The sequence below is a fragment of the Falco rusticolus genome, chromosome 6, assembly GCF_015220075.1.
Source record: "Falco rusticolus isolate bFalRus1 chromosome 6, bFalRus1.pri, whole genome shotgun sequence".
NCBI classification, from domain to species: Eukaryota; Metazoa; Chordata; class Aves; order Falconiformes; family Falconidae; genus Falco; species Falco rusticolus.
The window spans coordinates 52498875-52643053 of record NC_051192.1 but is presented as its reverse complement, the minus strand read 5'-3'; the positions used below and the strand labels follow the sequence as shown (position 1 = coordinate 52643053).

At 42.6% G+C, this 144179-nt stretch overlaps 2 protein-coding genes across 4 annotated transcripts; one reads left to right on the top strand and one right to left on the bottom strand.

Annotated features, from left to right (window-relative positions):
* Positions 1–83558: 83558 nt before the first annotated feature.
* Positions 83559–110772, top strand: UNC93A (unc-93 homolog A). Of its 3 annotated transcripts, XR_005105002.1 has the most exons (10): positions 83559–83764; positions 86195–86376; positions 87172–87401; positions 90451–90576; positions 93452–93669; positions 94810–94945; positions 96527–96658; positions 106749–107264; positions 107365–107865; positions 110302–110772. XR_005105002.1 is itself a non-coding variant. In XM_037392691.1 (8 exons), exons 1-8 carry the CDS (start codon positions 83678–83680, stop codon positions 102451–102453), a joined length of 1377 nt encoding a protein of 458 aa, XP_037248588.1. In that variant the 5' UTR covers positions 83559–83677; the 3' UTR covers positions 102454–102955. The 3 variants fall into 3 exon arrangements, 1 of the variants encoding a protein (XP_037248588.1); XR_005105001.1 differs by having other exon boundaries at positions 106749–107865; XM_037392691.1 differs by lacking the exons at positions 106749–107264; positions 107365–107865; positions 110302–110772 and adding an exon at positions 102188–102955.
* A 1658-nt stretch (positions 110773–112430) lies between these two features.
* Positions 112431–143543, bottom strand: LOC119150092 (centromere protein J-like). Its single transcript, XM_037392279.1, is given in 20 exon segments — positions 112431–113057; positions 114172–114385; positions 115149–115269; positions 115638–115722; positions 116459–116599; positions 119057–119155; positions 119988–120050; positions 120052–120138; positions 120400–120506; positions 120942–121056; positions 121842–122000; positions 126922–127068; positions 128864–129079; positions 131489–131654; positions 135513–135633; positions 136776–138198; positions 139097–139205; positions 140941–141082; positions 142116–142211; positions 143450–143543. Coding segments are annotated over 19 exon segments (3681 nt in total). The 3' UTR covers positions 112431–113057; positions 114172–114195.
* Positions 143544–144179: the final 636 nt, after the last annotated feature.

The window sequence follows — 144179 nt, the reverse complement described above, 5'->3', positions numbered from 1 at the left end:
GAGCATCCCTGGAGCTCCTCTTGCCAGTTTGCTGGGTTTCCTTGGTGTTGAGCAATGAGGTTAACTCAGAAGCTGCTGGGTCAACATTAACTGTAAATTACATAGCAACAAAGACAATTGCCAAGGACTCCAAAACAATTAAGCAGAGTCAGGCAAAAGGATTTAAAGGTTTTTTATAAAGCAAACAGTCAAGGCTTGACTGCCTTACCTCCTGCTGAGAAAGTTCTCTGACAGCTTGAGTGAAGGGTCATTTGCAGCATTTCAATCAGACTGAAAAATAGCTGTACCTGCTAAAAAAATAAGAAAACAACAATGTGTTGCAGGATGGACTTCCTCCCTATTGGTAGCTAATTACTCCTTCAAAGGAAGAAAGGCTTAGCTCAAGGTTTTTGTAAAGAGCTGGAAACGCAGGCATGTGGGATGAGATCAGGAGTGAGCTGGTAGTTTACAGAGGGCAGGCTCTGTTAGATGAGTACATGGGCCCACCTTTTGTGTGGAAACATTTAGCCCATCTGGCCCAAATCTGATGAAGAAAATGGGATCTGCTAACTCCAGTGGCTGCTGGTAAAATAGCAAATTTTACTTGAATTACATCACTGCAAGAGCAGAGCCAAGCTCAAGTGCTGAAATGCAACTTTTTGATGGAAAATAGTACCTGCAATATTAGATTTAGAATCCTTTAATATGCAACTACTTTAAAGAATGTGATGCTTTTGGTTTTCAGGGATTTTTTTTGATTAAATGTTTTTTGTACTTGGCCAGCTCACTGACTCCAGTGCTCATTGCTTGCAGAAATTCAGTTTCTGACATTTTAATCAGGAAAGTAAGTCAGGGCATTGTCAGCTGGCATAGTTGGTAAAACAGCACATGGTTTAGGATAGACCCATAAGCTAGTTTTAGTTGTAATCAGCACAACCAATATGAAACATACAGGCTATGAACCTGGAGTCTTACCATCCCAGATGAACGCCTCAGCCTTGGGGATGTCAAGGAAGGAGACTGTCTCTAAACGCAAATGATAGATTTTTGTCCCACAGACAGCAGGACAAAAATGCAGGTTTTTAAGATTTGTTGTGGGACAGGTAAACAATTTCTCACCCAGGTGCACTGAGCACATGGTATGACCTGGTCTCCTGCTGGAAGACAGAGCTGATGCCAGCTGGAGCCCAAATGACATGTAAACACCATCATGTTTTCAAAACTCCAGGTTGTAAACGCAGTCCTTGAGTTACACACTTGCACAGGCCCTGAATGAGGGGCTGATCCATATGGCAAACAAACAGGCAGGAATCATGAATTGCATTTAAATGTTGTTGCAGCAACAAGATCAAGAAATGGAAGGGAAAGATCTTCCGTAGGAGAGAGGACAGAGAAAAGGAAAGACTGGGGATGAAAATAAGTAGGGTTATCTGCCTTGCACTGCCAGATCAAGCTTTAGCATATCCTTCTCCCGTTCCTGCTCCCAGCCATGCCATTGGATCTCCTCCTCCACCATCCTGACCCGTCTGCAGGATGACTGGGAAATAGGAGCCTGCTGCTTTGGTAGCTCTGGTAGCTCTGCACACAGAGACCATAACTGCCATCCCCTCTTGATGCCTTACTTTGTCAAAAGACCATCAGACTATTCCAGGTCCCTCAAAACCACACTTCAGTCACAACAGAATATGCCAATGTATCAAGGGAAGGCACAAAAGCAAGAAAATTATATTTAAACTAAGTACAACTACTGATTTTCAAGGTTTTCCACCTTGTTTTTTTATCTCACACCATTAACTCTTTAAACTCTTTGAAAACCAGCTGTCTTTTGCCATGTCGTATAGACCACTACAGGGTGTTGATGGTTAATAAGGAAATTAAACACTTAAGGGGCACTACATTACAACATTACATTAAAAAGCAGCATGGTAAATCTGACATGCTGTTTTTTCCCAGAGAAGGTAAGAAAAATTAACAGAGAATGAGATGCTGTGGATACTTGAGAATGAACTGTTCCTCATAGGCTGTACAATTATTGTAATTCAGGCTCCTTATTTCCATTCAAGGACTGTGAGTCAATGAAACAAGGAGGTTTTCTGACTATGACATGGGGGTTTCATGCTCAAGGTTGGTTGCTGGCCTGGAATATAACGTGCTCATCTCCACAGAATTCTTGTGTTGGTGCCAAATTTCCCGATTCAATAATGGAAGCTCAGAGGAATCCAATGTACATACCTGCTTAAGGTGGCAGGGTGAGGAGAGGGGAAGTATTGCTTTTAAAGCATCATCACTTCCCTCTGCTGACCCTATAGAAATTTCACTGACATTTAATCCATATGTGGACATAGTAAATATCAGGTCAGTGATGGCTGCTTACCATTAAGTGTCCTTTGCACTTGCTAATTCATGGACATTTTATAACCATTTTACATGTATCTGGATGAGATTAACATTATTAGCGTTGTTGCTAGAGAAAATGCTGAGATCAGCAGAGAAGGTGGGCAGGAGACAGAAGTTAACAGGGGTTCTAGAAATCTTAATGCACATTGCCACGTATCTTCACATTTATCACAGTCATCAGGCACTTAAGGCCTGAAATGCAATGCTTCACACCAGCTCCATAAGTGGGAGGAACACACACACAGAGTGTGGAGAAACTCCATACTGGGAGAAACAGAACATGAAAAAGCCAAGTTCTGTCTTCTGCTGAAGACCATTGTAAGCAATACCACAGATTCCATGGGCAACATTGCCACTAACAAAGCAATCTGCTCAGCTCAAACGCATTTCAGCCCAGTGCCCGTGCTTTCTTTTCAACTGAGAAAATGATGCCATTAGTGTCAGCAGTGCTGCTTTTTCATACTAGTTGTGCATGATACCTACAATGACTGTTTGGGGCTTTTTCATGCCACTTTTCAAGACACAGGGAAAAAGAACAACAAAAACCCGACAGCCTCTATTGCAAGGAGAGATGTTTTGATGTAATAGAGAATGCTACCACCAAGCTAGGTAATAGACCTTGAAAGGTTCAGCTCACACAGCGTTTTAAGCCAATTTTTGCAAGCGCAGTTAAGTAAACCACCGAGCAAGGATTTGGACTGGCAATGCTGAGAGTTGTTTAACTTCAGCAGTGCTAGCAGGGAAGTCATGTAGCTGGGCAGAGGCAGGGAGAAATGGATAAATGGGATGCTCCTCGGCTATGCTGGCCAGGCAGATGCATGACTGCAGCAGCTAATGTTCATACCCAAGCAGGATCATTTCCATATTTGTAGGATGAAGCCAGAAACTGTGTAGTTTATCACCCATGAATCTTTCAAGCAAGACACTAAACACTCTGCTCTTGTCTGGATTGTATGAACACTCATCCTTCCTTAGCGCTCACCCCAATAAAACATTTATTCATCTGTCTTGAGCTAAAATCTCTTCACTGTTGTACTGCATAGTAAATATTTAGCACTTGCACTCTTCTACCCTGCACAGTGACTACATTGTGTAATAAGAAATGCTTACAGAGTCTTTGAGATGAAAAGTAATGTATCAATACACTGCCATGAAGTATACATTGAAAATACAGTATTATTCCAGATATAAAGATTCTGAGAGCAAGGATAGTAATTTCCATATTGCCTAAGACAGCGGGACCCTGACACAGCCTTGGGCTCTCTAGGAGCATCATAATAGAAACAATAATCACAAATCTAACAGAAAAAATTTTTGTTATTAGCACCTCTCCAAGAGATAAAGTATGACATTACTTTGCTGGATAAACACATGGAGCCCTAGACAATTAGGCTAACCTCCAAAATCAGAACACTGCTTTACAGAGAACAAAAAATACACTTTCAAATCTATAAAATTTCCCCTAAGCCCTGTCATGAAGCATCCTATGTTTCAGCCGAGGTTTCAGTGAGATGCAAAAATCTGTGTTCTGCTACCAAAATGGCTATTGTACGTTATCACTAATATTTTCATACCTGTTGTACATCATCACAACCATAGCACTATAACAATTAGATTTCTGTAGTCAGCCTTGCTCCTGAATCAATTTCCAGGATGATGTGATCATCAGTGTTGAGCTACTTTAGCCTATTTCCCTGTATCCATAGAGCTTAATTACCTTCTGTGGAGTAATTTTGGATTTTCACAGCCTGAGCATGAGAGAAAAGCGCTACTCCTGCTCTCCTGAGCAAAGTAGTGAGGAGGGCAATTCTTTTCAGCCCAGTGAACATATTAACCTCATGAAAGTGATTTCTGCACAACCACACAATTCCCTGGGTAGAGAAAGCATGAAGGAACGTGTGGGTGGATGGATGGAGCTGCCCCTTGCCTCCCTCTCCTGACAAAATGTTGTCCCCATATAACTCATTAAACCTCTTAATCTGCTTTTAATTTTTCCCCCCATATTTCTATGGATCATTAAGTGTAACTCTGCTGCTAGGATTAGACACCTGTATCGTCCCCCAGGACATGTCTTGCTGTGGGCTGAGGGGCAGAATGGTTTGGCTAAGCCTTGCTCTCCCTTTCCCATTTCAGTCTTCCTTTAGAAGTATGAAACAGAGGCAGGGGGTAAAATTAAACTCTGTTGTGGCAAAGGATTATGTATAGCTTTTAATATACCCTGTGACGAGGAGACAAAAGAAAGGATAATAGGACTGAAGGCTGATATTAAAGCGAACTACCAGTTTAATCAAAGCAAGCTGCAAAAAGCCAAGGCGATGGCTGAAGGGAAAAAACCTCACCACAAATAAGCTGGCCAAGGCAAAGTTCAGGTTTTCTGCATGTACAGGATGCACTGGCAGCCTCTGCATGACGTAGGCAGGGTGACAGAATGGTTTTAAACAGAGGAACATCAGCAACAGCTGTCCCGGCTGCTGCTTCAATATTGCCTGCCTGCCGCCAATTTGCCATTAATCCCTTCAGATGTACTGGGTTTGCCCCACTGCTTTTCAAAGGAGGGCTTCTGGCTGCATGCTGCACGGCACCAGGCTATCACTCCTCCCATCAGATGTTTGACAATTGCACTGAGCTACAGATTGGCAGTGACAGACATTAATGGGGGCACTACCAGCATTATTAATGTATTTTCGCTTTTCTGCTTCCCCTGCTGGCTCAGCTTGCAGACCTGTTCAATTGCTTGCAGTGAAATGACCCAATGCAAAATCATACAGGAAAGAGGAAAAGATAGTTAAAGCATTCCCTAGGTGTAAATCATCTTGCATAATACCATGCTGTATTGCCATGCTTTCTATCTTCTGTATATATGTCAAGGAAAGGCATTCAGTTACCTGCATACGGAAACAAACATACTTTATGTTGCTGGTTCTTGTTAAGGTGCAGTACTTGGAAACTGCACAGAAGGACAATATCATGCTGTGCTGTGGTGGTTTCCAGGACAGCAATGTGTTCAGTCTGGGGGCCCCTCTGCATCCATTCCGATTCTGACTCACAATCAGGAATCTGTCAAAACTCTCTAGGGCAAGTTCATCCCAGAAGGGCTCCCAATCAGACAACGAAGAGACACCAGGAGTGGATGTGCCGTGTTTTCCTTACAGTTAGGCTGTGATACAGCTCAGCCAGCATCTGGAGCTCATCACACCTTCATGGCACTGCAGAGCTTCCCAACTTTGAACACTCCTCCCTATGAAGCAGTAAGCCATGTAAAAACTTAAAAAAAATTATATTTGTTTTGATTATTATCTGTGGAGCTTTAAATTCATGTAATGAATGAGAGCTCATCCTGAAAAAGACTAAACTATATTTAGGAATAGCCTGTGCTGGCCGTGTTGCTAATGCTGCCACAGTCAGTACGTGTTGGTTTGTACCAGAAGTCTTCCAGTAACAGCTCCTGTCTGTGGTAGATGAGCAGCTTTTACATTCTCACAGTAACAACCGCTACCAGGAACAGGGTTTGTTTTGCAGCTGCCTTGAATGAGCATGTATGTTGCCAACAGCACTGATTCCTGGGAACAAAGTCTGCCTGGTTTTGTTTTCAAATATTAACCTCCTGCGGTAAGTGCCAACATACTTCACCTATTTTAACAGAGATGGGGCCTCTGCAGAGGAACCATTCTGGGGAGGAGGAAGGTTTGCCAAAGGAAGAGTAACCACCCTTCTCCTGGAATTTTTCTTGTCTGGGAACAAAGGGACAGAGCACTCCGAAATGTATAAACCCAGCTTTCAGCTTCTCAAGAAAATGCCTTTTCTTGGCAACTTTCCCTTTCTCTCCCATATTTATTTCCGAGTCTCATCACTTGCTGTGTGAAATACTGGTACTGAGACAGTCTTGCAAATAAACATGCCCTCTGCTGTAGGGAGTAACAAAGCTCTGCCCAGCTCTCCTAAACTGATTTCAAAGTTTAAAAGCCCTGTTTTGTGCAAGCAGAGTCTCTGCTTATGCAAATGCCATAATCAGCGTACTAGTAGAAAAGTGGGAAACAGTGACGACACTGACACCCCACTCACACACGATTTATGGCCTGGAGGATCAGGTAATTTGCCTCTTTTTAGACTAGGGGCAGAAGATGCTCTCCTGAATAAAGGGATTTGATGTGCTTCTAGGGCATGCCTCGGCCATGACCCAGTGCAGGATCTTGGTAAGATGCTGCTCTGCACCTACCCTACTTCTCATCTTCTTTGGTTTCCAGGGGACCAAAACCTAGTGTGAGGGCCAGCAGGAGACGACAGTGAGTTTCAGGAGAATTTATCCATCTTGATCTGGATAATCAGGATCCAGGGTGAGCCAGCAGCATGTTCATTGGCCTTGCTGAATGTCCTCATTGGCTGAGAAAGCTGGAAAAGCTGTTCCCAGTGAGGCAGAGGACTGGGAGGAATATAATCTGAGGGCTGCTGTGGAGAAATTGCAGTCCCCCCCAAGTCTGGGACCAGACTTCTCACACATGGTTGCCAACAAGCATAGTGACTAATGAATATTTTTTTCATTTAAATTTAACATTAAGTAAATGTTCTTTAAATTCAAAGCAAGATTTCAGATTGAAACAAAAATAGCCTTTTAAGATAATAAAAATAGCAATGAAGTGATTTTCACATTCAGAACCAACGGCACAGCAAACTCTATGCAAAAAATGTTGCTGTTTCAAATCTGTGTTTTTCACAGAAAAAAAATGGTGTAGGCACCCTCCCTCATGCCCCAACCCCCCTACTCTGACAGGGTTAGGGATTGTTTACTCTCCATTTTGATTTCTGCCTAATAACCCTTCAGTCTGACTGGCAGAAGTGCTGAACAATTAAAGCTGCAATTGTAGTCCATGGGAAACATTCACCTCCGTCTCTTTTTGCTTCATACTCCTCATGTGTAGGAAGGGGATGAACTGCTTTTCATTTTTAAGAGTTGTTGTGAGAGGGTATTTCTGAATGCCTGCAAAGCATCTCACTGCCGACTGTGAAGTCTGCAGGAAGGCTCATGAAGAAAGGAGTGATTCTTCCTGCAGTGGTGTGTGGTAAATAAGGTGTGGGACCGCACACCAAACAACACCAAGGCAGCGATGTGTTGCACAGCTTCTTCCTAAGTGAGCACCATCCATCATTCCAGGGGCTGAGGCAGGGTGAGCGTAACACAGGCTGTGCGGTGCTGGGGGCTTATGGACCACCGCAAAATCTAGCCTCTGAACGGGATGAACTGAAGCCACATGGGTGATTTTAATGAGGGCATTTCCTAATATAAATGCATGACTTTGTACCCTTGAAAATGTATTTTAATAGAAGGGGGTTGTGTGAGCTAAACACAGTGCAGAATAAGTGTAAATCCCTACCTTAACCAGCTCTGTTATAGCACATTGCCTTTTCTAAAGAAGTTATTTACAAAAAATAAATGGATGTAGGGCAAACCTAGGTGATTGTACAAAATTCTACCCCATCTCCTCACTGGGCCTTTTCCCAATATGGAATCATTTCCCATTTTTCCCTTTTTGACCAACTAACCCAACAAGCTAAGGCAAGTCACCTTACAAAGCCCATTCCCACAAGATTTTTAGGCTACAGTCATTTGGATACATTTCAGATAAGCAGCCAACCTTACGCATCCTTGTCCAAACCAAACCTCTTATGATGTTCGCTCCCTACTATTAATCCTGTATCCTATTAATAGGATTTCTTGGGACTTTTTGGGATGCCAGTGCTGTACTTTAGTGGGGTGTGGGTGACCTGCTTTGGATGACCTAGGGATCAAAAGGTTAATTGAAGATTCCAAACATGTAATTCATCTCAACCTTTATCTCCCCTAATTTCACAGGACTTAATTACAGTGTTGATAGTAGATGTTGTTTTGTATAAAATTACTTAAAGAATAAGAAGACCCCTCTCAAGACCTGGAGGATGCTTCCTCCTCTGGAGCCAAGAACCTGTTTGGTGGAAAAAAGCATTTTTATAGGGCCTGTTTGAATTCGAGGGATACTAATGGTGGCATCTGTTATTTGAAGTGGTGTGATACACAGATAATATAAGTCAGGGTATTTCTATTCATTCCAGCTGTAGAAAGAAGAAAAGAAAAAAACTGAGTCGCTCTGCCTGAGTGCACATTAATATATATACTTCACTGGTACCCAGAGGATGAGAGAGGGCTGAAATGCATACATCCTTATAGCACAGCTGGGAGACAGTGCAGTACCATTCTCCCACTCTTTAGATTAGAAGCTGAGATCCAGAGTAAGCCCAGGCAGGGCAGGGAAGAGAGGTCTCAGTGGTCTGTGTTTATCTATGATACCTTTCCCCCTTACTTGTTACACCCCATTGCCAAGGCCAGTGAGTGGCTCAGTGGAATGGGCAGCAGCTCTCTGGGCTAGTTTTGCGTGGTCTCCAAGTTCCTGAAACCTTGAGCAGGGCAAAGAAGTTGGACATTAAATAGGAACTCATGCCATGTGCCTCATGAGATGGTCAGAGAGCTCCTAACACTCACCCCCCCCCCAAACAAACCCCAAACCAAACAAACCCCCAAAATACACAGCGTGGGGCTGTTTTCTGCCTAGTGCAATGGCACAACCATTGCTACTCTGTGAACACAGCAGAGCACTAGTTACTTCAAGTGCCTGTGGAGAGAAGGACCCCCTCTCCCTTCCCCATGCTCCTGCCTTCTGTCATTCTTGCCTTAGTGTATGCAGCATGAGGGACTAGTGGTAACGTATCAGGTTTGATATGTTCATCTCTCCTCCTCCCACCTCATATTCCCTCAGGCAAGTTGCTCAAATCTAAACTCTCGCACGACGAGATCTGTCTAGCATCCAAGTGAAGTCGGGTCAGCCTGCCACAGCACAACAGCTGATGCTGAAGAAAGGAGAGTGGGTGGTCAGGAGCAATGAGTTATCAGCCCTGTGTAAAAGGCATTTCCTTCTTTTGCTCTTCAAAATACAGGTGGGGGGAGAAAGAGGTTCATACTTTAAGTGGTGGGTAACACTCTAAGGTGAATGACTGCAGTGCAACACTGAAGGCTGGATGCTGACCATGGTCAGAAAAGGGCTGTGAGGATGGGGAGCCATTCATCACCCTTGCTGTGGCTGCCACCGCGTACAGTTCTGTTCTGATCCACACTTAAAGGACAGGAGCTGAGGAAAGTCAAAGGGCCTAATTCATATTGCTACCTTCCTCGAGGTGGTGGGTTATGTTGTTTTGTTTCATCAACTCTGAGACGTCAAAAAAATTAGCATTTCAAAAGTCTGTGTTGGCATGCACAGTTACGTCCATAAATCATGAGGGCTTTTAAGGCATTCAAGAGGATCCAACTGTGCTGAAGTCATGGGACAAATCCCTAATCGCTCTGACTTTATCCTCTTACACTTGGGCCCAATCTGCTCAGTGTTAAAGCACCCAAGACGTGGTAACAGAAAATAGAGCCCAAGGTCATTGTGCCATGCAGTCTGGTCTTTATCATTCTCTGATTGACTTTTGAGAAGATGAAACCTCCAAGGGCAATACAAATCAGCACAACTTGAACAAGTAACAGCAGCTTCCAGAATTTTGTTAACAGTTCGGTAAGTTGGCTGCAACCATGAACAAAATTTTGCCCAGGTGCTTATGTGAGAGAAGCCCAGTGGATCGACCCCAGGTGCAGCACTTGGGCCCTAGCTGTACTGAAATGTACTGGTTTAGCAATGCGGAGGGACTATAATCTCCGTCATATGGCACAAACCTAATGCATCAGTTCCTCCGAGTTATTTTTGGAAGGGAAATGCCCATATAAAAAAAACAAAAACTGTACTAGATGAAAGCTAATTTAATCAAGTGAATTTATATAATTACTTTCATATGAACAACAATTGCCAAGATGATTTATAGAGACGGGGAGAAAATGAATACTGTAAGATGACATAACACCAGTGCTCAGAAATTTGCAGTCAAGGGGGAAATATGCCAGATGTTCTGTAGTACTTAAAGCTAATGGGATGCCACATTAATCACTCTTTAAGGCATCCTTCCATGCTTACGTATTGGAAATTGCTATCTTCCTTTTAAATTGCACATTCCTGATTTCATCACATGGGGTCTCAACTCAAGGTCATTGTACCAGCATTGTACCTTTCAGGGTGTCAATAGTCCATGACCAGACTGAGATTTTTACACACCATGTGTCCAGGGGGTTTCCTTGGAGATTTATTGCTAACTCCTGCCAAAGGTACAGCACATATTGTGCCTCCTAAATTGGCACAGTTCAAAATTTCTGCAAGGTATAGAAATTAACTGCTAAGAATTGTGTGTCTAATTACACCCATTACACGCTGAAATTACCTAAGACAGTTATAGCTGGTCTCAGGGAAACACTGAAGTGGTCCAACTAGGAGCTCACAATATCTCCATAATTGCTCTTTGTACGAAAATAAATAAATTAACTTGCCATACCAACCCAGGAAAGAGAAATAAACTGGGAATGACAACAGTAATCTAAGTCCTACCTGCTCTGTAGTTTGCCCTATAATACACTGCCAGTCCTGCCAGAACAAGGAACAGAGACTGACCCAGAGCCAGCAGGCAGTGTTTGGATCACCAGTCTGGAGATACCAAATAATCAAATGTGATAAGTAACAGCCAGCCCTATTACCTCTTACCTTTTGAGAAGCAGCCATTTTGCAAGATGTAAATCAGGAGCTGTCAGTCCTCAGAAACCAAATGCTAAAGGAGGCAAATGCCAACAGCCAGAAAAGGGGACTGTATGTGGGAGGCTATTAGGATTGGGAAGGGGGGTAGATGAGTTCTATCTGGCTGAGAATAATCCAGAAAATTCCTAAGGACTGCTGAAGAATTTAACTCTGCAGACTGTGCTAGCAAAAACATGGCTGTAAATCTAATGCTTGCTAAGCTGTATCTATTGAAGTGCTGCCGTGGTGTGTGCGCATTAGTATTATAGTCTAAGTTCTCTCCCACACTGACCAATTATCTTTACAAATTTTAGAAGCTTAGAAAATTTTCTGGAAGGGGAAGGAGCTGTTCTAAGGAGATTTTAAAGCTCAAAAGAATTTCCTAGATCTTCCCACTACCACTTCAAGCACCAGCTACGCATCCTGACAGCAATTAGATCAGAAACCAGTAGAACAAGCAACTGAAGAACTAAACTGAAACCTTCAAACAGCTGCATCCAGCGCACAGAGTGCGTGAGGCAGAGTAGCCTGTACCAGCTAACAGTCAAAAAAGGGAGATAACAGGATGCTCTTGCCAGCTATTTTATGTGAGGGATTTTGAGAGCCTGATTGTTGCCATGAATGAGGGCACAGTATCCCTGAGAATGACTGCGCTGGTCACGACACTGACACGCTTGTATGGAAACATCATCTGGCAAGGCTATTAGCAAGCATCCTCTGCCACTTCCGCTGCTTGCCAGAAATAGTTGTTTGTCAATCAGGGAGAAAAAAAGGAATGAAGTGTGTGACGGGGAGCGGAACAAAGTGGTACTAGGAGCCCAGGAGTGCAGGAAGATGTTAAAGCAAAGGAGGAACATCTGGGCAGAGATCTGGCCTCTACTGAAGTCCACGGCAAAGTGCTAATTGGCTCTTACAGGACGAGAATTTCAGCCTTGATGAAGGAGGGTTTTCAGGAGTGGGATGAAAAGCACATCTGTGTGGAAGCAGTGGCTGGACTGTCTGAAGCCTTCAGATAGTTTTAGCTGAGGATCTTTTATCTTGCATATGTTTGTAGAAATAGACTGAACACGACCAAAGACTTTTGCATTGTTTGAAGCTCTCTGTCTTAGTACGGAGGTCTGTAGAAAGAATGGCTACAGCCATTAAAACTCAACAGGATGGACATGTCTCTTAATGGCACATAAAGGTGATCTGTGGGTAACTCTCCTTCTTCCTTCCCTGGACTCTGCTACTTGGGGAAATCCAAGAGCAATAATTAACGAGAGTAAACCTCCTCACAAAGGGTGGTGACACAGACATGAGAATGCCTCAGAAGATTCTTAACTCAAACAGCAAGAGAGGGTTTGCCTGCACTAAGTACTGATGAAATAGCAATAGGCAGATGAAAGGCAAACTTCTGAAGCTGCTGTAGGAGCAACATCAATATCAGAGGAGGAGAAAAGGGGATGTGTAAATGAGAGCAGAATTTGGTGCAAAAGCATAAAAATACCTCAGTCAAATAGCATCTACTCTAGGGGCTATAAGACATGGTTTACTTGAAGCATACACTAGCTCCAGCCTTCTGGCAAAACATTGGTAGAAGAATTAATGCTGTCGGTCCATTACATGTGCTGGAGGCAGGAAACTTCCATGGGTGTGCACCCAACAGTACATTTCTTTCTCAAAGTAAAGGTTAAGTGGGATGTAGAAATCAAGTGGAAGATGTTGTCTCTCAGATACAGGCAAAACCACCAGCCAGAGGACAGAAGACACCTTATTTCTGTGCAAAGCAGTTTATGACACATGCTCCTGGGACCTGGGACACTCAGTTCTGCCTCACCCCAGACAAAAATCTGCTATGTGTGTTCCCTGTGCATGGCTGGCCCATGCCCCACAGTTTGCTTTCTAGGTCTTTAGCACTGGGTTCTTTTTCCTCCTGACTTTCAAGGGGTCTGACTTGTCTTTCCAAGCCACTTCTGCTGTTCTGGTTAGGGCTCCCAAAATATGTTTTCCTCTTCAAAGCTACCCAGAGGCAGCAGTGCCAGCTGGAGAGCCCTCTGCGTGGCAGGGTGGCACGCTGCTGCAGGCAGATAGCCTGGGGGTGTGATGCCCAGGACAGCCCACACCCACCATGTCCCACCTGGGAGCTGCGGATAACAGCTGGGGAATGACCCCTTTTCCATAGTGCCTCCAAACATGATGAGACTGGGAGAAGGAAAATTTTAAAGGAAGCACCCAGGGTATCTTGCAGACAATGCCATCTTTAAGATGGCACAACAGTTGCTCACAGGAACAAGCAAAGGCTCTCTGTTTTGAAACCTTTAAAATAATATTGGTGGAAGCCCTAGAAAACAGTGCTAAGAATGTTTCTGTTTTGAAGTTATGGGTTAATTAATTGCTTAAAGAATTCTGAAAACCTCATTCGTTATTTATCATAACAGACTTCCCTTCTGCCTTACTGGTTACAGCAGTATAAATTGGAAATGAATCCATTAAAGGCAAAACATTATACCGGCACAAAAGGTAAATCAGACCTTCAACCATCAACAGCCCACTATGCTTTTCCTGGATAAGTCAATGATTACTCAGGTCTTGGACTAATCTTTGTTATCAAGTTTCAGAAATTTACCTCCCATGTACTTCAGCTCCCACGCATAGGAGAAGTAGAGCAGAATTTGGCTGGATTAATTCTAGAAAGGCTAATTTTTCATTGCTCTGACAGTACAAAGGTCATTAAATCTGGTCATTAATTATACTTCCATATAACTTAGGTGGCCATGGCTTAAGTGGTAATCCATCTCAGAGTCTGTACTTTCTAGATGGCAAATAGGTCAGACTCAAGACATTTCCATTATTTAGACATCGACAAAAGAACACATTTGAGAAAGCTAGGAGTAACTGCAAAAGATGAAATTACACCAATGATTTAAGTTAATAGTCAATTATCTATGATCACTATGAAAAGAACACCACATGTATTGGTTTTGCATGGCAAGGTGTTGGTAGCGGGGGGCACAGGGGTGGTTTCTGTGAGAAGCCGCCAGAAGCTGCCCCATGTCCGATGGAGCCCATGCCAGCCGGCTCCAGGATGGACCCACTGCTGGCCCAGGCCGAGCCCATCAGCCACGGTGGTGGTGCCTGTGGGATAACGGATTTAAGAAGGGGGCGGCAAATTATGAGCAACAGCAATTGCTGCTGGGGAGAGGAGTGGGCCTGTGTGAGAGCAGCAGCCCTGCAGCCCCCAGGCCAGGCCCGGAGCGGCAGGAGGGGCTCCAGGCCCGGAGCAGGGGTTCCCCCCCAGCCCGCGGTGAAGCCCAGGCTGAGGCAGGCTGTCCCCTCAGCCCCGGGAGCCCACGGTGGAGCAGATCCCCCCCGCAGCCCCTGGGGACCCCACGCCGGAGCAGGGGGATGCCCGCAGGAGGCTGTGACCCCGTGGGCAGCCCGCGCTGGAGCCGGCTCCTGGCAGGGCCTGTGGCCCCGCGGAGGGGTGAGCCCAGGCCGGGGCAGGGCTGCTGGCCGGGCTGTGACCCCGCGGGGACCCGCGCTGGGGCAGGTCATGGGGGACCGTGTCCGTGGGAGGGACCCCGGGCTGGAGCAGGGCAGGGTGTGAGGAGCCTCCCCCTGAGGGGGCAGGAGCGGCAGGGACAGCGTGTGAGGGACTGACCCCAGCCCCATGCCAGTGTCCCTGCACTGCTGGGGGAGCAGGGAGAGAAACCGCCAGGGAAGCTCAGACCGGGAAGAAGGGGGGAGGTGGGGAGGTGGGTTTTTTTCTGATTTAAATAAAGAATACATTAATATTAATAATAACTACATAAATTAAGGTAACTCCCCCAGGCCGAGTCAGGGTACCCGTGACGGTCACTGCTGAGCCATCTCCCCCTGCCCTGATCCCAGCCCAGCAGCCTGGCGTTACGTTTCCTCTCCCTGTCCAGCTGAGGAGGGCAGTGATGGAGCAGCTTTGGTGGGCACCTGGTGTCCAGCCAGGGTCAACCCATCACACCACATAATACAATGGATATGAAATGAATTTAAACTATGATCTACAAATTTTGGTTATATCTACGGACCTCTTTTGAATGAAGGGCTGAATTAAGTTTGTAGCAATGAGCAACCAATTATAAAATACCTAATTTTTTCCATTTTACATTCTTACTATGTTGTGTATTTCATTTCTGTACTCTTCAGGACTTAACTTATATTTCTGCAGCTAAAAGGGCAAAATCCTTTAATGAGGTCATTTTAAACTCCGCTGACCACTGATTGCACACCGTATTTGTAAAACTAGAGGGTGCATAAATCTACCTTTCAGTACATGAGTCTTTTCAGATGCTGTAAAAATCTTACTGTGTCTATAAAATTCATCCCAGAGAAAGTGGTGTAAAGCCTGATGTGATGAAATGCATCTATCTCAATATATGCATTCATTAGTGTGTGCAGAAACACCCCTTATCAGTCACTGGTGAGGACATGTTTACGGGCTGTCTTAAACATCAACTTGGACTGGTTAGCAATTTTTACAAGCAAGAGCACTGCGTGTAAGAGTGTTGTCAAAAGGATGGCAGGTAGTTTCACCGAACATCTAATTGACTGATCAACACAGATGAATGGAGAGCTGAGAAGAAACAGTGAGGGTGAGTCCAGGAAGAAAACACTTGTGGGATGAGTTAGGCTGGGCTGCTTGCATGCAAGAGCTCTGCTGCTGGAGAGAGATGGCTGAAACAGGAAAGCACATGGCCAGGTTGTTACTTTGCTGTAGGCTGCTCGACTGCTTATTAGAGGTTTGGCTTCTTTTTCAGCTTTAGTTCGTTTTCAGCTGTAGGGGTTTGACTATATATTTCAGACTAAGCTTGGGAAAATAAGAGCAGGCTGCAGCCTAGTACACAGAATCAAATATTTCTTCCAAAAGGCCACATGTGCTCTCCATGCTTGTGGACTCCAGCCTCACACAGCAGCAACAATGCTGCTGCCATGGGCAGAGAGGTTGTGCCCAAGATGTTCCACCCATGACCTGCAATGCTGATGTGTCAAGATGTTTCTGTTATCCAAAATTCTTCTGGAAAAATCTCCCTCTCATTACTAGGGCCTCCAAGACATCAGAAGAAACATCTGCACTGAATGCCAAGAGCCAGGCATTTTGTCCTCACCCTGCTGGCCTTCGTGTCTGGCAGGATTAGGGGTTTCAGCTACTTCACTGACACAGCTAGAATGTTACAAGCAAAGTTTGTGTCCACATGGCCTTAAACATATAGGGTAGTTTATCCTACTTGTGGATCAAGGATTATTACTGGCATTTTATACATGGATAGCAGGCAGAGACAGATTACATGAGCCGCCAAGGACATACCAGAGAGGGCCGTAGCACTAAGGGAGCAAGGATAGCCTGCTCCAGCTTCTCAGCCTCCATGTTAAGGAGGGAGATACCAGCACAGTTAAGTTCTGCTCTGGACCAAGAGAAGAGAGTGGGCCAGGGTGGATACATTGTTATGCTTGGATAAAGCCACTTTATAAATATGATTTCAAAGAATTGGAAGAAAACAAGGATGATGAGATGACTGAATGCACTGAGGACTGAAGACGGGGTAGCTCTCAGCTCACTCTTGCCCCCTTGGACAAGCCTGCTGTTTTGCTCACATAACAGCAAGGTAGAGGCAAGGAAAGACTTGCACAGCAGCACACCTTTTCATGCTGATAATAGGTCCACAGGAAAAGGTGACAGCCTTGGAAAGGTATTCTTGGAAAAACACCCTCAGAGAAAGTACTCGAACGCTTGGGAGGAAAGATGGACGTTGCTGCTTCATTCCAGGAGTAGTACATAATTCTCTCCTAGATGATGTGGGGCATGTATGGATGGGCAATGGGAATGCATTTCTTATACAACTTTTTATATTTCCGGCTGCATAACGAAGTGGGTGGAAAAATTCTACCTTAAGGAAACTGGGGGATGTGAGCCTGGGACTAAGATAACCTTATGTATTTTTGTTTGAGAACATTTGAATTTTTTGCTGAGTTGAAACAGGGACCACACATGGAGTTTTCTGGGGAATGACAATCCTCTAAGTACTGGCTGTGCTAGTCTAATTTGATGAGAGACAAGAGAAATCAAGTATTTCTTATCCCAAACACAGACTGGGGTGTGCTTAGGGCCTAAGGGACCAGCAATAAAAACCTTTGGAAATTAGATGAATTATACCTTCTGTGGGTTAATTTCTGCTCCGTTGCATCACAGTCTCTTCCAATTAAAATCTCAGTGAAACTGGCTTCTCTTAAATAAAAATTAGGATTCCATGACATTTGAGCCATAAGCAAGGTCACAGCAATAGTTACTCCTTTTTCAGCTTCTCTTCATCTACAGGGAAACGTTGAGGCAGCAGAAATCCACTGCAGCTGCTCATGGCCATTGTTCCAAGGCTTTTTGGCACTTTCCTGGATGAAAAGTTGGCCCTCAAAGGCCCTTTGGGATAGTTTTCATGCTGTGCTCTGCTAGCTGATTGCTGTCTAGAGCCAACTCTGAGAACCTTATTCTAAAATAAAGTAGGAATATGCAACACTTGAGAGAAGGAAAGAAAAGGGGCTAGACTGAGAAACCTCTGATACCCTTCTTGTGGTCTGTGACTTTCAGCTGCTCCCTTGTAAGTCTCAAAATAAGAAAAAACCTGTATTTGGAGGTAGAGAAGAATAATCTAGCTGGTTTGCCTGGTAAAAAAGGTGTGGAGGACAGTCCTGCTCCTGACCCCATGGAGGAGGATTCTCTGAGACATCCCCTCCCAGCTTTCTTCTATGCAAGGGGAGCAGGACACAGTTTATTCTTCATCCTTTCTGCTCCACCCCATTCCATGTGCACACACACACACACCCACACACAGCCCCGCCTCCACCTGTGGGATGATCACTCAACATGACATTGCATGAAATAGGTCTTCCCAAACATGATTACCCTTCAGGAAATTCTCTGCAGGCAAGGCATATTTTCATGAAACTTCATATTCACCCGTGAAAACTCATATTCACCCATGAAACCTTGCAGTGGCTCTCTGGTCCTGGCAACCCCATTTCCTGCTAGCGCAGCTCCGAAAGGCTGCTTTGGCAGGGAACAGAGGTTGGGCTTTTGCCTCAGGTATGGTTCTTGGACTAACACATCTTCCCAGGTGCCTTTCCACTTCCTTTAAAGGTCCTAACTCCATGGGGGACCTCAAGGACTATTTGTCAATGGAAGCCACTGGTCCTAAACACCATTCCCCCATTTCCCTCACAAGATCCTGCAGTGCAGTGGCTGCATCTCTTGTTTCTAGCAGCTTAGTTCTTCCTATGCTAAGGTAATTTTTTTCTTTTGTAGCTACCCTCCGCACACTTGTCAAGGACACATTTGTTGTGAAACATTAAAAGGTAAGTGGCGCTCTGTTTCAGTGTTTTGGTTTTTCTGGGCTTTTTTTGATGTAATCTCCACTAAAGACACATTTTAAAATTCTCCGTGTGTCCCAGTGTCATTGCAAATAATTGCTTTTTAGGCTGCAGTTGCTCTCCAGATTGGTGATGCCAGAGCAAGATTGACAGAAAAAAAAATATTATCTGCAAATAACTTTTTTAATGCAGCTATTATTAAGAAGGAAAAAAAAAAAGAAATCAACAGCTGGGAAGTACAGTGAGTAGTATCTATGTACTTCACCTGCAAGACAGGAAATGATCAGTATTTTAGAATATCTGTCCACTTACTTACATAGCAATCCATTAGATGAGCAATGTAGCATACTGGTAAACTCCCTCTTTCCATTTAAAGCTACCCTGAAGATTTCATTCTGATAAAAGGTTCCAGAGGAAAAAATATATTTTCAGAAAACGTCCTTTGGAGCCTTTGCAGCTCAAAGAAAAGAGAAGCAAAGGAAATGGCCAAAAGTTTGGGGTTCTGGCTTTTGCTACAAGAGATTTTTCAGGTGAAACTTTGTTATTTCTGACTGCAGTAGGTGCAAACCACATGCAATATGCATTTCAAATGTCAAATACCAGGCTTCAGAAATGTGAGACAAACCTTTTTTCTTCTGTACAGTGAAGTTTGTGAAGTCTGTTTTCCCCTGTCAGTCATACATACCCAAATACCCTTAGCTATTGAAATAATTGCCTGGAGGATACACCAGCTCTGATACGGAAAAAACATATGCATGTCTTTCTCTCATTCTCTCCCTCTCTTTTCTTGTCTAACATAATCTCTTCTCCTATTCCCCAATGAGGGCAATAGAAAGTTTTTCTCTTATATTTCCCCTGCGGTCACTTGTGGGTGGGCATAAATTAAGTGATTATTGCTGCTATACTACTCCCTTGAGGGAGGGATTAAATCAGATTTGAAAGCCAGGAAAGGTCAAGAAAAGGAAAATGTAGCACCTGAAAAGTGCATGCTGAGCTTCCACATGACATGCCACCCACCAGCTGCACTGTACAGAAACAGTCTCTTGTTCCCAAGCGCCATTCAGCAAAGGCTCAGGGTGGGATTTTTATTCCAGTTACTTTTCACTTTATTGTGCAATGCATTATTTGCTCCCATAGCCTCACAGTCAGCTGTTTTCCAATTCTGTAATTCAAGGTAAGTCAATAAATGATTGTTGGAGAAGAAAATCACCACAATCAAATAAGTGCTCTGTTCCAACATGTGTACAGGGGCAATGGTTTTCAAGAGGAAGGGTGTGAACAATAAAAGCACATAAAACCCACAAACTATTCAAAATCTGGGCTGTAAGATTCAGTTTTCTGTGTTCAAATCCTCCTTTACACAGGGCCTAAGCAAAATCCCTGCATCTGAACCATCTCAAATTCCTACTAGAGACCATGTGAACATTGCAGTCTGTCATGACCTTTCTGGCCCCTGCCAAATTACTAAACCTAGTTTTATTGCCGCTGCGTCTCAGTGTAGCTGGAAAGCCAGATCCCCTGCAGCCTCACCAGGCTCCACAGGCAGCCCCCTGTGCTGGAAACCAACCCTCTCCCTCTCTGCTCTCTCCATCTTCCTCGACATAGGAAGAAGTTAAAGAAACACTTTTAGCAGCTAAAACATGGTGTTTCATTATTGCAAATTCTGTTCCCGGTGTATTAGTGACTGCTGTATGACAAGCCACTTCCTATCCCCAGGCCTTATTCAGCAGTGCTTTGCTATCTTCTACAGGGACTCCTTTTGAGCCTGGTGAAAAATACCCAGATCACGACCTCATTAGTACTTTATACTCATTTTGTACTTTTATAAATGACACTTCAAGGCGCTGAATAAGGGATATTCAGGACCTACTATATGGGTACGATGATGTTTTGATCTCGTTTAAGTTCAGTTACTCACATACAAGGTGTCATGGTATCTACAGTTCTTCCATAACTCACTTTCCTCACATGTTCAATTGAAAAAAAAAAAAAGTAGAAAAAAAATAATTTGTATATTTCATCAGGACATTATCCAGGATGGATCTCACCCCTTTTCTAGACTTTCTCTTCTCCTTCCAAAACTATAAGCATGTTGTACTCTACCAAATTAGTACACAATTAGCTGGATAAATAGCATCAGCCACCTTAATTTCTACCTTTCAAAGAGTTACATTCAAACAGAGAAGAACACAAGAATTTGCTTTAAACACAACCTATGATTTAAAACTGAAAAGGAATGCAAAAGTATCACCTTGTCATCTGACAGCTCAAATGGATTCTTTTCTTTCTGGCAAAGGACACATCGTTTCTCGGTGTGTGTGTGTGTGCGTGCTTTAAAGCAGGTAATTAATTCTGCTTTTTAAGGAAAGAGGGAGGATATACCACTCTCACTCATGGAGTGTGTGACACATCTGCCGCTTTATATTTGGTCTCAGGTGATCTCTGTAAGACCTTTGTACCAAAACATTTTCCTCTTCTCCTGACTGTAAAGAACTTCCACTTCTGTGTTTGGCAGAGCTGGATACTCTATCTAATCCTTGACATCATTAAAGTGCCTGTAGAACAAAACTTTAATATCCTACAGGGCATTTCTATATGTATAGTTTATAACATGATTTCCATATACAACAGCCCATAAAACTAACTCCCTGAAAACATACTTTGAAGGAGAACTGTATTCTTAGACACTAAATCAGGTGAATATGATTTTATATGGTGTGCAAAATATTTCTCTGTTAGAAAAGGGCTCGATCTGCTTAGCTTTGATTTAGGTTGAAACTCAAACAGTCCACAGTTCAGCTTGGCACTTGGTTTTGGTCCAAGCCCAATTCCCTCCAATTTTACATGAACTTGAGTCACTTGCTTACCCCTTTGCCTTGATGTGGGTGGTTCAGGCTCCCATGGACTGACCCCTCCTCAGACCATTTAGCTCTGCCTTGTGTTTCATGCATGTGTCCACAAATGAGTGGTACTTCTTGCTTCATCTGACATTTGCAAGCAATGTGTGCCTTTTTCACCATGGTCTTCACAGATGTTTTTCAGCCTCGGTAGGCAGATTACTGACAATAATTTTTCCCACCATAGCTTGTTGCAGTGAAGTCTCCTTGCCATCTGCAAACTGGCTGCAGAAGGGGTCTGGGCCAGGCTACTGCTTAAAACAGTGGGATTTCTTCTTTGGTCCAATTCATGGAGTGCAATGGGTTTTGGGAACTAAAAGGTTCAAATCCCAGCTTCTGTAATTGCGTAATTTAACTGATCATCACACTCTCCATGATAGGAACTTTTATTATTCTCTCCACTGCCCAGAGGTGTTCCTATTTCGGTTACTTGGCATGGTAACAAAATCAGGCTGTATTAGCTGAAATAAAATGACACCAATCCATGGCTGAGCAGCACAGAAAGCAAAGCTGCCTTCTGATTGACAAGATGGGGTGAAAAATGCTCTTTAGCTCCTGTGTTGCTCTGTAGAGACTTGACTACCCTGCAAATCCCTGATGGCTGATTTTCGAAGAGCAGACTGAATCGTCTTTATGAAGGAATAAGGCACCACATTCTTATTAGCAGCCTTAGAAATGCCCTGCCTAATACATAGCTTTGGCATGCTCCTCCCTTAGCTTATGTGTGGCAGCCACTGTAGGTAGCCTTCCCACTCTGCATGCAAGACTAAACCTGGAAAAATAGGAATTGCCCTAGTCCTGGTGCAGCATGGTGAAGATGGTGTCACAGCTGAAAGACGCTTCACTGCATAGCAATGATTTCCTTCCTCCCCTTTCACCCATGCTCTTGAATATCCTGCTTAACTCCCAGTGCTACCCCTATCATTCATTGGATGAAGAATCTCCCCCCATATGCTCATATCCCCCCATAGAAGTCTCTCCTGCATATTTTCTCAATCATTTGCCAGTGATCTCCTTCACTCACTCAGCAAGGCTTTTAAAGAGGTGGGATCCAGACTTTTCCCTCTGGCATCAAGAAGGGCAGTCCAGAAAGAAGCCACTTCTACTCAGTCAGCAGTTTGAAGAGTATCAGCAATGCAATTAACCTAATGTCAGAAACGATAATGTGCCCAGCCCTTGCCTGTTCCACCCATATTTTGCTCCCAGTGAAGTGCTGTAGCATTCATTGCTAAATTTTTCATTGAACTTTCATTTAATCCGTATCCCTAGCTGAGGCTTCAAACACATGCAGCTTTCTTTCTGTCATCTTCTTGGATCAGGAGAAATTAATTATATGAACCAGTAGCAGTGACTGGGATAAGTGGCATAATACAGCTGACACATAGGCTTTCCAGATATGAAGATTCCATTGCCATCTCATGTCATGATTGGGGATTCCTTTTTAGTGGTCCATCAGCAAGCTCTCCTTTCCCAGTGCCCTTCAGACAGCTTTTCTTTTAAGGGGCTTCCCCTTCCCATGCAAACACCTCCAAAGAGGGAAACCAAGAAGAGCCACAGTCCAGGTGTGGGTGTTGCACCCTGAGAGGAAGTCAGTCCATAGCAGTGGCAAATACTGTTTGGCAGCAGAGTGTCTCTGACCCTGTCCAAGGAGCCCAGTCTTCCTCCTGCTCACTCTTTCCCTCCTTCCCTCTCTCCATCCCTCCCCCACTCCCATCCCTTTCCCTTGAGGAGCATTTCCAAGTGTTCTTAGTGCTTTGCAGGATTTGCTAGCTGAGGGAATGCAAGGTGATGTGCACGCACCAAATAACTGCATCTTGTTTTCCAGTCCCAAATGCTATAAAGGAGGTGTGACATTCGTACCCTTTTTTGGAGTAAAAAGAAGAAAAAAAGGAAGAGCATTCTGGATTGCTGTAACCTCAGAAAAACCGAAGAGGACCTACATCAGAGCCCATCCAAATGCTCGGGGTACTTCAACCGCAATTGTCTCACATAAGTCTGAGCCTAGCTAAAAGAAATACGTGGAGATACGATTTAAAAGAAAAGTGAAATATAACTGACAAGAATATTTAAAAAGTGTTTCACAGATTTCCTTTTCAGCAATAACTATGAGATTCTGAAGTGACGGTTCAGGAGGGAATGAGCATATACAGAGCCTAGATGGAAAACTCATCATCCCTGTTTTTTACAAGCAGAAGTTCAGACACTTTTTGATTTTTATTTGGCAGCTATGAGGAGATGAGGTCACTGAGTAGACATAAAACAATTATCAAGCCACTAGAGAAGTTGCAAGTTAGATTGTGAATAAATGCACCCACAACACTGATATGGGCAATCCATACTGAATTTGTGCATACAGTGCCCTTGTATGAAACAGAACCAGCAAGCCCCTGCATTCTCCCAGCACTCATAACCACAGAATAATAGAATGCCAGGTTGGAGGTGACCTCAAGGATCATCTGGTTGATCCAATCTTTCATGGCAAAAGCATGGTCTAAACAAGATGGCCCAGCACCCTGTCCAGCTGAATCTTAAAAGTGTGCCTTTTTGGGGAATCCACCCCTTCCCTGGGGAGATTATTCCAATGGCTGATTGTTGTCAGCATGAAAAATTTTCCTCTTGTGTCCAACCAGAATCTCCCTAGGAGTAACTTCTAGCCATTATCCCTCACCTTTTCCATGTGACGCCCTGTAAAAAGGAGTCGCAATCTTCTTTGTGGCCACCTGTTAAATACTGGAACATAGTGATGAGGTCTGCCCTAAGCCGCCTTCTCTCAAGGCTGAAAAAAACCCAGTTCTCAGCCTTCCCTCATACGGCAGGCTTCCCAGTCCTTTGATCACCTTTGTGGCCCTTCACTGGACCCTCTCCAGCCTGTCCATATCTTTAATGTTAATTCTCACCACTGGAAGGTTTTTTCCTGTGCCTAAACAGGCCGTCTTCCCGCTGCTGTAAGAAGAGCTCCGTGCAAAGGTGGAAGGATCCTAAGCACACAGCCCCTACAGGGAAGGATGCATTTGCATTTCATCATTTCAAACAGAACTGTGAATATAACTGTTTTTTCACATGACTGGTTAAACAAAAAAACATTAAGTCATTCATTTTACCTCCTAGAAAAACTAAGATTAGATATACTGCAGAACAAAACACCATATCAAAATGGAAAGTAGAAACATTCTGAGAACAGGGAAAATAAGTATTTAGACTTAATTTTAAAAGTCTCTCTCTTCCCCTACTCCCTTTAAAATGATGGTCATCATTTAATGTGTTTTAATATCTAGTTTCAGTCACACTGAATGTGGCCATTTTTCTGTCCTAGAAGTTGAATTTCTTTCTCTGGTTCTTGATTTGCATTTGTAGGGTTTTTGCCTAGATTAATTTTGACTAAGCTTTATAAAATATTTGATGCCTCCAATCCTTTCTGAGAATACAGGTATTTTTATCCTAGGTTTCAAAGTGAGAAAGAAAAGGAAAACACAAAGCCAAGGTTTAAAGCCAGTATCCCCTTCCTTTGTTCCTTTTTTAAAGTAGTATTTTCCTATTTCTAGCATGTGGCTGTCCTCTTTAACAACATATTATTCTTAATGTATTCAACAGGAAGAAAAGGGACTTTTCTGCTGGACATCTGGAGTCTGAAAATGACCAGAACAGCTGCCTGAACCCTCTACACCCTAAAACTCCCTAATGGTTCAGGCTTGCTGTGAACTGAACAAAGACAGCCGTCCTTGCAAACGGACATGCTTTCCAACTGCATCTGTTTGCCTAGAAGAAAAAACTATTAATTATTCTGTATAATCATACTCCTGTATTAAGGCTCCTGTCAGCTTTTATTATATGCGAATAACAAACCAATCTCAGTCCACAAATCTTAAAGGAGAACAAAACCCTGTGAAGTATACATAACATTAGCTGAATGGAACCAAAATAACAATCCATCTAGAAAGGAGAAAACCACACTTCTTCTAGGCAAAAGGACTGTATTCTGCTTGATCTGGAGAGTAAAAATATATAATGTATAATATGAAAAAAAAGCAACACTATCCCCAGTGCAGAGAGGAAAACCACAGCTTTTAGAGTAAATCTCGAAGGATAGACTTACCCAAAACATCATGTGAATGAGTCCTTGCTAACATTTTTCCATTTGTCATACTATTATTTGTTATATTTTTTTTTTCTTCGATTGCATTTTATACAGTACACTGTATATCAGGGCTCTTTAGAACATCCCGTGGAAAATCTTGGCACAGAGGTTGGAGACATTGCTACCTCCAGCTGTCTGCCCACCACTGCTGCTGCACGTCCCACCCCAGCAGCAGATGCAGCCTCCCCACCAGCTTTCCCTGCCTGGCTGGGGGTGTGGTGTGTATGATCATGGTGTGTAATAATCGTGATGTTACGTGCACTATGGTGACTGCTCTAAACTGCCACAAGCCAGCTCAGCCTCTCAGAGATCAGGAAATGGATCTGGTTGAAAACTCTTCTCCCCAGGTTAGTCTTTAGATGGATTTGCTCTCTGGGAAGTCACACTAAGTGTTGTGCTGCATATCCATAGGGAATGGATGTGCAGAATGGAGCAGCCAAGCTCTACAAGACAGGGAAATGATTTTTAATTCTCCCTTCAAAGCCCACACAGCCTTTGCAAAGGTCTTTAAGACAAATTCACTGAACTTTAGGTATACTGTAGTAAAAAAGGCTTAGACCAGACCAATAACGCATCCTCAGCCTGTCTCCTGCTCTAGCCTCCTCACCATTCTGAGATAAGTGTTTAAGCACAGGTCAGATTTTTGTGGAAGTTCATTCTGTTCCCTTCCTTGCTGCATGTAGTTTCTATTCTTCTTCTACCTTCTTCTATATTTACCCTTAGTCATCTCTCCTTTTCCTTTTCTCCATCAAAAATGGCCAGAGAGAAGAAATAATTTTCTGTTAATGTCTCCCTTTGATACCTCCACAAGCCTCAACAGGCATCTCTAGTGATGCTGATGTGAATTTAGAAATAAAAATACTGTGAAAAAACACCAGAATAACCCCAAGTGACAACAACAAGTTTATTCCAGTCAAAATTATTTCCTTTCTATTTTTCTGTGCAACCACTGAACCAATCCCTTCTTTAGCATTGGCCATTCCCACCCACCAACTGCTCACCCTCTCTAGCGGTATTACACTTGGTCTTCTTTCTACAGCTTCTAGCCTTCCTCAGGTGCCAGGACATATTTAGCATCACCAAGAGCTTTCCAGCTGTTAGCTACAGTGTTAAATGGACCTACTTTGCCTTGATCAATAATGCAGTGTTGTGTACATACAGTGTGCTGTGTATGCACAGCTTCACTCAGCAAGGCAGAGTAGGACATAGGACTGGTGGCTGTGCAAGAAAGAAAAGATCAGCTCTGTTTCCTTCAGCCTAAGCTGCAGGCAGGTCAGACATCCTCTTTCAGGGGTCATAGGCACACACTTTAATATTTTAACCACATCTGTAATTGCAGTGTGTAAACTGACTGGTGTTACTGTAACCTGCAGGAGGACCCACTCACAAAGCTCATCTGCAATTCACTCTAGAGAGGTGAAAGTGTCAGCATCTAAGTGAAAGGTGCAAGAAGTTGCTGTATGCCTTCCTGTACTGAAAAAGAAACAGAAAAATCTTTTGAAAATTTCATCCAGAGGGGTTTTCTAAGCTTGTCTTACATGTAGTTTTACTGTCACTCTTTCTCTCTCTCTGATTTTTTTCTTCCCTCATATACTTTCTCCTTACTGCTAAATACGGTTTGTGGATGGAGGAATGTAGGTCTGCAAGCTTTCTAGGATAACAGCATTGTCTTGATATTAGACTGTACTTCCTTGCTTCCTCTCACTGCCATTTCAAGAGTTTATCATTAAAATAAAGCTCTTAAAAAGCAGCCAAGAGGTTGCTCTTTTCTCCATAACCACTATGGCTCTGAAAGGAAGGCAAAAGCTGAAGATTTAATAGTTTAACAATTCCCTGAATAAGATTCAGAACAAAAATAAACGTCTTCAAAACCAGACAATCATCATCTCTAGACTCCTTTACCTGAAAGCAAGCATCTAGTTTTATAAGTAGTTGAGCTTCCTTGAAGGTCCAATTAAAAAGAGGTCTTTCTTCTGTGAAGATTAAGACCTTGCAACATTCTATCTTCAGTTCGTATCAAAAGCAGAAGTAATCCAAACCCATGCCTACTCTTGGCAATCAAAAGCCTATGAAAGTGACGAAAACTTGAAATCCAACATCTCATTGAAAGAACTTTTGCTTCCTCCCCTGTTTTGCCATTTCTCTACCAAGCTTTCATCCCTTCAGCCTGAAGGCACCACATGTGTCAGTAGTATTTCCAATGACTGTGTGGAGCAGTGGTTCAGTACAGAAAGAAGATGTGTCAGCAAGTTAGAAGAAGTCTAGCAGGAGCAGACGCAAGACTTTGTTCTGTTATTTAGCCATGGCTTCCCACAACAACCTTCTAATCAGCCCTGAGCAAGATGCATTGATGCTGTCTGACAAGGACATGGTCTTTTGTTTCTTGGAAAAGGATGAAAAAAGCCACAGTCAGGCCTAAGCTCTTTAACTGGAATTTCTCACTGCCCTGGCTCTTTGCCAGGCTTGCTTTTGCTATCAAACAACCAAGTCTCTGTGGACAACAGAAAGGTGGTTTTTTTCCCCACTGAATTTAAGACTACCGTGAACTCCAAATAGCTCATCAAAAATCAAGGTCCTACAGGATTTTCCACCTTTAAAATGCTGGTGGAGTTTTCTTTCAAGCTTCAGTGTTATCACTGCAGTGATTAAGCTGAGTGAAGATCTGTATATGTTGTGCTATAAAGGGAGAGCTGGCACCCACACTCTGTTTATGTTAAACTGATGTTTCATTTACTATTAATAGCCCTTTGAAAAGAAATTAAATGACAAATCCTGTATATTGATCTCAGAGTTGCATGTTTCTCATACAACGTGCTGCAATATTTGTACAGCACGCAGAAAAGACGGAAGTTTATATCTGTATCTCCTCGTCTGCTCCAGCCAGCACAATATGAGAGTTCATTAGCTTGATTGAAAGCAGAAGAAGTGCCTGTTCTCCCCAACCTGTTAGCGAGATACGGAATTGAACTTGCAGAGAAACTACTCTGTACCTGCTCAAACAGCCCTCTGAATCACATCCTTGTCAGTGGCTTTAAGCTGCAGAGCTGGACTGTGGCTTTTATAAAACCAGTTTATTTTTCAGAGGTTGCTAAACTCATCCTCCAACTTCTTGGATGCCTTTGCAATAGGACGCACTCAGACAGCTTCTGCTGCAATGCTATCCAGGCATGCCTGCCAAGGGGTCTTGCCCCCTGCAACAGGCACGACTGGAGTGAGCCGCTAAGCCTGCTGAAGCCTGACAAGAATTGTGCCTAATCGATCCCTTAGAAAATCCCTGAACTGTTCCTTAGACCTTACCAGGCAGTTTCTATAAAACATGAAAAAAACCATTTGAACGGAGGCAATGATCAGGTTAGATAAACACAGCAAGAGGCAGTCAGTCCTCTGCAGGCAGAGCGCTTGCTGCTTTTTGGCTTGTCACAGCCCGCTTCACAGTATATGGTGTTCAAAGAGTAGATGCGAACCAGGCCGACATGAACCAGGCAAACCAGCTCCCAAGCTGCCTGCAGTTCTTTGGCATATCAAGCGTCCTTTTCTGTATTTGCCTGTCCATCCCACCAGTCCATGCTGGGACCACCTGGTGGGGTGACTGGTCTGTGCAGGGCAGCAGCACCCCATCCCTCTGTGTATTGCTGGTACACAGCTTACACCATGGAGAAGCCTTGCAAGGGGGAAGAAGCAACTGAAGCACCAGGGAGCTGCGGTGTCTCTCAAACGATGTGAATGGGCTCTGTGAGACAGAGGAGGAAAAGCAGGGGCTGCCAGTTATCATGCTGTGCAGAGACCTGCCAACCAACTGAGGAGGGAATGGATGGTGCCTGGCCCTCTGCAGGGACTAGGGACCAGTTGGCAAGGGAAAGAGAGGGAGAAGGCTCTATTTTTCTGCGGCTAGCCAAGGGAGTATAACTTTATTGTGAGTTCTTTTATTTATCATGAGCCCACCACGGAAAGGTGCTGCATTTTGCAATTCTTTATGTGAGCGCAGCAGAACACTAGCCATCTCTCTGGAAAATCACCGCAGGACATAAACAGCACTGTACGTCACAGCAGCTGCAACTGCAGCAGCAAACTGAAATGGTCCAGGGCATGGATCCAATCCCTGGCACCCAAGAATCTGCACTGTTTAACTGTTGGTGTGCTTACTGGCACAATTTTGGCCTGTGCCAACTGTCCCAGGCAATGCCAGGGTGTGTTTCGATGCTGGGAATTTTTCACAATAGATAGTATTGATGAGGTTGCTTCGTTTTGGGAGGGTGACAGCTTACCTGTGTGATTGCAAACTGTGCCACTTGCTGTCAGGGCTGGAGTGGGAGCCCTGGTCTGGTCCAATGCTGGCATTGAGGCCAGAACTGGCCTTCTTCTGTGCAAAATTTTGTAATTATTGTTATAACTATTTTCAATAATAAGCCTTAGGTATGCTACATTTGTTGTGTGAAAGGATAAGTTGGACATATTTGACTCTGCGTAGTATAGCTGTATTAGGCTTCATGCTAAAAATACCTGCCAAATGCTAAATTGAGTAGCTTATAAAACCTGTGATTCTCTGACTTTACACATTTTATTTTCTTTCCTGTCAGGCTCTGGAAGGTTGGCTGCTCCCGATCTGGGGCAAGCAACATTTAACATCGCAGCAATCAGCAGTGATCAAAGCTACTTCAGCTGAAAGTTCATTTTTTGCCTGTGATACTGAGTATTATTTGCTGTGGTGAACACTGGCTGTGTATGATTGTTTCCTCCAAAGGGATGAGTCCTCAGTGAGATACATGGCACCAAACAAGCTGACTGTATTTGTTGTTTACAATATCTGCTCGAGAAATGGCTCTGCTGTCAGTGGAAACGCTGCCAGGGGCGAGAAGAGTTCCTTAAAATGTCAAAATTATCATTACTCTCACTTCATCAAAGGTCTCATTGAGACAAATTGCAGTGACATTCACCTCTTCCTGAGGATCCTGCCTGTCAGCAGGCTCAGTTCCTCTGTCTCCCCAACCACAGGCCCCTTTCCCATGGCAGGGCATGAGGCTGCCTCAGCTTCACATGATGCATATGTGATGTGCCTCCGTTCTACAAGCCACGGGGATGCAATGGGAAGAAGCAGATATCCTGAGACAGCATTTTTCTTTCTCTTCAAGTTGCTGCCTGTGGGGAGTTCCCTGCGAACACCTAGAGAGAGTTTGAATCCCTCTATAAAACTCGTTCTTGCTGTGATACTTGCAAAAACCATCCTGCAACACAGTAGATGTGAAGATTCTGTAAGTTGAGCCAAGTGCTCATCAAGTCACTGTGACTCCACCAGGCACACTGTCCTTCCAACAGCCTCTCCCAGGGCATGCTCCTTAGTGCCTGAAGTCAGGTGTTCAGCGGAGTATTCAGAAGAAAGGTCCCCTTCTCCCCATCAATGGAGAGAGTCTAGAGAGACAGGTCCGCCTGGGTTAGGATCACTCTCAAGGAGCTCTCCCTTCTCTCCCCTCACTCCACCCCTTTTCCACGGTAAGTGTTTGAGTTCCTCAGCAGCCTTTAAATAGGAATCAACGGGAAGGGCAGGCAAGGCTGATCAGCTTTGCAGGCAGCAGGAGGTGCTAGTGCAGTCATCAAGGATTAGCACATGGGTTTCAACCCCGGGACAGAAAGACCACAAAGGTGTTAGACCACACACGCAAGTTTCAGCTCCACATCACTGAAAAGACTCCAAGAAGCAAGGCTCCATTACAGGTAGCATAATGCCACTGCCTGCAAATCAACCACTCCAGATTTACACCTGTGCTGCCCTTTGCATCCCTTCTTTCAAAAAAAGCATTGTAGCCTTGGATTAACAATTCCCATTAATAAAAAAAGAGTGATATTAACAGATTACGATCACTTACAAATCATTTGGAAAAGAAGAGCTCCTTATGAACGTGTGTAAAATCTTGAAATAAATTGAATATATTATTTATTCTCTGTGATGATATGCAACTCATATCGGTTTGGGATATTCTATGATAATGGAAGATCGTTTTCTCATTTTTACTGACAGCATTAAAACCCAGTCAGCCTTTTCATCGACTCGTTCATTTTCATTTATCCCAACCAGCCAAATGACAATTGAAAACAATGCAGCACAGCAGTGACACAACAAAGTAATTCCGAAGGCAGATTTTAAAGATGTAAATGCCAATAAATGTTGTTGGATTTTTTTTCTTTCAAGCAGTGTACAAACTTACCTCCATCAACCATTTCCAAAGGCAAGTTCTTGGGGCTTGTGGTGGATGTCATAACTGCAAGTTTAGTAAATGCGTGTGTGGAAATCCAATGGGTTATTTATAAAGGTCTCCGATGTAAATATTGATGAGTCAACTGTTCAGCTAAGTTACTCAGCATGAATATATTGTATGTTTGAACCAGATACCTGAAAAGCTTAGCCAACAATGAAACTCTATGGATAAAAAAAGACACCCTTTGTGGCCTGAAGACCTGTAGTTATAGTTCCAGAATAGGAGCAGTATCAGAGTGTCAAGACAGCTAAATTCAGTGCTCAATTCTTTGTTTCTGACACGTGTATTTCAGACCTTTGCCTTTACAAAGTTTGTTTATACTTGCAAAATATAAAATATATACATCTTGGAGTGCTCAAATTAGTTACTTCCCTTTAGAAATCTTGACCTTCACCTGCTGTCATCCAGGGATGCTCTTTTGAGTCTGAAAGCCATGGTCATTTGGTTCTTCTCTTAGGTCCAACAGCAAGTGGACTAAGTCCGCATGTTTGTACCTTTGTATCCCATCCACAGAAACCGTATAGAAGCAGGTCAGAGCCAAGTAGTATATGTGGTGCAAAAGTCTTATTTTAGTCCTAGATCTTATGAATCCTAGAACACACGAAGGAATAGAGAAAGAAAAAAAGGGAGTTTGTGGCCTAAGGAGGAAGTTGAAGAGCCAAAACTTTCTTCCCTCAATGTATAACTGCAACAGAACCTTAAGAAAACTAACCCCAAACCTGCAAGTGTTACATCTGCTCCACATGTGTCTGAGAGACCATTATGATTTGCATTTATGTCTCAGAGACAGAGAAACCCAAAGAATTAAGAGGTTGAAACTCTGCATCCAGTCACTGAGGATTTTCTTTGCCCATATATATGAACAGCCTAAAAGGACCGGAAAGTCTCTAAATTAAAGGCAGACTGGATTTGGAGCTGCAAGTTCATGCTGACTGAAAAGGGAGGGTCTTCAGGCTGTGCTTCACCACGGCTGGTGGCATGATACTATCTGCAATTCTATCAACTTAAGAGTGAAGATGATGGGGTTGTATTAGCAGTGCCAAGAGGGGAAGAGTTGAGATGTAGCATCAGATAATTCAGGGAGAGATTTTGGTTTAAACCCTAACTATAACCACAGGCGTGGGAGATGGGGAAGATGGAGCTGCTAAAATTTCTAATTCTCCAAAACCATTATGTTCCACAGAGGCAGCTAGATTTTTAAGTTTTGGAAAAAATCAATGGATTCAAAAAAAGTTGAATGGAAATGTGCCTTTTGCTCAAGTTGTCTTACCTGGCTCCTAGCCAGACCATCTCTTTTACTGTCTGGAAGTCAGAGCATCTGATGTAACCTCCAACCCACACTTTTCTCCTTCCTTTGCCCTTTTTTCTGATTTCCCATCCCTACCCCCCACCTCTCCCACCCCCCCTCTGAAATAGTACTCTAGGACTTATACCAGATAAGCCTCTAATAATAGAACTCTTTTATGAAAATGCAGAAGCAAGGCAATTCCTTGTCTCTCTGTCAGTGGCACTAACTTAACACAGTTTTCTCACCAGTGTGTTGCAGCAAGGTGAAGTGCTTTGATGAAGAAACGGGCATCTTGGTCTAGTTTCATAATGGCTTGAAGTTAGGACCTAACAAGAACTACTTGAATGCCTCAAAAACTTTTCCTTTCTCTGTCCTCAATTCGTTCCCTCACCAGCTAGCCTATGCCTTGTGATCACAGTAATAATTTTGGTATACATCTCTTACACTCCTTCTGCTACCCTATTCCTTCCACCCAGGAGGGCTTTTCTGCAGGTTAAAATGTTCCATGATTGTTATTTCATTTCATAAACCATATATCAAAGCTAATATTAACTGTATATTACCTTAGTGTACTTGTACCTGGTGCATCATTGTTTGCTATTCAGTGACCCTCTGCATAACACCACATGTGGCAGGCACAGCATTTACTGTGCTTTTTTTCCCAGACTGTCTTTGCCCTTCCTTTAAACTGCTTTGGGAGATTCAGCTGTCAGACACCTTTCATACACACATAAGAGGACATATTTTTTCCCTCTCTATAGCCCTATGTGCTCAGACCCCTGGTCTCCCTTTATACCTGCGGTGCTGTTGCATCCTGCCTATGAGGCAGCTGCTTCCTTTTAGCTTCGCCTGGGATATTGAAGACCAGCTCAACAGACTGGCTGTTTAGTAGCGTGCAAAGAACTTCTACCCTCTAGCTGTGCAGCAGTATGCTGGACAATTCTCCATTGCATTATTTCAATAAGCCTCTTTAACAAAACTGCACTAAAGCTATTGTGGTAACTTTTGTCCAGAGATTCTGGAAATGCATTTCATTTCCTTCAGTGGCTTATCACAGCAAAGTCAAATCCTTCGGGTTTTCATTGCATTAGTCGTGCTAGTGAGAGCTGAGCATTAAAACCCCAAACAAATAACAGTTTAATACATTACACAACAGGCAAGCAGGCATTGCCAAGATCTAAAAGGCAGAATGTTTGCAACTTCATTATTAAACAAGATTTTCTTTCTCCTCTTTACAACTGAATTCTGAAGATTGTTCCATAAAAAGAAGAGAGCCAGCCAGACCAAAGGGCACCTTTCTTCTGAAATTAAAGATTAAATGTAAATGCTGAATGGCAGATCCTTAAAACCTGGAGATGAGATTGTCAAAAGACTTAGAAGCTGTTGTATTCCTATTTGTTCTAGGCTTAAGAAGAAGAACGCCATTTATCAGGTAAATTAATACAAAATTTCCTACTCACCATATGTTTAAAATCATCTCTGTCTCACTAAATTTAATAGTTCAACTCTCTTCTGATTGAAAATTCACTTCCCCACTTGTTCTCATTTGCCAACATTTTCTGCTGAGAAGTGTAATATACCTTGGTATATTACAGCAAAGGAGAGGGAACACGTATCCAAATGAACAGAAATTTTATGGGCTCAGAAAACTAGGACTTCAGACACAGCTAAAATTCACTACATTGCAGCCCAAAGGATAAATCCATTGCCCATCAGTAACTGGTATATTCATAGTATATTCTTGTGTGGTTCAGGCAGTAAAAAAATCTAAGGTTGTGTTTTCACCAGAAAAAACAGTAGTGATAGCAGGAAATATGTAGTAAGACATATCTATGTCACTTAAAATCCATATGGGGCCTAGGCACCTGTAGATTTTTTTTTTGTTAGCTAGGTAAATAAAGAAAGCATTGTGCCCCAAACTAGTGGGACACACCTGACACCTAATTGACCTTGGGAAACTAAAGTGAGCTAATCCACACTAAAATCAACACCTTCCTGGCAGTGAAAACAAAACCCGAGTAGGATAACATAGAGACAGGATAACAAATTCTCAGCTTGGCCTAGGAACCCCTCTGAACTCACCTTGGTGGACGGAAGATGATTTGCAGAGATGGCAAATAAAAAAATTTTTCCCTTCTCCCTTCAGCTGCTTCAGAGCTGGTCTCCCTTCTTGATGTGGTCCCTTGCAACGGCCCTGCTCTTGGGTGGTCCCCTGCACCTCCGAGGAGGCCGCTCCACCTTCCTCCTCTGCGGGCAGAGGGCTGTGCTGCAGGAATGGCTTCCTCATATCAGCACACAAAGGTCCAACCAAATCCAAGATACTTATTTTCTAAGAAATAGTAAATAATTATCTCAGGAAAGGTGTTAAATGGTATAGATTTAATTCCTATTTATTTTTTTTCTGAAATGAAAATGAATTTAATTCCTTTTGAAGAAAACAGCTTCAATTTAGATATGTAAATATCTGTCTTTAATCTGGAGAAATTAAGCATGGGTGCTGGTTCAGTAGATGGCATGATGTCATGCTTCACATTTTGGCCTCATTTCCTCTCGGTGCTTTCCTACCCCAGGCACACACTGAGCCTGCCTACTGCTAAACTATGTGTGGCACACTGGTGAGAGAGCCACCCAGAGACCAGCAGAAATTTCTATTTATGTTTCATCTTCTTAAATCGAGACTGCCGCACTGACATAAATAAGCACAAATATTTCCAGAAGGCTGCGTTTTCAGGGATTTTTTTCCCCCTAATACAAAGAGCAGCAAGTTATTATTCTGTCAATGAGCAAACAACAACACGCATAACCATTTAGTCCAAGCGGCTCCCTGCCACTACCATGCAGCACACCCTCAAAATGACAGCTGAGCCTGGGGACACACGACAGACCCCAAAGCACCAGCTTGTGCTTCCAGGTGGCTCTGGCAGCCCAGCCGCTGCCCCAGTGGGACAGAGGTCCACATCCCCCAGCTGCCCCCTCTCCCCATCCCCTCCTTATCCCTCCTCCTCCCCACCTGCGCACGCATGTGAGCACACAGCTGATTCAGAACCCCGGTGTCAGGAAACAACTCATTTGTTGAGAGCTGCAGAACCAGGCTAATCTGAAGCACGCTCACGTTTGGAATGGTCAGGCAGCATGAAGCAGAGCCGCACAGGTCACACCAGCCGGAATCCAGACCTGGAAATGAAAACAATTTTGTCTTTAAACCCACAGCAGAGAGATAAGGGGGGGAGGGGGAAGAATAAAAGATGAACCAGCTTGCAGCCTCCCCTCCTAAAGATAAGTCAGAAGGACAGCATGTATCTCCCTCCTGAAGCTTTGTTAATTTGAGTAGTTTTGCTAGCTGGAAGATTTAGAGGGAGGGAGGGTTAGCACATTCTTCTGCATCTCCACTGTGCCAGAAATTTCCCTAGAAGCAGAAGACTTCTTATCACATCCTCAGCTTTATAGCAGATTTTATAAAAAATACTATGTGACAAGTACAATCAAATCCATGCACAATGGAAGTAGACTTAGAGAAACTATTTTATAGATGCAAACCCACATGTGTTTGTCAATGTGTAATAGTGCCAAAAAGCTTCAAGTTGTGTGAGAAGGGAGGAAAATCAACTCCAGAAAAACAAAACTGTTATAGATTATGATCAGCTAGTGCCAGTCCAGTCTATCCTGATGAAACTTTCCTTCTTCACAAGAGGAGAGCATAACAGAAAATTCCTATCTGGAAAATAAAGAGTAGAGAGAGCAACTGGCTTGCGCCTGACAGGAATTTCTCGGAGAGACTCATTAGAATTTTTCCCATGACACACCACAAAAGATGGCTGGAGAAAACAAAGTGAGATGCTGGAGCTCAGTATATTTCTTTGTTCTTGAGAAGCCTGGCCTTGCTGAATCTCACGGGCTAATGCATGCATAATTTGGGGCAGCTGATTAGGTTTATTGTGTTCTCGACTAAATCGAGAGGAGGGAGGGAGGGAGGGGGAAAAGAAACAAAGTTGGCTTTAATTGAAGCTCTGCAATTGTCTTTAATATTTACATAATGCGCTATGATAATTGCCCCTGATTGAAGAGTTAAGATGTGCAGAAGAAAATGACACACTGGAAGTCCCCAGCTGAGGAAGGAAAAAGCAAGTCAGCCCCTGCCCCTTCCCCCCACCACTCCAAGCCAAATCAAAAGCCACTGAAGAGAAATTGCGCCGGGGCACTTTATAAAGCCGAGAGCTGTGCCGTGGGCTCAGACCAGCACACCTCCTTCCACGCTGGTAAGCTGCGAGCAGATGGCTGCACTGGCAGAGACCGTAGCATCCACTGGCTTCACACACCTGGTCAGATGTGTGCTGTTCCCCTGGCGCAGGGCTGGAGCTCAGCAGAGGCTAAGGAGAGCTGCTAAACCCACTGAGGGTGGCTGGTGCTAATTCCTGGATTTAACCAAGAAGTTCCCAGTGGGGAGGAGACGACAAGCTCTGCGGAAGGAAGCAGTGCCACCTCAGAAGAGAGTAATTGTTCCTGAAGATCCATTCCGCTGATGTTAATCATAAGGAGATTTTTAGATAGGAGGTGAACATGCAATTGTATTGGAAATTAATAGGACTGTCATTGTTTCTTACATTTAGAAACAGCGAGAAGTCTAGAACTGAATCAAAGACAGAGACCTCCTGTAACCTGGGGCTGGTGTCCAGCCTGGGTCCAAGCGCTATGGATCAGAATCACCTCTATAGTGTCCCAGGCTGCAGTCACAGATCTCCTGATGTTCAAATGAGATGCTTGGAACCACTTGCACATGCAGCAGAGGTAGCTCCCAAAAAGATGTTTTAAGCAGCTGTGTGAGGTCCTTTTTGATTTGGGATTGCAGACATTTTGTTTGTAATTACATGCAAAGGCAGGCATGATTCTGCTCTCAGTGTCGCTGCAATGGTTTGGGAGGAAAAATATGTATTGCAGTCTCCCTCATGGAAAAGTGTCTTCTGTTTTCTCATTGACTTTCCTCCGAAAACAATAACTAAGTACAGTTTATGCTCCTTTTGTGAAAAGAAGTATATTAAGGTTGCTGGCGATAAAGCAGATTTCATCAGCTGGGAGCAATAATAAAGTTTCCGTGACATTGATATTGTTCCACTTTGTAACAGACCACACTGTCACCCAAAAATAAGGTTTTGTATCTGTATGTTTTTCTCACACATTTAAGATCTGTATCTAAAAAAGAGTCACAACTGGATCAATGTGTTCTCTGTAGATTGTACAGGTCAAAGCTGTATCCACAAGAGCTTCCACAGGTTCGCCTAATAAGAAAAATGCTGGTATGTTTTCATCATGTAGTCTTAACAACGCCATCGTTGAACATTTTGCTACTAATTTTTTCCTAACAGCCATGGAAAGCCACCATTTCATAGGTACATAAAGTGCTACAATTGATGTTTAATGGTTTAAGAGTGGAAATGAGTGTTTGCAAAGAGGTACAAGTAAGCAAAGCTCACAAATACTTCTTCCCAGAGGCTGAATGAAGAAGTGGCATACAGTGTAGGCAGGGTCCATGTATTTCCAGCTACCTTCATGACAAGCAGCTGCTGTCCATGTCTGCTGCAGCAAGAGACTGAGGGAGAGCAGAACACTTTCGGTTTAGTCCTCAAGGCAGACTGCCAGTTATAGCATCCTACACCAAACCGCAGCTTTTGCACTAGTGATCCTGCTGAGAGGTGTTTGCTGTATTGCAGAAAGCCTACGCAATCCCTTTTGGCTGGATTGCTGTTTATAGTGATTTTTCTGTAAATGGTATGATCTCACCAAACAATAGCAAAGAAGCAGCTGGGACATGGGAAATACACCTGCTGTTACCAGCCTTTCTCAGAATAGCAGCTCTTTTGGAGCACATGGATTAAACTACAGCAATCTTACTTTTCAGCACTAGGTTACTTTTTCATATGGGCGTCGGCATACCAGTTTACCAGACTTTGACGTTATAGTTTTGATTGTTTTGCTTTAACTTTCCAGTCACTGCAGTACAGATAAACCAAAAATTAGTTTCTGTCCCTCCCTTCAGTGCATAGCTATGACTCATGAAGTTTGTGCATTCACTTGGAAATATGGTGCTGCATCATTCTCACTATATAACAGTAATAACGTACAGAAACTGCACTGATGCTTCAGGCACAAAATAACCTATCTACTGGCAGGGAGGGCCTATAAGTGCGCTGCTGTTTTCACTAGCTCCTGACTCAGAATACAGCAGGGACCACTAGTAGACTCGGGAACTACTTAAAGGTTTAGTACCATGGTCCAATCCATTATTGATATTCTTTTCTCTTCAACATAAAAATTACAATGCTAGAAGTGCATTACCATCATTAGATATGCAAGACACTACAAAATGCCTGGGAAAGCATTTACAACATCTCTCTAGATCCAGTACTTTAGACATCACGAGAGTATCCAAAGTAATGCTGTTATTGCTACCAGCAAGAACTTTCTGCTGGTAGTTACAGACCTTGCAGAAAGAGATGCTGGTAGAAAAAGAGAAGTTTTCCCAGGATAATAACACCAAAATTCAAGAATCAAATATTGCTTTTGTCCTTCACATTATTCCACTTCAAACAGTCAGGCTTAGGCTTCTCTGTGGGAAATCACATTTTTGCCTATAACATCTAAGCATAAAGCTAACTGACCAGGAACGTAACCAAGTTTTTAGGAGGAATTCCAAGTGGGACACAAAGAACAGTGTGGAACAGGTCTACCTTAACCTACACTACTGGTTACGGAAAAGAAAGCAGTAGAGGTTTGAGGTTCAGCATGAGCTGGTGATTTGTTCCAGGCCTAGGCATCCACTCAGTTCTGCAAAGAAAAAGCATAAAATAGGCTAGAAACTGTGTTGAAGGTAGGAGCCAAATTGTCTGTGGAAAGGGACATTTTCTCCTCCTTTTGGTGGCAAGAATTCTGTTTTATCCTAGCAGTTTGTTTTTGTACTACATTTCCAGACACATAAAAGTTATGAAGGAATAAGGTAGCTGAACAGGTGGTCTTTTTAAAACTCTTTCCTATTTGGATGGTAGTTCAAAGTGGAGATGAACATGAAGAACTGGTTGGGGTAGAAACTCTTTCTGTAGCTCACCATCTGCCATTGCGCAGTGCATTACAGCATTTATTGGCTTTACTTAACTGTTAATGAAAAACTACCATCAACAGCTGCCATCACTCCCACTACAGACTGTAATAAATAATAGCCCGTTTGGCTCATCGCCCTCATTCTCCTGCTCTGGAGAAATAAGAGCTAGGGAATCCACAAAGAATCAGTAAAACTGGGAGACAAGAAATGTCGGCTAGAACTCTGTGATCAGTTTGACTTTTATTGGAACTGTTTTTTGCCCAGTCTTGAAAACTATCTTTTTTTAATAAATAAATAAATAAACAAACAAACAAACAAACAAATAAATAAATAAATAAACAAATATAAATGGGCAGTTGACGATATTCCAGCCCTGCTTTTCCCTGGGGTCTGTTGCACTGACTGCAGTGGGAGCAGGACGGTCCACTGGCCTATTATAAAAAATCCACTGGCCTGTTATAAATGTAAAAATTTATAATTGGGTATGCACTCTATTTCACACTCTAGCTTTTTGTCTTTTTCTGATTTTTTTTCATAAATCAGCATTGTTCTACCCCACTTTTAATAAAGTTATGAAATCCTCTGCTTCATTGGCTCTGGGGTTTATTGGCTAGATACTCAGAAGAGATCTGCTTCTCTTTAAACAAGAAGTTGCCAGAGTCTCAAGAGTTCTCCAAAATTTCTGCTGGAAATTTGGCTGACCAATATCACTTTGGCTGGCCTCATTTTCAGATTGAAGAAAACCAACTTTTTGAAAATATGTCTTCAAACATCTGCTTGTAGCTGTTGTTTCTAATCCTAAATCGAAGTTCCTTGCTATTCACACTTAGAAAAGTAATACAGGTGGATCATTGTCAGTGTGATAAAATAATAGTGTTTAGTTTAATGTGAAGTTGTTGTAAAATTAACAATACAGACACATTTATGGCTCAACATCTCCTCCAAGTGAAAAGAAAGGTTCCACCCATGTACTTCACAGACCAGTGAGAAGATGAAAGATTGGGCAACTGGAAGAAGCAGCAGCTGTGCAGTCACATGTGCATGGATATAAACCCCAACAGAGATACCGACACAGAAAGCACAGAGCTGCAAAGGGGCAGACTGTTTTATCCAGACTTCACTTAGCCCTCCCTAACTGAGGCAGTGTCAAGAGAAGTACACTGAAGAGTTCATCCAGTAAATGATGAGCCTAAGAATAGGTTTAGAGATACGGGAAATGAGCTATTCTTGGAGCTATTCTGGAATAGTTGGCTATTTTCAGGCTCTTGTCTTGCTTCCTTTACCTATCTAGTATATTTCCATTTTCCACTTTGAGAAATTCACACCATGTAGTTCCAAACAATTACCTATATTTGGAACTAGAAAAAAGGAATTTTCACATTCATTACCATGGTTCTTGGCTCTGTACAAGAAGAGAGAAGTATCTGAACAGAGGAGGAGTGAGCAGATGAAAATTTCTATCAGAGTATGTGAGACTTGCAAGGTCAATGCTGGAATACTGTAGACAAATCTGTTATCTAAGTTTTTAAAAAGACACTTGAAAATTGAAAGAGAGGCAGAAAGGAGCCAGACAAGTTTTTAATTGGCCAGAGAGAATGTGTTACAGTGGGAGAATGAAGAAGCTCAGCTTGCTTAGAACAAGGAAGTCAAGATAAAGGACAGACATCAAGAAATGATTTAACAAAGTATATAGAAATTATTTCCCTGGGATAAACAAGCAGCTAGCAAACCTCTTTGGAGTCAACGGCCAAACATTAAAGTTAGTTAGTCAGTTATAAATAAACCTTGTTCTCAGTCTTTCCTCTCACCAGGCTCAGCCCTAGGCCCTCCAGTAAGAGACACAAACTCATGGAATAGCTGCTGCCAAAGGCAATGGTGACTCCTACGTCCTTGACACCCTCAAATCAGAATCAAACTTGCATTAGCCCAGCAGAAGTTGCTAAAATCAGTATGCAAGTAACTAGATGAAGTTTGGTGACCTTTTACAGGGAGGAAGTCAAAATCAGGATATTTCATGATCTTCTTTGGTTTAACACCTATAGTTCCCCACAGACAGCCTATTTTTATATACTGAAGTGCTTTATTGACAACCTGAAATGCTAATAAGACGTCGAAATCCAATGTAGTGAGCACTAAGCCCTCTGATAATTCAGATGGCTCTAAGCAAGGACTATTCTTCCACTACAGAGATATTTATGATCACTTCTCATAATGTAATGTGCTTTGGTGCCCTTTCCAAAGTTCCTTCCTTTGGCACTGAACAGGACTCCAACACTTAGCAGGTGAGCAAGTAGAGCCCACGATTACAGAACTGTCTCCAGCTCATTTGTCAGCCTCCACCTGCTTTCCTGAGCCTGGAAAACCCCTGGACACAGCCAACATAGGCATCCTATTCCCCCCCTCTTCCATCACTCTCTTCAGCCACCTGCAGCCTCTGTCCTGGCATTATACCCCTTACATTTGTGAGAACAGGGGAAAGTAGCATTTTCTCACTTTTGCAATACACTTTGAGGAATTTAAGTGAAGAGTGATATCCAGTTGCAACACATTATTTTTTTTCAGTATCTGTCTATATCCCAAGAAGAGAAGAAATTTGAATGCTAAGTATCTGAAATACACTAGGCAGGAACAGATTTAATGGGAAAATTATTCCTCCCTTCCCCTAGATGAGACCAGTTGTAAGAGGACACGAACTACTTCATATAACACAGTCCCAGCTCCACAGCTGGCTCACATCTGCCCACAGCACTAAGGAAACTTCTTATTTTGTGAAGTTGCTCTCAGTGACATAAGCCACACAATTACTTTCACAACAGCAAGACTGAGGCTTTCTGTACCACTCTAGAAATGCAGCCACTCTCAGACCCACAAACGTTTCCCAGAGTGCAGGTAAACTCAGAGTTTGGGTTTGTAAACATTTGGACCCCAAGCTATGAAACACAAAACAGGCTTTTTCAAAGACTGTATCTGAGGTGTCACTCATTGCTAGAAAGACTATTGACACCTGGCTTTCCTCGGTGTTTCAGTCACAGATTTGGCATCAGAACTGTCAGAACATGTTGCAATCACCCAGATGACTAATACATTAAGGTATTTTTATGGCAGAGGGCTGGAATACTTCCCACATTTCCCCTTTTGTCTTTTCAATAGAGACGGATTATCCCTTTCTCATTCCCTGTTAAGTCCCTAAAATATATATTTCATTGAAACACAATGTCCAAGGATGTTAAGAGCTATGTTGCATGTATGATACTTCCTAAACCAGATTACTCTGTAACTTGTTTTCCTGGGAGCTCATAGTCTGAGGATGAGCCAGGAATTGGCTTACAGGATCAAGGCTCTGTATGTTTGCTGTCCCAAGACCAGCACTGCTTGAGTTCCCCAGCTCAAAATGGGAAGCTGAGGCCAGAGAGCTCTCAAAACTCAGTCTCGTATCAGATGGGACCCTGACAGTCGCCCAGGGGCTGTGTGGGCTTGCCATGCCCAGAGCAGCCAGCCTCCGAGATTCTCCCATGCCAAGACAAATGCCCATTTAAACTCAAGAGGGATCAAACACAGCTGCATGAAAACAAAATCAGATCCTAGACTACATTAAAAATGCTCATGTTTTACCCATGTGAGAGCCAAGTTTCATAGGTGTACCTTGGAAACTGAAATCCAAAGTCCAACTTAAGCCCTTACTCTTCTGAATAGTCAAAATACTCTCTTAGCTCTTCTTCCCCAACTCAGCATTGACCTCTGAAGGCAGGGCATGCATAACATCTTTATTTAAAAGATTGCACAGGCCTTTATTTGCTATTAGCTGTACATGAAGCACAGAAACCAATGACCATTGCAGCTGTCTGAGGACTTGTCCCTGTCTGTAAGGTAGGTCAGCTCTTACCTGTCTGCTCAGTGCTGACAGCTTGCACTGATGTGCCTGCGGGTACCTCCCTGCCAAGGGATCCACTGCCTCCCCTGTCGTGGAGGGGGGACACAGGCCTTGCAGGCTGCACAGCAAGGATTTTGCTTTATAAGGTTTACGTTGAGCCAATTGGCCTAAACCTTACACAGTCTTGGTCTGGCTTTTGGTATTCAAAAGTTTCTGCGTTTTGCATCAAGACACAAATTGATTGTGTCCTGACGAACAGAATGCAAATTCTGTCCTTGCCTGGTCTGCTGTGGCTTTGCTCTGCTGTTTTGCCAACAGCTTTCTCTGAAATACCTCACAAGAGTCATTGCCTTCCTCTCTTTAGCTTTCGTCTGAGCATGCACAAAAATAACATTCGTTTAATGGAGGTGTGTAAGGTCACACTGATCCCCGTGTTTTCTGTGTTACATAATGAAATCTACAATAGCCGAAAAGGCTTTGGCATGTGCTACACAATTCCTCTTTCCTTTCCAAGGATCTGGTATTCTGTGCGGACTCCATTGCTTTTGGTGAGAGGAGGATTCTTCATTCCCTTGCTCCTGCACACCAAGGCCCTGATGCCACAAAAGTTTCTGCACTCACTCAGGCAGGTCATCCTATAGACTTCTGCTGCGAGTAAAGATAGCGAGTAAAGATAGCCCTGTGAACAGGCATGCCAGCGCTTTCCACCCTTTTGACATACTTTGGGCACAATGCCCACCTCCATTTGATATAAATCCAGAGTAAATCAGTTTAATAGATTTTTCTTTCTGTGCAAAACAATGGGAATGTTAAATGGAATAATAAATAGCGTAATATTAACTAATGTTGCATAGCTAAAAAACCTTACTTTGTAACACAGTGATTGATGTTTTTATTAGTAAGTTCAAATATAAATATCCCCCCTTTACAGTGATCAGCAGCTTCAGGGCCTTTTGATTATTATTATTTTGTATTCTCTCTGTTTTAATCGTAATGCATTTTGCACTTCTCTAGCAGTTTTCATCTGAAATCTTAAATTACTTTGCAAGCATGAATTCATTAAACCTCACAACGTCCCTCTGAGGAAGCTGTTTAATTAATACGTCCATGTTATGGATGGGCAGATTCAGGCACACAGATATGAAGCAATTTTCCCAAAGTCACAGAGTAAATCATCAAAAAGAACAGAATTCCAAGGCCACATGCACCCAGGTCACACAGATACAAACATGGAGAAATGTCTGTGAAGGTAACACAGATCTTGCAGGTTCCCGTTGATGTGAAACCAGCTTGGGGTACCCCCTCCCCTGCTGCCTGCCAGACCACAGGACCCCTCTTTCAGATCTAAATGCTTCAACCAAACTGGGCTCAGAGGCATGCTGAGATAACCGTAGCGTGGCATTACTAGTGGCATCAGTACCACCATGTAGCGGTTTAGGTCAAAGGAAAATAGGGCTTTTAGTCTTGCCTGTATAGGAGCTTTACTTGTTCCTCTGCTGAAGCTCACCCCTGTATCTGGAGCGCAGGGGCAGCTGAGACTTGGCAGCCACCACAGCACACCGGCTGCAGCTGGACTTTCTTTCCCTACCTCTGAGCAGCCTCTGCAATGGGCTCCTTAATCCCATTCCAGCTCCGAGAGCCCCTATTTTCCCTTAATGTCCAAGAGGCTATTGCCATCTCTTCTAATAGCCCTGATGTGTAAAGGACCCCAGGATGCAAAGGAGTTTGGCAGTGACATAAATTTTCACTGCCAAAGCTTCTGTCTCTCCAATGGAAACACTGTTAGTACATGATCATCTGATATGGTGACAGGTTTGGGGGGACTTCTCTTTGGCTCAGAGCTCTTTTCCTTGCAGGAATTGAAATCCACAAGCCAGGCAGCAATGCAGGGAGTGGGCAGCGACTGTGCAGCATCACGAGCGCTGCGCATGCAGGGCCACGACATTGCTTACGGCTGAGACAGTCTGCGCCCATAGTGCTGGTTGAAATCAGTAGGTCCTAAAGTTGCTGAGTATTTCTCCAAACTGCATCAGCACTGTAACTAACTGCTTCAGGAATAATTGCATCCGTGTTAACAAGGCTCCAAGCACTTCCAGAGCTTCACTCATTCCCTTTCTTTGAATACAATTCTGAATTAAAATCATATATTCACCCCAGATCAACCCTTCTTCCCTCCCTATTTTCCTCTTAAATGCTACAGAAATTGCTTTCCTGGGACATGAAAACTAATGTATGCAAATTGTTACACAGCATTACCACTGCCATGGTGCCACTATATTGCTGATAGTCAATTACCAGGATAATGCAGTTTGTCTGCTCTCTATCCCCTTGTGCTGCTCCTAAAAGGAAACAAAGGAAACGACATCAGAGAGACAAAGAGAGAGAGAATTCAGTCCCCTATTAATAACCACCATAAAGGAAATAAAGGATTAAAGGCCATTCGCAGCACACATGGCATACAGCTTTGTATGGCACAGATGCTGAAGAGGATCTTGGAACTGGGTCTGCACCTGGCCACGTTATTCATCAAGAGGTAAACCTTGAGATCATTGCTTAATTTACATTGAATTGCTTTCGTGCCAAAAGGAATTTCACAGAAGTGAGATCTAAGTCAAAACCAAGGCCAGTGGCAAGAGCATTGCTTGGATTCACACAGCCCCTCTGGTCTTGATTCTGCCACTTTCGTGCAGCTATCACATTAGCAGGCGACTTAAACTGCTGCTGCTCTCCTTGTCTGTGAAAGAAGAGGTAAATTTGTCCCCCAGAAAGTATTTGGAAATTTACCTTAGAGCTGAAATCCTAAATCCCTGTTGCCTGCTGACAGGGCAGTATGTTCCCAATGACTGAGAAGCCAGGTCCTCACAAGAGGTAAGTAATGTCATCAGGCTTTTCAGGCTCACTGCAATCAATGACGACTCTTCTAAAAGCCAATGACAGAGGATGGTCCTGAATAAAAATGACATGATTTAGCCTTATGAAGCATACAGAGACTTAACAATAAAAAAAAAAATATCAAGAAGCCCTATGGATTCTAATGACTATGGATGTTAATAGTCTAATGACTAATAATTTTTAGAGCTGTTCTGTGGATTTAATAGCAATTTTAAAAGCATGGTTAAAACTGCCATACTGAATACACAATTGCTTCTTGCATTTAAAGAGTTATTTATTTATTTAAAAATTGTTTCTATTGATCTCATTCAATCTCTTTATGATCATGTTTGTGCTGCTCTTCCCAGGTTCTGTAAGATGCTCCCACAAAGGCAGGCTGTCCCTGTAGGTGACATCCATTAGAAGGGTCAGTTGTTTTGAAATAAAGAGAAAGAGATAATGAGAAAATCCAGTGCTCACTGAGCGGGTAGGCACCAACACCCCACCTCCAGTTATCTCCAGCCAATAACACTACATGGTGATGAGGTAATGCTTGCATTTGAGACTCTAAGGCAGCGCTTCGGTGGTTTTTAATTCTCCTTAAACAAGACAAAACTGGGAGGCTTGTCTCTCTCTGTTGTGCTGGTGCAAACGAGCATCTGAATTCAGAACTTCACAGTTACAGGGAAAAGGGGGCAGCGGGGAAGCGTGCCAGTGCTCAAGCTTTTCTTCCCTTCCCTCTTTTGTAACACATAAGTGAGTTTGAAGTGTTTTATTCATGCAAGTTAAAGGAAATCCAAGCAGGTGGTTTGATTCCTGCTGCAGGCAAATCCCAGGATGGACTGGTTCCGAAGGCTTCTGAGTAAATTTAGAAAACTGCCATTTTTGTATCACTCACAAACCAGCTTGCTCTCCTTTCATCATCCCAGTGCAACCAAGGAAGGCGGGGTCTGTGTGTGTGTGTGTGTGTAAGATTTTGTAACTCAGTATTTAAAACACATGAGTGGGGGGAAAGACCACAGAAACGGCTTTGTTTTCCTCAGCCGGTGTATTCTGCATGCATTTCAGTCACGCCTGTATATTTTCTTTGACAGGAAGAACAGCTTCTCCTGTTGGGGCCAGTGCCACGACAGTAGGCAGTCAGTATGTGGGGCAGGCTCCCGAAACAACAAAGCGTTGTCAGCTAAACCTTGGAAGCAGCTTGTGTGTCACAAGCAACACTTTGGGAGGGGAGAATCATTTCCCTCTCCGTGCTCAGACCCCAGGCTATCTCTGCAGGCTTGAAAGGTGGAAGAAAACACCTTGTTACCAACCGAATACACTTGTTGAGAAGTCATGGCAAGGAAAAGAGGGGTTGTGCCCAGCAAGCCTGGTCCCAGCCATCACCAAAGTCCCCCTGACTGCATCCAGAGCAACAGCCAGCCTGGTGGTATTTTCCAGTCACTATCCTGACTGCAAGAGTGATTTACATGGATTAACTGCCCTCTGTACTTGCACATCACCAGCAGGGTAATTGTCCTCGGCTGGCCGAACATTTTTAAGTGCTCATTTTTCTGCTAGAAGAAGTATTTCTCTCTTTAATCAAGAGCAATTACCCCAACCATCTCTTTTAATCGTTGTCTTTCCAGAAGATATATTCCCTAGAGCCTTTCTTGCCAATACCAGTGGATGTTTTATTAGGGGTTTACATTGACCTGCTGGGGCTGGTGGCCATCTTTCATCTGCAGCAAGCCAGTGTTAAAACTTTATGCATATGGGATGGCTTGTGGGCTGGGGTGGTGGTGGTGGTGGTGGATGAGGCAGAAACGGAGACCCAGAAACACACATGTGAATAGCAGTTGTGCCTCTTGAACTAGAGCCAAAACTCCACAGATGCCCAGCCAGGTGAGTCCATATGGAGCCTTTGGGGTTGGGAGCCATGGAGATGTTACTTATTTTTGAGACGTCTTCTAGTTTAATTGCTGAAGTAGGCCCTTTTCTTTGTCTCAACGGGAGTTACAGTGGGAGACCAGAGATACACAGCTTGGCTGTTATTCTAGCATAAATCCAGTCCGACAAGAGCAATGGGAAATCAAAATCCACTGCCACTTTACACAGCTCTCAGCTCCAGATCGATCAGGAAGGAATAAAAGGAGAATTTGGAACACGTTCCTTATTCGCAGCACATCTGCTTCAGTGCACCCAGATACACAGATAAAGGTCTAGTGAAAAGAATGGAGTGAACAGGAACTTAAAGAAATCCCACACTAAGTATGGAGACCAATAGCCCTTCTCCTTAAGGGCAGGAGATACACCAGCTTTGTACAGCACGTTGGGAGAAGATTCAAACACCAGAGATAGAAAAGCTTTTGTACAGAAAAAAATGAAAAAACCACTCCTGTTCAATTAACCTTGAGAAGTTATTTTGAACTTTTCTTGGTTTTTTATCTAACATACATTACAGTAGGCATTTTAATGCCTGTCTTTCTGTTCTGTAGTCAACTTGGTAAAATATAGCTTTCATTGTATAGGGGTTTCTCCTTTGCCCCTTCCCTTTCTCCCTACCCAGTAAAAAGGCTTTCTGGACAGATTTTCTCACTCATCTATGCTGCAGTTGTTTTGCAACATGAATGAAGCATTACTGTTGAGAATGACAACTTGCCCTAACTCCAGTAAGCAACATAGGATGTGTAGAGCCATGATAAGGATGCTCTCCAAAGTGTTCACCGATATCTAAATAGCATCATTGCATTTTGGTGAAAATACTTGTCCATCTGCTCCCTGGAGCCCTGTTGTATAAAAGGACTCTGCCTTTGCATGGATGCTGTCTCTGCAGGGGCAGTCGTTTGCTAGTTCAAGGATCCTCTAGACTGTCTGAGTCACAGGGGGCTATAAAAAGCCACCTGAAAGATGGCAACAACTGGAGAACAGTCAACCAACCAACTCTGCTCCTCCCTGTTAAGTTATCGCTTTGCTTGATTCTTACTCCTGAGTCCAAAGGGGAATTGTTTTCTCTGTGCTGCAGAAAGAGCAGAGAAGAATGAGAGTGCATTGCAAAGCTTGATGTCCTGAAATTTTCCTTGCTTCCAGCTGCCTAAGAAGGAACACACCTAGCCTCTAAAATTCAGAATGGTATCGTGATTTTGATGTATCCCAGTGATCACAGGTTTTTGAATCAGCAGATGTGGATCAGCTCATGACAGGTATGGACCTAGGCACAATACCCTGATCAGCTCAGAAACTGATCATCACTCAACCTGCACAGATGTGCAGGTACCACACTTGATTTGGACCCAGGTTTAAGTTAAACTTTGTATGTTCAGGAGTGATTCCTCCTACAGGGGAATACTGTGAATAAGAGCTGAGGGTCACAGAGTCTGATCCCTGGAAGATCTATGAGTATTTAAAACTTTCACTTTGATGAATTGCAAAACCTGTCACTGCTGGTGAGGGAAGAGAGGAAACAAAGTCCTCTGCAGAAACCAGAGTCAGTATACTGTCAGTCATGACTGAGAGGGGAACACCTGGAGGAAAAATAGAAATATTTTTGAGCAAAGCAGCGAGAGAAGAACTCAGTCACCCAGGCTGAAGGAGTCAAAATGTATACAAGCTATCAGGAGAAAATAATGCTCAGGGGAAGGAGGATGATACACAGACATCTAGTTGGCACGACCAAGAAAAGACATGGAGGGAGAACAGGACTCTGCAAAAGGTGAGAGAGCAAATGAAGAGTGAAAGGAAGCAGTAAAGTCTGTCTGTTTAGCAAGGGGGAAAGCGTGCACCTGATGATTTGGAGTACATCACTTTGTGGATGACCCACTTGAGACCTCTTAGTGGAACCTGCTTTCCAGAAATGCATGAGCTCTCAGCTCCTGACAGGCAGGGGCCCTTTAGAAAGGCAAGCAACAGCATTAGTGGTTTTGACCTTCCCACACAAAAGAAGTTAAATTGCATCACTACTGCCTGGACTGTCTCCTTGCAGAAGAGTTATCTAGGACTGCCTCAATGCGGAAGGAAATTGGGAAACTTTTAAATAGGAAAGAGGTTCCTCATTCCTGAAGGAAGATGCAATTTGAGGATAGGCAGTGTTGCTTCCAGAAATGGGATTCTCAATGGGTTAAAGAGCTGGGTGAGGGTAGGAGGTGGTAGGGGAAGGAATCATGGACATTTATTAGCAGGGGAATGGCATGAGGCTGTTGGCAGGGAGACTAGGATACCACAGTCAGAAGGAGGAATAACAAGTCCAAATCACAGACATCACCTTCTCAGTGTCAGAGTGTAAGTAGGCTGTAGCTACAGTGCCTCTCCCACCCCGTTATCATGTGGGAAATATCTCCCCCACCTGACACAGCCTCACACGCCCACTACATGAGGAGGGAACAGCCATACCTTGTCTCAGCTCTCCATCACGCCTGCATTCATCACTAACTGTACAAAAGTCTTCTACTGTTTCATAAACAGGATCTGACCTACAAGAAAGTCTCAGCATTTTAGCTCTGTGTCTACAGCATAGTATCCTCCCATCCTTATTTCATATAACTTCTTTTGCCACTGATAATATTTTATCTATCTTTCTCCATACACCTTCAGCTCTAAGTGCTGATTTAAAAGCACCTCTTGGGAATCTGTTCATTAAATGCTAAACTATGTGTGTGTGCTTCTCCCTCAGCAAAACAATCTACCTACTGAGATCCTTTGCCCTGCAGAGCTGACTATTGCATCCTTGAAAGATGAGGAGATAACACTAAGCGGGAAGCTAACAAGCAACAAGGGGAAACTCAGTGACCACAGAAACTGGACATCTGTAATGAGATACAGACTGAAAACGAGACAGCACCTACACGCTGTTCTTCTACACAGAGACAACATCGTTCACCTTGCCTAATGAGCAGTGTGCCACAAAATGAGCAAAAACTGGGATTCAGCCGCACTGAATAACCTCTAGTGCAAGCTGCACTAATAGGTAAGCTTCATCCGGTGAAGAGTGAACAGGCTTAGCAAGCACAGCAGAAGTAGCCCATGATTATTACATGAGGGGGAAACCCAAATGAAATCACATTTATTTAAGAGGACACAGACAAGAGGTCTTTCAATATTCTTAAAATAACAATCTGTTCACTGTTTTGATGACACACCTCATGGAAGACTGAAATTGAAACATGATTCCCTAAAACTTCTCCTCTCACCATTCCACAAAGCTCACTTTGCTTGTTGAGCTGTGCCAGTAGTGACCAGAGGAAGACGTCTGTGCTTTGTGACAGCAGTGAGTGGGTTTTTTAGTGGGACACCTTTCAGTGGAACAACTTCATGGCCCCACAAAGGTCTCAGAGACAAAAGGATCAGTCACTAACACAGAAAACAAGAACATCCAGCATCAGAAATACTAATTCTCAAAAGTGATGTGAGAATTTTAGATGTGTACATCTGTAAGCTTCAGTGCACTAGTGAGCTATTAAATATGGTGAGTTGGAAGAAGCAGTAGGAGGAATTATCCCATAACTACCTAATGTGGGATGGAGGGATTTTTTGCACCTTTCTTTGAAGTGGTTTGTTTTGGTCACTCTTGGATACACTGTACAACAGAAGCCACTGAACTGGCTAAATGCCACTATATTTATTTTCCTACTTTTATAGTACTGAGCTGTGCATCTATAGTACCTTTCATACCAAACCCTTGGAATGCATTACAAGTCCAAGGACAAGACCTTCAACATCTGCCATGTGTCTTACACCAGTGCATGTCGGTGGGAGTTCAGAGCACACTTTTGGCCTGCACTGGAGTGGCTTTGTGCCACTTGGTTCTGCTAAAAACCAGCAGAAATTCAGCATGTGCAGCAGCATACCCAAAGAAGATTGAACTCCCATTAATGTTAATGAAAAAGCTTTTATTAGCTTCAGTAATATGGACAGAGTCCTAGCTGATTCAGCTTTGCCAGGCACTGTGAGGCAGGCAGACCCAAAAGGTAACGACTTAAAGCAATGCCTGGATGCAGCACGTGAAGACAAATGCTGGGGGTGGAGGGGCAAGCAAAGGAGAACAGCACATCAGATTGAATCCCTGGGGAGAAGTAACAAACAAAATGCAACACTCAAGCTGCAAATTGTCTGGAGAGAGATCTGTCCTACAGGGGAAATACACTCCTCTCAGATTCAGATTAGTTATCAGTACAAGGCATGAGTAATATAGTCTTATTTATCACAATTGTTTCATTCACTCCTGTTCCAAAGGAAGGAAATAAAACCAGCAAATGATAATGTTCAGCTTTTTTGCAACACTGCTCATTTCAAACCGCAAAACAGTAATTTAATCGTTTTGGTACAAAAGCTAGTTTATACATGGGTCACTGAACCACTGAAATGCGGCCTCCTCAAGAATAATATGGTTTGCAGTAGCAGTGGGAAAATGTGGTTTCGGTCAAAAAATGATGAAACAAAGAGCTGTTGCCATGAACAATGTCAGGAAATGTTCTGTGACTGCACAGGACTGGGAGGCCCCAGATGCCTAAGCCAGCATCCAGAAGACACCTGTACAGTACCCCACCTGGCGTGCTTCTCAGCTTCCTTAGGAAGAATGGAGGTTGAGTCACAAAAAATGAAGGGTATTTTCTTCTGAAATTAGTTCCTGCCTGCTCATATGGCCCCTGAGCGCTAGAAGGAAATGAAGGGAACACAGGCTTAGGAAGTACCCAGATATGGATTTGGGGTAGGGACCCTGATGTGTAGTCAAGGCTCCCTGTGCTGCTTATGTGCACAACACAAAGAAAGTGATTGTCTCCCCCTTAACAATTACCACATTACACTTATCAGAAATTAATTTTATCTTCAGCAAAAAAAGCCATCAGCTACCCGCTCCTCACCATTACTATTGCCCGCAAAACACTCAGTTCCAACAATGAAATTACCGAGTCACCTCTGGGCCAGGACTTCTACGAATGGAGAATGGTGCATGGCTGAGGACACCTATTTTCTGGCTTGTCTCAGGGCTAGGTAATATTGCTATAGCCTTTCTGCTCCTTTGGGGTGTAGTTTAGAAAAAAAAGAAGCAGGAATAGGGACTGTGCAGTGTGAGTAAAGAGGTTTGCCTTGTCTGGGATGTCTTTGAAGGACAAAGCAGGGAGCAGAAAGAATGGCTTCAAAGTAGAGAATTAATTCCTGACATCATCTAAATGAAACAGGCTTCTCCTCATTTATGCTGTCAGGATACTAATGGCTTTTAAAACTGGTTAATCCAAGAAGTAACCGAGTGAAAAGAGAGGACTGTCATTGCCGATACTCCTCTCATCCTCCTGTTTCTGCCTTTCTGACTCCAAGCTGTTTCCTGCCAGCTGGAGTCATGTCAGCTGCTGCTGGCCCATGACTCATGGACACAACCTGCAATGGGCTGGGCAAGACCTTGGTGGCCTCAGAGGCCAAGTTAAAATTCTTCCATCATAGGAAAGGAAAAGAGATGGAAGATATTCCTGACTAAGACATCGCTCCACCCTTCCTCTGCCTAAAATGCCACAGGAGACAAATGCAGGTGAGAGACAAACCCTGAAGATCCCTTGGCAGAAGACCCTCCTTGGGACTGTTCACTGCAGGGGTTGGGGCTTTCTTTTGCACAACATGCATAGCAGGAACTGGAAAAGGACCGGGGGACATTCAATGTCCACACAGCTCCTTCCCAATCTCTGAGGAGCTCTTCCCAGGCCCATTCACTTGTGGTGTCAGCAAACCCCACAGACACGACTGACTCTGTGGAACAGCGTGCAGACCAGCGGCAGCCGTCACAGGCCAGTCACTTGAAGTCTGCCATAACCAGTGCTGTTTGCACCAGACACTACCCTAGGAGGTCTCTCAGAAAAGGCTCTCTGCTTTAAAAACTTGATTGAGGCATCACAAAACCCCAACAATTTCTATCTTATGCCAGACGGGATTAATCCCTGGGGGCAAAAGTTTTTGTATATGCACAAATATAAATATTTTACATAAGCCTTCTGTGAGTGGGTGCTTCCTTACCCAGCTGGTAATGCTGGCCAGTTAGAAAGCCACTTATTCTCCAGCACTGAAGGCCCATCCAACACTGAAAGATTGCCATCAGACAATGGAGATGTTCAAGCTCCTTTTTTCTGCCAGAGTCCCTCAGCCTCAGATAATACAAGAATATTTTAAAATACTTTTTGGCACTTAGAAAAACCAAAGAGTGTGCAACTGAAGTAGCATTTGCACACATATAAATGTGTCAGCTAGCTTGCTTTGATTAATTTTCTCCCACATTCAGAAATTAAACTTCTGGAAAATATTGGCAACTTTTACATGCTGTTTGAATTAAAAGAAAAATCCTAACACACCCAACAGTGAATTTGATAGTAGGATGAGTATTGTGTGACTCCCCTATAAGTATAGCAACTGAGAGTTTGTAAAGTATGCACTTGGGCTCTGGGCTGCCCACCTACACTCAGTTTCCTCTGACTGTGGGATGTCCTTTGGCAGCTTTGCAGCTAACCAATACTCAGGCGCATGAGGAAAACACTACAACTTGTACAGCATTGTTGGTCTGAATGCTGTGGGCTCATATTTCAGCCAGCACAAGGTTACTTGTAAAACACAACCACACCTTGTGGGAGACAAGATTTCATAGGGCCATGGCTGAAAATTGTGTCCTCAGATGGTACAGAGATGAATATGTTAAAACACTCAGATAGGTATTACACCAAAAAGCATCTTCATATTTTTCCCTTTCTGCCACAACCTTTTAGCTTACGAGCCAAGCAGCGTGCTAGTTAAAGAGGACCCTGCCCGGCTGCAAACCCTGTACACTGTGATGTACAGGTGTTGATAGAAATACTGCTCCTTAACTGAGCTACCCCTCCGCATTGCTGGAGTGCCGTGCCTAATGCACATTGATCACTCCTACATCATGCTCCCCTGTGGAGCCATGACCACCCCTGTAGAAATCCTTTGCTGGACATTCAACATGCTGCTGTTGCATATTGAGCTTCCTGTGAGAGTGAGCGGAGGCTGCTCTAACAGTATTGTCCCTTGCTTCTGGCATCCTTATCTAGCTGGATGTGTATAAGCCATCCTGGAGCAGAGACCTGTGCTCAGCCTGCTTGTGGCCCTCCTGAGATCAGAGGTGGCCCTCAAAGTTATTCAAAACAAGCATACCTGTATGCAATTCTCCATTGTCTTTTGTGTTCATTGAGTCTATCTCATACCCTTCAGTCCTTCTCCTGCATGTAATTTTTCCTGCACTCTCTTCTAAGGGAACCGAGCCCCTCCTCTCCAGAGGCAAAGTCTCTTTTCTTGTCCTGCCAGTCTGGTGCCTGACCCAGTCCCGGCACAGGCATTAATCCTAAATGTTTCTGTTTGGTTTTCACCTCTTGCATAATGAGAGGAAGGGGTATTCTGCTCAACTCACTACACAGCTAAGCACTTTATTAAAACCAGTTCCATACTCATTACCCAGAAGTCCTAAGAAATCACAGCAGGTTTCCCCAGTCATGACACCAGTCCCCTGTGTTTTGTCAGAACAGTGGATGCATCCAAAGAGATAGTCTTTTCACTTCAGTGGCTGTTGGATGGATTTGAACTCAGCAATGTCTACTAAAATCCCAAGTAAGAGCATTTCAGAAAGGACATACAAAAATATCGGTATGAAGAATTCCAAACTAGGGACATTGCAAAGCCAGAATAGTGAAGTTGTAGGAAAGCATGGCAGCAGTGTACTTCAGCACTGGAGAGCCTGGAGCAGCAAGCCAGTAACACCCACCTGGCCCCCTCAGTGCGTTATCTGACCTTATGGAACAACAAAGGTTCAGTTCTAACTTCGGGCACATTAAAACACTGAGTGATTCTACATTTAGATAGACATCGGGCCTCTCACTTGTTTCTTAGCCATTAAAAATAAAAACTCAGTTATTCGTATTGTGTTTTTAAAAGAATTAATAGGATTCCAATACAGGTTTTTCCTCAGGATACTCAGAATCATAAAAGTCTGTCTGGAAACTGCAAACAGGCAGCGCGATGGGAACCCACAGGCTTGACCTTGCTGCTAACATACTCTGCAAACATCTCCACTCTGCTTCTCTTTTTTCTCCTCTGAAAACAGAGGACAACTTCAACCCCACCCCAAACCATGCAAACAAAATGCCCTAACCCTCTGCTTGGCACAGAGCAGAGCCCTCTCCCAAAGCTGCAGGTGCCAAAAAGGAACCTGTACTGTATGGGTAGGGTTAGGGCATGCCTCTGCTCCCGGCACGGTAGCTGGCTCCAAAGCAGCCCTTGCTCAGCAGGACAGATTATTGCTTCCTGGGGTCCAGCTTCCAGAGGACCATGTCGTAGCCATGTCCTCTGCACAAACTCCCTTGCTGAAGTAAACTCAGAGCTAGTATGGGTAATTAAACACCGGGCTGCTGGGTCCACCCATTCACTTCAACATGTTAGGGTGCAGCTACATCACACGATGTACTTTCTGAGTGAGGGGGAAACCGATACTCTTCCCTTGCAGCATTCATTAAAATCAACAGGTAAAGGGCCGTATATACATCAGCAACCCAAACAATTGGATGGGCCTGATCTAAAATCCCCTGAAAGCAGTGGAAAATTCCCACTAACTTCAAAAAGGCGTTGCCTGATCAAGAAGTGAAATGTTACAGGGAGCGTTATACATCTTAGTTTATTTCCTCTATGGAACAGCATTCCGCCTTTTCTAAAGGTGCCAGCAGACCTTCCCATTCACACCCCTTCCCCCCTTTTTTCCCCCTTATCTCTTCCCTCCCTCTTTGAAAAAAGGCCGATATTACCTGATACTTTTCAGTGCTCTAGCTTAATCAAGACTGCCATTTGCCTCCACAAAGCAAACCAGAGAGTCCTCCCCTCTTCCAGGAACCTCTGTGACAGCCGTGTAGTGGGAAGGAGCAGGTTACCAAGCTGCATGGTAAGGAAGATGTGCTCCTGGCACTCCACACTCACCGTTCCACCTGCTCCACAAGCATCAAAATTGCTTGTCTCCTGTGAGGATGGAGGGCAGCCTGGCTTCTGGGAAGGCAGCTCACTTGCTCCTCAGCATCTGCACAGACTTTGTGTATTACTTTGGTTTTGCATGCAAATCAGGTTTTCTGGTCAGGTTTTTAACAATGCTTTGTATTTTGGGACTACAAAACCATACGTATATCAGGGCACTTCACACAATGTTACTTTCTTTAGTAAAGGAAAATTCCAGAGCTCTCACTTTTTAGCTTAATTTCTTCCCTTCTCCAGAACCCAAATGACTAAGGACTTGACAAAGCCAGGGATGGCTTGACAACTGTACCTATGACATGAGAATGGAGCTACAGTGCTCAGCAGCAGAGTGCGGCAGAGTTATGTGAGGAACCGAACAGATCACCTTCTGCCATCCCAACCCCTGTCTGAGCAGTGAGCTCAGAGACAGTCAATAGGCTGCCCATTATCTCCTGTGTTTCAGTCAATGCTAAACACAACGCTAGTGCTTTAAAACGTAGAAAGTAACAATAATAGACTATCATATCAGTATTCTGCTTCACTGGAGCTAACCAGACCCGTTTTCCAGAACAAGCAATACAATTTTACATGGGGATTTTATTACCCGAGGACATTAAATGTTAGGGAAATACAGAAAAAACCCAGCCACCAAACCACAAACAAATTCTGGAATCATCTACAAAACCCTCACTCTTGGAATCCAGGAGTTGCTTTCCCAATTCACATTAAAAAACTCAAAACCATTATCTTTATCTCTTTCAGACAGAGAACACCACCAAATAATTGCCATGCATGTCCAGGCACATCCTTATGCACGTGCACATGCTACACATGTCCCAGGATCACAGGACAGCTAACTCAGCAACGGGACATACAGTGCTGGGCAAACAATGACAAGTGCTGCAACGTGATGGGCAGCAATGTGAGAAGCCAAGCAATTCCCGTTCTCTGTAAGCCTTTTGCCTCCTGGAAGGCTGTAAATAAAAGCGGAACTAGCATCTTTGGCCTGAAGATTGTGGTGTTGTGATAAACAGAAAAACTAATTAATCAGAGGCATTATGTTTGATTTGTGCAAACTTTTGGCTGAGCAGCTATAATTTATATCACCGTATTCAATTACTGGAAACAACATTTCCTGCATAAAGCAGCCTCTGCAGTCTGTAGGGAGATCTCCCAATTTCAGATGTAGATTTGTTAATCACTGCTTTAATTTTTCCACTTGAAAGGGAAGAATAGAATCTGCGCAGAGCAGGAAGTTCAAAAAGTCTTTCAATCTGAACTGTTAAACCATTTGACCATCTTTAAGCTCATAACAAATACACAGAGTAAACAGGCATCTTAAAGAGACCTTGATTGATGTGCACAACTAATAAGAACTTCTCCAGTTTTCGGCCATTCCATAAAAATGCTGATTAATTCAAAGACAAAATGTTTCACCAAGATATACTGATTTTAATGATGTTTGTAACAGAAGGTCGCAAAGCTCTAAGGTGGACTCTGGCCATTTCTTGAGAGACAGCCTGAACTGAAAACCTTTTCTTTTTCATTGAAAAGCTTTGAATTTATTCCAAAGCAGAATGGAAGCAAAATTTAAGACTTCAAAAGTTGTTCCAAAAAACTGAGCTCTTGTTTGGAGGTTTTCCCTTAGTATCCAGGTACACCTTCAATGTACACTATCACCAGGAATTCATTCAGGATTGTATATACAGGCAGACACACGTAGATGTGAGTGTGAGAAATGGCCAGCCTAACAAAAGGAGCCAAACGGGCATCCCATGAGACTATAAAGATTCCTATTATACATTTGACCACCAATTGCAGAACATCACTGCACCACTGGTAAGTGTTAGTGTAAAGGCAAGAACTGACTCCATTGCAGGTTGACGCCTTTGTACAATCAATGCTCCAAAAGTACTGGCAGAATCAGGAAAATCAGCTATCACGGGGGCACTTTTCTAAAGGCCAGAGGCAAAAGCTGTCCCTTTTGGGGTGTCATCCAAAGCAACCTCAGGTAGAAAAGCTTATCCTGGCTGCTAAGCCTCGTGTTGTGTATTCTTGGAGAAGACACAATGTTCTCCAAGGAACCAAGGCAACAAAACTAGAGGTACAGGCCACAGAGACATCAACATGAAGGAGGTTGAAAGCAGCAATGAAACAGGGCACACTGAAGCCTGCTGTCATCTTGCCTCCTCAGTACCTGAAAGTAAACTCTGGCAAGCACCTCTGCTGTCACTCCTGGGAGTCTGGCATTTCTATGTGCTGATGTGAACATCTCTGCCTTGAGTCTTGCTGTATTGCATTGCACAAACCTTTGCTCAATTCCATTTCTCTCATCTCAAACTAACAGAGTCCTCTCCTTCATACCACAGCCCTTTACTGGTATTCACAGCACTAAAGCAAGCGAGACAACAAAGGCAATGGACATGTGGTTATGGCAAAGACTTTGTCTTTCCCCTCCCATACAGTTTGCACTATCTGTAACCCCAGTGATTTGTATCAAGTTACTCTGGCATGACAACTGTATTTGGCAGTAGTAGGTCCTCTTGGTTCAAACCCCAGGAGAAAAACTGATTGCCCTTGTCTACTTTGGGTTTATTTTCTTCAAACTTCCCAAAATTATGACTTCAGCATTGTCAAGGAGGAAATGTAATGTAGATAAGACACCAGCTGCTCCTGTACTACCAAAAGCTACTTTGAACAAGAGTATGGGCAGAGGTGGCTGAAAAGCTGGTAGTTGGTACTCACTTGTGCTTTCACTGTTGCTGGCTCTAGAACAGGGGTGATGAATTTTAATTTGGATCGTGAAATGCTGGGGAAAAAAGCAGCACTGCCATGGGGTCCATGAATGGTCATTGCTATCTTTTGAAAAAAGGAAAAGGCAGAGGTGTGTAGTGATTTAACAGGGGCAGTGAGCTCCAGAGATTACGTGCCTCATACTTTCATTGAAGAAGAACTGTCAGAATACGCAGTCTGGGGACACAGTTGAAACTGGCTAATCCACACTTAGCACTTAGCGAGGTACCCAGATGTCTGGTTGTTTGAAGTTTGAAAGTATTGAGTTGATCTTAAAGACCTGTGCTACAGTCACTGCTGTTATGCTAATCTTAAGACTTTCTGCAAAACTGACTAGAGCAAGCTACTGGGAAGAAAGAACAGATAGCTCTCAGCCACGTCCAAGAAATGACAAGCTCAGCAGAAGGTGACCCTTTGTTCCTCAGTCAGCTCTGAACTCAAGCACTCTCCTAAATGCCACTGATGGCCTCTGGTCCAGAGGGACTTTCCCAGTAGCAGGGACTCACTGGGTCAGACAATAGCCTCCCTCCAAGTGTTTTGAACAAGGAACTGTCAGGAAAGACAAGCCTTGCTGGAGCTCCAGCTCTTTAGTTTCTCGGGCTGTGGATCTGGTATCTCTCATTAGCCTTGCCATGGCTGACACACTCACCCATGTTAAAGCAAAGCAGTGGAGATAACCTGGACAGCTGTGGAAATAACATCCCCTTTAGCAAACACAGCAACATTTCAAATCTGTCAGGGAATGGTTGCAACATCAGTGAAGCTATCATTGGGCATTTAATAACATAACCCACTGCCAGATACTAACCGCAGCAGGCAGGGCTGGCTCCAAAGCATCTGTGCTTTTACTGCACAGTAACCCATGATGCTGGAGCAAATGGCCGTGAAAACTTCAGAGGCAATACTCTTCCATGTGCAAGTAGTTTGGAAGCCTCACTCTCTTATCTACTAATTCCTTAGTCCTTCCTTCAAATATCCTACTACCTGCTGTTAGCTGAGTGCTACCAACTTCATTGGGTCTGCTTAGGGACCACTTATGTTCTCAGATAGGGAGACCCCATTTGAACACTGTTCAGGCAACTACCCATTTTGCAGTGCTCATACTAAGCCAGCTTGCCCCTCACACATCAATGGAGGGCTGGAAGGCCATCCACCTAGAACTGCCTTAATGCCTGTCATCATGGGAATGTCTTTGAGACACGCAGAGGGAAGAAAGGGTCACACTTTCCCCAGAACTGCAAGGTGGTGAAGATAGTCCTTGAGGAAGTGAGCGACAGTTCACTTACTGGAGCAAAAAGTCTCATCCAACACAGATTTGGTAAATAAGGCTCTAACTATACAAAGAAAAAGCAATAAATAGTTATAATAATAGAATAAATAAATAAATAAATTCCCATTCCATCACTGTTTTTCTCAATATTTTGAGATTTATCAGCAGATCTTCAGACAAGTAAGCAAGCCCACAGTGATAATTTTTTATGGATGACGAGTACCTTACTCTCTACTGCTGTCTTGTCCTTCCCACCCCAGGTTGTTCCCCACCAAGCAGGCCTCCAGAGGACCAGCCTCCCACCACGCAGCATCTGAGTGCTGGCACTCTCCTGTCCTCAGTCCTGTGCACTGCCTGGGAGTAGCGAGAACAATTGGTAACATTTTGGTTACTGTCAGGTGAGACAAGGCATGATGCTGGCAATGAGGAGATGGCCAGAAAGCAGGATGGCTGCACACACTGCATCTTCCTAGCTGCATCCTTCAGCTGTGCAGTGAGATCTCAGAGGCAGATGCAATGAGCAGACCCCTTTCTACCAATGCTTCTTCAAAAGAGAAGCTATGGAGCCTACTTTTTGCTGAAGCTACAAAAGATATATTGGAGTAACTTGTTCCGTGCAGTGAGATTGTAACATGATCTTCGTCTAGTCATGACTGAAGGTCAGAATGACCCTCTCTGGGGCTCCAGCTGACTGCAGCGTGCCATCACTGATCGTTACACAAACACTCTCTAGTACAGATGAGCACTTGATGGACTTTCGTGTAAGACACTCAAATATACGGAAAGAGACAGTGGAATTAGGCTGTCATGTCAATGACTGATTATGAGAAGCGTGATTTTCACTTTGATACTCATAGATAGGACTTCCATTGTTAAGCCCCGCACAGCCTTACAATTTGGGGATGAAAAGACAGAAGCTATAGTAGCCCTATAAACTTTAGCCTTTAGTAACCTCACTAGCAGATTTCTTTATGAAATGAATACTTGTTACAGTTTATGTAAAAAAACCCCAACCAAACAAACACCAAAAGCCTTCAATAAAAAAATCCCACAGAAACATGAAAAAGAAAACCACAAGACCTGCTTTAAGGAAACAGCATGGGACACAAGACAAGCTGGGAACCTCCATTTTCAGTTGACCTCTGAGACAAAAATGAAAGGCTTTAAAAATATATTACTGCAATACTTCAGGTGAGAGCCAGAACATGTGGAGCACCTCTGGAGCTGTGTGGCTGTTGTGTGTTAGCCCCAGCAGGCAGCTAAGCACCACACAGCTGCTGGCTCACATCCCCCTGGCTCCAGCGGGGTAGGGAAGGGAATTGGAAAGGCAAAAGACAGAAAACTCACGGGCTGCGATAAAGGCAGTTTAAAAGTAAAGAAGGGAAACAAAGAAAAGCAGAACTAAGAAAATACAAGTGAAGCAAAAAAAATCCCCAAAACCTACAACTGCTCACCATCAGCCAAACGATGTCCAGTCAGTCCCCAAGCAAAGCAGCCCTGGCAAACTTTTCCCCCTAGCTTTTATTGCTCAGCATGGCACCATACAGTACGGGATATCCCTTGGGTCAGCTGGGGTCAGCTGTCCTGGCTGTGTCCCCTCCCAGCTCCTTGTGCACCCCCAGCCCACTCACTGGCAGAGCAGTGTGAGAAGCAGAAAAGGCCTTGACACTGTGTAACCCCTGCTCAGCAGTAACTAAAACATCCCTGTGTTATCAACCCTGTTTTCATTGCAAATCCAAAGCACAGCACCATACCAGCTACAATAAAGAAAATTAACTCTATCCCACCTAAAACCAGTCCAATGGTTTTGATGGGGTAATGAAGGGCTGGCAGTATATTTTACGTCCTGTTATAAACTACCCTTCTTTCATTTCAGAAGACGCTGGGCTACGAGCACAGGAAATCAATTGAATTTCTGGATGCTTATCCCTTTTGCTTCTGATATTTGTATTTAGAGCTGCCTGTAATATGCTTGAATGGCTGCTGACAGGTATGACAGAGTGTTTCTGATTACAGGAACATTATCAGTTGAGGCAGTGCCATCAAATGCTGCACAGTGAGTGCCTGCATCCGGCTGCCCTTCTAAGACTCATGGTGTCTTACTTCTCTCTCTCTCCCTCTTTCAGTCATTCACCTTTCAGGCTGATTTCAGCATCATTGTTTCTCCTTTCTCCTCCTTGAAATGATATTTTTGATCGTATGACTGATCGCTGTCAGCTGTAATTCTTCAAAAATGTAGATGTGCTTCAGAGAAGAGGAAATATGGTATCTGTGACTCATCCATACTCCAGGCAAATTCTCTAGTTCAAGGGGAAAATGAAAAGACAGGCCCTAAAAAAACCAACCAAACAAAAAAAAGTAGGAGGCCGGAATAACGAAGTTTAACAGGAAGAGGTATTGAATAGTCAACAGGCTTCAGAAGCAGCGACCGTCTGATCCACAAGAAAGTAACAATAGACTGAAAAATTAATTATTCCAGATATACTGTATATCCTGCATGCAAGTGGAGTGGCAGAGCTCAGCTCACAGAAACGTACAGCCTATTTTGGTCTGCATGAAGGCAGGTCAGCTTCTGACAGGCAAACAGTGCGCAGCACCTGGCCCCGCAGGGCCCATCGGCTGCCGTGTGAGGCAGGGTGTTAGCACCTGGCTCCCTACCAGAAACCCTCTCGCCTGGAAACAATGGCGTGGTGCTGTGGTATTTCCTTTCTGTTTTGCTGGTGTTCCTCGTGTTGAGTCACTGAGGTCAGACACCATGGCTTTAAAAGGCCATGATTTGAGCATGTGCAGAACCTGTGGGTTGAATGAACCCTTGCCGTCCTTTTGCTGCTGCTCATGAGTAAAGCTTTCAGCCCTGTGAAACAATGCCACTGTGTCACTGCCTGCTTTGCAGTGACAGCTGACGCACACCGCTCCCTATTCCTGGCTGTCCTGAGGACAGCAGTTCATGCAGCACAACTCACCCTGGGCTTTTGGGCAGCTGCTGGTGACGTCGGGGTGGTCACTCTGTTGGCTTATGCAGTATTTAATACTGCATTTCATGAAAAGACATCAACAAGAATTAAAGGCAGAGCTTGGGTGCACAATTCTACCTGCCGTGGCATAAACAGAGTCTGAGGCGATACAGGGGAACTTGCACCAGACTCTGCTGGCATGAACAAGAGTGAAGGCAGTCTAATCCCAAAGCAACACAGTACTTCATGTTTCAGGTCCCAACACATACATCTGCAATCCGTGTTTAACATCTCTGGAATGACCTAACAGCACAGCAGTTGCTGGTGGACTGGAAGTGTTTCCATGGCAGACTGGCTTTGTAACAAAAAAGCATAATAGGTGGTTGCCTAGGGCAGCAAAATATTAGGAGCTGCACAATATCAGTGCAGCATGTGAACAGCGGCAGGTCTGGAAAGGCTGGACATTCTCCAGTCATGCTGCTGATTGCACTGATGCTCCACTTGTACTCACCTTTCCTCAGACCAAAAGGTGCAGTACCAATGATGAGCTTTCTCAGCAAAGACATGGTCAGTAACTACACATAAGGACCCATATCACACAGGCTTAAGGGGAAGCTATTGCTTTAACGGATTTGTCAGCAACAATATTTTTTCCAGGCAACTAAAAAAGGGCCATCCCCAGGGTATCCTGCTACTGTCCCTCTCACTGAATGAATGCCCAGGTAGAAGACTACTGTATTACTTAAATAAAACCAATTTCCTGCAGAGAAAATTACAAGCCACACAGTTCACATCTGGATTTAGATGCAAGCTTTCAGTGAGTTTTGATCTGGTGTTCATTGTGTTCATTTAAGGTAGAAGCCAGTCTAAGCATCCAGTTCAAATCTCCCCAAATTAGTGCCCAGGCCTGATTTTTCAATATAAATCCATCTCCAGGTTTTGCATTGCTTTTTATTTTTTTTTAATTTTTTTTTTATTTTTCCCTGGGAAAAGCGCAGATGTAATCTCTCACTACCACAAATTATATAGACAAGTTTCCCAAGTTTGGGCAATGCAGGGAAGGGCTGACACACTGCCAGTGTGAGGGAGGAGCCTTCTCCTAGGAAACCCCCTGCCTGATCATGGTGTTGTTCATACCACTGCCAGTAACCCACCAAGCAGCCCCCTTCCTACTGAGTCACTGCTCTGCTGTGACATGGGGGACTACTGTGGCCACTAGTTTCATTGCTCGGGGTGCCCTTGCTGGCTCCCTGTGCCACCTTGCCTGGGTAGCCCAGCAAAAATAATTTGCAGCTTGGTCTGAAGCCAGGGAAGGCAGTTCCATGACTCTTAGATGATGGGAGATGCAACTCCATTTATTCATGAGTTACTTCTTTTTTTCCTTTCTTTCTGTTTTTTTCTCTGGGAGTACCTGGGCAGTGCCCGCAGGTCCTGGCAGCAGGGCCACCCAGGGAGGTGGCAGGGGGCAAGGGCTGCAAGGGAAGAATGGGGTGCTGGGGCCAGGGTGGGCAGCCCTGGAGACCTCACTGCAAATACTCCCGAAGTAGAACAAACAGGAAAACAGACTGCAGCCACTATTTCCAGAGGAGAAGGCAACAGCTATCAAGGAAGAACATGCGAATCTCGATGAGAAAAAAAAAAAAAGACGACTAAATCCAGGCAGCTGCTGCCTCACTGGCACTGTCTTCACTGACCGTGCATGTTCCTGAGGGGCAGAGCTGCTGGCAGCTCCATGCAGGCACTGTGCAGGGTAATGCGCCCGGGCAACTGAGGGTAAAGGTGTAAAGGCAGCAGCTTTCAGCAGATGCTGGGAAAAGCCATCCTGTCCTCAGCAACCACTGGAGGAGGAGGCTGGGGTGATGCTATTTGTGTACCTCATCCTCTGCATTTAACTGCCCAAGTTTTCTCAAGAACCTGCTGAGGGAAGAACAAAGACAGCTGGAAGGGAAGCCAGGCGCTGCCCTCCTCGTGCAGCCGTAGCTGCCTTCCCACTTACAGTCACTGCTGCTTCTCCCTTTTCTCCCATGGCTTCCTCAGCCCTTACATCTCTCCCTTAATTCAGCCAAGTATTCATCACTAGGCGAAAACTTGAAGGGGGACCAGATGACTTCAAAGAACACAATGGTAAAAGCTGGGCCACCCAGCTAGCCGTTTTCCTCCACGTGTATTTTATGAACTCAGTGCTGGGTTAGTGGTTACAAAAGTAAATCAGGTATTAGGAACTATCAGGAAAGAGACAGAGAACAAAACAGAAAAAACCCTCATCATTATGTTGATATGGTTTGAGGGGGCACAAGAACTTTTTTGTACTTTTGGGTGGTCAAAAGACTCAGAGTACTTGAAGAGTACTTGATCAGCTAAGGGTTACTAAAGAGTACTGTGTCAGATTCTGGAAAATAACCTGAAAACAACTAGGTAGTGGCAGAGAGGAGCACGGTATGCTCTTGCCCCAGCCTTATTCCTCCCCATGCCTTTGCCTATGGCACAGTCAGAAATCAAACTGTGGGGCAGAGGGACCCAAGGCATGCACCGGTACGGCTGCTCTGGGTCCTCACCTCGGTGCATTGGTCACACATAATCAATCTTCAGGTAACAACCCAACCAGGACAGGCACTTGCCACAGGTACACAGGGCCACACATTTCTGTCAGTATAAAATGGGGATAAAACACCACATTCTTCTAATTCACACAAGCAGAAGCAGCAGAGCAGGTTTTGCAGGATTCTGCTCTTCACCCCTGGAAATTTGCTGACACTCACAAATTCCTCTGCTAAGAGACCAGAAGTGAGGCTGAAGGTGCAAGGCATTGACAGATTAGACCCAGAGGGTTTCTGAATTACTGGTTCTGTTTCATTCCTACTCTTTCCTGTTTGGCAAATTCATTCCAGTTTTAAAAGGTCAAGAAGCATTGCAACATTATGTTTGACTAATTGGCCACATAACTTTGTGTCCAGGCTCCCCAGTTGTTCGGACACGGTCAGGAGTGTCAGGCTGATTTTGGTTAACTGGAACATGATGCCCAGAACCTGGGGGCTTCCAGCATTACTGCTTCTAGTGCTACACGTACCTGGGGAACATCAACATGGACTGGCTGCTCTCAGGAAAAAGTGTTTCTAGACTGCACTGGTGGTGGTTGGGTCTGGTTTACTAAGAATAAGTAATTAAAGTCATAGGTGGTTCAGACATTTTTTTCTGCTTCCTGCTGCTTCTTCCAGGGGCCAAGTTTTCCTTGTTAAGCCCCAAGGATAGTCCCTCCTCTATTGCCTGCTCAGGCAAAGGCAGAGCTGGGTGCCCCCAGTAAGGAAGATTGCATGTGGAAGCCTCTTGCCCTTAGGTCCTTCCTGATCCCTGGTCCCAAACCAAACCAGTACTCTCACGTTGCACCTCCATGTTGCTGCTTTTTCCTCTATACCCATTGCTAGGAAGGATGGGTTACAAAACCACTTAGGTCACCAGAATGCCTTCTGGAGAGTTTGCTTTGGTTTATGTTTTTGCCTGGGAAAAGAGATGGCATGCTGATGGAGGCTTTGTTTTGACTCTCATGCTACATGGTATTTTTGTGAAGTCCCAGTTTCACGAACTATGTACAAGGATCTCAGCCCTTATTTTAAAACACACAGTAAGCTGTTATCCTCATAACTATAAAAAGTGAAGACTGTTCTCCAAAACCAAGGGGCAAATGACATCTTACACTTCTGATTCTTGAAATCTTACTGTCTTAAAGACAAAATGATGATGTTAGCAGTTACAGCAAGAGTTCTGGGTATAATTTTGAATATTTAGAATTGGTAGTGCTGTCTTTGTGATCTCATGAGCACAGGGAATGGAAGACACTGAAAAATCATTTCAGACAGCCTGGGGCCGAAAGCAATGCAGTCTCCTCCAGCAGCTTATTAGCTGCTAGAACAGTATCCTCCTGCATGATTGTGCACTCCTGAATGAGTAATATATACTGAACCTGAATATTTCAGTTTGCAACTTGAACAACAATCAGAATCCATATTTGTAATGCATTTCCATCACAGGAGAAAATAAACCTCCCAGAAAATTAGCAAGAAATAAACCTTTTACTGAAAAGCTGACATAGGACACAGGACTAAGCAGGACATCTTGGGTTACTGAATTCAGTCTGACAGGTGCCATTTGTCACTTTCATAAACCGATACAATTATTTTTTAAATTATCTGGGTTTCTCTCAGGTCACTTTCTCTGATAGACACCCCAGAATGTCTTTCCTCTGATGCTTTGACAGCTTGCTTATATGCAGCCTCTATTTAACTGTGGCTACTTCACTGTTACTTGATCTTGCACCGACTTTGTCCTTTAACCTACATAAATCCCCTTCTGTAGTGTGTTTATTTGTAGTCAGCAAGCACACGGATTCTCAGCCTTTGGTTTGCTGTCTTTGTCTCTTCCTATCTAACAGACTCTCTTCCCTCAATCTTTCCCTCCCTTGCCCCCGCCCCCCCCCGGCCCCCCCTTGCCTTTTTCTTCAGCATGGTTGACTGGGACTGCATGTGATGTCTCCAAAGGAGGGGTCTGGATTTTCTTTCTGTCTCAACAATAGCGTTCTTCTAATGCAGCACATTGAAGTTCTGGGGGGTTTAGGAAGGAAAAAAACCTACCAGTAGTCCCAGTTCAAAACACTCAAATATATGATAATTCAGCATTTAAATCTGAAATGGTTAAGCAAAATAAAAGAGAAGAAGCTATCATTTAAGATTCCAAATCATCCACCCATAAAAGGATGGCAGGAAACTTTAAGACCTAAGTCCCTCCCAACAGCCCATGAATTTTGTGGATAATTGAGCACAGCCTATGTAAACCAGGATGGCACCTGATTTTACACAGTACCTTCCAAAGCTAGAGAGTCTTACAGTTCTTTAAATAGTACCACTTCCCAGATGGCTGCCTTTAGTAGATTACAACTATAATTAGCAATAAGAGGCTAGGGGATACTTCCCATAGGACCTATCTCCTCAGAGGGTCTTTACCCAAGTATGTTGAGACGTGCCTAATACACCTCTGTAGGACCGGCTGTGAGAAACAAATTCAATTCCCCCTTCTCTCTGCAGAGACTTAAGCCCATTTCTCTTACCTCTTGCGAGAAGGGTGCCCAGCCTGCTAGCTTATGGGCTATATGATCCATCTCCTCCTTTCCCACTTGAAAAAAAGATAAGAAGATGCATTAGATGGGGGGAAAAACAGTATGCATGTGAATGATTTTGTAATCCAGTGACACGGGTATTCACCTTGTAGGGGAAGAGGAAATGGGCAGACTGAACAGACTGAATACTGGATCCTGTATGTTATCCTATGTACTAGAAAAAAAACAAACCAAACCAAAACAAAACTATCCTATGAAATAGCAAAACATGGAGCAGGGACCAGATCCAGGTCTCCTCTCCTAGGCGCCATAAGAGTGATGCTTTGAGAGTTGCAAAGCCTTATGTTCTTCTGTGGATCTGCTTCTAACTCCCCACAAATACAAAAAGGGTTCATAATATGCTGTTTCTCCTGCCCTGTGTTTCCCTGTCAAATATAAGAGGAATGGACTGTTTACTCTTTGAATCATTTTGGATAGACTAGCAATACAGTACTCCTATGTGCTCATCAGCAAGGCTTCTAGGAAGATACGCCTGCCTTTACAGGAAATTCATACAGTCTCATTAATGTACTTTGGCTTTCAATGGATGTCAAATCAAGCAGAAAAAAACCCAAACCCCACAGATTAATTATATACTGGCAGTAATGCTCAGCTATTGTCAATCAGAGTAGACTCATTGACTTTAGTGAAAGTACATGCTCCAATATACATGCCTATCAAGTGATTTTCCAATAACCTTTATTTCAGATGGCTTGTTGTATTAAGCCAGGTCTTCCCACCTGTGCATTTAATTAGCTGTCCTTAGATTTGCATATTGCCATCCCTCTTTCCAGTATAGAAAGTTTTTTCCATAGACAGGGGAAGAGTGAAGATCACCTCTGTATTTAAAAACAGATTGAAAAATGCATTAAAATTTGCATGGTTGTCACCAAAATTTCAATTCCTGGGGTGGGGGTGGGGGGGTGGGGGTGTGGGGACTAAGAAAAAAAAGAAAGAATTAGTGTCTTTTTGTTACGAAATATTTGTCGAAGGAAAAACAAAAATAAGTAGCAGCCAGAATGGATTTGTTAAGAAAAAAGTTATGTCACACCAACACAATTTCCTTTCTATAATGGGTAACAGGCTTTGCAGCTAGAGGAGAAGCAGTAGGAGTCACATATCTTTATTTCATTATGTTCCCACCCCTGGTTCATGTGACATTTCCGTAAACCAGCTAGAGTGTTGGTGACACTAGTGCAGGTTGTGTGCAAACCCACAGAGAGCTATGTTCAGTGACTAGGCAGCCTGGTTCACAATTGGAGTGGAAAGGCATAGTAAGAGGTTTGTAGGTATCTGTTCTGGATTTAGTCCTGCTTACTGATTTCACTCATGACCTGAAGGCCTGAACGGAGAAAGAACCAACTACATCTGCAGAAGATATGACACTGAGATCACAAGCAAGACAGGATTAGAATTCAAGATGATATTAGAAGTGTCATCCAAGACTTTTTAGACAGGCGTGTAATCTGCAGGACAGTCGAAATTACCTCCTTGTTCTGCCTGGAATTTGTGAGGCCCCAATAACTGGTTCCTACAGAAGCAAGAATGACTCAAGTTATATATTTGAAGAAGTTTGTAAGAGTAAAAGGTCTGAAACACATTGCCAAGAGAGGTCCATACCACTTATTTACTTGGACATCTTTAGGAAGAGATTCGACAAATTTTTAAGAACTTACCTAGGTGGACGTGATCCTGCCATGAGACAGATGGATGAACCAGAGGAGCTCTTTAAGTCACACGGCACATTTCTTTTTCTCTTTCAACTTTCCTCCTTGGTTCCATATTCTCTCTCCTTGGGAACAACAGAATCAAAAACTTGTTATTTGATTGCCTCATTTCTAAATACAGTGCAATTTTAGTAGCCACACAAAAATAAAATGTTTCTTCATGTTACTAAATTGTCAAATTCCTCCCTTGTTTTAAAACTCAATAGCTTATGTAAATTAGATGCAAATTAGGTCACCGGATTGGTCTGGCCCCTGTTCATAAAGGAATTTCTGTATTAGTTGCTCAAAGTAGTAAGTACATACAAACACAGAATGCCATGACACAGTACCTACACATTACCCCACCCCATCCTTTTGAAGGTGCATTGGCCCTTATGGATCTTCACGCTGACTTTGCAGCTTTTAACATGATGTCTGATTTCTTTTTTCATGAAACTTCTGCCAACACATTTCTAAGGGAGTCTTTGAACCTTTGGAAGGCAGCTTTTTTGTCTTCATTTTATATGCTTTGTGATACTAAATTGGTCTTCACAGAAAGTTCTTAGGGAAAAGCAGAAAGTCACAGACAGAACTCCATTTGGTAATTTGCCACGCCCAGTTTTTGTTAAACAGTCAGATGCTGAAGGAGCAGGTTTCCAGGTTCAAGTTGACAGGTCAACTATATCTGCTACGTTCAGCTTCTCTCTTTATTGACTCATGGCTCAGAGAATGGGGGGGGGAGATGATATGATAAGCAGGGTAAAAGAAAGATCAGCTGTGACATAGGTCAGACTCAGCCTCTTAATAAATATGGAAGAATCACTGAGGAAAATTAGTATGCTGAGCAAGTCAAGGGAAGTTACTGAGAGAAGGTGTCAAATAAGTTCAATACCTGAGAACTGATCTGATGGAAAATGTTCACCAGACAGAAAGACTGCATCAAACCTGAGCAGCAAGTTAAACAGTGTTTCTGAATTCTTAAAGGAAGTTCCTGAAACCCCACAGCGTTTGGAGCACCAGAATGCTCCACTCCAGAAAAAAGGGCCTACTGACAACTCTGCAGGAAAAGTATATAAACCCTACAAAAACTATCATTAGGTATTCCAACTCTGTATCTCTATCTGAATTGTCAGTCCTCCAAAGAAAAAGCTATTTTAACCCAGAGATTTGCACTAGCCCATTACCTGCAAAGATCCAAGGTATGAACCCAAAATGAAGACTTAAGGCACTATTTGTGACTATAAGCCTAATTTTGCACTACAACCATTTCTAACAAGTGCTTATACTACCGTGTACTTGTCATAGATGTCATGGATTCTGTAGACCAGCTACTCCTTTCCCTGATAAGGCCATGTAAGGTATCCAAGCGGTCTGTAAAATAACAGACGCTCTCCATAAACATCTAGTGTCTGAACACGCTGCTCACGTTTGTCCCTAGGAAAAGTCTCAGCAGCAGGGCTTCCTGCCTGAGGAGTACGATTCATCAGCAGAACTTTCCGCAGGAAACTCCCACTATCCTGTATCATTTCATTGGAGAGAAATGTTGGGGTGGTTCTTGGTACAGGAACACTAACTTCAGCCCAGGTTATGTTGTTCCAGGTCTCACAGCAGTTTTTCCACTTATGTTTCAGTACTGTTTCAGTCTATTACACACAATGAGCACAACACACCCTGACTCAATAACTTTAAGTGCCAGCTGATTTCATAAACAATCCCACTGCCTCCAGCGATGAAGTAGCAGAAGGTCTTTCGTTCTGGCCAGTACCTAGCGAGGTCCCTCTGAATCTGCGTCTTGGAGAGCCACTGTTTCCCTATTAATAGAAAGTGCATCTAGGGAGCCTAGACTGATTGTTTTAAGTAGCTGAGATGCCTCATAGAAAGAGGTTTTCCTCCCATGCCTTTATATTTTGTGCAGATAGGATTTCTTTTCTCCTATCAGAATAATATTAATAGAATATTGAAAATAAGTAGAAACCATGAGTGATTACTTTAACATTACACAAAGGAAAACATCTCCTCACTAGGAGGGTAGCACAGCATGGGGAAGGCTGTGAAAGCTCCATCCTTGGAGGTTTTTCAAGACCCGAGCTAAACAAATCCTTGGCTGATCTGACTTAGTGCTGGTGGCAACACTGCTTGGAGTAGGAGGTTGGAGTAGGTGACATCCAGTGCTCCCTTCCATCCAATATTCATGTGATTCTGTGACTTTTATCCAAAAGGATCAACTTCCTTCTTTCAGATCTGCAGCAAACGTATAATATAATGCAGTTTGATTTTTGCTTCCCTTAGATATACATACATTTTCAGCAGTCTCTCAATTATAAAAGTCAATTTCACAGTCAGTAAATGGCTCATGTATTGATTCTCATCTACTAAATCCAAGCAGCTCCTCAAACAACAATATACTGGTGATGTACTGAGGGCTAAAAGAAATTACTCACATTTACAGGGAGAAAAAGCACAAAGCTACAAATTGACCGCCTCCCCTCAGTACTGGAGCTATAATTTCAAATGTCAAAAAACCTTTGACATGCCTCATAGGTTACATCTTTAGGAGAGCCGTCCTTCTGTTTAAAAGCTGAAATGAAAGAACTTTCACCCATTTTGAATTTTAATTTCAGCAAACACTTTAGACTGCAATATTTAATTTATTTCTCTGAGGTCTGAGTTACTCATGCTGCCAAAGAATTTAGCTCTGTCTTAGCAGAAGCTGATCTCCATTGGAATTCTGCACCTACACCTGAAACTTAAATAGAAAGGAGGAAGATTTAAAAGTATAATTAATTATAAGCCCGTATCATGACCTTGACTTGTAAAGGGTAAAAGAATGCTTGCAACCCAAAACAGATGCTTGAGCAATACACATTTTAAAACCAAGCCCAGAATGCTTTTGGCCCCTGGGATTAAGCTCCTGGTGGTTCTCCAATAGCAATGCAAAGGACAAGAAGCTGATGACTCCTTCTGGCTGGGTTATCATCTCTGCAGAGGAATTCTGCACAGCAGACAGCTAGGTTATAGCCTGCACCGTTATGTACCAAACCATGTCTCATTACAGCTCCAGTTCCAGTCAAAAGCTACCACAAACAGTTCAATTCATATTGAAGTCCCACTTGTTTTTTACCATTCCTCTCCATTGTAGGAGGGCTTCTGGAGAAACAGCCCTTGCGTCCCACACCATCTAACTCCCATGCCGGTCAAAGGCACCAGAGCTGTTCCCAGGGGCTGTAGTTTAAAACAGCCTCAAAGCCCAATAAGAGTTCAGCTTAAAGGAGGTGAAGTATCAGAAGGAACTGGACATACTTACACATAAAACTAGACTAATGCATGCTTAAAACCCTCTTCACGTGTGTTCTGGTCTTTTAATAGAGAGGTGTGAATGTGTATCTTCTGCCTCTGATCATTACAAGAAGATGTGAAGATTTTTCTTGTTTAAGGGTTTGGTAATCAGAAAAAGAGGCCACTAGCTTGTCGGCTTTTCTCTAACCACTCCAGTAAACCCCCTGGTGCTCCCTCTCCGTATGATGTGGTTTTATTCTCTAAGTTTCTTCTCCCTTGCAGGGTAGGCATCTCACAATGAAGAGGCACTGAGATTTTCTGTAGTATACTCTGGATTTCTTCCTATTTGTCTGTTTAAGAAAAACACATAGTCACTTAAAAAGCTAGCTCTGGAACAGAATGTTTAAGATAAAACTTAATCAAGTCAGTCTTTACTGCTGAATTAAAGCTACCATACCTCCAGAGGACTGGCAAGGAGAAATCCATGTTTAGTATTTTTTTTGTAATTTCTGACAGTCAAGTATATTGAATATATTTTTTTTTTAAGTAGCCACAAACATATTTTGTCCACTCCGGTCTGCTTGTTGGCCTTAGGGAATCTAGCAAAGAGAATGGAAATGCCTTTTCTCACAGAGCCTATTGAAGTTAGCAGTCTGTTAGGAACTAGATATTGCTTCTAGATTTCCTGCCCACTAAGCTCGCCGTTTTTCCTCCACATTTCTCCAGAGTTGTTCTACAATGCTCGGAAGTCTTTAGCCTCCTGCTTAAGCTGACTTCACCAAGCTTTAACTCTCTCATGTGGGAAAGCCAAGGGGATCCATCCACTGGCATATGAAGGACTGAATCTACTGTTGCCAAAGCCAGCAGTCTTCCAGTGGTTGCACTGGATCCTGGAACAGAATCTGTGAGTGATTTAATAGGAAAAAAACCAACAATGATGACTTTCCAGAGATACAATTCAGGCTGAAACTATTTGTATGCAGTGACTATTCCTGTGGTACTGCTAAATGACTAAGGAATTAGTGGTAACAGGATGTCACTTTTCACCTTCAAGTCCCCACTAAGTGTCCACCACACCATGCTGGGGGTGACTGATAGTCTTCACCATCCTGAAGTTATGGAATGGCTTCTGTGAAATGGACTGAGTGACTGATCAGTGATCTCAGTACTTCTCTGGAGGCAGGGGCAATTTAGTGGAATATCAACAGTTGATAAGAAATGAATAGACAAACAAGAATACAATCAAAACAGTGATTACTCACATTTCAGATGATATACAAGAGTGGAGTTGTAGCTGTCCTGTCTTCCAACATATTGTTTCTTGGTTCAGGGCCCACATAAGGACTAACAAAATGAAGAGGAGTTTCCAGAGAAGGGTGGGATAGGAGTTTTGCGATCCTTATGAGCATGCTGGGGCAGTTTCTTTAAAGATCAGCGCAAGATTAAAGATAACACAGAGGGCTTGCTAGTCTCCCTGAAGCAGATGTGAAATGTGAAGCTTGTTCAGAGCAGCAACCGCCAAGACGTTCCCACCTGGACTCTGGTACCTGTTTCCAGGGAGATCTATCATAACTCCATAATTTCAAAGTACAGGAAGCCACCTGAAAAGGTAATTTGATTTGTTTGAACACAAGGAGATGCAGACTAATGGGCCTGAGACTTGAGGGATGTGTGTGGGAGAAGGCAGGGCTGCGGATGGGAGGAAAAGGGACAGGGATAGCTGGTAGAGAAACAGTGTCATCGACAGCTGCATGATTCACCAATACTTGGGCAAGGGAAAGAGTCTGTTGCTCAGACGTGCGAGAGACTCTCTGTCACCACAGGGGAAGGGTATGGAACTTCCTCATATTTTCTGTCACGAAAAAGGCCAGGTAAAACAGGTAACCCCCTGCCCCAGGCAATCAGTGATACCTACCGGGACAGGGAAGAAGTTTTATTTTCAAAATTTACTGCAGGAAAGAAAACAACAAAATTGCCTATTCTGATTAATTCTAATAGATCTCTTGTGCCTATAACAACTCCTTTCTCTCATGCCATACTGCACACCGGCCTGTACAGAACAGCCATTTTTTTATGTTCCGCTCTCAAGAGCCCCTGCTTACACTTCTGCAGCTCGGTAGCTACTGCTCGTATAGTGGTAACAGCATCTTCAGTGACAGAAAGCTGAAGCGAGTGGGAGCAAGGCTTATAGAGAGAGAGACCTATGCTACCTTTTCCTTTTATCTGCCATAGATATTTACATCGATGGCAAGTTGGTAAATAGGTGGCAAATATTCTCTTAGATCAGTGTCCACCCAATGGGCACAACCAACGGACAAATGAAAGGTGGCAGGCACTGGAGAGCGAGAACCTCCACATCCTGGGAATGCTACACTGATACGCCTTTAAGCTATCCCGCTGTCTGGGATCAAGCCCCATTCTCCTCCCCCTTTTGTTTCCACAAGCTGATAAACTGGTCACAAATCTTTGCAATAGCCTTTCAAAATCAGGGGCTTCCTGGCTAAGCATTATAGACCTTTTTTTTTGTGCTAGCTTGATAGTGGACATTAATAACACGAGCAGCCAGCTCTGAACTAAAAAAGGAAGGTGAAAGGACAGGGTCTGGGTTGCTGACAGTCCCATCCTATCCTCCCAGCCCACGTCATGGGTGTGTATAAGGAATTTGTGGTGCATGCTCATCTGAACAACCAGTATGCAGTCCAGCAGTTTCCAGTAAATGGCTCTTAAGACTTCAGAGCCGCTGCCATACAGAAGTCTATTGTTCATATGCAGGACCCGCCTCCCCAGCCTTTCGTTACAAAAGCACAGATCACAACAGTGGCATGTTGATCGTAACAGGGTGTTAAGTCTTACCAACTGAGTCACAGCCACTGCTTTAGGATAGAAATGGGTTTACCCCAGCTATTTCAAAACATCCAAAATGCAGGACAAAGCGCATGTACAATGTCAGTGGTCAGGCAACAGTTTTAAGGAGGTAAAATGTGAGTAGGCTGAGTCTGAACCAGATGAAAGCACCTTTTAATAAGAGAATGAATGCAATACTGGTTTCTGATGGAGAAACAGGGGGTTGTTCACGGGGAAGCTGTCAGCCTGGAGAGGCTGATCTCCTTAGGTGTCCTCTGCAGAGAGGTCGTCTGCCACACAGGGGCAGGGGCTTACCTTCAAAATGCTTGAATCTCTCCCAAGGTTAGACTTAGTGTCTGTGAACACTTTCATAGATGTGTTCATGCATTGAAAGTTCCCACCACGAGAGATGGAAATCACAGGAGGTAACATCTATAAGAAGCCTAACAGTTACGGGAACTATTTTTCTGTCTCATAACAATTTTTGAGTGAGTGTCCTGGTTTTGACTGGAATAGAGTTAATTTTCTTCTTAGTGAGAAACACTTCTACAATGCTGTGTTTTGGATTTAGTACGAGAATAATATTAATAACACACTGATGTTTTTAGTTGTTGCCACGTAGCACTTAACTCTAAGTCAAGGAGTTTTCAGTTTCCCATGCTCATGCCAGTGAGTAGGTGCACAAGAAGCTGGGAGGGGACACATCCAGGACAGCTGACCTGAACTAGCCGAAGGGATATTGCATATCATACAATGTCATGCTCAGTATATAAACTGGGAGGAGTTGGCTAGGGGCTGACAATCGCTGCTCGGGGACTGGCTGGGCATCGGTCAGCAGGTGGTGAGCAACTGTATTGTGCATCACTTGTTTCCCTTGGCTTTTATTCCTCCCTCTCACACTCCTCTTAGTTACAATTATTATTGTTGGGATTTGGTTTGTTGTTTTTTTTCCTCCTTGATTTCAGTTATTAAACTGTTCTTATCTCAAACCACAGGTTTTACCTTTTTCCAATTCTTCTCCCATCCTACTGTGGGGGAGCGAGAACCTGTGTGGCACTGTGGTTAAACCATGGCAGTGAACCTGGACTGGAGCCACGTCATCCTATCCTAAACTGAGTCCTGCCTTTATTATGGAGGCTATATTGGTTATTTAGACAGCTGCATTTAGCAGAGCAGACAAGTGTCCTGTGGGGAAAGTCTCCCATGTGGTTCTCCTGATAGAAAAGTCACAACTTCATCCAAGCCTATGGCCTGCACCCTCTCTGCTCTTTTTCCATTTGGTCCCACTTCTACCATGAGCTGGCTCCCAGCCCAGAAAACAAGGCGTGTGCCCTCCTCTTCCTTAAGTGATAGATGATGGGGCTGGAAAAGAGCCTCATGAGATATTATGAGCAGTGTTGACGGAGAAGGGAGAGAGACCTTACAGCTAGTGAGGCTAAAAGTAGTGTAGCAGTCTGTGAGACGGGAACACCACCAGTAGTTTTCAGGTAACTCCCTTAAGAAGCAAAAAGTCCATTGGCACTCAGGAGATGAGGGAAGGAAGAAGCAGAGAGACAAAGGCAGGGTAATGGCTAGGGAACAGTAAAAGGAAAAAAGCAGTAAGGAAGGACTACATACATCAAGGACATAAAGGGAGATTGAGATTGACAGTTTGGTGCCTCCAGGTAGGATTCAGACAGAAATGGCATACCAATGTCTATGCAGCCATGCATGTAGAGGGGCCTTGGGAGAACAGATGAAAGGACAGCATCTGTGGATGCATTGCATGATGGAAAAGGAGCAGTATTTGAAAGGAGAGAAGGAAAATACAAGAAATTTGGAAATTAGAGCTGAAATGCTGGAGGAGGGGGAGATGTTTAGACCTTTAAAGGCACACAGGAGCAACTGACACTGCTGAAGCCTTTGGCCCAACAAAAATTATTTTCCTCCGATTTGTGGCCGGTAAGAGTTCACTGACCAACAAGTCCCTTCCGACCCCCTTCCCAGGCAAAACCAGCTTTTACTGCTTAATCTGTTCAGCTCTGCGTTATGAGCCTCACATCTGAGTTGTGACCCTCTCTCAACATGTAACAGCCAGTATTTTCTAAAGCCCCTTCAGGAATGGCTGGGTTTCGTAAGGCACGTGCATCAGTTTTAGCCATTCCTGTATCAATTCCAAAATCAGCAGGGCACCAGTGCAGGTGAAGGAGGAGGGGAAGAACAGAGCAACATGGCCAGGCTTTTGCAGCAAGAAAGGAAACGCCGTGTAGGCAGCCTGGGCCAAGCAGCCCTGAATTTTAATTAGCCCCTTTTCTTCTGAAGGGGCTAATCAAAATGGAGAACTCGGGCACTGGGCTGGCAGGTGAGAACACTGCAGGTTTGTCAGGACAGGCTAATTTCCTGGGAGAACAGGACTTTGGGAAAAAAGAGTGGCTGCAGTAGTTGGATGTGCCTGGGCATGTCCTAGGATTCAGCCACACTTTCCTATGCCATCTGCAAACTGTGAAAGATTTTTCACATCTAGACCATTTAATGTTGCCTGGCGCACCAACCTTATGTTTTACAGTTACCCCACTCTCTGGAGAAGTACCTTACTGCCTCAGGACACTCACACTGCTGCAGCCCATGAAAGGTGTCTTCTGTGTGACAGCCCCAGGAGGTGGGCAATTGGGGCAGTGGTAGCTTAGTCAAAGGAGTGTCCCAACTGTCCCACTTAGTCTCTGGAAAGACATTATAGGGCTCATGTGTCTAACAGGGTGGGTTAAACAGCAGCAGCATGGGTTCAACCGGCTGGGAGTGTGAGTCAGGTGGTTTTCTGTAGCTTACCAAGAAGGACCATGCAATCTGCTGGCTTTACCACAGTTGAGGGCTCCAAATGCAAGACAGCATATTGAGGGCCTGGTAGTACTGCTACAGCTCAGGACAGCAGGCTGATGTTCCCCTCTAGTACATCTGCAGTGCCTTCACCATGGAAAAAGGGGAAGAATCAGTTTAATTTTGGAACATGTAGACTCTATGTCCACTCTCCCCTCTTCCCATCCTTTTGTTTGGAGGCATCCATGGGCAAGCACATGTCCCCTGCACCTCCTGTCAGTGTCAGCTCCTTGGAGACCAGTGCCAGTTAGGGTCAGCTCAGAGAACAGCTCTTGCAACACTTGTCCATATTATGTGGGTGGCCAAACCATGGGCCAGCTGGCATATAAAAATACTCATCTTTTCTACAGATAGACTCAAAGGATATCATCGTATACCACCAAGGAGCTAATCAATTAAAAGCCTCCCAAGGCAGAAATCCTACGGTGAGTGTTCTGGGTGTAGGGTAATTTTTTTTGTTATTGTTGTTAAAGTAACTGCCTAAACAATATATTTAACCAGCCAAGAGTAAATAGGGACATTATAATTATGAAGCGCAAACCCCTCCGAAGATTAGCCTCTGGTACTATAATCTTTTGAGCAAAGGCTGTCCTTATTTACACTGAGAAAATAAACATGGGAAAACAAACGTAATCAGCTGTGGGATGGAGTCATCAATTAACTAGCCTCTTCTATCTCACATTTTTGTGATTGCATTCTGCGAGGCATTTCAGTTTGGTGGCTGCAGTCTCCTATAGGAAAGCTGGGCCCAAAATGCAGTGCACAGCTCCTGAGGGTCACTTAATCTTAGTTAGGCTGGCAGAAAGAATGAAAGAGGTGTCAAGGGTGATACACAGCAGGCCTGCCGGAGCCTCCGCTGCCTGGTACCAAAGGAAGAGATCCTCTGCCTTATCAGATCACCTTGGTAAAGACTCCTAAGGAGGGGCTCAGGACCAGGCAGTTGGATAAGCCACAGCTCTGGGCAAGGGATGTGGAATAGACTGAAATGTCTTTGATCAGTTGAAAGGAGAGAAAAAAAACCTCCACAAACCCCCCCACCATCCTCCCCAGTATACTCTTCAAGGCTGTGCTGCTGAGAGGACGTGACTGAGGAGTTAAGAATTCCTCCAGAGCAGAAGCAGCAGATCTGCTGATCAGATAACCTATCCAACACTACATTTTAAAAATAGCATCCAGTTAATGCTGATTTTTTTAAAGCTGTGTTGTTATTACTGCTAATGTCAAGAAAGAGCACTAAAATAAAGCCTTTTATAACTGAGTGCACTTTGCACTATCCTTGGTTCTTGCCTCTGCTGGAGCAGGTGATAATTATACTTTTATTTAGGTTAAGCATTATTCTTACATTTTCTCATTCATTTTTCTAGTGGTTTTAAACCTGTGATCTCAAACCCCTAAAATTTTGCAGACTGTTTCTATGGGATCCAAACCAGAAACAAGCATGTTATCACCAGGTATAATTTTTTTCTGAAATGTCTTGACCTGAAAATTGCAAGAGTCTACAAATCTAAAAAGACTGGAAAAACTACCACCAGTTTCATTTATAAGCCTTGTAGAGGATTACAAATACTGCAAAACAAGAGCAGCATTGTGATCTACTTGAAAGTGTTTGCATGCTGAGCATAGTAGTCTGGAAAACAAAAAGCCAGCATTTCACTATCTAGGCTTGCAATATAGAAGTGCCATTAACAACAGAGAATTAGAAGATTTTATTTTCTGTGCTATTTCATTCAAGAAGATTATAAGACAAAAGAAGAAAATGAAAAAATCACATACTGGAATTTTCTCCGAAGTAGAAACTAGCTGTGACCTCTTTAATGTATTAAATGAACTAATGCGTTAAAGCTTCCCCCCCCCCCCCCCCCCCCCCCCGAGTGTCCCCGCGGGAAGCAAAACCGTGCCACCTAGTGGGGTTTAGATCAAGTCTTAGCGGTGCGTTGCCACCAGACACTGCAGACATCCTAAAGACCACCTCCGCCTGAATCTGTCGACGTTATAGCACGGACTTTATTGGGATTCCACTTTGCTCCCAAGTTCAAATCTCTCCTCTGCTACAGCTGCAGGAAGGGTCTGTTCGACGTGCCAGGCTTAGGGGCAAACAGGACTTTGCTCAGTAGGGGAATATTCAAAAACTCAGTGAGGACTTGCAGCATGGTCAGTGCCTCAAGAACAAGAGGACAATGCAGTTTCAAAAGGGCAGGCTCTGAAAACAGGGGAAAGCAGGGGCACGCAGGGCAAGGTGGGCTGGCTAGGAGGAAAGTTTTCACTCCTTGAATCAGGTAGCCCTGGCAAGTGCATCCCACAAAGGCTGGGTTTTTTCTGGGTACCTGCTAAATTCATGCTTCTTGGCTTCTGGGCTGATGGGAAAGATGGGAAATAGTGATCTTCATGAGTATGACTTAGTCAATTTGAAACACCAAAGCCACAGAGTTCACCAAGGAGGAAGACTCTCCCGCTTGCCAAGCAGCCAGCAACTTTGGTTCGCTGCACTGCCCAGGTATAGAGCTGGTGTACAGACAACGCTGTAACACAATCGATCTCATTTCCTAGTATGCTTCCTTAACCTTAGCTGAGCAATTGGCCTAACATAGATTTCAGTATGATCCTTTAGTTTTCGCCCTTTATGGATTAGTGTATCTTTATGACAGAGCATCATTTCACTGCTTGCATTTTTCTCCTTTGCTAGTGATAGCAGAGAGCCATATAATGTATGACTGCAAGACTAAAATTGGTCCAAGTGTTGCAAGTGACTTTTATACCTATCTAATAAAACCTGATAGATGTCCTTTGGGAGCACTCGTTATTGCCTCTGTCACAACTGGTAAATGAGTAACAATTCCATAAAGAGTTTTCAGTATCAGTAAAAGTAAAGTTCATTGGCCAATCCTCAAATAATTAACAACTTTTTCCACTACCAGTGCAGTGAGACGTGACCTCTTCCAACGAAACATAAGCTGTTTTTCTCCAACTCAGTGCACCCCCTGGAATAATTGGATCAGCTCTGTCTACTGCCAGACCTTTTGTCTTGTATGAATCAACATGGAAAGGAATCTTAAGAATGTTTTGGTAATATCTTTTGGATTTTTACTTCTCTTCACTGCTTATGGAGGACTCCAGAGTCTACAGGTAAGCGGAGTATCTCCCACTGGCTGGCAGGGCATTAGGCCACCTACCTGGTAGTGCAAAAACTGTCAGTCTTTCCACAGTTTCTGGGAGGAAGGCACGTGCAATTATTTTTTATGAGGTGGGTTAGGACATCAGCTGGCTGCAGGTTAGTATTCGTCATCCAGATCCATAGCATTTTTTAAATATTTTATTCTAGTACTTCTCAAACAGTTTGAATAATCGTGTCAGACTTACTTCTTTAGGCCCATAAAAGTTGTTTGGGTGAAAACTAAATTTTTCTGAGATTTTTCTCAAAAGAAGACATTGCAAAATGAAAAACAAATTCCATTTCTGGAAAGGGTTTGTTTTGAATATTTCTAAATTGTTTTATATTTATTATTATACAGCAACGTGGAATAATAAAAATGTATGCCAAATCCATTAAATGACTGAAGTATAAATAATACAATAATTCCTGGCATCATGATATAACATAATAATAAAAAAATTATTTTAAATCAAAGGCAGCTGTGGCTTGTATTGGCATGAACATCTTAAACCACAGTAGCAGAGACGGGTTTCAAGAATGACTTGAAGGCTCAGAATACCATCAGATCTCGCTGGTTTAGCACAGCCAAAATAAAAGACTAAGGGTTACTGTTGCTGTCTATGAATACTTCAGAGTAGATAATCACAAGGAGGAACTTCTCAAACTAGAAGATTCTGCTGGTCTGATAACAAATAAGTGGATATAAGCCATCCATGAGTAACTTTAGGCAGGATATTAAAATATGACCCTGATCAATTAGCTTGGATTTTCTCACTGGTGTGGGCATCTATATGTTTTAAAGGTGGAGTCTGATACATACCATGATGTATTTGTTTGCAATAACAAGGAGCGGACCTCATTCCAGGAAGAGGGCCCTGCTCTGCACATCTCCTCCCCTCCTTGAGCAGTTTCTGTTTGCTGACACTGTCAGATTCTGAGTTCAGGGAAGTTCTGCAAAAACAGTCCCAAAAGTGGATGGAGATGTTATGAGCTGGGCAAACTAATGAGGCAGGGGAAAGACAAACCCAAGAAGCCACAAGTTAGCCCCATAACCTGAAACGGTGCACGCTCAGGTTAAGTGCTGGAACATAAAGCCTCCCTAATGCTGCAGGAGGGAGTGGTGCCAATTCATGAAGTATCCCTCTTCTCTCTTCATTTTGTTCTGCTGGTTAAAGAGGACTTGCTAAGGTGCAATCAGCAATAAGTTATTTTACTATATTGTAGCCTGCAGGAGAAACATTGAAAATTTTCGTCATTTATTCATTTATTTCCATTCCCAACCACTACCATCACCACCACCAAAAAAGCCTCAAAAAAACCAAAAACCCCACAAAAGAAACCAGTAACAAATCAGCTAATTATATGATTTTGAAGGCCTGGCTTCTAATTTGTCAGCTGTAGCTGACAAAACCAGGCATGTGGTATTTCAGAAATAAGATCTCTGTTACCAGGAAAGCTCTTTGCCTGTTTACAAAACAACCATTCTGATTCTCAAATGTGTTGACACTGCTCAACAGAGCACCTCCTCACCTCATGGTCCTGATCCCTGCTCCTTGCCAAGGGTGCTGCCCAGCTGCCACCATTGTCCTGCATGGCTGGACCACACAGCCACCACAGGGCTTGGAAGTGTTTGGAAATGTTCAGTGCAAATACCAGCCGCCCCCCTCTCCTCCAGCACTCTCCAAAGCTACCCTCCCAGCATCCATTCCCCCTTCCAAAGTCATACTGGATTGTGTCAGCTTTTAATGAAAACAAACAGGAAAACACTGTTAAGCAGCATCTTGATCTTCTCATTGCAACTTCCACAGTGTCAAGCCAAGAGGAGAACTATTTGGAGCGTAAAAATATAAAACCTGGTTAGATCAGTAAAATGTTATTCCTCCCTTGAGAAAATATGGGTAAATCAATTACTTCCAATTACAAAGGGCTGCTGAAAACATATTAATGTATTTGGACCTTGGCCTCAGAAGAATTTAGAAATTAGCAGACCCATAGTTTAAAGTAAATAATCTTCCACTGTTGTTAAGTCAGCCCTTGCAATGCAGATCTGAGGATATTCCTGCCTGAGACAAAAAGTGAAGGCCAAGAAAAGAAGTTGCCCTTCATTCAGCTTGTTTTCAAAGAGAAACTCGAATGAATTACATTAAATAATCTAAAATCTGACTTACCAAGGCTTTGACTCTAAGCAATCCTCACCTGGTTTTGCATCGTATTTTGACAAATGGGCTATCATTGTGAGGGAAACCATGAATCCATAATCAGGCTGCTTTGGGGAAAAGAGACAGTACTACACAGCCGCAGCTTCTGTGTGCCTCTATTTCTGCCTGAAGCCTCTCTCCATATGCCATAATAACATGTCCCTGTGATAAAATTTGTCTCAGCCACTGTTTTTGTCCATGCAGAGCAGTCTCCACTCAGAAGAAGGCCTGGGCGTTGCTTCCCTAAGTGTTATCTATGCTGCACTCATCTTCTCATCCATGTTCCTCCCTCCAATCCTCATCAAGAAGCTGGGCTGCAAGTGGACCATCACAGGCTCTATGTGCTGCTACATCGCATTCTCCTTAGGGAACTTCTATGCTAGCTGGTACAATTTAAATACTTTAACCCTGTCTATTGTGTTTGAACAAAAACAGTAAGGGCAAAACTCTTTTTCTTAATTCCTATGCTACCTCTCTGTTGTGGATTTGAAAGTTGGATGCAAAAGGTGTTACCTGCAAGAAACATGGATAAACAAATCCAGTAGCAGGTGAAGCAGAGAGGTGAAAATGTGCAAAAAGCCAGAAAGAATGCATCCATCCACCTACCTGAAGCTGCTTCTTTAGCTCATGTGTGTAGCAGAGATTTCCCTTCAGAAAAGGAAAAAAAACCACAAAATAAAACAAAACAAACAAACAAACAAAAAATGAACAGAGATTTTGTTTAAAATTACTTTTAGGACTGTTTTTGAAAAGACTGAAGGGAAGGCTGCCTTCCAGCCAGTGGCTCTGAGAGCAGAGGACCACAGGAGGAAGCCAGCTCCTGCCTTGCCCTTGCCCTTTCAGAGGTGGATGAACAACGTCAGCTCTCCAGTGGCAGGGGACACAACTCCACAAAGGAAATTTGTTGTGATCCACCTTCTGAAGGGCAGGTGCAATTTAATTCTCCATTACGTAAGCACAGAGCTGGCCAGCCTAGGCCTAGCCCCTGGACACAGCAGGGGGTGCTTGCACATCCTAAACCTCTTAGGACTGCCCCTTTCTTGGTTCCATGTAACAGATTTATTGAATCACACACAGGAGAAATCTATTTCTTTGATGTCTCTTTTTGCCTCTGGATCTTTGGGTAAATGATTATTATGCTAATGGATAATAACTATGCTAAATAAAGTGTTCTTTGGCAGGTACACACTAATCCCTACCTCTGTGATCCTGGGCTTAGGAGGAGCACCACTCTGGTCTGCCAAATGCACTTACCTCACTGTTGCTGGCAATTTATACGCTGAGAAAGCAGGAAAAAATGGGAAAGACATTATCAACCAATACTTTGGGGTCTTCTTTCTGATATTTCAGTCCTCTGGCATCTGCGGAAATCTTATCTCATCCTTGATATTTAGTCAAGCTTCTACCAAAGGTAAAATATATTTAAAAATCTTGGCCCTTCTTTCTATAAACATCTGCTAGTTCTAGACAGTTAAAAGGTAGATTTCTGTAGCTGAGCCCTCATAGTCAGTGAAAACAGACACTTCAGATGGGAGTTAGCTCTAGATATCTAAAATACATGGGCTAAATTGCTCTCTGGAAGTGTCTATTTTCTATCAACCCTTCATCAGCTATAAAGACAGTTCAGACAACTAGCTCAAAAATAGAAGTCTATTGAATTCCTTTTGAATTCCACTCCTGTGTTATAAAGCATAGATAGGCTGGATGGCAGTGACGGTCTTTCACATCTGACTTCCATTTAAAGTGGATTAAAACAAAAGGCAAAACACTGAAGCAGCTCTTTCACGAAGCTTGTAGTATTGGATTAATTTGCTGTTAAACATTCAAGGTTAGTCAAGCTGATGCTGGTGCTTGCTGAAAATGAGTGCTTTACAGAATTGTCAAGGAACAGAAGAAGCTGTTGGCAGGAGTCTGCATGCCAGGGCTCCTCTGCTGTATTTCAGGCTCAGGCAGCAGACGCCGATGTAGCTTGAAGAAATCACTTAACAGTGCTGCCCTCGTTTCCCATGCTTGTAATTGATGTAAGTTTTAAAAGGGCAGTTCTGAAGATAAATTAATACTTGGATGCCACTTCAGAGATTCAAAGTGCTACAGTGTATTGTCATCGCAGTCTCCCATGAATTCCCTATCCTGTCAAATTCAGAACAGGATGGACATGGAAAGTGATTTCCATATACACTGCTACTATGAATAGCAAGAAGTTACCTCTCTTCCCTGGCTCAGTTAAACAGTATGTCCTCTGGAGGGTATTCAAATAGGTATAAGGTTAAAACTAAATGTCAGGGAACTAGAATTACGTTTTAATCTTTGAATCCTTGGGTTTATGGCAAAGTACTCGTCACAAAGTGTGATACTTAGGCTAAATCATGCTTCTTCTAAACCCAAGCAACTGTAGATGAAACACCATCGAAGCAGAATGCTAAAGGACTGTATCAAGCGCAACAGAGCCCTGCTGACCTGATCAGTGAGCCACACAATGTCTTCGGAGGGACTGCCTCTTCTGATTTCATTTGCAGGGCAGAGGCTGTGGTGCAGCTATGGGGTTTGCACAGACTGCAACCATTTTACTCCCCTCTGCTTCACAGCACATATCATATTAGGAGGATTAAAATACTCTTTTTTTTTTTTTAGTCTTGCGAATCCCCTCCTAGTTTTACATCTGGGGATCTTCCTTTAAATTCTAAAGAAACTCTTTTATTTCTTTTATATTAATTACATTGGATTTCAGGAAATGCTGCGTTCCTGGGTGGTGTGCTGTGAACAGCTCTCAAAGCCAAAGGCCTTACATATCTTCACAACAGTGATGAGCAGCCATACCATAAAATTCCCAACTATGCCTTCTCAGTGAGACTCAGCTTTAACCTAGACCTAGAGGGTGCTTCTTGGGGGGGCGAGGGGGTAAGGATCTCCAGCCACTCACTTCTTCTGCTCTCTTCTAACATATCCACCCATATTGTCCATGTACTTAAGATATATAATTTCACTGAGCAATTGGAAAGATATGGTATGTATTTGCAGAATCAAAATGCATAAAATACAGATGCATATGTACACTTGACACAACGCCTGCATCACTGCATCAGACACAGCAAGGCACGCTACAGTATGAGGTAATACTACAACAGAAGACAGTAATCAATATAAATTACAAGAGTTACCCTTTGTCACTCATCAATGTTTCAGCCTTATTTCCAGAGGAACGGAGCTGCCTTGCAGCTTCCATATCACTAATTGCATGCACATCTTCATCTTCAGATGATGCATGAACAGATAAAAAACTTGTTTTACACTCTTCCACACCTCACTAGTGTGACTCACCTTTTGCATATGGTAATTTTGCTGAGGGTCTGTTTGTTCAAAACTGTATAGCAGTAGCCACTGGCTAAAGAAAGGCAATGATTTCCTTCTTTATGTTATTAGGTTTTATCTGATGTTGAACCTGAACTTGTTTATGAAGCTATATAAACGGCTGATTCACATTGCAGTAACTTTAATCACAAGCAATGGGGAAAAGCACACTAAAAGTAGTTACACAATAACCTTAACTGAAAAATTACAGATCAAGTCCTGTTTAAGGAATCAGCTAAGGTACACTGTATTTGCCCTTTGTTATGCTTGGACCAGTGACAAATCCTTCAGTGAAAGCACAGAAATAATTGTATGTGGTTTTTGACCACCCTCCCCCACTACGCAGCTTATTCAGGTTTACACTTTGGTTAGTATTTTTTCTTTACAGAAAAGGTACTGGAGGAAGTGGGCACGGTGTTGTGGTGACACACAGGGTACATGAGTGCATGCATGTGTATGGCTTTGACACGTGCCCAGCACAACACAGGTGGGATTGAACAAAGCAAAGGTCTTACTGTAAACCCTGCCAAACTGTTCTAGTTTCAAGTATGTTCACAAAGAGTAATAAAACCAGTAATAAAATAATAAAGCCAGGAAGAATTGATTTCTTGGAAGACTGCATTAGTGGGTAATCGTAATTTGAATTTATAAAACAAAAAGATGCCTTGAGCTGCTTTCCATTCCTATAATGTATACAGAAATTATCTGGAGAGGAATCATGTGCTCTGGCTGTAAGAACTGAGGTCGATCCGTTTACTGGAGTTGTAAACTGAAGGACTGTCTTGTGGGGTATTATGGTTAAGAGGTACAGATACATGCTGGAACTTTAAATACTGCAAACTGAGCTTGAATTCAGATTTCAGCCTCTGGCTTTAGTCTATGACTCCATGTACCCATCAATTCAGTGTTCTGTTTTGAGCAACTGTTTCTGTTAAACCGAATTTTTGTGTGTTAAAGGGGATTCTGCAGTTAAGCATCTCTAATTAGGAAGAACTTGAAACCAGGATCAATCACCAAGCACTGGATTCCCTTCTCCTTATGTCCTCACATATAGTGTGTACTCATCTGATCTCTTCTGTGACCTGCCTTTCTTTTGGTTCTTACTGAATTAGTGGAAATCTCAGAAGAAAACCTGGCATGCTGCGGAGCATATGACTGCATGACTGATACCACCAACACCACCGGGTCAGCAGAATCCTCCAGCTCCTTAATCTACACTGTGCTAGGAACCTACACTGGTAAGTAACCCACGCAGTCTTTAATGAATATCACTGATGGGGAACCTACTCTTTGTGAAACCCAGTATGACTTTACAGATCAAGTTTCCAACTTCCTCCTTCAATCCAATTTGCTAAAAGGAAATAAGATATGTGAGAGATGTAAACAACTCCTTCCTAAATAGTTTCAAATGCTTTGTTCCAGTGCTGTATCATTTTTATTTAAAGGAACAAGACATTCTTTACACTTTTCATCTGGAATCAATCTGAAACCCAGTGTGGTGACCCCACTGTTTCAACCAAAGTCAGTGTTGCTCTACAGGCTAGAATCAAAAGTATGCCCACATGGCATTTAGAGGATTACAGCAGCTTATCCAGTTATGTTTGAGACAGTTTTAAATTCACCATCTTCAGGATAAGCAATAGTGAACTAGTTACTGATGGCATTGGGCAGATTTATATATGCAGGCAGAGGTCCAAGATGCTAAGAGCAGCCCAGCTAGTGGTACTTGAACTCACCAGCTTCTAGTCACCTGGGGATGCATGGTTGCTGTCCTGCCATGTGTAAAACAGTTTTAGCACAAAAATTGCACTGTAATTAGAGGTGGACCAGAACCACGGCTCCCAGAACTGCGATCATTTGGGGGAAGGTTTTTGGATCCCTGCTGAGATTTTACAACTGCAGTCAATTGTCAGCTGTGATGCTTGAATTATAATACCTTAGTGTGAAAGGCGAAGATAAAAAGAAGCACTAGGCAAACTGGCGCATGTCCCGTTTAGTAGCTACAGCTGCTATAGGCCTTCCTTGCATAAGGCTAGGAGGAGTCAAAGACAAGGAAAGCTGATGCCATCAAAAATTGGAAAGATATAAATAGATCTGTAAAGATTCATTCTGTGAAGAAAGTTCAAAAAGTATCCAGCTCAAAACAAGTTATTCTCTGTATAAATAGGAAGTATCTGGCAAGGTAACATGTCACCTTAGCTCTATTAAAATATCTTTGCAGTCTCTGCACATAGGTGTACTCTCTACGCTGAGACAGATGCATGGAATTTGTCATATGCTCCAACAGCGAGTATGTGATCTGGTTAGAGCCAGCCCTCACTGGACAAGGGCATTGCAGCAAACCCTCCCTGCTTCCCCAGCCTCCATTCCTAATGGGTGAGAAAATGCAAAGCATATCCCCTCACTTCCCTTCCAGAGTGTGCTGGAGCTGATGCCTTTCTGCTAAAGGCAGATTTGGCTCACAAGTTTAAATTTAAATATGATGACTAACATATACAACACTCCCTTAGGCTTTGCTCATGCAAAATGAATGCAGCCCTGCTGTCTACTGACCCTGCATCGGTAGGGTTTCATTTTTCTTTTAAGCTCTTCATAAAAGATATGTCTTTTCCTACCTTGAGGGAAATGGCATAGCTAAATACTTCATTCACAGACATTTTTTAAGATGTCTCCTCTATTTGGTTGCTGAATACATATTTTGCCCAGCTTGGGTGGAGACAATAATGGATAAGTCTTTTGTTGTTTAGTTTTCTCAAGGACCGTGGATGTTTCTATTTATGTTCATACCAACCACTATTAAGCCATGCATTTACTTATCTCCTACAAATGTTCCTGATTCATTGGACATATTTGTTAGAATATTTGTCCTGTAGATGCGGATGTTCTGCTCTTGCCCTTATAAGTCCAGCAAGCAGTCCATAAGCACTAATAAACACCCTAGCAAAACCGAAATGACCTACATCACAAAGGGTTCACAGCTCAGCCACGGTGGAGAACCAGGACACTGGAGAATAAAATTTCCTTCTAGGAGACATGGATGAGAAATAATAAGCAATAAGAAATTGAGGCAATTTACTGAAAATCTGCTAATGTATCTGGACATTAAAAGTTCACAGAAAAGAGCATGCCCATACACTGTATCATAGGAGCACATTAAACAGGGAAAGTAGATGGGAAAAGGTGTGTGGTTCTCCTGTTACTCTGAATTCCACTAGGATGGAATTCTAGTCAGCATAGGTAAGAGAGGAAACATAATCATGCCTGGCATCTGTAACGAAGCAATTAGTTGTGAATCTGTGGCTGCTTCATGTATATCATGAGACACAGTTACCTACTTGATAACGTGAAAAAAAAATCACACTGATTCTCTCCACAAGCAACAAACCTAGACTGATACATACATGACCATTTTATGATTAACTGCCCCACGTATTCTTTCATATACTGCTTCTGCTAGGAAATTATAGCTTCAAAGCTGTAACTGCCATCTTTTTCAAGTCATCCAGAGTTGTTCACTATCATATTTAATATAGCACATATTCCATACTCAAAGCACGGCTCCAAGCTGACCTAAAAAAAAAAAAAAAGAAAAAGAAAAAAAGCAACATATACTGGGATCCAAGACAGCAGTTCTACTTCAAGTCCTTTATTTTTCTTTCCATGTATTTGAAGGAAGATTCCCCCTAGCCATGAAAACCTTGGCACTGGAAGTGAATATTCCTCTCTTGTGTTGATGTAAAGCCTTTTTACAGCTCCCGAGGGAGCTGCTTCTGGCCAGCTCCCCATCCCTGCGGCCCTGGGCTTGCCCTGGAAGGGTGAGCCATCACCCTCTGTGGCCGTGCAGCTGGCCCAGCGGCTGTCACAACAGGCCAGCCACAGCTAAACTGAGGGGATTTGCGAGGTGCACAGCTGTATGCAGAAGATGTGAATGTAGATCAGCCCACTGTGTTTACACAGAAATGGCCTTTAGACTGAAGCGGAATCAAAGGCATCTGCCAAAACATCCCACAGAGACCTAAGCACTAAGTCAGAACAATAACAGCAGCAAGCGACTTCCCATCATTCTTCCAGCATTCCTCAGTTTTTCATTAATGTTTTGGTTTGTTTTTGCAGCTAGTGGTGTGCTAGCTGTGTTGCTGATTGTTATATTTCTGGACCAGATCAAATTGGATCAAGCAGAGACTGAGAATGAAATACTAGAGACAACATCCTTTTGGTCTACGTTCCTAGCAACTTTCCAGCATCTTAAAGATAAAAGACAGTGTCTTCTAATCCCTCTGACAATGTACAGTGGGTTTGAACAGGGATTTCTTGCTGGTGACTACACAAAGGTGTGGATGACAATGAAAACTATTTCTGCCTGACTGTTTTTTGTGTCTTTGTGTCTTACTGTTGCATCTGATCTATATTTACTTGTTAAATGAAGATGTTTTCCATGGTGATTTGTGGTTTGCTAAATTACTGCTTACTTCTACTTGAATGAACTCTGAGTGACATCTTCAAACAGGAGAGGCCAGCAGTAAATATGTCCCTTGGAACAGCCTCAAAAAGAATGCTGTAGAGAGCTTAACTCACCAGCGGAGGCCACAGCAGAGAGCTACAGGTTCAAACTCTTCAGCTTGTTGTAAATAACAAACTGGGAGAAAAGCCAAGTGTCTGCAAAGCTTTTATATCTTCCTTCCTTCTGGTTTCCCTAGAGTTTGGATAAGTGCAAGTCAGCACACATACCACGTATTTTATTTTGACAGCCTTTACGGTAAGAGGGCAAATCCTCAATGTGGCTGGCCGAAAGCCCTCACTGGTCACTAGTGCAACAGGTCCAAACCCTGAAGGACTGAAACGATGAAAGCCACCTCTGCTCCTCCAGTTTCTCTACAAACCTAGGCATACAGCAGGTGTGTTCTCCAGACATTGGTTGAGAAAGCCTCCAAAGAAAGGGGGCAACCTTTCTGAGCTGCTTATTTGACACTTAAGCTTTCAGACCTTACATATAAGCAGACAGAAGAGTGTGGTTGCTGCTCTGTTTAAATGGATTGAAAGGGAGGCTCTGTGGCCACCTCCGTTGGTCGTATGCTCTTACAGGTGAGGTCATCTTCATTTCTTGTGAGCTGCTCTGTAATGACCATAGTGCTGACTGTCAATTTTCATCTCTTGGGCTATGAAGGGAAGGGAAGAGAATTCCTCGTGCCCCCTTCAGGAGTATTATTTGCATAGTGAGCTGTGCTCTGATTTTTTTGGCTTGTTACTGCTCTGTTTGCATGGCACCAGCATGATTGGGAAATAGGTTAGGAATATCACTGCTGAAGGCCAACTATGTCAATACACCAGGGACTTGTCAGCAAACTCTTTAGCTGTGCTCTTTCGATCTTGTCCGTGCTGGCTCTTTACCGAATACTCAGGCTAAGACCCTTGAATCTTAGCTCTATATTTTCACTGAAGAAAATGTGGCACCACTGTCTCTTCTCTTCCAGACCTATGTGACCTGTGCCCTGGGCATACCTTATGTTGGTTATGTGATGATCTGCTTCTCAGCTGTAAACTCCCTCTGCTCTCTGCTCTTTGGAAAGATCTCTCACTTCACGGGTAGAAAACTTCTATTTGCAATAGGTATGTAAAGGTCACATGAAGGCCTGATCATCTCATGTAATATATCAAATCCAGTGCTCCCCACTTTGTATGCACTACAAAGGGAGAGCTTTCTGTCAGCTGTCAATTAAAATCAAAGTCAATCTGGAGGCAAACTTCATTCATGAGAAGAGATGCAGCACAGTTAAGCACTGTGGTGAGGTCACTGCCTTTCATCACTTTGCTGGTGGCATAGTTCACCCTGCTTTTGAGGGCACTATCTATTCAGAAAGTGCCCTACAGCTTTGATGCTTTATAGCTGTAATGCAACCAATGATAAATGGTCTTACAGTACAGATGTTGTGGCCTACACTATACCTGAGAAGGACTTCTCCACTGGGGGGGGAAACCTCCTCACCTTCATGGAGCAAAAGCAACAGAGAAGCTCATGAGATAAGTTTTTGATTTGAAACTCAGGGAATGGTAAACTTGGAAATTTTAGCAACCGGTCTGGGAATTTCAGGAAAATTTTTAAAGGTTGGCCTTGTGTTGTTTTCACTACTTGTGCTATAGAGAGAAAAATAAAGTTAAATCATATGCCAGGCTAGAACAGCTTGAGGGCTCATGTATGGGACAGTAATTTTCATGTTGCCATGAGATTTGTATATTTAAGAACATCTCCCTCTCCAGTGTATAACATAGTAATGGAGGCATATAAAATACCCAAAAGTATTTAATTTCTGTCCCTATACCCACTAAGCATACTGAAGTCTACTGATATCTTACTTCCACTACACAGTAATCTGTATTATTAGAAACATTTCTGACTGAGTCAATGTGCATTTAGACAGTCTAGGCATTTCCTCCACGGTCCACAGGAAATTTTAAACCTGGGCAAGGAAGAAGAAATTTGGAGCCCTTTATCTTACAGTGACTAGTTCAGAGATTCTTCTGTATGTCTCTGTCCTAGGTGTATGTCTCACTCTATGAAATGCATTTTAGAGTATAAAACCCCCAATAGTACTACTACACCCAAATTACTATATTATTACTGTACTGTTAGTAAAGCAAGACCTCTGAACCTCTCAGTTCTGCTTAATGGTCTTTGTACTCAGCCTGTGAAGGTGCACCTGTGGGCAGAGGAATCAATGACTCATTTACAAACTGCTTTTAAAAAGCAAGACAAAAAGTCACCAGACCTTCTAGATATCCTTAACTGTCTCCTGCGGTCCTGAAAGAAAACCTACACTTAAGGACTAGGTAAGGAGAGCATATTAGTGCTTCCTCCCAGCTCCCACATGCTTCACATAGTGACTGCAAGTCTTTCAGCAGCCCCTTCTACTCAGTGGCAGTTCTCTCCTTTGGATTAACAGCCATACCAGCACCCAGGATCTCCCAGCTCAGAAAAGTGCTCACAATTACTAATTGAAGGCTGTCAAAGGACTGCATTGTCTTACGTTTCATGTGATATCAACTCAGTCAGCAAAAAATCTCATTGAACTGGAAGGATTTTAAGATTGCCTTGTGCTCTAGTTGGAGGAAGAATTTAGAAGTGTTATCTACCACTATCTATCCTGTTTGTAATCACATTTATATTTCTCTTCTTCCTTTCTAAATCAACAGCCATGGTTACAAACACCGCATGTATAATAGCACTACTGCTGTGGAAACCTCATCCTAAGCAGCTTGCTGTGTTTTTCATATTCCCTGCTCTTTGGGGTCTATCTGATGCTATTTGGCAGACACAAACTAATGGTAAGTCCTGGTGACAATAAAATGTATTTCTTGAGGTATAAAAATCTGCATGTTTGTATTTATAAAACAAGGTGTGCATAAAAATGATAATGGGTTTATGACAGCTTCTAAAAGTAATATGTCAGCTCATGGGAAAGTAGAAGAAATAGGAACAAGTTCGAAATAGGAAAGTAAAATACTCATTAAACAATTTTTTCCAAGATGAAGAGAGAAGAACACTGCAGAAGATGATAACGGGTATTCAGAATAAATATTCTGGAGGAATATACATATTTTAAAGAAAATTAGAAACCTAACAAGAATGATACATTTAGTCTGTCTTTTGCAATAAAGGAAAGCACTCTGGATAAAAAATGATCTCAAAGGCTAGCAACAAAAGAAGCAGCAAATTGGTTGTTAGGAGTTATTAGAAAAAATTGAAGGAGAAAACCACAGAGAGCAACATTACGCAACCAAATAAATCCATGTAGTTGATCTGCTCCATTTCAAAAATCGATGTGAAAAGGCATAAGAAGGCAATAAAAAGGAGCAGAGTCATGGGAGACTTCCACTTGAAGGAAGACCTACAAAATAGAGCTCTTTACCCTGGACAAGTGATAAGTAAGGAAAGCAGTCAGTAAGATCATTAATAGAATGGAGAAGGTAATTAGAAATTCACTATTTCTCTTAATAACAGAACTAGTGGCACCAAATAAATTTCTCAGGTAGCAGGCTTTATAGAATTCAAAATAAATGCTTTTTTTGACACAATGTATAACCAAAGTATGGAATTCATTGCCAAAATTGTAAATGTTTTTAAGCTGGGTTTACATAACTTCAGGGGGAAAAGTTCTTGGAGCTATTAAAACCTGGTGGTCCGGAGGAAATCTCCAATTCAGAAGTCCCTGTCTTTGATTGCCAGCATCAGGAGGATATTGGAGGGGAAAGATCACTGTATACTTGCCTCATTTCTTACACTGTTATCCCAGGAGTCTATTACTGGAAGTATACCATTGGACTTCTTATCTGGTGCATTATGGTTGTTCTTACAATCTTTTTTTCTGCTTTATGATATAGTGCAATTATTATGTACTTAGAATTCAGATAATGAGCTGATACAAACCAACTTCCTTAAGGAATTAGTCAAATTTTTCCCTTAGTCAAAATTAGAGGAAATTCTCTTACAGGCACTAAAGAAAGACTCTAAAATGCTGGAATGGGCAAGAAAGAGCTATAGTCTATGATGATGAAGTAAAGTCTGCTCATGACTGTCAGTCACATTCTTTTTAAATCAATGCCATAGCCCAAGTCAGAAAGATAGTTAAATGCTCTCCCATCTGCTCCACTACTTTGCCTCTTATTCCATGAATATTTTCCTCTGTCTCAAGTTTGTATTTGGCAGATGCCATAGGAATATGCAAGTGACAGAACTAGACATCTGGGCCCACACCAGCTTACGTGTCTTGGCCTCCCTCCCTCTGGTCCCTCTGGTCGCTGCAGCAGCTTAGATGATTTTGCCCACTAGATAAATTGTCATGTCCCTCCTAGAGAGCCAAAGGGAAAACACCACAGTCCTTTGCCCGGCACTGTGATCTCTTTTCAAGCACATGTAGGGTCCCTGCCTCTACACATGAGGAAGTGACCAGCCAGATTCTCTGTCCCTGCAGCAGCTCCAGCTCATATCCTTTAGAGGAGAGCTATTACATACAAGGGACACACTCGCACCTTCTCTCATCACAGCCCACAGTCCTGTGCCTTTGGTACAATTTTAAATCAGTGCCCTCATTGATGAGGTTCATGGAAGGACAAGAGTGAGGATTTGCTCTCTCTGAAGTAAAACTCTTCATTTGTTTCCTGCTCCTTCAGCCAGTCTTCCTGACTGCTCATCAGGCTTCTTCCCAACACTCTTGACAGCCATATCTTATTTTTCCACTGGAAGGTGGGTCCTTTATCCCACTTTTCTGTTTTCCAGAAAGCCTTGCCCTCAGACATTTGGCTTCTTTTAGAATCACAGAAGCGCTGATGTTAGAAGGGACTTGGATGTCACCAGGTCCAACCCCCTTCCTCAAGCAGGGCCACCCAGGCAAAGCCAGTTACCCAGGACCATGCCCAGTCAGCTTTTGAATATCTCCAGGAAGGGAGACTCCACACCCTCCCTGGGCAACCTGTGCCAGTGTTCAGTCACCCTCATAGTGAGGAAGTTTTTCCTGATGTTCTGAGGAAATCTCCCATGTTTCAGGTTGTGCTCACCACTTCTTGCCCACTTTTCTTGAACATCACTGAAAAAAGCCTGGCTCATCCTTTTTGCACCCTCTCTTCAGGGATTTACATACATTTGAGATGTCCTTTGAGATGTGGACATCCCCTCAGTAAGGTCCCTGCATGCCTGAGACAGATGGACCTGATGCCCTTGTTAGGAAAAAAGGGGTAAGTACAGAGGACCTAAGTGTCAGAGAAGGTGGCTGGGAAGTGGCTGCAGTTCCCAACCTCCCAATGAGGCACAGATGGTGGGCAACGCTTCACACCTGGTGGCAAGTGAGCTCTGCAGCTAAGTGACAAGACTGACCTCTATTACAGCACTGTAACAGGTCATGTCCATTCCCAGACTCTTGACAGATACTTGTTCAAATTTCATCTTTGTGTTAGTTGGGAAAAACCCAAATGTTCCTTATGCTTGCACAGTATCTTTTTTTGTCTGTACCTTCTTTAGCTGTTCCACAGCTGCCAGTTATAGAATTATACAGTTTGCTTTGTCACATTGTCACAATGAAACATCAAGTGATGACATGAAACGTTATCAGAGAGGTGCAGTGACATTACTCCATAATGCTGCATCCCCAAACAGGTTCTTCAGTTTGAAATGCCCATTTAGGACTAAATCTCTTCTCCTTTTCATCAGTTTTATATAGATATACATCATATGAGAAATTTCCAGCCCCAAAGTCTAAAAGGTGAGATAAGACCTCTAAAACAGCTTTGGGGACTAAGCTCTGCAGTCCTTCCTTCGGCAAGCTCCCATGACAGCTGCTTGGGCCTCAGTAGATTAACCATTGAATAAATACAGTGGCACTGTGCCACATACTTAAGTCATTCTGTGGTGACAGAAGATGGCTTGCTTTGGCCTGCTGCAGATAGTTAATACTGGAGTTCCCCCTAGAGGATGTATGGTCTGCCAGTAGGTGAGTCACTTCATCTTACAAAAGTTTCCTAATATGTTTGTGTACGTCTGTAGACACTCTCACTTATTTCCAACGAAAGCTGATTCATTTCGGAGTGTATAGTGCCCTCTCTTATCTAACCTGAACACAAATGCTATTGTTACCCCACTGGCAATAAGTGTGCTTGGGGTGTAACAATTGTCTAGCGCAGAGCTATCGGGCAGACTACAGTAAAATAAAGTTTTTTCCAGGCTGACGTGCGTCTTTAGAAAGGATATGAATCAGTCTGGGATTGATTTCCAGCGGTCCTGTTATATACCCATGCCTACTAGTACCAGGGGAAGGAGTGGGAAAACAGGCAACGGTAAATAGGGAGGATAACTTCCATGGAAGTGACCTGCAAGAATTCAGACCTAGCAGCCTCTGCACTCAGCCAGCCTGGCAGGTCCTGCTAAAACTTCAGCCTGGCAACTTGCACCACACTGCACTTGACAGTGTTTGTGATAATGACGAATGTTTAAGTTCGAAGTAAAACCACCAAACCACCACTGTGCTCCTATGTAGCTTTCCTGGAATGAATCCTGGAAACAAGAAATTTCCTGCCGAGTCACGCCTTCCTATAGCTAAACCTTGGACTAGGTTCTCACTCAGTCCTTACGTTGTTTTGATTGGAAAAGAAGGCTTCAAAATAGCAAGGGAAAACAAGTACTAGCTGAAAGCCAGAATCTTTACACATAGAATTGTCATGGGATCAGTAACTTTCCTATATTAAACTCTTCTCACTACTCCTTTTCCAGAAGATAACACAGGGTGTATCAGCAAAGTTACATGAACAACTTGTACTTGTTCATTTATTAGGCAAAACTGTGAAGGACCGTCAAATAACTCACACTATACTACACTCAGCCAGTTTAATGAACTAAGTACATCTTGTGATGTGCTTGTCCAGATTTTCCATCATTTCTAAAATTAAATACTCAGGAAATGTCCTCTTATAGTAATTAGAATGTAGTAAGTTTTTACATACAGATGATGTCTCCTCCTTCTTAATAAAATTGAAGGGTTAGTTGAGCCTACCCAGACTTTTAGATAACTCTGTACTCCTCTGTGCCTTTTGGCTGAATATTTCAAAAAGATGTGCTGTTAAATAGAAAAGCGGATGAGGAGAGTCAAGGTTCATGATATTCCTCTCCTTCCCTCCCTGTACACTACAGCTGAGTCAGTGGAAACGCCCGCTTCTTTATCACCACTGATGCTAGCTCAGCACCCAGGGGAAAGCAAGCTCTGTCACCTTCCCTGTGTGCCCGACTAGTCGGACCCAGAGGCTGGGAATCCTTCCCTGACTCCCCACTGTGGGTGTGCAGCTGACTGAACACAGTGGGAGCTTCCCACCGAACATGACTGCGTTAGGATTATCATTTTAACTATATCTCTATGTCAAGCAAGTTTTCCAGTTGCTGCCCAGAGGTTCTGTATGCATCAAGGATATTCTTTTGCCAGACCATCCAGGAGCTGAAAATCTGAAAACCTAGTTATCTCAGAGAGGTAAACCTCCTCCGCATATTAAATCTGAGCCCAGTTGTAGCACTCTCCTCAACTTTCTGATTTCAGTGTTTTGGGTAAGTTCACGTCCCTTAACTCGGCAAGTATGAATAGCACACATTACTACCATCAGCAACACTGTGCTAGCTGCACCTAGGAGGGCCCTGAGGCCAAGTTCTGGTGAAAACAAAGAACATGCATTTTACATGAACAGTCTCTGCATGTTCTTAGGTAGGTAAAAGAAACAGCTTGAAGAACAGGTGCATGCAGGGTCCTTGCAGGTTGCCCAAAAAATGTTGAAGGATGGCAGCAGGGAGGTCCCTATTGTTCTTTACCCTTTCTGCTCCACAGTGAAAGAGCAATTTGGTTCCTGAGAGCCATGTTGTCCCTAGACAAAACCACCTGTTCTGTGAAAGCCTGTAAGGACTTGGTATAACCTTCTCAATGGTTACACATGGAGACTCTATAGAGTCAAGGACCATTTCTGGCCATCTCCTCTTCCTTCTGACTTACTCACTTGTCAGTGCCAGAACCATCTTTTTCTGTGGCTGATAGTTTGAAAAATAAACTTCCTGCCATCTCAACTGCAACAGAGCCCATCCTTTCTTCCTTCCTCCCATTTTCTTCCTTTTTTCTCTGATAGTCTCTATTTTATCTTTTTTGGTCTGTTATTTCACTTGAAACAAGTCACAGGAGCATAAAAATGTTTTAAGACAAAGCTTGTATTTTCCTTTCTTTGACATTCCTGAGGGAGGGTCTACCTTCCCCACTGTGGTCTATTTATTCCCTTTGCAGAAAATACATGGTTGTAGACTTAATCTTCACAAGGTGTGTCTCTCCTTCCTTCCAGCACTCTATGGCACTTTATTTGAGAAACACAAGGAGGCTGCCTTTGCAAATTACCGTCTCTGGGAATCAGTTGGATTTGTCATTGCCTTTGGTTATAGCACCAAACTGCAAGTCTACATCAAACTGTACATTTTATTGTCTGTGCTTGTGTTGTCTATGGTGATGTATGGAGTGGTTGAATACCTCAAAGCCCAGAGCTCCCTTGGGACAGGTACTGCTACAAAGAAGGGAAATGTAGGACCCCTCGTCCAGGAAACACACATGTAATCCAACAGGGTCAGAGCAATGGAGGCAAAGCAAACTGTCCAGCTCCTACAGACATGTCTCCAAGGGTCTTCCAATGTGTGCTGTCTCCAGAAAGGTGGTAAAGGAACAGATTTCAAGGCCAGTGTAATGCAAATGTCTTAGGAGTACAAATATCTTTTGACATCTCAGCTTTATAAAGGAAGATTACGTGACTTCACCCTTTCATACAGATGACCTACTAAAAGTTTTCTCTTTTTTTTTTTAATCAATAAAATGTTGATAAATGCAAACAAGACTCTTAAAAGTCCTCGCATTTTGTATCTGTGGATGAGACCTATTACCATAGCTTTACAATCAAAACTGAAGCCCGCATGTGAAATCAGAAGATGACAGCAACTGGAGTTGTTCAGTTGATTGCAGACCATACAAAACATTTCATGGAACCACCAATTATAAAGATTTACATTGTTCTTAACCTGCATTCTTTAACACTTGCTGTAAGTAAACTTGTCAGCAGACAACAGACAACTGTGTTTCAGTCCATGTTATCCCTCTATCCCAGCACTCTTTCCCTTTTGGTTTTCCTGTCTCCAGTTTTATTGTCACCACTTACAGCACCTTTCTCCCAAAAGAGGTACTTTGCACATGACCAAATACTTCAGTCATTATGAACTTTCCCACTTACCCATCCATGGACAGAGCTGTTTTCAAGATAAACAGCCAGGGCATGTTACTTGGGGAACACAGCCATGAAAAGGATGCAGATAACACTGAAAGTCATAGAGTGAGAAGGAGAAAAGGAGGATAGGCCAATGCTATAGTATCTGCTTGTGACCTATATGCATCTAGCAGTGCCTCAAGTGAGGATTTCCCTCATCTCATTTCAACTTTTGTATAGTTTTATCCATACTGTATTGTTTCCAGATTTGGATTTTTGTGGGTTTACTGCAGGAAGAATGCTACAGTGCAATTACTGCCAGTGTCCCTATGTCTTGATGAGAAAGCACTGTACAGGTATCATGATCATTATTGGTAATGACGCTATGATCAGACCCTCTGTGGGAGGCAGACAGCAGCAAAGGAATTGAAGACAAATGTTGTTCATCTCCAAGATGAGTGCTGCCCCTGGAAATAAACTACATGGCTAGTTAAGTTGCTGCATGCCATGAATCTAACATTTGAAACTACTTCTTCTCAGTTATTAACCATAACAGAAGGATGAGGCACCATATGGTGTGACAACATGATAGAAATCAATAATACAATTGATGTGGAAAAAAATCCCCAAATTGTTAGGGCTTTTAAATAACTGTACCTTTCATGCTAATTTACTATCTAACATTTCTTGTTCCCAAGCACCTAGATTCCCCCTTCAGACTTCACCTGTGTTTATTCATGGAGTTTCAAACGATAAGCTTCTTTTCCAGGTCTCATACAATTAAGTATTAAGAGTTCATTATGTCCTGCAGAAAAGGCGGTGACAGGTGGCTCCCTCACAGATCCACCTTTCTCTTGTGCCTTTGTCCTGTCAGCTCAAAGGCGTGCTGTTAATCTCTCTGTTGGAAATACAAATGGCATAACTACTGTGGCTGCAGAATCCTGACAGTATCCCAGCTGCCCCGAGATTACAGATGGATTCGCTAGGCTGCTGCTGATTCTCACCCTGTCCTGCTTCCATCTGATACAGAAACTTGAATTCATCTCGATAACAGTGAAACTCATCTCCAAATCCTCTTCTGATTCTCTTTTACACAGCAATATTCAATGGCAAGTGAAGCAAAGAGGATTTTTGAGATCAATATCAGTGAAAATTTGATCTGTGTGAATGTAATCATTTATTATTTGTAACAGCCCAACACAGAAATCGGGACACGCTACATGAGATGCTATAGAACAAAAATATGATCCCTTCCTCAGAGGATGTACAGCTTGATAGGTTTTACTCTTTACTCCTGTACCGGGTCTGGCTGGGGTGGGGTAAATTTTCTTCATAGCAGCCCATATGGTGCTGTGTTTTGGTTTTTTGTAATTAAACCAGTGTTGCTAACACACCAATGTTTAGGCTGTTGCTGAGCCGTACAGCTCCCAGCTTCCAGGTTGTCACTCTGCCCCCTCAGTAAATAGGTTGTGGGTGGCCAAGAAACTAGAAGGTGACACAACCAGGACAGCTGAGACAGATTGACCAAAGGGATATCCCGTACCACACAATGCCATGCTCAGCAATAAAAGCCTGTGGGAAAGGAGGAGGAAGTGAGCGTGTTCCTGGCTATGGAGTTTGTCTTCCAAAGCAACCACTACGTGTGCTGAGGTCCTGCTTTGCAAGAAGTGGCTGGACACCTGCCTGACAATGGGAAGTAGTGAATGAGTTCCTTATTATGCTTTGCTTGCACACGCAGTTTTGCTTCATCCATTAAACTGTCCTTATCTCAACCCAGGAGTTCTATCACTTTTGCTCTTCTCATTCTCCCCCCACCCCCCACCCCAATCCCATTGGTGGGGTGAGCGAGCAAGCAACCAGGTGGGTGCTTTCTTGGTGGCCAGGGGCAACCCAGCACACCTCCTTAATTGTATTGTACTCTGTGTGCCCAGGATTTGTCTGCAGTAAAATTTAGCAATGGCAGCCCAGAAAATGAGTCCTCACTCCACAGATTCAAGCTAAAACTGTGAGGAGCTACGAAGGAGCAAAAAAAAGGTGCTCTGACCTTGGAGAGAACCTCAGTATCACAGATAGAGTCAGCGTGGGAGACAGGACTTTGTGGCCTGTGGTTTGGGGAGCTGTTTTCCACTCTTTATTTGTCACAGAACCTTACTGCAGTCTTTTCCCCAATTGTAAAATAGGGGGAAATCCAACTCTTCCACCCCACAGGTAACGTGAGGAAAAACTCCAGTACTGTGGTAGTGAAAACCACAGCTACACATGGTGATGCAGTGAACATGGTTACTCCTGGGAAAGGGTGAAGATAAAGATGCCCATCTGTTTTGGACATGACCTAAATGGAAACTTCCATTTAGGACATCATTATGCATGGATAGTATACAGTTATAAAATTGATGTGATTTTCTTTACTATAGAGGCAACGGGGATTTTGCTGCATAGCATATCAAAAAAACTTCAGTCAGAAGTTCAGCTAGGAACGCCTCTTCACTGAAATGCAAGAAACAAAATGATGGTTAAGTTGCTGTGGCATGAGGCCTCTGCTCTTTTACAGCCAAGGAAGACCCCACAGGGCCTGCTTCAGCCTGGCAGCCAGTGAGCAGCATAGGTCTGTCTGTGCTGAGGGCTCACTCAGCAGCACGGTGTAGGTGGACTCATCCTTCTTCATCCCATGTTTCACTGCCACACAAGCTCTTACCTCACCCACGGCAACAACAGTGTTCATCCTGCAAAGAAACACTAGCTTTTATCAGTCTGATATTTATGAGAGCAGGTATGGCCATCTCAATGGACACTGGCTTCAGGGTTTGAAGTTGTAGCTAAATGAATCCCCCTCCAGACACATGCCTGAAACCTTCCAGAGCTCTAAACCAGGCAACGGGTAATAAACCTGCTATTGCTCACCTACAGAATGCCCTGTGTTCCCTGGTATCCTCAGTCCCAAACTGTGGTTCCCCAGAGGTATAGGAGGAGAGTCAGGCCTGCACACAAGAGAACCATGAGAACATGAAGGTAATGAGGACACTGAGTGGGGCTACCTATGCCAGAGAGGCCTTGAGAGAGGACAGCCAAGTCATTTCTTCCAGAGATTTCAAGGACTGAGGCTGGGCCATACATCAATCTCTGTTGAGGATGTAGGTGTCGGGGAGCCCACTTATTATGGTTTTCATGTGCAATGTAAGGTAGGTTCAAGTAATTAATAATGATATATTAAGTAATGAGGCACATAATACTGTGGTGTCTTATGGCATGAACCAAAGGTCCAGGCAGCTGGAGGGTCTCAGATGTACACACAGGAGGTCGAGGGGCTTGACCAACACTTGCAGCTGCCAGGACATCTACACCTGCCTCATGGCGCTGTGCAGCAGGCTCCCTCCATGACCCACGGGGGTGGGGGTCCATCCTGGGGGTGGGGGTCCATCCTGGGGGCAGGAGTCCACCCTGGGCAGGTGGCAGAGCTAAGCTGCCATGTCCCGACCCTTGAAATTAAGCTGCCATCCCCCAACGCCTTAAAGGCGATAGGGAAGACCGCTGGTCGATCTGCCGAGTTTAATTACAGAGATATTCTGCACTGACTTGGCAAACACACGCCTGTAGTGCCTGACCCAGCAAACTCACACTTGTAATGCCTGACCGTTAAGGACTGTATTTCCTCCCATAGGTGTAAAACCGAGCAACTGGAAGCAGCTGTGGCCAGCACGAAGCCCAAGGGGACACGCGCGCATCCCCGGGAACACCAGCACTGGGTAGGCAGGTGTTACGTTCCAGGGTGGTCAGAGACAGCCCGAGCAGTTTTTGCATTGTGGAACAGTGTCTGCAGACACGTGGGTGGGTTTCCAAGTTATTAAAGAACGGGCTGAACACAGAGCCCTCTGGGGATGCAGGCTGTGAAGAGATGGGTGTTCATCTGGGCACACGTTTATACAGAGCAAAGTGAGTTAAATTTGTGTTCATTCATTTAGACTAATGCCTAATCCTAGAGTTACTGCTTCATCATTGCATTTCAAGAGCTTCTGCTTATAAGTGATATGACTTCCTTAAAAGTGGGTACATGTTTGTTGTTACTTACAATATTTGATTTTCTTTGCAGTTAATTACCAGGGAATTTGAAGCTGACATTTGTCATATCTAGGTTTGGTGGGCCAATTTCCTGCAAACTACTCCTGGAATGCCAGAGGTATGAAACGTGTTCCATTAATACAAGCTTATATGAACAAAACACCAAAGAAGGCTTCATTGTTCAGACATTACTAACAGCTTAAATCGTGATTACCTAGCAGAGACTGTGATGGCACAGTTTATGACACGCTGGATTCACATACAAGAGTGCCTTTCACTGAAACACTGCTGATAGCAATGTTGAGATGTACAGAAAAGACAAAGCTAACTGCAGTCTGTAAGTTGACTCATCCAAATTCTTAGCATGGCTACTTTCAATTACACTTTTTTTTTTCTTAAATTAATAATCTGCTCAAGGAATCAAACCAGCTACTATAAAACTTGTTTAGTTTTGTATAGGTGTTTTGGTTTGGGTTGGGTTTTTTTTTGTTGTTGTTGTTGTTTTGTGTTTTAGCATGTGACATAATGCTGTTTAATAAACAGACAGGAAAAAGAACTCCCAGGAAAGAAAGTGGAAGCAAAGATGACAAAGATGACAGTGGAAGCAAAGTTTCCTAGGGCCACCACACTAGGTTTGTGCACAAGCTCAGCAGCAAACGTCCTGGGGTCTGAAAGGAAGCACTCTCTGCAAGACTACTTTCCTCTTCATGGTATTTTATGTAAGTCCTGTTACATCATGACCACTCTTCAGTACCTACTCATCATGTTTCTCTCCCGTTCCCTACAAACTCCTCAACCAAAGAAAGCTCTCATAAGGAGGATTCAGCTGCAGTCTGAGAGGGAGGGAACCTCTGCTCTCTGAGGGGATTCAGAGAAATAATCCCAGTGCAGTTTAGATGTTGCTCCCTTCCAACACTAGCTTAAACTGCAATAGAAGGGCACTGCAAATCTGCCTGTAAAACATCACTACATATATTAATACACATATTACTACCGGAAGATAGAATTACATACTACTTTGGAATATAGAAAGTCATCATATGCAGATATTAAAATTTTGACCACAGTGTCAGTCCATTAATGAGGCCTAAAGTCCCTTTTGAATGGAAGCTTTTTTCCCCACATCCTGAACCAAAGCTTGCTTCAAATCCTTTCATTTTTAGGCAATGATTCCCTCGCTTCAGGATATAAGATGGTCCAGGGCTATTTTTAACCTGCACATGACAGTCCTATGGTGAAGTATAAAAGTATAAAAAAATATTTCAACACCGCTGTCCAGCTTCCCAGCCTCCCTGAAATACCACCCAAACTCTTCTGTAAAACCCTCCTCCCATCAAGTCCCCATAGAGTCTTCTGGTTTTTCTCTCTGCATTGTAACGCACTTCTTACAGACCCCACAACCTGCTTGTAGAAGAGTTGCAAGCTCTTCAGAGCCTGTTAGCAGCAGCAGAATGCATTAGGCAGCCAAGATGTAGGTACATCATACCAAATGTCATAGTGGAGAAAGAAACATGCTTTTTCACTCCGCATGATTTTTTAAATTGCTTTCCACATACAAATAAAATAATGAGAATTTTAAACTGCTTTGCAACTTGCAAAACTTTTGAATTATGTTAACTTACATTTTGATAATGGTAAAGCATTTCATTTCACGTTTGGGGTTTTAGTTTTAAAACTAAATTAACATTTTAAAAAACTTTCTAAAACATTGTCTTTTAAAAAAATGAAAATAAGATATTCTGAAAATTTCAAAACAAGAAAATTGAAATTAAATAAAAAGCTGGCAAAAGATTATTTTTGTTCACTGGAAAAAAGCTTTCCATTTCAACAGATTGTAATTTTTCCATAGAAGACACATCCCTGGCCAAATCAGCTGCATATTGCCTGCAGTACTTACAGGTGTGACAGGTTCCCTGGGTTTCTGTAGTTGTTTGGAAGGCAGAGGCTACTCATTCTGGAGTCTAAAACTCAACCTGAGAAGAAAGAAAGGATGTCACTTTGGATGTGAAGGAGTCTTGTCTAGCATATGTCCCACTCACTTTGTATTTCTTTTGCTTGCTACTTTCTGATAGCAGGTGGAGGTCTGTATGGTAATGTCATGTCAGAATGGTCCTCAGTACAAACATTCTTCTCTCACCCAAGACATTCTGTTCCAAACATGGAGTCTAATCCTCAATGAGCAGGTCTGTAGGATTTCAGGAAATTAAAACTGAGAGAAACAGCAACACTTTCGAATCTATAGATCCATGGCACTTTTTGTCCACTATGCCACCAGACAGGCTAAGACAGGTGTTTTAGTTTGAGTCTTGTATATATCGAACTAGCTGGGGAGGGAAAAGCATACTCCATGGACTGTTTGAGAATTGTTATGCCCAAAATAACCCAAAAACCATTTTTTTATCCATAAAAATAGATGTGGACCATCATCTGCTTCCACTATAGATAGTGAGAAATGGTATTTCATTCAGAATCTACATACCTTTCTATGGAACATTTTTGCCTTGAGAGGAAAGTCGTGAGACAAGAATGTGCCCTGCTGTTCAGGAACTGGGGTGGAGCTCACTGGAGGAGCAGCAGCAGATTATCAGTGAGATAAATGAGCGTATGTCAGAGGAGGAAAAAAACATTGGAAGCAACAGGCATTTTCCTATTGTCTCCCGTCAGTTTTGCATTGGGCTTTTAATCTTAATCAAGAGAGTTTGCTCAGAGCAGGGCAACATGCTAAGCTGGTAGAATGTCTCAGTAATGCAGCAGTGTCAGGTAAGTTTTACTAGGCAAAGTTACAGCCATTAGGCTGAAGGCATTTGCAAAAACCAAAAAGTCTTAAGTATTCAAGAATTATAAGCTTTAGGACAGCTACTGCTGTTGTAAGCTACCTCAAAAACAAGGTAAATAGTGTGGAGACTAGAACTTTGCAGCAGTCAGTGCTTTGTGCTGTCTTAACAGCTGTCTGGAATCAGTGGCCTTTACATAGCTTTCAGCTAAAACGGCCTTTGACTTCTCAGTCGTGGACCATAGAAACACACAGGGGCGACATGCTTTGAGAATATGTTGAGAGTGACAGGTATTAAGAATACAGCAAAGGTGATGACTGCTAGCACAATCTGTGGCATTAATTTCATTGCTTCCTTTCTGGTGGTGATGTTTTCTTTCAGCTAATAAGGTGGAGATGATGGCAGAGGACTATGATAGAAGAGATGTCTTGAGGCCATTGGTGTTCCATCTCCATGGGAATGTCCCTGCAGTAGCCTGTGAGGTTTTACTGGAACACAGCTGGACTGAATTCGACAAAAAGGAGCAAGATGACTCAGACTGGAATCTGTACTGGTGGAACTCACCTTTCTGCGTGACAGACCACCACAGCATTAAACCATGGCAGACAGCCACTACCCAGAAGCATCATAAAGGAAATAAATTAGTGAGCAAACAGTTAACATCAGAGCAGCAGAACACAAAGAAAAGGGTAGGCTATTTAACTTTTGTGTTGATGTTAGGTTATATAGACATCATAAACAACAATTTTAGCTGGCAGGAGGCAGATGTACACTGGAATTGTATTACAAATAGAGATAACTCAAACAATACACAATGTAAAAATTAAAATTAAAGTACTGGTTTTAAAAGTATTTCTTGCAATATTAAACTAATTCCAGAATAAAAACAGAGAATTGCATTTCTCAAAACATCCTCAGAAATGCCAGTCTTTCGAAATTATTTTTCCTACTGATCTTTGCTTCTTTTCTTTTCCTAACTAAGGGGTCTTTATCACTTGAAAAACTGGTCACTTTACACCATGGAGCATTCAACACGCACTCAGTTTACAAAGGTGCATTATAATATGAATGACACAAAATTATCATTGAAGAATCCGGTGAGCTTCCCAACATTCATTTCCAGAAATTAATTTTGCATTGTATGAAACAACAGTATGAAATAACTTTCATTTTATGACTGGAAGGTTTCTGTAGTAGTTCATATGGAAAGTAGTTTTTAAAAAATCTATATACTGCTCCAGTATTTTGTTTCAGATAAGCTCTGAATAAAGAAATAATTAGGCTTCCCAAGATAACAGAGAAATTCATTATCAGAGGGCAGCATATAAACTGCAAATACCACGTTCAGAAGACTGGATCAAACCTCTGTCTCACAGACTGCATTAGCCACCTGATGGGTACAGTGGTTTGGCAGCTTTGTTTTGCTTGCATTAAAACTGGTGATCATCTGTGCACGGAAAAATACTAACACTGAACTGAAGCATTTGAGATGGTGATCAAAATACCGCCCTTCCCCTGTACATCTTTGCTGCCCCCAGCCGTCTGAATGGAAGTAACTGTTCAGAAGTCACTATTTTAATTTTGAATCAAAATTTAGGCTAAATGCTGGCTGTAGCATGCTTTCACTAATGCCAGAAAACCTGTAGAAAGATGAGCAGTGGGGCTTACCAGCTGTGTGCCACATCCCCGAAGGATTCACAAGAATTTGTTCGCTATAAACCCTCTAGGACAAAAAAGATAGTAAAGTAGGTATGTGTATTACTACAGTTTAAGTCCATATGCAGTCACACTTAATTTGGATTATTTGTGTTCCTACAACTATGAACTATAGCTGGTAGAGCCATCACTGCTTCTGGTTACCTAATTAATGCAAGTGGAAGGTGGAGGAGATAGGATGTGAGAATCAGCCTGTGAAAAATAATGTGGCATGTGTCATAACTGGTCTGTGAAGGATTCCAAGTTATAGCACCTGACAGAGCTTCTCATTTATGTAGGTGTTTTTATGTCTCCTTTTCAAACCAAATTTGTGCCTTTACTTTCATAAACCCTTTGCTATTGTATTATAAAATGTTACTTGAAAAACATGTCTTGGTAAAAACAGTAGCCAGACAGGGGTTGGCAAAAATACTGTGAAATCCTCAGTAGTCCCACCGTTTGATTACACCAATGGAAGGTTTGCCGTTGATTTGCCAGAAAGTAGAACAAGGCCCATACTTAGGTACCATTATAACCTCCCCGTAAGCAGGTGCTAACAAGGTGAATGCATGCATCAGCAGGGTCAATGCATACATCAGCAAGGTGTTTGCACACGTGCATCGCTGCATGCATAATTTCAGAGACTGACTTGCACATATCCCCTATCTGTTACACCTGTGCAGGACTGTAGGACAAATTATTTCAGGATCAAAATGCTTCCTGCAAGTACAGTCAAGAATGCTTAATGAAGCAAGAAGCAAGCAGCACACAAATAAAATTATTTTTTATTTAATTTACAATTAGAAGGGATTATATGCACAGATTATTGATTGGCAAACAGCATTTTAAGGCTTGCAAACAAAGCCTGTTTCGTGTATTACTATAGAAACAAAAGGAATGTCAGCGTATTAACTGGAGAACAGTAACCTTTTGTTAAAAGGAATTCCTGCGAATAAAAACAGCGGTCCTTTAGAAAACAATAGTATCACATCTAGTTTTCCAGCCAAACTAAAAACGTTCATCACATTCACCTTTTTCATGATGTTTAATTGAGAAAAAAAAATCAACATAGTGGGTTTTGGTCAGTGTAAGGCAGCACTCAACTGAAAATCTTGGTGAAACATTGAAAAGAACACTATCTTGCATTTCTTTTAATTAGAGTTTTCTTTTACAAGACATACACTAAATATTTCAGTAGTGAAAAGCACAGGCTTATAAACTGTTCCTTTGTTATACAGGAGTAAAGGAAAATCAATGCAATTTTATTATCACACCAGCCAACATCAAACTGCATGGATGTTCATGGCATCATAATCAAATTAATAAACTGAAACATGTGTACGATCAGTATTAGTAACACTTCTTGCTCTATTCAATCTATTTCTTCCAAAGATGGTCTGTAATTTGAATGGTGATTTGCTGATAGTCTGATCCATTGGAAACTGAAGAGAAGAAAGACTGAATTCCATAATCTTGCAATTATTTTGCACTTAGGTGTGAGAAAAGGCTAAAGCAGCATGCTACTGAAGTGCATTTGTTGCTACAGGAATCCAAAGACCATAAGGAGATAACTGGTCTTCCCAGTCAATGGGCAGGTAATGAGCTGAGCTGTATAGGGGAAATGCTTCAGTGCTTTGGAAAAATTCAAGACAGATGATGGACAAGCAGTCTATGGGGAAGGCAGCTGAAAGCAGCGTTTGATAAATGATTAATCCCCCTGGTATCATGTGCCATCCAGAGAGCCTTAAAGCTGGAGAGATTCACTGCCCAGAAAGTATTACTGGAAGAATAAAGGCGGTAGTGGGAGAGGTTAATTCAAAAACAAAGCAACACAGAGGAGGTCTGAGGAAAGACCGCTGGAGGAAGAATAAAGGGCTGTTTCATCTGGAATAATGACCGGGATGGAATAAACATTACATTTTTGCTTCAATTGCCCAAGACAGAGTTCTTAGATTATGATCATATAATTATTGAATAATTTAGGTTGGAAGGAGCATCCAGAGCTGTGACTGTTCACTCAAATCCTGCTCAGGAGTTTTGGTCTAACATACAGCTCATGGTAAGGCCTGATACATGCTGGGATCTTCTGCTTCAAAGAACCCAACCAAACATTAATTACTTCCACATTTTTCATGATGGCCGACTGAGACAAAAAAGCCATGTAGATTTGTTTTAGTCAGCATAAGGCAGCACTGAACTGAAATTCAAAAAGCTTTGTAGATCTGAGGTTCTTATGCCATGCTCCTTAATTGTAGTCACTTCTGTAACTAACTAGCAGAAAAGGGAAAGTGTGATCAGTATCATGAAACAAACACTTTGATGAGAAGTACTAGGGGCATTTATTTTAATGTTAAAAACACAAACAGAGCCTGACTGCATCTCCTTCTTGTCTCACTCAAGCGACGTTTCATTCAGGTAAGTTTATTCCAAACGAAGCACCCGTCACTGAGCCAAAGTAAATTTCAGCCCTACAGATCCATCCATTCATTTTCACAAGGCTTAAATCTTCCTAACAGTTCTGATCAGCCAAGAAAATGGGTTGAGCTACTTACGTACATTGGAGCCCTTTGAGGGCAGGAATCACTTCTTATCTAGGATGATATTACCCTCTTCATCTTTGATTCGAACTCTTCCAGTGGCGTACTTGGTTTCCTGCCTGCCATTGCAGTACACCGTTTTTACAGTGCCGTCAGGGTGCTCCCGCCTCTTGAACTGCACAGTACGAATCTCCTTTTGGCCATTACTGAACACCACTATTTTATCTCCATTCCTGAAAGAAATAGCAATGAATGAAGAAGTCACGAGAAGGCATTGTCTGTTATTAACCTGTCTCACTGAACTGTCTAATGCGACACAATGAAAGAGGAAAATAACGTCAAGAGGAAACTTCCTCAGCCAGGTTATAATTCACCTCAGAATTTACATAGGATGGCATTAGATATCCGATCTCACAATGAGATTTCAACACAAAGGTACTGCAGCACATAGTGTAATACCTAATGGTTGGTGAGCTCTGCATTGTACGTGGCTTCTTCACAGAGGCACCTCAAGGCATTTTGCAAGCAGGAAATCTGTCTTACAACAGGATTTTCCCTAAGCCCAGAAGAGGCAAAGTCCTGCTGCTGTTTTTCCTCATTTGGCATAAAGGAATAGAGATATAATACATGAAATGCTTTGCCCGAGATCAGAAAGGGAACCCAAAAGCTAAGAATGGAGCTCAGGAGTCCTCACCCTGAGTCTTTTAGTACCCGCACAGACAGCTGGTGATCTCCCACCTGGCCAGTGGGAAGTTACATGGAACTAAATGAGGAATAATTCACAGTCACTTTGCCAGTGCTAACCAGTCACCTAGCATCCAAGGTGGAAGCGAACAATTTTCAGGGCCTCATTGTAGCAAAACCCTCCTTATCTTACAATTCCTGTCTTCTTTCATCTGGAAATTTACCAGCCAGGCACATTCCAACCAGTTTGAAATGTCAGTATCATTGTACCTGTGTCAGATGCCTGGTTCCTGTCATTAACATGAGACTTACTTTTCTACTTTTACTACTGTACCATCTGGGAAAAAAGTTTCCTTGAATCCATCACTATAGAGGTGTTTCACTGTGTGATCTGGGAATACAATTTCTTGTGTGCCATCAGGGTAATGTTTTTCTGTGGAAAAGAAGATGTAAAAAGTCTGTCTAGTGTTCTTTCATGTTATTTTACATAAAGCTAGATCAGATTTCTTTTTTTGGATATCATAGTGAGGGTGGAAATAATATCCAGCATACTGCTAAAGAAATTAAAGAATCAAATAATCAGATAATCGAAATTAGGAAATACACATTTACATCCCATTATTATCTTTGCTTTGTAGGAGGAAACTGAGCAGTAAAGTGATGGAGCACACTGGAAGTGAAATGCAAAGACAATGCAAAATGAGAAGAAAATACCCGATCTGCTGGTGTCAGAACCAGACGACACTTTCTTAACAGAAACCTTCCTGCACATAGAGTTCACATTTACGAGCACTTGCATACCTATCTGATTATTAGGAAACTGCAGCACCTCCAGGCCATCTGGATATGTGGTGTGCGTTGTCTGTGCATCTGCATAATAATAAATCTGGAAGGAGAATGAAGTGTTTGCAGCATTCTCACAATATTTGCATAAGCAGATTCAACCATAACATTGTGCTTAAAAATAAGCCATCTTAAAAAAGTCATTTCAAGGTCATTTTCTGCATCTGCCATCCGTAAAAGTAGCTATGTTTGCATTGCTGTTCCTTTCTCTTATTCACTCCCCTCCTCATGGCTGTGTCTAGATGATGCTACTTTCCTCTCTGCAGCATGCAAGAGAACAGTGCACACATGAAAGTCATCTTCCCACCTCCACTTTGGCTCCCACCCATGCACTATTAATTTAAAATAGTTCCACTGCTGCCAAGGCTTCACTTTTTTCTGCTCTAGCTCTCTTTATTAACTATTTATATTTACATAATGCCAAGAGGGAAGAACCTCCTGGGCTAACTACCCTGCAAATGTGTAAAAACCAGTCCTTGCTTCAGGTGACTGCCCCTGTCCTTTGCCTTCTTTCACTCTCTTTTATCTGCTTGGCCAGCTACCCATTTGTTCCTTCTTTGGCAGTTGCCTTGACAGTTACCTTCATCTCTTTTGACTGTTACCTTCATCTCTTTCCACTTTTGTCCTTGTACATGAAGCAGTTTCACTGCTCAGGGTTGTTAAACCAACACCCTTCCTCATCAATTTCTCCCATAATTCATATATCAAGAAAAATGATAGGACCTTGCTGGAAAATCACTGAATTATTTTGTTTAAAAAAAAAAAAAAAAAGTACACACCACTCTCTGATCTGGCATGATCCTCTTTACATCTCCATTAAAAAAGCTAATTGTTGTCATCCTTTTATCAGCACTGATCTCTTTTTTAGTGCCATTGCAGAAAGTGATGATTCGACGTCCATCAGTAAGCACCTCTTCTACCTTCAAACACATAAAGCATCTAATGTAAATGAAATCAAAGGAAATGAGTAATATTGCACTGCCTTCCAGTTAAATTGGAGCCTGAAGTAAGTTATGCTATGCCTTTGTATTTCAAAAGCTATCTCTGCAGCACAGATACATTATTTTTGCCTTATCTGTGTGTAAAAGAGGCTAAAAGTAATTTTCTTTTCACAAAATTAACTTACATCTAGCACTTGGACCAAATTCTCACTCCACCACCTTGTTTTTCTCTTAAGAGAGGTGAGGTGCACAGCCTTGTGGCAATAGGGTTTTTCCTTGACCAACTTCTGTGCGTTACTGTCTGTACTTATTTCACATCTGTTGGGACACTTTCCACACAGGTCACTGAAGAGATCCCAGTTCTGAATTGTGTGAACCCAAAGGACTGAACCACTTGTATCAACACAGACTGCTGACATATCTTGACCACCATTTTATTTCAAGTAACAGAACCCTGTGTGGACATTCAGTACTACAGAATTAAATGTGACTGCATGCGGAGATCTGCAAAATTGCTCAAGACTTCTTAACAACAGGGGGCAATAATGCCATCAGCATGCTTTAGAAACAATGCATTGGTCAAGGAAGACTTTATACCTAGCATAGCCTCTGATTAATCAGTTTTCCTGGACTTACTATGGTGGCTGGTTCTGTTCAGCATATATCAAATCCCATAATATAATTTGGTGAAGTCTAAAGAAGAAGACAACCAGAAGATGTGGTATAGCTCTGCCATATGGCTCAAATTTTAACAGACTCTGCACAAAATGGGAAAACACCTCCCCCCCCCCCAAAAAAAAACCAACAAAAACCCAACAAAAAAAAACACAAAAAAAGAAAATAATGGAATAAATATGCTTGGGGAAAGGAAAGAGAGATGTGGTATTTCCCCAAGCAGGCATTGTAATGATTCCTGAGGACAAGATTTTAGGTTTTAGAAATTATTTCATTTAAACATTACTAGTTAGTAATGGGAAGATGGTCTTACACCTACTTATGACAAAAGACATTGCTACAAGAAGTCCACATAGTTTAAATGAGAAGTAATATGTCTTTCTAAAGGCATCAATCTCCATTTTGACCTCTCTCTAGTTGTACAAGAAAGTCTAGTTGACCACTCAATTTTATGAATTAAATCCAGTGGTAAAAATGTCAGAGTGAACTTTTTTCACAATTATTTTTCTGTTGAGGGTCAAAACAACAGATACTGCATTTTGCTACTTCTACCACAGGCAATCATGATTGGCAGAAACTTTCACAGAGCCCCATCGCAGCATTAGCGATAAAGGAATTGGCATCTCAAACCAACATTCCCTGAATGACGGTTATATTGCAGAAGCCATTTCTGTGACTGCTTATGGTTTCATTAATCAACACCTGTATGGGCAGGGTGGGATGAGAAGCCCAGGACTGAACAGGTGCATAAACTGAATTACTGTCTTGCCTTAATCTAGCTAAAAACCTTATCCAGAGTTGCAACTCAGTCAATATCAAGGGAATGTTTCAACAGGATAAGCCTGCTAGGAGCAGTGTAATTGAAGAGACCGAGTTCAGATCTGGCCCTGCTGAGCAGTGACAGCATTGGAAAGCGTGCTTGTTTGTCAGCAGTGAAACTAGCACCAGCTCGCTCAGTCGCCTTGCTGACAGCCTTTCCCAACAGCAACGCACCAGATCTGCAATGCCTAGGCTCATCTACAGAGTCAGCCTTTCAAGACCATTCCTGAGGTGCTGGGTGGAAAAGGTGACATGGCCACTGAGGAACGTGTTATCCAGTGTTGTGGCGAGGACTGAAGGAACACAATGGGAAGCCAGCAGGAATTGCCCACTCATCCCCTCCTAGAAGACAGGGACTTCTAGGGAAGGGATGAAACCAGCTACTCCCAGGACTAGGGGCAGCTGGGAGTAATCTCCAGATGCAGCTGGGGAATCGTTGAGGATTTTGACAGGTGGCTTGAGCAAACTGGGCAGGCTGCATGGAGCCCAACTCCACTGATGTTACTCCAGGTGTAGCCAGCTGTGTATAATGAAAGACTTCTCCCACAGATGACGTTTTGCTGGCACAGCTCACTACCATTAGATTCACTTCCAAGGAAAGAGTGGCCTGTAATCTGGCACTAAAAAACACCAGCACTACCCCACTAACAGATATTCCTCCCAGCTCACAAATGAGGTGGCTGAAAGAAAAAGGACTTGGTGGAAGTCATAGAGCAAATCTGTGTGGCAGATAAGAAAGTAACTCGGTTACTTGATTACCAGCCCATCTATACGTATTTCTTACCTTCCATAGTTTGAACTTTACACTTCAGCTCTCCTTTAAGGAACACACACTTAATTGGAGACATAATTGTCTATGGCTACTTGAAGCAGTGATTCCCATCTATACTGCAGTCCTACTGGGGATCTCTTCAAGTATTTTTGCATCCTGTTTTATCTCACCTTTCCGTCACGATACTCTATTTTTTCCTGCACCTCTTCTTCACTGTTTCTTCTTTCTTGATGAAACATTGACCTTCTAGACATTATCGATTTTGGAGGCTACGTTATGAAAACATCACAGTCAGTGTTATATAAACAGAAATTTTGAAGATAGTGCCATTAATTTTAATCAAATGTGTCAAACCCATATTTACTTCATACACAGAGGGGAAAGCTGCCCTTCTTTTTGGTATTGCCTTGCATTTGTAATGAACTTTGATCTTTTAGTCAGAACTAGAAATGTTGCACATTAACTCCAATCAACTTCAGTTTACAAAGCAAAAGGCAGAATAGAGAAAACAAAAAAATGAGGTGACAAGCGCATTCTGGCAAAACTACACTATAGGAAATGGAAAGAATAAACAAACACAAGAACAAAGAATAGAACTATCTCTGAATATCGGGTTACTGATTTGCAAAGAAAAGTACCTGTATTAGCCAGACCCGCTCTTCCAAAACAAATTACATGGTTCTTAGCTGTAGGTAATGCTAACTTAAGGGTTATTCAGGATGTTACACTACCAATTTATCGTTACAATGAGTGTTCTTTGCACTGTCTGACAGCACAAAAGAACCTTAAGTTAATTGACATCTGGCACATAGCATCCAGAACAGTTACTAACTGATGTTAATTACAGCTTGAAGATACGGTGTAATGTGAATTGTGGGATTCAAAGGAACAAGAGTACTGCTTCCCACAGGGCAATGATATGCTCCAGTAAAAGGCTGCAAATACAATTGTTGATGTTGCCAGATCCATCCCTAGAGCGCTGTGTCTGCTGCATAGCATAGGAAAGGGGAATGTAAGGTTTTCTTTTTCTCAGTGTGTTTTATTTTAGTTCGCAAATGCAAAGAAGACAGCTGCTGGTCACATAAGAGCCAGAATTGAAACCTTTGCTTCAGCGTCCAGAAAAGCAGAACTGTCTGTAGATACTTTGTTGTCATATGCAGTTATGACCACTTCTGTTTGTGGTCAAAAAAGCCACTTGATTCTGAGGTTTTAGCAATTTTTCTGTCTTTTTAAGAATAAGAGTCTCTTCTTCCTGAACCTAAATTAAAATTTTAACTGGCAACATAATTCTATTAATGTCCAACAGTAGTGCAGGAATTCTCGATACAGAAATCTACTATATCATTTGTAAGCCATTGCAATATTGTTTTAAGAGTGTACTTACCATGAGTAGATGCAAGAAAATAAAGCCAGGGTAGTATTGTCCCCAGCTGAATGGGAGTTAGCATGCTGTATATGAAAACTAAGATAGCAGACTCACTGAGTTATTGTACAGAGTTACACGGTGAAATACCTCTGTTTCTTCATTCTTACTGCAGAGTGCAAAGCTGCAAGTGTCCTTGCTGTGGTTATGTGACAGGGGCATGCCTTCTGAGCTACCTGAAACGGGCATAGACGAACCTGTAAGAAAAGCAAAGTAAAAGGGGTCATTGAAAACATATGAAAATTGCTGAATCACATGTTTCCATACCTATCTCAGAAGGTTTTTTAAAGATGCTAGCTCTCAGATTCTTGCAGCACATTGCTTCTTATACTGATAATGTTTGCTAACAGCTTTCCATCCTCCTGAAGGTGCTTTGTCCTGGACTAAAGCGAAGTGCAGACCACATCCATTCTCCCATCTTCTGGGCTTCCAGGGCAACAAACTCAGTGAGTAAGCAGGCAACACCACAATCTGCTCTCCCTTTCTTCTCAATACAAATTTCATCATTCTTCTAAGAATCACAGGAGAGTTTTAGTGACAACATATTGCCTGTGAGCCAAGAGCTGTGAACCAGTGTCTCCAAGTCATTTGCAGACCACTCTAAGCAAGCAGAAAGTTCCCACAAATCTTACCTTTTACATAGGAAGATGAGTTAGGCTCCTTAAAACCAGTACTCAGATACAAGACAGCTCCAGGTGATTTCCTGTCATCTGTTCTTCTCCCAGTAGGAGAGGGTTGGTGTCCAACCTGAAGCAAAATGGAAAAGCCCTGACATACAGTCATGCTTCACTGTAACATGGGATCTATCCGTGACATGGCCAAGAGCATACTTCCCCTTCCTAGGAGTTCAGCTGTCTGTGTGCTGATGTGGTATGGGTGTCTAATCTTAGGTCAGACTGTTGTGGAGAGAGAGACGCGGGTGGAGGAGCTGGAAAAAGCCTGAGAGGGCCACCCCCAACCCCCCATCCCGACTCTTCCCTTGAGAGCTGCATTTCTCGTCCTTGTTGGGTTGCACTGTGGCTACGCCTGTGCCTGGCCATGCACCTCATGGATCTGGATCCTAACCCTGGCCCGTGGGCTGACGCTGTCGTGACCCCAGACCTGTCTTATCACCATGGGCTTTGACAATTGGGATCCTGGCCTGACCCTGACTTCCATCCCCAGCCTGCCCTCCTCCCTGGCTGGGCCTGTGGGATGGGCCTTGCCCTGCCCAACCCCATGGGACCCCCTGATGCTCCCAGCCCCTGGACCCCAGGGAGCCACTGGCCCATGCAGTGTTGGTGCATGTGATCACCTCTGAACTTTTTCTGAGGGCAAGGGGGGCAGGTTTCAATGCATTCACCCGTGCCCTGCCCTGCAGATGCCTAAATACCTTAATGTATGAATAGTCTGGCTCAATGTGTTGAACATTTCTGGCAAAAACCCTACAGTACCAGCAGCAGCTATATGGGGACCAGGATCCCAATCCACCTACTAAACAATGCTGTAAAAAGAAAATAAAAAATAAAAAAGAAAAGAAAAACCAAACTTACTTTCTCTGGTTCAAGAGGTGTCAGTCTTCCCTGGTGAGGTGTCCTCCTGCCAGTTGGTGTTGAGCTTCTGCCAAGGGAGCAGTTAGATGGTTTCTTTTCTTGATGTTCCTTTGTCACTGATTGCAAAGGATCAGCCCTTTGCACAGAGCTTTTTGTTGCCTGAAAGGTTTGGATACATTTATATTAAGCTGATATAAACATCTTCAAACAGCATTAAAAATCCTACAACAGGTGCATCATTGTTTAAAACTTTTATGAAAGTATTTGTGTATGTGGGCATACACACAGACACACACGCATATTTCATATGTAATTCTCTATTTGGGGTCTTCTTTTCCTTCCCACCTTTCTCTTTACTTGGGCAACGATGTAAGTCAAGGTTAATCCAAGGCACACAGTGAGAGGCCAACAGCTACTCTCAGGCTCTCATCCCTCAGTCCCAACTACGCTGCCAACAGCAGCAAAGATATCCCTCTCGGGGATCCTGCAACTGAGCTGACCCCCATAAAATATATTGTGTGACAGTTCATTCTTACTTGCCAGTTGTCCACCCTTTTTACATTTTGCCATTATCAATCAAAGCTGACACAAGCCTTGCAGGACCCTAAGATAGATGCAAGCCACAGGAGGGAAATCAGATGTGAACAGTTTCAAACAAACTATAGCAGATTAACTGGAAAGACCACAGTTACTCAAAAGCACTTCCCCACGTTTTCTGGGAGACCTTAGATCAGAGCACAGAGGAAACATACAATATTGCTGCATGACCCCAGGAGGTATCTGAGATTTACACAATGACTGCCAGGGGTTGGAAGCTGCAAAGAAAACATTACATTGGTATGACAGGAAAACTTAGGCTGCACCCTTGTCTAGTCAAAACTTTGAAGGTACTGAACCTAATGTAGAAATGCCTGGCAGCACGAGACAAAGGCACTGTCTCACTGCCCACATTGTTGAAGTCGTTCCAGACATGACAAGACATGATGTCTGTGCCTGCCAGAACTGATAGCAGAAGACAATGCATCGAGCTGGTGAATGACTGGCAGTGAGCACATGACATTTAGAAACAAAGAAACATTAAAAAAACAACAACATAGAAATGGTATCAGGTACTTCGATCCTGAAATGTGTTGCACACTGGAGAGTGGCTGCTTGGGAAGGTAAGTGTGAGCAGTCCATTGAAAGAATATTTTTACCATCAGCATAATTTGGCCAAGTCCATGAGCAATTGCTCAAGGGACAGGGGACTAACAAGGCACAACGACTGGAAGACTGCACAATTCCTTCTCTGATAACAGTCCCTATGGCCATTTTTTGACAGCTGTAAAATTTGCTCCATTTGATCAAACAAATTTAGGCAATCTGTTGTTGTTGTGGATCGTGATCTCTTATTTATGTTAATAAATGACATTCCATGAAATGGATGTGCTTACAAGGAATGAGCCAGGAAAGGAAACCTATTGCAACACCACAAAGTTGTAGAATTTTAAAAGGCTAAATATTTTCCTCTAAGCATAAAACATTCTGAGCAGGAGATAGGCAACTAGTTAGCTCTTTCAGACAAGGATGCTAAAAGGTACAGAAATCAATAGAATTCATTGTAAAAGGAATAAGATTTCTATTTCAAATGTGGAGATGTTTTCTGCAGGCAGACTGAATATGCCTGACTTCTCCAAATATAATCATGATTTCAAATACAAGTGAGTAGGCAAACTGTCAAAATATGCCTGGCATTTCAGCTTGAGACAAGTGGTATAGTACTAAAGACTTTTAAAACTATTTTTGATTAAGAGATATTATCTCAGAAATTGCAGACAATAGAAGGAAAGAGCTCCTAAGACATCATTTTGTTGCTAAAGATCTCAAGACTAAAACTACCAAGTGATGTAAAAGAACTTGAAAAGCCATTGCTGCAGTTTCACAGCAGTTCAAGCCATTCTCAGCCCAGACTGCTGGAGTCCCACTTCTCTTCCTCTGTCCCCAGCCACATTTCTAGCCCTTCCTTTAAGTGGCACCAGGAAGCACAGTGGGGGACTGACCTGGCTCAGCAAGTAGAAACAGGCAAAAATGAGCTGATTTTTCTGCCTGGTTGGTTTTGAGCCAGCCAGCTCACTGTCATCAGAAAGTGCCAAGAGGGCCACAGCAGCTCAAATATCCATCAGCTTCAGCCAGACACTAACATGTGGCAGCATTTGTTTTTTGCTGTGGTGTGTTTTAGAAAGAACATTGCAATTCAAGCTTTTAAAGAGCTACCTACACAAGACTTGTAAATAGGAAATACTTTATGGCAAGAATTTTAACACAGAGCTGCCTAGAAAGCTTATTTCAGAAAAGGAGGTCTCATCAGCTGTCTAAAAGCCCCCTCTGAAAAGTGTGTCCAGAAGTCAACATTTACTGATGCAATGGGTGGTGCCATAGCCAAGGGACAGAAACCTGTACAGACCTTAAAAATATAACGAGAAAAGGCACGTGCTCATTCTTTATAATTTCAAGAACTAACAAGCTCATGAAGCAGGATGTATTGGACTGCAAAAGCGAAGGAGAAGGATGAAGCCAGAAAGAAAGAAGAGGTGTTTCCATGAACATGGCAAGTTTTGTTCACGATGTATTTAAAGAACAACCAACTGAGTTGGGTGAGCCTCCATGCAGAACAGCGTTAGTAAAGGTACTTCAGCTTGCTACATATGCCACTGTAAAAGCTACTGATTTCATTTTTTTATGCATCACATAGATTACACATTTTTAAATACACTAGCATACCAATTTTTAAGGCAATAATGTCAGAGGAATAAAGACAGGTTTAGTGAATTACGTGTGGTTTCTGTTTTCATACAGATGGATGTCATTCTAAGAGATTGTTTCATAAATCATAGCAATCACTGTAACCCAGGCAACCACTGCAATTTAGCTCTACACTTTTTAAAGACTCAAGTACTAAGTATTTGGGTTAATCACACATGATGAGGTTCTTGATAAAGATTCTCTCAATTCCATCACTTTCATAAACAAAGTCATCAAATTATCTCAATAAATCTTTTTACTTTTCTTCCTCAGAAACATGTGAGTTGCCAGTAAAGGAAGCCCTTGGTACAAAGGGTTGGCAGGGTCGGAGGAAGAAGCAGCCTCCAAACATGCACAAGGCAGATCAACTGGGTTTTATCTCCACTGAAAACCGAATAAAAATTAATCAGCTGATTAGCTGGTGACAACAAAACAAATGGATTTTAATTACAAAGCAAAACTTCAAAACTAGAAGAACAGGTAGAAAGCAGAGGATGCCAGCTTATTTTTTATCTTTGTCACAGGAGCTAGTGAAGTACAGATTCGGCACAGATTTTGGGCATCGGTTTAATGTTCCATTTACCTGAGCCTTCAATTTCGGATTCAAACAATTGGCACCTACTGTATTCACCGCAAGGCTGCCTTCTGCATTCAGACCAGATACAGAACATGTGTCTCTGTCAAACATTTCAGAGTTCACTCAGGACACCTGGGCACTATGCCCACCAGTCTAGCTCATGCTTGTGCTGGATTCCAGTTGGATTGGAGCCAATGTTGGCTGGCTGGTGAAAGCGGAGAGAATGGTGAGCCCAAAAGTCTGCTGTCCTCATCTTCCCCCTTCTCAGAACTGTTGCTGAAGCCACAATTTTTTTTGCACATGGCTGTGTGCCACAGGATGAAAATTAACTCAATGGGTCTTAGGGAATCTCTATGTAGAATAAATGTTTCTGGCTTTAACTCATTTCACAAGGATACTTGAGATGTTCAGATGAAACAAACTCTTTCATACCTTGAAAATTTCTAGGGTAAGCTATCAAAGACAGCTTTTTGACTTTACTGGCCCCTTCAACTGCAGGTAGTATATTGCCCATTACTTGTCTGGTTAGTAACTCTGCCCACCGCAGAACAGAGGAATGGAGACATCCCAGCTGCGGAAGGGACTGGGGAGATCCGACGTCAGTACAGAACAAACAAAACAATTCCCTGCAGTTGAAACCCTGCACCTTCTGAGTTACAAACAACATATATTGCTTAGAAATATAGCCAGTCTTGAAGACAGGCACATAATATCTGCAGCCTGTTTGAAGCCACTATTTCACACATGACTGATTCTGCTCTTTTAAGCATATACAGTTTAGAGTTGTTCTTATCATCATCTCTCTTTCATATCTGGCACCATGCAGGATTCACCAAAGCCGCTGTCTAGCGACTTTCAAAACACACACTGTCAGGATCACTAGAGTGGAATAGTTGCCTCCTTTCTCATCTGACAAGTTTTACATTTGATTTCAATCCCTGAACAGGCAGGGAGAGTGGTGTGTATGTGAGCTAAGTTTTGCTTTAGCCAGTGAAATCAGATTAGTTTCCAGTAAGTAGGAGGAATTTCAGAGACTGTTCACTTGAACAAAGCACAGATTTCAACTAAATGTGAACAAAAGGAAGAAAGGAGACTTGTAATATTAAAGATGTTCATAATAAGAAACAAGAAATACAAAGCCAAGAGAAAGGAAAGCACAACAAAATATTTAGATATCAATTGATTCTAAACAATGAGATGTGTAAGAAATGTGGTAAACCGGCTGTGGAGAAACAGTCATAGAAATACCAGCCAGAAACAAGCACCTCACTTGACATAATGTGTTAACCTGTCACAATTTGTAAAAAGCTAAGTGATTTTCCCACTGACTTTATCAGGTGGAAGGCCACCAGTGCTTATTGGCAAGTAAAGCCCTTAATGACAAAATACTGGATTTATGGTTTGCTGAGGCAGGGTATGGTGATTCCCTCTAAAACCAATCTGTGAAGTTGCTGGTATAATGAATTCAGAGCATACATGCGAATAACAGGCATCTCAGTTAGGTCTGGAAAAGGAGAAGTTGTTTTGTTTCCTGCTACTGCAAAACCAGAAGAAAACCTACAAGCTAAATTGTGCTGAGTGACAGCACAAGCCCACTGCAAGAAATTATGACCATGCTTATACAGATACTTTCATTTGCACAGATTTTGATTCCAAAGAACATTCTCTTAAATAAATAGTTGAAACTGTGGAAAAGTGACTTCTGGCAATAGGAATGCATACTTTGTTATTCATATCTCTAAAGAAGTGTTTTTGCAAAGATGTCTTCGGCCCCACATGACAGACACTGTGGCTCCTGGGATTATCTCTCCATGATCTTTCTTCCTGTCTGGATGATGATGTTGTCTCTCGCAGAATAGCTTCTGCAACCTAGTGAAGAATTTGTTATAAATACATAATTGCAAGTTCAAGTCACAGCTAGTAGAGTCATATAACCCTAAAAGCCACCTGCTTTTCTGTTGTAATAAAAAATATTATATTTAAACACAATGAATGAAATTCCACATCTTGTTCTGCTAGGGACTGAAACTCCCCAGTATCAGACACAAGAATGTTTGTATACGGCATCCTAGCATCTTTATATACAGCATCCTAATATTACTTTCACACAGCAAAAATCTTCAGTGGCTTAAGCAGTAGTTCTACACCAGTGAGTGTCCCAAAGCAGTAGAAATAATACAGAAATCTGGCCTACTACAGAAGTCAATTAGCTTTTTCTTATCCTTGCTTTTATTGGAATCTTTATGGTTTTTCATTCTGTACATGTGACTCTAATCTTTTTTTCTGACCTTCACAATCTATAAAAGAATAAGCCATATGAACAGGCGGGTTTGGGAAAACTAAGAATAAAGTGAAATGTGACTTGAAATTACATTTTCAATGGAACTTAATAGTGTTAGGTGGAAAATCTCATTAACAAGTACATTAAAATCAAATAAAAAGAAAGAACAAAACTTCTTCACTCCATAAAGCAAAGGACAGGTTAATTGGTGGTAGTAACATCTTTTAAAGATACATTACCAGAAATTAGATTTGCAAATTAGGGAAATACCTAGGAGTAAATGGCTCAATTTTATTTTCTCCTGAGTTGAGCCACTCTGTGGAAGAGTAGGATTCATCTCACCAGACTGCACCGTCTAGAAGATAATTATTTGTTCTAGTCGCCTTGACACACATAGGATGAAATTGATCCTTCTTTAAAGGCACATATTTTCCATCCTTGAATACACAGGGAATTAAATGACCCAGTCAAACTAGACTTCTGTCTTTTGAATTCTAGCCTGAACCATTTAACTTCACCAAGACTTGCTGTCTCCTGTGAAAGAGATGGGTAAAAGCATCCTTCTCCCTTCTTTTAACTCCCTTAAATGAAGTTACCCAGTTACATAGTAATGTAACAAGTAACCCTACAAGTATAATAAACAAATTGGGTACCAAATGAGAAATTACAAAAGAACCTGCAAACCTATGATTAAACCATTTTGATTTCAGGAGGTCGCCAGAGACATTCACACTAGCCAGCTATAATTCCCACCCCGATTATCCTCCCTGCTCCACCCCACTGTAATGCCCATCCAGGAATCCCAACTTGTGCCTTTGTAAGGCAGGCCACTGACAGCATTTTTGTCCCAGAAAGTTTACAGCACAAAATAAGAACTGAAATGAGATTTAATAAAAGGTCCTACCATATCTATTGAAAAGGTCCCACTATATCTATTGCCAGAAACCAGCCTGCACCTAGCTGAAGAGCTGATTTATCGAAAAGGTGAATGGCATTATATATATATATATATATATATATATACATACACATAAATAGTAGAATTAATTTCAGAGGACTTTTGTTGTCTAATTTAGGTACTGAATGTAAATTAGTTATCTAGCCTTCCTCCCTAGGTAGTGGAGGGAGACATCAGGCCTGATGTGTCTAAGACAGTTTGGCTGAATCACCTTGTAGAGGTGCCCCCCACACGAATATCTAAGGCAAAGTGGTAGAGGACCACACAAAGAATGTACTTTAACATGGCTCACTACAGAGCTGATTTTTCGCCCTTCAGGCTAAGCATGGCAGAAAAGGTGGAACAGTATTCACACATGCCAGCTCCAAAGAAAAACTACTCCTGCATTTTCCAGATAGTACTAAACAGATAATATCTTCCAGTACCAGGATCTCTGATTTTCTGTCCATGAAATTCACAGCTTTGGGGTTTTTTTCTGCTTTTTGTTTCTGATGTCCTGAAACACTGAGCTCATCTCGAAGCTCCATGTTCTGTCTGGTCAGCATCTCAACCTGGTCTCTCAGCTTGCTGTAGGCAGCGTGCCAGCAGGACTCATTTCTCTTGAACTCCTCCTGCAGTCCAGCAATCTGCTGTTTTAATATCTATCAGTAGAAAAAAAGTGTGCGATGTCATTCCCTGCTCTGCACTAGGCATGTTCACCTCACCCATCCAGAAGGAAGCATGGAGTGTTTTGCTCTGATTAAAGGTCTACAGCAGGGGTCCTCAAACTATGGCCTGCGGGCTGGATACGGCCCCCCAGGGTCCTCAATCCGGCCCCCGGTATTTACAGAACCCCCCCGCCAGGGGTTGGGGGGAAACCAAGCAGCCGCAGATGGCCTCCTGCCACTTCATCTGCGCGCCGGCCCCCTGGTTAAAAAGTTTGAGGACCCCTGGCCTACAGTATAAAGTTCGTTGATATAAAGGTTTGCAATATAAAAAGAACGTCTTTGAAATTATTTCTTCAAAGAAAAAAACAAACAACCCCCCCAAAAAAAAACCCCAAACCCTCCCAAACCAACAAAACCCCACTATCCTCTAAACTCCTATATTTAAAACAAACCAGTTGTTACAAAGTGAGCCGAGAGAAATCCTTGCTGTGTGAAGGAAAATCAGGAAATGCAAACTAATCATGCAAACAAGCATCATTAAATGGAAATGTTCTCAAAACAAGGCAGGAATGCAGGGTAATGGCAAAAGTGTCAGTTCATCAGAGCTTCATGTGGTGACAAAGGTACTTGAATATTTAAATGGTCTTTACAAACAGCAGGGGATTTCAAATATGTAATTTTCAACTCAGTTCAGTAAAATGAAAGTAATGAAATCTGAGGCATTTTGGAGAGGACTTTTCCATATGCATGCATCTCCATTATATTTCTCTACTCCCTTCTCCTTCCCTCACCCATGCTGAAGCCAACACTGAGTTCTTTTCCTTCAGAGCTTTCATGCTGGATACTGCAAATGGAATATTGGTGGAGTTAAGCTAGAAATGTGCAGCTTGCACTGTAATCAATGAATTGTCACATTCATCCCTTTCCAACTTTCCCTTCACTTCTGTATCTGCCCACTTGTGACCCAATCACCATCCTTTCTTTGCTGTGAGCTGCCTGGTTAGAATTTGGCATATCCATCAGCCATTTTCAAGAAGAAGCAGACTTCTGAACTTGAGAATCACACAGATAAGTGACTCAGAAAGTGTTTCGTAATTGTTTTGTGGAAAATTAAATTTTTGCACTCTCACTCATGTTGTCAGGTAGGAACAAATATCAAACTTCATCTCTAGGGCTAAGACCTAGTCAGGAACCACAGTTACTCCCTGGTAGAAATTCTAACACGTTTTTTTTAATCACAGGTGGAAAGAAAGCTGATGTTTCAATATTGTGCAGAGAGGACATTTAAATTATTTTTATTCAAAATACTAAAATGACCTCACTGAAACAGTTAATAATTTTCTGTTGTAAATGCTACCTCTAGAGAAATATGGAACACAAGCAGAGAAAACACTCACAATGTGTATGGTACAAAAACATGTATTTCAAAAATATACAAATGAAAAATAAAGAAAGTATAGAAAGTTTGAACAAAGTACTATCTTGCTAGTTTTATTTTTTCTGAAAATTTTCTGGTCAAGAAAATAATTGAAATTGTCAGTATGCTGTCAAATATATCAGATTTAGACATCCTTTTGCAGCAGAACATTGTTCCAGACATTTCTGAGCCTTACCTTTGCCTATCCTTTTATCCTATAAAAATATAGCTTCTAGCTGCCCCCTTTATCGCTGCCTCACATGGCTCACCATTTTTTTTCTTCTCTTTATCAGTGTTTCCTCTAGAAAATTACTTCGTCATATTATGTCTAGCTGTTTTAATAGGGATAATAGCTAGAGATATTGAGAGATTACTTTATCACTAAGAAGGCTGAAATAGAGGATTCAAACCTCTAGAATCCCCAAAAGGAAACCACAATAAATGACTCGGGGTTGTTATTAGGCAGGTTAGGTTGTTAGATACACAGCTAGATATGATCAAAATACCTCAAAGGCAAAGATCAGGATAGTTTAAAGAAAAAAATCAACAAACTCCCAACTCAGGGATGAGAATAGAGAACGATGGCCAATACCTCTGTGCCACTGGCACAATGGCTTCTTATATGAAGAAGATGTAAAGCCCGCTGTGGCAGGAGTTGGAACTTTTTCAAGGAGCAGCTCAGATCTGGGCAAATCAGTGCAAGGAATTATAAGTAAAATGGGAATTTCTCAACCTTTCTTAAGAAATAGAAAGAAAACCTGGGGTTTTTTTCCTTAAATAAAGTTGGATGTGCATTTAAAACACAAATCAAAGCAATGTCCTGTTAACATAAAACATATCAATTGTATATACAGCTGTCCTCAATAAGTAGCACGAAGCAGGCCATCTGTGGCAAGTGGAAGGATTCAGGTACTACCATAAGATGCCTGCATGGAAGGATATTAATTGATGAGAACTGCATATTTATTGTACAGAAGACAGCTTACTTGTATTTCTTCCAATTTCACATTTTCACCAGTGACTGTAGCTGTCCCTTTGAACTTGCTGTGGGCATTTTTTTCTTTCTGCAGTGGGTGCATTGCATTGCTATTGTATTCCAAAGAGTGAGTCAGCTCCTGGCTCCTGACAGTCTTAAGCTGGTCCATTCGCGCTCTGTTCAGAAGGTAAACAAAGAATATGGAGTTGGCATAAAGACTATAATGAAGGACCCTTCTTTGGGCATGATTTTTGGAGGGCTTGGGCATGTCTCGTATATGCTGATACTGCTGGGAGTGGCAACAAGTTATCAGCACCTGTCAAAATCTAGGTACTTCATCACTGGGAACACTCATGCAATTTATTCTATTGAGCAGAAGAAAACAATTTGTGTTGAAATTTTCTGACAACATAATGACCATGAACTTCGAGGCTTTGAAACACCTTTTCTATTCAGAGAACGCTAAATTAGGGCAGATCCGCAGAAGGCACAGCTTGTTCCCCGGCATTGCACCTATGAAGCACTTCATCATGCAAGGCTGGGGACTGAGCTGTATTTCCAGCAGCCTCATCATTACTACAAATCAGAACAGCCATGGACCTGAACGAAAGGGGGTAAAGTACTTTACTTTCCATAGGTAAATATATTCCAAGAGTTAAATGTTGGAGCTCAGCATACAGAAGAGATTTTACCTTTGAACTCAATGGCTCAAGGCATGAGTGGTCTGGAAGTGCACTTAAAAACTCAGCAAGAGGAGAAGAGTATAAATCTTTATGTATCCTCAAAGTATATTTGTATGACTATGATCTAACAGCTTAGTTCAGTTTTAATATGATATTAAATTATTTGTTAGCTTCCTGCTTCAGCTCACTTCATGACCTACAGCCACCATCTGGCCATCACTATTAATCAAAAAGCAACACAAGCTGCAGGAGGCAGCCATGACCTCATGTGTTCCTCCTCTCAGTGATGAAGTTTAGCACTTCAGCAGACAAACATGAAAGTTCTCAAAAATACTAAGGGATAAATGAAATCCCCATACCCTACTGCTCTTTACAATTCATTATCTAATTTTTATCCTTTGGTTGTTTTCTATCCTAAATAAGCCTGTCTAATATTCTCATTAAGGCATGCTAAAGACTCAGCAATAGTCTACAGAAGTATTAATTCTTGTCACATTAACACAGTTGAATTAGCCAATATAGCCCCCACATGGTTAAGTCCAGCCTACCACTGCTCCATATCCAGACCAGTTGCCCTGAAATACAATGATCCAGAAAAGAAGTGTAAGATCTATACATAACACCTTCCACTGAAAAGTACTGTCTTAAGTTTTTTGCACCCTGTAAATAAAATCCAGGTAGCTATCCTTCCAGCATCTCAGCTGATACCAGCATCTTTGGAATCACACAAGACTTACATCTGTACAAATAAACTAATGAGAGCTGGAGCATGACCCCAGGTGCACAGTGCAGAGCGCTATTTTGCTAGCATGACCTCTGGCCTTCGCCTTGGCCATCCAGCACCACACCGGGCCATGCCAAGCAAGGTCTGGAAGTTAGGGCAGGCCAGGGATCAGGTCCAGCAGACAGCTCAGATGCAACCACATTGGTCTGCAGGGTAAGACAGCTTAGTCATCTGGAGGTGTTCTGCTGTGCCTCTGCCTCAAGGCTAGAAAACAGATCCTGGCCTGAGGAAATGTAATAACCAAAGACATTAGGAGCACACACCATAATTCTTTCGAGCCTCTGAAAATCCATTCATGCCCCAGCTATAAAACACAAATAGGAGCTAGATGCACATCAGATATCTAAAATGCATTAAAAAGGCTAAGCACTTTGTGCTAAGTCAGGTTTTTGCATGCATCCCAGACACACCTCTGTGAGGCACATCACAGCATACTGGCTGCGAGGCAAAAACACGCATGACGCAAAAGTCTTTGTTCCAAGACAAAGTCTTTTAGTGAAATGTAGAAGGGGAAAAAAACTCCAACGTGTTGGCTACTGCTGTTTGTCCAGAAAGAGTACAGGTTCAATTCTAAAGGAAATTATGTATTAAAAATGGCAAACAACCCTCCCGTTCCTGTTGAAGGGACAAGGAAATAACCAGACTGAATCCTCTGACTGATGCCAAGAGCCAGCAGCAACTACCTCAGTGCTGCAAGGCTGGAGCCACAGGCTGCTGCCTGGAGCACTGCTCAGGCTCCATTAGGCACCAGATGCACACACCACACTACATCCCAACAGCTTTCACCATCTTGCCTACACTGTTTGTGCCTGCAGAGGTCTGAAAACAAAGTGCTTGGAAACAAAAGAATGGATAGACTGGGCAGGTCCAGGCATGCCATGCTGCTCTCAAAATCATTTTTGTTGCTTCCAGCAAGCACGAGTTGCCAACATGGCATAAATGAAATGCTACCTATGTGGTGGCCATCTTGTGTTCCTGATAGGGTTACTGGTTTAAAAATGCAAAGCAGATTCTTGGATTGCATGGTTCAGCACAGGGCCAATATAGTCAAGGAGGATAAGCTGCTTTTTGCAATTAGTTTTAGTTCATAAATTACAAAAAGTGAGCAAAAAGATGTATACATTATACCAGGCAGGCATTTTTGGATAAACATCTGTGTGGAAATGCTAGGGGCTACTATGGCTAATGACATGAATAAATCCATGGAAACCTCTTAAAAAAAGCTGCACTATTACAAAAAAATCAAAGCCATGTCATCTGTGAGGCAGCACTGTCAGTAGGCAGCGAATGCAGTCCTGGCAGAGTGCAGCACTGCAGTAATTCTGCACCAGTACATCACTCCACAGCTCAAATTTACACCAGTAAAAGTAAGAGCAACACCTAATTTCATTAGCAGTTTTATGAACTGCCAAATCCCACAAATATTCACATCTGGAACACTTATCACAGTCAGTTGGAGATCATCTTTCAATATGTTTGCAAGATCACAAGCAAGAAGGATCCTTAATGAAACTATTTATTCTTAAGTCATTGAAAGTATTTTGCTGAAAGGCAGCTATAAGAGGAAATTATACAAACCAATAAATGTAATTCAGAAATATCCTTTGGCACTAATCCCATGGTCTTTGAAATTAAGAGGAATGGACAAGCAGATGTGAAAAATATTTTTTTACTTTGCATTACATATTAAAACAAAAATCCAAATCAATAAATTATGCTAATTTGGCACTAGTTAAGAACTAGGCTTGAAATGCAAAGAGGAAAATAATCTCTCCTGTGTTTACAGTAGATGGTACCTAGTAATTTCTAGCAGATTTCATCACATTAAAAATACACATTTGATTTTATTGTGAGCATGCTCAATTTTTATTAGAGGCATTTGCATAACCTGTAGTTACAGTTGTGAAGGCACTTCCATTTCAAACCTCATAGATTCAAATCTTATTTCTTGCAGGGATTTTGTGGTAAGGAACTATTTTACTTCTATGAAGATGTAAAACCAAACCAAACCAATTTTCAGTATTTAATAATTACAAATTACAGAAGTAACTCTCTTGAATTTTCAAGTTCTTAATTTATATGGTACCAAATGCATCCTCTAGTCTGAAGACAGGTATTCCTGAAATAACAATGCTGTGTCATTGATATATGCTATATACTTTTTGTTAACTTCAGAAATATGGGTGCACGTCATGTGAATGAGTTATGAGAATATGAGATATTTACCCTTTACTCCATCAGAGGCACAATGCCATAAAACAACTTATCCTGAGTTCTTATTCATTTCAGTGTAGTCTGAAGTTGTTCAGCAACTTTCAAAAAGCATTTGGCATTACTGAGCTTTGAGATGCAAACTGCATTAGTATTTTCAGAGTTGGCCCCCTTCAGTTAGGTGCTTTACTTTTAATCTAGACAGCTAAATAAGCGTTTGAGTTCTGAGACAACATAGATGCCCTCAAAAAGAAGCTAGCTAATAAATAAGAGTTAGCAACCTGATTTTAAGGATCCTAAAGGAAATACTTGCCTCGCTGCACACACAAATCAATTTCTGGTGTATACAGATTTACCTGTGAAAATGCATTCCTTTCTCTTGTTCTCTCACCCTGTTCAGGGTAGGGGTTCCTCTGCTATATATGCCATTCTCTAATCCGCTGGTAAGGATGCTCTGAGTTTCTTCTATAAAGACATCTGTGTTAGTACACTGAACTTTGTGAATACACATGAACACTCTCTATGTATTTAAAACCACAGGCTGCATAAACGCATTAAGCTTTATTGCTTAATCTATAAAAAAAATTAATATATCTTTGCCTAATTGTGCAAGTATTCTATTCCTAGCACAGTTCTTAGCAGTGCAATCCAAGCCCTACAAAGCGTGATAAGTGAAACGGATTTGGGGATATATTGGTGTCGGAAGTCAAATTCCTTTTCAGGAATGTGAATGTCACGTGATTGTTCAACCTTATTTTGAGTATAACTTTCAAAGAGGCCTCAGGAACCCTTTTTTAACAGCAGCCTGACACAGAGTGTGCTTAGCAAGTTGTGAAAGAGCAATTGAGAGCCATCAGAACAGAGTATTTCTGCCCCGGTGATTATTGCAGGCAGGACAACTGATTTTGACTGATCCTACATAAAGAGACAGACAGTGGGTTTGGGATGAGGAGCCAGTGTGGGTGAAGACCTTTAATGGAAACCAAGAGAGAAGAAAAGTCAAGAAACAGTTTAATAAAAAGGACTAAATCTTGCTCAAGCAGGATACTGTTTCATTGCCATCTGGGCCAAACAGCTAGAAAGTTTGGTTGACCAAAGAACCGGGAGCTCATTCAGGACAAAGTGAGTGAAGATTTTCTTAGGCAGTCATTATTTTCCACTGATGTGAGGCTCTCTGTGTCTTAGCAACAAAACATGCAAATTTGAGAAATTATTTTGCCCACCTTTGTTAAAGTCATGTTATCTCTGAGAAGGGTAAATAGAAAACATGAACATCTCACTGTAAAGGCATTAGTAGGAAGAACATACCTAAGGTACCAGGAACTCCAGGGGAGTTCCTGACTCCAGGGACTCTCTGAACCTCTCACTCATCTCATGGGTTTAAAGTCTGCACCTGAAAGTGCATCTCAAGCAACAGACTTAGGAAAAATGGCTAGTGACAACAGGGGGCTTGCAAATATCTCTCTCCCCTCTTCTTTTTTCCCCCCAGTTTAGGGCTGAGAGACACCGACAGAGGTGAATGTTATCTAGGGAGCACGGGCAGAACAAATCATAAATCCAAGAGAAAATTTTTCCCCCTATAGAAAATAATTGTAAATCAAAACTTGGGTAGCTCTTACCTAATGTGTCTGTAAACAGTTTTTTCTGTGGTTCCTCCACTGTAGGGATTCCTTTAATCTCGAAAGCACGAATCTCACCAGCCGCTGTTGAGGATGGCAGATGTGGGCTCTGAGCATACCTGGCCCTACTCTTGTTCTTTGATTCAGGCTCATGCTCTCTCCTTTTCAATCTTGTGAGATGAAAGGGGGGCTGCTGAAGAGAAGAGCAAGCCTTGCTCCCTTTCAGCCTGACAGCCCCAGTACTGGAATCGCTGCTGCTTGTGCTGCAGGAGAGACCTTGCTGTCTTGAGATGGCTTGAATATCTTGTTTCCTTGGGGGTGATCTGCTGTATCTTCTAACAGATATTTTTTCAGTTCCACTGGGCTCATCACTAGCATAATCACCATCAGAGAGATCCAAATGTCTGTCAGTGTGATCGACTCCCTGAAGTTCACGCTGGGAGCAGTACTGAACATGGTGAGGTCTGGGGTCATCTTCAGTGTTGGAGGACAAGCAGCTTGACTCACAGGGCAAAGATGCAACGTGCCAGGTCAAGGCAGCTGTCCCCTTCCTTTGCCACTCTTGATGCAAGGCTGAGGATGAGCTTCCCACTCCCACAGCCTCAGGTGAGCTACTTGTAAGTTTTACTATCTTACCATTGACCATCTTAAACCCAGTATGGATTTGTCTTTTGCTTTCAGAGCTCTGGTCCCCTGAAACAAGTTCCTGTGGCCATACCTGAACCCACCTCTGATGCTGTGTGAACGCAGGGCCTGCCTTCCACTCCCCCTCCTTGATGCAGTGTCCTTCTAAATCCTGAAGTGGATAATGCTTTTGCAGGACTTCCAAGGGGTTTTTTTCTCCCTCTTTAAGATGACCCTTCCGAGGCTGATCCACACTGCCGAGGTCCTTTTGCGGGGTGCCCTTCACAGGTCTTCCATCAGTTCTGTCTGCTTGTCCTAGAGAATCCATATGATGAGCTTCTCTTTCCTCACCTACTTGTAGGTTCATTTCTATTACAGTTTCAGGGCATGGCTGGAGGATTTCAGGCCACCTTCTCTGCGGTGAGTCAACATCATTTTCTTTTGCGTCTTCATCTCTCCCAATCACTTCTTTTTCTTCTGCACTTTGCTCAACTACTTTTGCTTCATAGTCAGCCTGAGCTTTGATCTCCCACTCAGCTAAAGCACAGTCTGCTTTTTTTTCATGTGTACTTATCTGCACGGAGCTACTGACCTGCAGATTTAACTGAGAGCATTCCCCTGGCTGCAGTATACCTGCATCCATTTGGCCAGACTGGGAGAAACGACCACAGCAATCCAAACCAGCTCTTCTGTAATGCTTGCTGTCTTCTTTTAAAAGCTTCTGTTTATTCTTTTTAAGCCTTGCCATACCTTCTTTTCGTTTCAGAAAAGCCTTCCGAGGTGTTACTTTTGCCTTGCTCTGAAAAAAACCACCAAAAATCCTGACAATCACAGTTTGAGAATCATTCTCCAAAAAGGAAGATATTTATGTTAATTGAAAAACCTGAGACACCAGAAGTCTTAAAGACACTGGCTGTGGATAACTGAGTACATAAGTAACAGCCCTGAGATTACAGGGAAGGTATAGGAACTTTTAGAAGCAGTCGCTATATGACACCTTCATCAATTCATTAGTAGAGTCAGATGGTTAAAATGGTGGTAAGTGTTTATATGATAGAAGATGAAAAAAGTTCTTTCTTTCTTTCTTTGTTTTTAAAGGAAGTGTGAGTGTTTTTTACAGTGTGACACAGAAATATATAAATGCATCAGCCTGAGATGCTATTTTGCCAGGGAGCACAGAGAAAATCCCTGAGTGACAAAATGTGCATCTTCCAAGTCAACACGACTAACGAAGTGCTGAGTCTGACACCTAGAGGTGTCAGACAAACCCATTTCAAACCGTACATACGGCAAAAAGCAGAACAGTATTACTGTACTCGATCCTTGTATAAAAATTGTATTCAGAAATGCCCCCGTTGTTGCATCAGTGGCACATAAGAGACCGCATGGACTATTTATTATGAAATAAATAAACAGAATCAACCTTAAGGTCTAATTTAGCTAAGCGTGTTGAGACTCAGGCACAAACTGTGACCCAGAAAGTATGTGAAAAGAGAGGAATCCAGTGGGAAACAGTGGGTAGTATGACTGGGAATGAGTAATACAGTGGTTTTATTTTCGGGAAAAATCTTCCAGTATCACATGATAGAATAGTGGAAAAATGTGCTGCCATGTAATGAGCCAAAACAGAGCCCACACAATACCCAAGCCCATGAGAACTTGTCAAAACCAAAGTGAATGCACCAATAGCACAGTACCTGCGGCTCCTTCTGCTCTTTTTCTATAAGATGATTGTCTGCTTTGAGTTTTTCTTCAACAGATTCTTCAGAAGTCTTCTGTCTGATACCAGCTGCTGGTGTGATTGGTCTAGGCAAGGAACAAGAAGGCGCTTACTTGTAACATTCTCCAATTAATTTTCTTTTGATAACTCTCATGGAGCTGATGTTGAGTTTAGAACTGACATGTTCTCTGCAATTTTTTTCAAATGTGAAGCATATTAGTAAAAAACCCACTATTATGTGACATCTAAGTCTAATTTTAAAACATCCTGTCTAGACTAAACATTAATTATGCTTTTAGGTAGTAACATTTTTTTGACTGGTATCAGTCTTTCCTTAAAAATAGAAAATTGTCAAAAGGAAAAATATTTCAGACATTTTCTCCAGACTAAAGCTGGTTACAGTCACAAAGAACTCACTGTCTCTCTGACAGAGTGGTTTGAATTAGGTGGTGAAGAGTAATAGAGGAGAAAAATAATGTCTATAATGTTGTGGAGGGACAAATTGAACGCTGATTCAAAATTAAGCATAATACAGCGTGCATTAACATATTTCATCGGAAATGTGCTTAGAGCCTTAATTTAGTCACTTACTAATAATTTCTGCTGAATATTAAAAAGTTCTGGGTGTAATAGAGGTACTGGTTATGCAGCACATCATTCCTGTTCGTTCTATATCCCACGTACAGCTAACACCACGTGCAATCTTTTTTGTTTGTCAGTCTGGCTCTGGCATGGCCTAATAGGATTAGATTTGTAGAGCAAAACATGTTGATGAGGACACGTTAGGCAATACACATTTCAAGGAAATTTACTTCAAATCAATTGCAGCCTGGTCCCATAGCGAAAATGTCATGAAGAGCTGGAGTACGTTCTGGGCTTCAGTGTCAACTGGCTCATGCTGAGACCACAACGTCAACCAAAGCACAAGTGGGGCTGACTGGGAGACAGATTTCAGGAGCTCACTGCTGATCCAAAAAAGGTGTATGTGAACAGGCCCACTTGCCCAGAGGTGCTCATGGTCCTGCCACCTCTTCCCAGCCTTCTGTTCTGGAGGTCCCTCTCTTCCTTCTCTGCCCAATGCCCTCATGGTTAAAGCAATAAAACACATAACAGTTACTCTCAGTCCATACTTCTTTAGAAGTTTGCTGCTTCTCTTTTATACTTAATGGAAGGCTCAGTGTGCCAAAAAAGCTCCCACTTCTATCTGCATCAGCTGAGGAAAGGTAACAACTCTACTTCCATCATTAATGCCAACCTACCCATTCCTGCCTAGCCATGAGCACCCCCTCAGTGTGCTGGTACAACTCCTTCTGCAATGCAGTGATGAACTAGATCAGAGAACTGATCCAAGTTAAAAGTTACATATCTCCTCTCTCCAGATAATTTTAAGAAGGATCGCTTCGCTGACCTGTTCACTATATAGGCACATAAACATTGTTTTTGGTACAGCTGAAGAGATAGAGCAAGGACAAGGATGAATGAGCTACTCAGACTGATGCTGCCATCACAAACTGATGGCCACTGCAGAAGAAATGATGGCATAACAAAAGATGTTGTCTCTCCCTGCCAACTTCTGCTTTACTTCTACCCTTTGAAGATCATAGTTGCAAAACCAGTTCACCTAAACTGGCTAAACCAGCATCCTATTATACAGAGGTAGATCAGTTGCCAGTCCCTAGACCTGTCAAATCTCTGCCCATGCATACCTGCCACTCTCAAGCAAAGGAAAGAGCCTTTGTGTTGCAAATATAACACATACAGTATGTGTACAATCAAGGAAAACATGCTTTTGTAGCTTGTCTGACGAAGATAATTTCTCACCTGTCTTCTGTGATTCTAGTCTTCATCTTCCCCTCTATGCCAAAGGGAGATGGGGAAATCTCCTCCTTTACTTGTTCTCTTTGTTCTTCTTTGACAGCAGAAAAAGTTTCAGGGGAACTCCTTTCTTTTAATTGACTGTTATCTAAGCAGCAGAAAAAAGGTCAATGAAAACAAAGCCTTTATAGAATGAATAAATGTAAAATAAACATCACAAAATAAATTAGAAATGTTTATCTTTTCAACAGCACATGCAAGATTTTGGTTTTTGAAAACACATTATAGAACACAACTGAATTAAGTAGGTGGAAGGGTGCAACCCAGGAAAAATAGAAGCTCCTGATCCTCAAGTCTAGTTGCTGGAAATAAGGAAAGGGCAAATGGTATGATTTGTACTCCTTGCATCTAGAGATTTGTAATGCTTGGTTAATGTGTTCGCTGCAGAACACTGCAGTGGAGACACTTTGCTAGAACTACTCATGTGTCTGTAATTATGTGACCTGCAGCCCAGTTCACTAAAGAGTTTAACAAGGACTATTTGTACACATGAAAGTTTCTGACTGAGCATTTCCTATTCACAAAAGTGAAAATTTGTACTTCTTCCTATTGAAGCTTACTGTCTATGTTCACTACAACAAGAAGGCTCCCACTTAATTTAAACTTTTTTGCTAAGTGTCAGCTAATAGAGACTTGCTTTTTTAGCTCAAGTTCGGCCTTTCAACTCCAGCAAAAAGCCTTTACCGGCTCATTTGTACTACACACTGTTGCTGTAGCTGGAAACGTTATAGCTCACAGTCACATTAATGCACCCAGCGCTACTGAAGTACTTTGCAACACAGTGAAAGGACTTTCTGGTCCAACAGCAGGAATCCATCCTTCCCTCAGCCTTTCCCAGCTACACACCAAAAATCTCCAGTCTGACAGCAGACAAGCAGTGCCGTTTCTGCAAAATTCTCATCTGCCTTGTGTCAGAATACTGCTGAGGAAGCAGAGGTGACACAGCAGGCTGATGGCAGCAAGGGACATAGACCGCATGAGTGCCTCTGCACAGCCTTATGTGTGGGGCTATGCTGTCTCCAGAATGCTCTAATAGGAGACGTGTCCCAGCACCGGAATTTTTGACTAGCGCTTCCCAATGCAAGGCAAGAACAATGTGTCTCAGCAGCTGTGCAATTCACCTTTGTTTTCTTTTCTGTTCTCTTCTTGAGCATCTTGTCTGGAAAGTTTTTTTGTGGGGCGCTCAGTACACGGAAGCAATGGCTCAGTGCTTATCCCTTTAAATAAGAATGTGACATGTTACTCAGGCTGTTGGTATACTCACGTTTATTTTTCCAGCAGTAAAAAGCCCACGCTCATCACAACAGTCAGGAAGGTCTCAGTTCAGCCCAGTCCTCAAGCACACATTCAAGCGAAGCGTATTTCAAAGGCAACTGCACTGACCAGCTGCCAGTCAGGAGTTAACCTGATGTACTAAGGCCTCTGCACCTTCACGCCTTAGTTTTACACACATGAAGCAGGTCTAAGTCAGCGCTGCTGCCAAAAAAAAAGCAGCCATACCTCCCCCTGTCCTAGTGTGCTCTTGCTCACAGATTTCTGCTGTCCTCATATGTGACAGCAGCCCACACCCCCCTCCCCAATTTGTGCTGGCAGAAGTATTTCTGAAGCTCTGATAAACATCACTGGGCAACTGACCCAGGTTCAGGTTAACCCAGCAAGAAAATCATAGTGCAAGGCAGAAGAAGAAGTCAAGACTTTCAGTGAGAGTATTGGTTCTGAGCTAGCTTGAAGAATATGAAATTAAAGTCTCAATTGTACTACAGGGCTGTCTCAACAGCTTCACAGCCAGGTCTTGCTATAAAAGTTCAAAGGAATCCAGGATGCAGGTCTGATTTACATCATCTTCCCCTTTAAGCAGTTTCATTCCCACTCCTTTTTGTTCCTCTTCATTCTGAAATCAACTTTTGATTTCTTGCAAATCACTCTTTCTTCTTTCTTGCCTCTTGATGTCTTCCCACAGATGACAAGGCTGGCAAAGTGTAGCAAAGACAAGATGCCAAGTAGCACCTTACATTGCTTTTCCTCCAAACAATGCCGCTCTGCATCAATGTGAGAAACACCAAGATTGCTGACAAAGAGCAGGCCTTCTTAGCTAAAGAAACTTATTCTCTCATCTTTGGAAGCTATATCCACTTTCTACTTTTTATGCTTCTCCCCTTAAGTATAACATACTTCCTACTTCATATGACTTAGTTTTTCCAGTTCAATGACTTTCTGCTCCGTTTATATCTAGAAGGCCAAATTTCTCTGTCAGTATGAGAGTCAGGACTGTGATTCAAAAAGCAAAAACAAGCTTAAAATATTTTAAAAGCTTTTATAGCAAGCCACTGTAAAGACAAAACACCTTTCCCTGACCTGCAATAACATCAGCAACACTCACCAACAAGAGCAAAAATTCACAGGAGTGGCACAGCACAATAGCCTTAGCTTCAGATTTCCAGTGCTTTTTACCCACCTGAATCTGAAAGCTGCATGTGCTCTCCTGAGATTTCTGAACTGCTTTCATTTGGAACAAACAGCGTGGATCTGCTTTGCCAAGCAGAGTGCATTGCTGAGGGAGAGGTCTGTAACCACTCTGGGCTCTCAACTTGGGAAGAATTTTCTGATGGGAACTGGACAGGAGTGAAAGCAACCGGAAAGCATGGAAGGGGTGGCATTGTGGCTACTAGGTGGGAAGGTATCCCAGGAGAAACAGAAAAGCCTAAAAATAATTAGCAGAGAAGAAAAATTAGAGAAGCTTAAGGCAAATATTTTGCACCAAACTAGAAATCTCTTGCTAAACTGGTATTGCACAAAAACACTGTTGCTTTCATGTTCCCAGGTGCTTTGCATGTTTAGAGTGAAATAATCAAATTTTGCTTTTGTTATTTTATTTAAATTCTAAAACATGCTTGCTACAGCTATCTGTCATAACCAAAAGTATCATACATTATGGGGATGCTGAATTAAAAAGAAATTACAAAGTACTCCTAAGCATGTGAAACACATATTTCCCCTAGGACTCCTTACGTCCCTTAGCAGGTGAAAGTGAAGTGTTGCAAAATATCTCTAAGGGACTCCTCAGTGCAAAAGAGGAGAAAGTTTTCCTTTCAGCTTTGGATAGCTAGGGGTTTTTTATATTTATGTTTAAATAAAAAAATATTTAATATTTTATTAGAAGACTCCCAAGTGGAAAAGATAAGCAG

Coding starts and splice junctions, on each gene's coding strand:
- UNC93A (XM_037392691.1), top strand. CDS start 83,678: ATGGAAAGGAATCTTAAGAATGTTTTGGTAATATCTTTTGGATTTTTA. Junction 83,765..86,194: donor GAGGACTCCAGAGTCTACAG/GTAAGCGGAGTA, acceptor TTGTCCATGCAG/AGCAGTCTCCACTCAGAAGA. Junction 94,946..96,526: donor AAAACTTCTATTTGCAATAG/GTATGTAAAGGT, acceptor CTAAATCAACAG/CCATGGTTACAAACACCGCA.